General features: G+C 39.7%; 5 protein-coding genes across 5 annotated transcripts in view; 4 read left to right on the top strand and 1 right to left on the bottom strand.

Annotated features, from left to right (window-relative positions):
- The first annotated feature begins 354 nt into the window (after positions 1-354).
- adm2a (adrenomedullin 2a) lies at positions 355-22,152 on the top strand. Its single transcript, XM_061960714.1, has 3 exons — positions 355-422; positions 518-686; positions 18,257-22,152. Exons 2-3 carry the CDS (start codon positions 613-615, stop codon positions 18,660-18,662), a joined length of 480 nt encoding a protein of 159 aa, XP_061816698.1. The 5' UTR covers positions 355-422; positions 518-612; the 3' UTR covers positions 18,663-22,152.
- Positions 22,153-30,431: 8,279 nt separating this feature from the next.
- Positions 30,432-53,582, top strand: LOC133606605 (ATP-binding cassette sub-family G member 4-like). The gene is made up of 15 exons (XM_061960710.2): positions 30,432-30,758; positions 32,747-32,976; positions 35,096-35,213; positions 35,276-35,408; positions 35,476-35,526; positions 35,593-35,738; positions 40,001-40,124; positions 42,818-42,932; positions 43,009-43,136; positions 43,211-43,306; positions 43,397-43,565; positions 46,373-46,473; positions 48,780-48,938; positions 49,017-49,135; positions 52,805-53,582. Exons 2-15 carry the CDS (start codon positions 32,748-32,750, stop codon positions 53,034-53,036), a joined length of 1,920 nt encoding a protein of 639 aa, XP_061816694.1. The 5' UTR covers positions 30,432-30,758; position 32,747; the 3' UTR covers positions 53,037-53,582.
- Positions 53,583-64,684: 11,102 nt separating this feature from the next.
- On the bottom strand, positions 64,685-91,059 carry glt8d2 (glycosyltransferase 8 domain containing 2). The gene is made up of 10 exons (XM_061960712.1): positions 91,012-91,059; positions 75,159-75,202; positions 71,431-71,523; positions 71,178-71,361; positions 70,967-71,084; positions 70,814-70,898; positions 70,628-70,740; positions 70,387-70,553; positions 66,091-66,203; positions 64,685-65,725 (listed from the first exon to the last, which is right to left on the bottom strand). The coding sequence occupies exons 2-10, from the start codon at positions 75,175-75,177 to the stop codon at positions 65,547-65,549; spliced, it is 1,071 nt and encodes a 356-aa protein (XP_061816696.1). The 5' UTR covers positions 75,178-75,202; positions 91,012-91,059; the 3' UTR covers positions 64,685-65,546.
- Positions 91,060-105,564: 14,505 nt separating this feature from the next.
- LOC133605624 (carbohydrate sulfotransferase 12-like) lies at positions 105,565-127,310 on the top strand. Its single transcript, XM_061958853.2, has 5 exons — positions 105,565-105,856; positions 108,826-109,001; positions 114,506-114,649; positions 125,331-125,629; positions 125,712-127,310. Exons 1-5 carry the CDS (start codon positions 105,565-105,567, stop codon positions 125,956-125,958), a joined length of 1,158 nt encoding a protein of 385 aa, XP_061814837.1. The 3' UTR covers positions 125,959-127,310.
- A 16,578-nt stretch (positions 127,311-143,888) lies between these two features.
- The window catches only part of LOC140678805 (uncharacterized protein F54H12.2-like), a 1,272-nt gene continuing 981 nt past the window's right edge, over positions 143,889-144,179 (top strand). Inside the window, exon 1 of the mRNA XM_072913128.1 lies at positions 143,889-144,179. This exon is cut by the window's right edge and continues 981 nt beyond it. Within this exon, the coding sequence (XP_072769229.1) occupies positions 143,889-144,179 (291 nt within the window).

The following is a 144,179-nucleotide window of genomic DNA, read 5'->3' as shown; positions in this document are numbered from 1 at the left end:
TTTTCACACATTACATTTTCAGGTGTATGTACTAATAACAAAATAATTAGATATTGAGACAGACAAATAGATCCAAGGCGTTTTACAACATTCCTCAAATTCCCTGTTCCTGAACATGTACAAATTACACAAACATAAAAGATAACTTGTGGAAACTTGGTCCTATAGTTTCCTCTTGTATGTTTACACTGAGCATTCCCTCTCATATGCTGGATCGTCCCAAATACGGGAGCTCATATTTTGCTTTCACCTTTTGACTGCGATGTACCGGCGAAGTAGGAGGCATCCAGTGAGCTCCACCCCCTCCCTATTTAAACCCACAATGTCACCAAAAGGCGCTCAGTTTCACACCGTGGGGGCACATGGACACATTTTCATTCATGAGCAAACAACACAGCACTTGAAGGCAACTTACAGCAAAGGTAAGGTTGACTTGTGCGCTCATTTCATTGAGCTTTCATTCGGTGCCGTAATGGTTGACTCATCATCTTTTTTTGTTTGCACTTTGCTCTACCAGGCCCGGATATTTTTTTTGGTGCATTTTGTTTTTCTATTTTTGGGATTCAACACTTCACTGTAGCGGTGGGGCCAGGGGCCAACCTTGACCCAGAGATGCGGTCTCTTCTCCCGCTCACTGTCTATTGCATCAGCCTGGTCTGCTTCCAGCAGCTGCTGGCAGAGGACAGGTGAGAGTTACTTTATCATGCATGTGTCATTGGGATGGGAAGGCTATTAAATGTCCACCACAGTCCGTTTTTATCACAATTTGGCATCATTAAGCCTTGATTCCTGACAGGCCAGGATCAGCAAAGCTAAACTACTAATACTGTACTACAGTAAACCCAAAACTGTATTATCTTGTTCTTTTGTGTAGTCGTGTCACGCAAGATAACGCGGACAGTGCAAGGTCAAATGAAAGAGGTGCAAAGTGACACGATTTCATTTCAACGCAAACTAACAATGACTTGACTTATTTCAAAAAATGATTTTTTCTGTGTTTAAAGCAGACTAAGCGTGACATACTTGTGCAATTGTGTTGTCATGAAAAAAATTGTGTTTTAATGTGAGATGAAGTCAGCTGTTCTGTTGTTTGTAATTTCATGTTACTTTCAAAAAAACAAGGCTTGTCCTGTAATGGGAACATACCAGCGTGAACTATTGCAAAGGACACATGTACTTGTACTTTTCCATCCAATAAGACCGTACAAACACAAAAGAGACCTGCACCAGACATTAGGCAGCACACACACACACACACACACACACACACATACGCAGACAAATACCGTACACACATACACACTAATGAATGATGATGACTCAGTTTATTATTGCCCTCTACTGGTGCGTTTTGGATTTCCATCCATCCATCCATTTTCTACCGCTTATTCCCTTCGGGGTCGCGGGGGGCGCTGGAGCCTATCTCAGCTACAATCGGGCGGAAGGCGGGATGCACCCTGGACAAGTCGCCACCTCATCGCAGGGCCAACACAGATAGACAGACAACATTCAAACTCACATTCACACACTAGGAGCAATTTAGTGTTGCCAATCAACCTATGCCCAGGTGTATGTTTTTGGAGGTGGGAGGAAGCAGGAGGGAACCCACGCAGTCACGGGGAGAACATGCAAACTCCAGACAGAAGGATCCCGAGCGCAGGATCGAACCCAGGACCTTCGTATTGTGAAGCAGACGCACTAACCCCTCTTCCACCGTGCTGCCCGCGTTTTGGATTTAGTTTGAAAAATATGCAGTCAGCTGTAGTGTAAAAACACACATACATACATACAGCATATATTGTACATATATATGTGTATACTGTATACGATTACAGTATATACATGCATCCATACACACCGTCATCACCCCCACGTCTGGCCAGTCAACTTCAAGAATAGTCCTGGCAAGCTTTTAGCTCAGTAGTCAGCACACTTGCCTTTCACACGGTCAACCTGGGTTCGAGCCCATCGCGGAGCATTTGGAATAAACAACGCAGCCGACAGAGAGGGCACACAATCGCTACACGAAGCAGAGCTGTCTCTGACTGACAGCCATGAACAGCAATCATTGCATTCCGCCTTCAGAATCGGGGGCCCCTGAATGGGTGGGGGCTCCTGGGCTTCTACACTTTTGTGTAGATACATGGATATAGTATACACACATACATATACTACAGTATAAACATGCATACATACATATAATTAAAACCTACGCACATATCTGAGTGATATGCTTTGCTTAAAGTGGAACTGCACTTTTTGGGGAATTTTGTTTATAATTCACAATCTTTATGAAAGACAAGAACACATGTTTTCTTTAATGCATTCTAACTTGTAAATAAACGTATGGAGCCAATGGATCCATGACGTCATTGCGTCTATTGCGTTTATTACGCCCATAAAACCCAATAAATAACCATCCAAAAAGTGCCAAGAATTCTCCATTTACATTTTGTGACCTGAATATTAACCAAGTATTAGTGATATTGTTATTAAAAGCGCTAACGTTAAGGACCAACTTTTAGCGGCGATTTGATCAGAGAGAGGTAACTTCCTAATGTTGCTATATTGACATCGTCAGCTGGTGAGCGGTTTTCAGGCCTCTGAGCTTGTGAAAGTGAATTCTACATCATAAATAATGCCTCTCACCTTGCTAGTAAAATGATGTGGAAATAAACTGAGAAGTTGGTCAACTTTGACAGCCAATTTAGGTGGCTAAAAAGAAACGCGAAAAACGCTGGGTTGCACCAACCTTTTTTTTTAACCCTTTGTGAGGATTATGAGTCATTCTTCATCTAACAGGAATTTATCAACATCCTAACTAGTCGACATCCCAGTGAGAGCAGACATAGTACAGTAAGTAATGTTTTATTATGTTTGTTGGCTCTCATAAAGTCTGCAGTGAGTTGTAGTCAGTGTTGTAGATGAAGGGAAAAGTGAACCTTGTGATGCGTCTATGAAATTAACCTTATGCTTAAAATGAGCAAAATACGTAAATATTACATGTTCTTATAAATGTGCCTTTTACTACATTACATTTATACTTACATAATGTATATAAACCATTGATGGAAGTGTTTAGATGTTTTTAAGCGCTTCATAGCAGACTTTTGCTCGCATTTATTTACTAGTTAGAATGCAAAAAAAAAGAAAAACGTATGTGTGCTTGTCTCACATAAGGATTGTGAATATTAAGCAAAATTCCAAAAAGAGTGCAGTTCACCTTTAACACTGCATCACTGATGCTGATACATTATCACGCTCTGCATTGTGGATTTTTGGCCCCCAGTGAGTCTTCAAGCAGTCAGCAAACTAAGCCCTTTCACCCAAATCCTTACAAAGTGGGAGTCACTATTATGCACAATGTACTTTTCAATGACTTTAAAACAATAATATATGTCCCTCGAGCCTGTTTAAGAGTGATCAACATGAAAAAAAATTGACATGATTCCATGATGCTGACTCGCCCTTAGCTAGATGAGCCCGCCCTGTGAAAACCACCATATTTTCAGGGCCAGCCCTCAGGCACTGTCATTGGACCCCGAAATCTGTGAGGGTATGGAGAAAGTTTTGTAATTGAAAAAATAAACTTTAAAAGTGAAAATTAGGTTTTGATGTACAATTTAAAAAAATCAGTGTATTCAAAATAAAAACAAGGGCACACATTTTTTTCCGGGTTGGGTGAAAATATGATTAATTCCGTTTTTTTGTATTTTTTTTCTTATTTATTTTCTTTCTTTTTTTTTTCATTTTTCACTTTTATATATTTTATAAGCATTTGTTTTTCCAGATACCTTTTTTCAGGGTCAGATCTTTTATTTTAGATTATTACAGTATTTTTTAACCTGTAAATATAAACACAAAATTAATACGGAATAACTTATTTTTTGTTTGGTTTGTAAATCAGTGGCCTAGTGGTTAGAGTGTCTGCCCTGAGATCGGTAGGTTGTGAGTTCAAAGCCTGGCCGAGTCATACCAAAGACTAAAAATGGGACCCATTACCTCCCTGCTTGGCACTCAGCATCAACGGTTGGAATTGGGGGTTAAATCACCAAAAATGATTCCCGGGCGCGGCCACCGCTGCTGCCCACTGCTCCCATTACCTCCCAGGGGGTGATCAAGGGTGATGGGTCAAATGCAGAGAATAATTTCGCCACACCTAGCGTGTGTCTGACAATCTTTGGTACTTTAACTTTTAAATAGTAAATTTCTACAGTGAAGCAGAGTTCCCATATGACACAATGTGAAAATGAATAATGGGTTTCAGCCTCGACAAAAGTATTTCAGTGAATGTTTATACACTTTGAACACAAGTTAAAGTGTTATACAGTACTGTATATCAAACACACATAACAAGGGGTGATGGACCAACTTTCTATGTACTAAAAAAAGTTGAAACAACAACAACAAGGTGTAGTATGCTCTGCTCTGCCAAATGCGCACACACACAGAAGTCACTGTTGTGCCCTCTCACACAAAATCACAACTTCAACAACCATATTGCTACAATAATACACTTTCAAAAAAACAAAACGCACACACATTAACGACAGCAGTGAACTGACTCAAAAGGAGCAGACAGGGGGAGGGAAGCGTGTTTGTGCTTTGGAAGAGGGAGGGGCCTGTCTGGAAAGAGATAAGAGATCCTGTATTTTCCTCCGCTGTGATATAAATCTGTTCTGGCATCTTTTCACAGAAAAGACCAGCTTCATTGCAATTAAAACTTGATGTGGTTACTTATCACAGATGCACAATTATGTCCAAAATAATAATCACGATTATTTTCATCAATATTGAAATCACGATTATTATTCACAATTATTTACTGTTAATTAAAACATATTTTATTGCACTTTCTATTTTAAACAAACGGTATGTGAACTTGGCTTTCATTTTTAAAATTGAGGATGTCGTTGTGGCTTGTGCAGTCCTTTGAGACACTTGTGATTGAGGGCTATATAAATCAACTTTGATTGATTGCTTTGATTGAAAATTAAACTGTAAAAATGATTAATTAATAATGATATAAAATGTGCAAAAGACAAAGGGCTAACCAAAAATAAATGTCATTGCAGAGTGCGATCATAAAGTGCAAACAAGTGAAAATATAGGAGTATGCACAAAAGTCATATAGAAATGAACACATTCATTGTACTGCTCACAGTATATACAAGACATATGTCTTTGGCCAAATAAAATGTTTTTATGTCCGTTATTGTAGATGTCTTTAAGAGAGGGCTGGATACAGTGCACGGTTGATGTTACGGTTGTCTATATTTTGGGTACCTCTGCTTTTGTAGCTGTTCGACGGGACTTTGCGCTGGTGGCGGGAGGCCCGCTTTGTTAGCAACCAGCTTTACAGTGCGGGCAAGCGATGGCGGTTGAGAAAAGAAGGGAAGTGTTGTTAATGTGTCGCCGCAATTCAATAATTAGTTTGGATGTGCACACCAATGGAGCTTTACCGTGCAACTCGTTGTGGCATTTTTTTGTTGGTTCATCCGCGTGCACTTACGGGTTTCGGGAAACGAGCGAAAGTGCCAAGAGAACGGCTAGGTGTGAAGTCGTGTTCCGGGGTTAAAATACGTACCTGTTGGTACCCAGTGGGTAACTCTGTGGAAGGGGAAGGCACTGATGCAATAATGCATTTATTTTTCCAAATATTTTCGGGAGCTGCTGCCTGACCTGCTTAACCTCTGTAACTTGTCACTGTAACTTGTCATTGTAACTTGTCACTGTAACTTGTCACTGTAACTTGTCACTCTAACTTGTCACTCACTCTTACTCGCTCTCACATGAGTACACTGTTTATTCGTCGTCCTCTGGTGGTTGGCTGACTGTTGGTTGTGAACGTGCTTGGTTTGAAATGAGTCTGTTTTTTAAATGTTAATATCCCCGACGATCAACCTCATTTAATCGAAGCTACCCAAATCGCGATCACGATTAAAATTTGATTACTAGTGTAGCACTATTACTTACTGTGCTGTGGTCATGCTTGTGAATACTATGAATGTACTCTTCGCAAATATTCTTTTTTGAACTCCACAGTGGTTCCCTTCTTCTTTCCATGCTGGTCAGTTGAGATTTTGGGACTCTTATTGATTTATCAAAATCAACAAAACTTGTCAAAAGGCGGAAAAACTAAGAAAACACACACATACTGGAGTGTTGAGACGTGATTTATTTTGCGCAGCAAGTGAAGTGGAAGGCTCGGCCTCCCCAACAGTGTTTTGCCCTGTTCCTTGCCTGCAGGCGTATGAATGACGCGTTTGTCCACAGAGACATGGTTCGCACACAGAGGCATATTTGACTGCATGGAAAAGTTTGTAAATCGAAAAGTTTGTATATCGAGGGGTTTGTAATCGAGACTCCAATGTACTATTTGTATCTCATACATTTGCCTTGTCTCGTTGTCCCATGTTGTTAAGTCTCATTTTAAGTCCTAAATTGAAACTTTACAAAATAAGATTTGAATTTTAATAAAACAGAAGCTCACATATCAAAATATATGAAATTGAAAAAATGTAAATAAAGAATTTGTTGCAAATAATTACCAGAGTGAATCATAAAAAAATATCTGTGTGCACTAGTGTTGTACTGTATGCCGTTATTAATAAAGTGTCTCGGTACTAATAAAGTAAATCAGGTACTACTGTAGAGAGAGCACCGGTATTTAAGCCACACCCATCAAATTTTAGAATAAAAATTAATATTTGTACATATATTAGCCACAACGCAGATATATACCGGCACACATTATTTTGAAAATGTTTATTCATACACCCTAATTGTTTTCAAACGGGGCCTGTCACACGGCAGTAAAACAGCTGATTAAGCAAAACAGAATCATCGTCATGGACCCACTAGCTGCGGAAGCTAGCTCTCCAAACAGCTAAAGACACTCAATAACTTCACAATGACATTTTGGTGAATTTATGAAGCTGAAACACATTTTGGTGAAACAATACAAAATAATACCATTGTAAGTTAGTAATACTAAAACAGACACTTGTAAACGTGTAAGCATATTCTGTAATGCTAACAACGCTAGCTTGATTACATTACGATAGCACGTACAAATATGCATGAAAACATGACCCTGTAACTATTTGGTATTGGTATTCATACCCAAATTTGTAGTATCACCCAAAACTTATGTAAATTATTCAAACAACAAAAGAATAAGTGATTACTATATTTTAACAGAAGTGTAGATAGAACATGGTAAAACAGAAAGTAACCAGATATCCATCCATCCATTTTCTACCGCTTGTCCCTCTCGGGGTCGTGGGAAAGTAACCAGTAAATGAACAAGTACATTAATAATCCATCCATCCATTCATTTTCGGCCGCTTAACCCTCGTAATTTTGACAAAATAATAGAATGAGAAATGACACAATATGTTACTGCATATCAGCAGCCAAATTAGGAGCTTTTGTAACCCGTTTTCTTACTTAATACTACTACTAAGGTGTCTAGTATGTTATGTAATGCCAAAAGTGTTTTTTTATTGCAATAAGAAATGTATGTTTAATGTATAATAAAATTTTCTGTTAAATTTAAAGCCAATATTAAAATTTGTTGGGGTCTCCTTTATTTTGGAAAGTATAAAAAAGTATCTAAATACATTTTGTTACAGGCACCGGTACCAAAATATTGTTGACGTGACAACCCTAGTGTGCACTTGTTTTTATTTTTAATATACTGATGTATTTTTTCAAAATTCGACATTGAAACATATTTTTTCCAGTTTCAAAGGGTTTGTTTTCCTACAAAACTTTTGGTCCTAACTTTGGTCCATGTGGGGGGCCCATTTTGCGCGAAAAAGCGCATGTACAAAACCCAAAACCAGTGAAGTTGGCACGGTGTGTAAATCATAAATAAAAACGGAATACAATGATTTGCAAATCCTTTTCAACTTATATTCAATTAAATAGACTGCAAAGACAATATACTTGATGTTCAAACTGAGAAAGTAAATTTTTCTTTGCAAATAATCATTAACTTAGAATTTAATGGCAGCAACACGTTGCAACAAAGTTGGCACAGGGGCATTTTTACCACTGTGTTACATGGCCTTCCCTTTTAACAACACTCAGTAAACGTTTGGGAACTGAGGAGACCAATTTTTAAAGCTTTTCAGGTGGAATTCTTTCCCATTTTTGCTTGATGTACAGCTTAAGTTGATTTATTTTACGCTTCATAATGCGGCACACATATTCAATGGGAGACAGGTCTGGACTACAGGCAGGCCATTCTAGTACTTGCACTGTTGTAACACGTGCAGAATGTGGCTTGGCATTGTCTTTCTGAAATAAGCAGGGGCGTCCAAGATAACGTTGCTTGGATGGCAACATACGTTGCTCCAAAACCTGTATGTACCTTTCAGCATTAATGATGCCTTCACAGATGTGTAAGTTATCCATGCTTTGGGCACTAATACACCCCCATACCATCACAGATGCTGGCTTTTCAACTTTGCGCCTACAACAGTCCGGATGGTTCTTTTCCTCTTTGGTCCGGAGTACACAACGTCCACAGTTTCCAAAAACAATTTGAAATGTGGACTCGTCAGATTACAGAACAATTTTCCACTTTGCATCAGTCCATCTTAGATGAGCTCAGGCCCAGCGAAGCCGGCGGCGTTTCTGGGTGTTGTTGATAAATGGCTTTCGCTTTGCATAGTAGAGTTTTAACTTGCACTTACAGATGAAGCAACAAACTGTAGTTACTGACAGCGGTTTTCTGAAGTGTTCCTGAGTATTTAGTATTTAGCATTTCTACTCGAAAGGATTCTTCATTCATCACTCCAAGCAACATTTGTAAGTTTTACAATATAACTATACAACAATTCATACTTACTAAACCATCCCATGTGTGATGTCTGTATGAGTGTTTTCATGCATATTTGTACGTTCAAGGTTCAACTTTATTGTCTCCGTGGGGAAATTTGTCTTGGGCACAGTGAATCATTGCTTTCTTAACATACAAAAAACAACAGAACAAAAACACAAGCACAGACACAACCACAACCAGACAACTAACATTTAAACATCAGAATATGGAGCTTGATAGACATAGGTGGCACTTTGATGTAGGCATAAAATCTACAGTATGGAGATAAAGATAAAGTACCAGTGTGCATTGCACTAGAGCTCATGGATAAAGTGCTGTGTGCGAAAGTGCTATGTGCTAAAAAAGTGTTAACCTATGTATTAACATTCTATTGCACATTGTTGGTCAGCTTAATGGAGGCTGGGACAAATGATGATTTAAGGCGGTTAGATTTGCATAGTGGGACCCGGAGTCTTCTCCCTGATGGCAGGGTTCCATATTCAGGGAAGAGTGGATGTTGTGGGTTGGAAATAATTTTCTTAGCTTTTTTCCTAACTGCCTGCTCATAGATGCTCTGTATAGGCTCATATTCTTTCCTCCCTACGATTTTCACGTGCTATTGTAATGTAATTCAGCTAGCTTTGTTAGCATTAGTGAATATGCCAACACCATTGACTTATTGAGTCTGTTTAGCTGATCGGAGAGCTACTTTGCGCAGCTGGTGGGTCCATGATAATGACTTCTGTTTTGTTTGATCATCCGTTTAACTGTCGTGTTACATGCACCATTTGAAAACAATTAAGGTATAGAAATAAACATTTACAAAATGTTCATGTTGGTATATATCTGCAACGTTTATTCCGGTGCGGCTAATATACAATATTCCATAATGACATTGGGAAAATATTTTTTTTTTTTTTTTTTTTGCAAATATACAAAAAATGTAAAAAATGTAAAAACATGTACATAGTTTCGCCCATTCCTCTTTGCAGTACGTCTCAGGCTCCATTCGGTTGGAATATAAGAGTTGGTTTTCATCCAGGATGTTTCTGTACATTGCTGCATTCATGTTTCCCTCTATCCCGACTAGTCTTCTAGTTCCTGCCACTGAAAAACATCCCTACAGCATGATGCTGCGACCCCCATGCTTCACTGTAAGGATGGTATTGGCCTGGTGATGAGTGGTTCCTGGTTTCCTCCAAACATGACGCCTGGCATTCACGCCAAAGAGTTCAATGTTTATCTCATCAAACAAGATCATTTAATTTCTCATGGTCTGAGAGTCTTTCAGATGCATTTTGGTAAAATATTTTTATGAAGAAATGGCTTCTGTCTGGCCACTATACCATACAGGCCTGATTGGTGGATTGCTGCAGAGATGGTTGTCCTTCTGGAAGGTTCTCCTCTCTCCACAGAGGAATACTGTAGCTCTGACAGAGTGACCATCTCATCTAGTCATCTCCCTGCCTTGACTAAAATGCATGCAGCAAAGTACAGAAACATCCTGGATGAAAACCAACGCTTCCCATCTAATCTGATGGCGCTTGAGAGGTGCTGCAAAAAGGATTGGGCAAAGAGGAATGCATGACACTACCCAAAGATAGGTGTGCCAAGCTTTTGGCTCAGTATTCAAAAAGACTTGAGGCTGTAATTGCTTCCAAAGGCACATCAACAAAGTATTGAGCAAAGGCTGTGAATAGTTAGATACATGTGTTTTTTTCTTGTTTTTTTTACAATTCTACTAAGGGCCCCAATTTTGCAACAAAAAATTATGCTCATCGTAAACTAAAGCCAGGAGATGACTGTCCTTCAGTCAAACATGTTGTTTCTAATCAAGGAAGCGGCTAACCTCGCATGATGTTGCTGTGAAAATGTGATTGTAATGTTAGCACTGTAGTTCAAATAGCTATGCAAGAGTTGCTAACGATGTACCACTCTTGAATGTTACATTGTTGTTTGTGATATCTATTACATGGGGGACGGCGTGGCGAAGTTGGGAGAGTGGCCGTGCCAGCAATCTGAGGGTTCCTGGTTCAATTCCCACCTTCTACCATCCTAGTCACGTCCGTTGTGTCCTTGAGCAAGACACTTCACCCTTGCTCCTGATGGGCCTGGTTAGTGCCGTGCATGGCAGCTCCCGCCATCAGTGTGTGAATGTGTGAATGGGTGAATGTGGAAATAGTGTCAAAGCGCTTTGAGTTCCTTAAAAAAAAGCCCATTTACATTGGGCAGAGTTACAGTGTAAATGTAAAGTGTGGATAAAGTGCCAGTAGCGCGTTAGCATTCAATCAATCAATCAGTCAAAGTTTATTTATATAGCCCTTAATCACAAGTGTCTCAAAGGGCTGTACAAGCCACAACGACATCCTCGGCTCAGAAAGCTACAGACACTAAAACGGCACCTCTTACGGTATTTGAAATCATTGAAAAATGCTACATTTTGATACTTAGCAAAGGCATCGACCTCATTTTGTGTTGTTTCCCTGCAGCCTCATGAAAGCTGACCTATGATCCAGATCAGTATCATTACCTACAGGGGTGTTGTCGATAATAACAGCCTAGCAAACCTCTCATAAATGTCCTGTCTGGCTTTCATTAGAATAGCACATATTCTTCCTCTTGTAGATCCAAAGAGCACATTCTGTTCTCTCACCACACGCTGGCTGATTGCTTTTCAACCATTCTTTCGCTGTTCCTGTGTTAGCATTCATGTTATTTGTCCCGATAAAGACAATCCTGCAAAAAGCTTTGCAGAAATGCACATTTTACACTAACAAGGAAAAAAAGCAATGTTGCTTTACATAACCTTTTTTTTTGTTAAATCCTTCCTTTATGTGGAAAAATCCTGCTAAAGTACAAGTTAAATATGGCTTTAGCAAAGATCAGGCTCTACGGTTCAAATTCCACAAGACGGGAGCCGCTCAAGGATGCAAAACAGAAGACTGACTGGCTGACTCATGTCGACATAAGCAGTGGTTGACATAATCGAAACCAAAACTAGCCAACTTGCACATTGACTTTGGCCAGCTACGTCGCGGAAAACTGCACTTTTGGGGGGGATTTTGCCCATCAGCTACAAGCCCTATGTGAGACAAGAACTCACGTCTTTCCCATTTGTGTGTGTTCTAAATAGTAAATAACTGTTAGTACTAGGTGGCTAACAATGCAGGTAATGGGGATATGACCTAATCCGCTTATAAAGTGCTCTAAAAACAAATCCAAACATGCCGTTACCTGCATATTAACCAAATTATAGCGACATTATTATTATTATAAGCGCTAACACAGATTAACTACTTTTCTGGCCACTGGAGGGGGCTGTTTTCATACTAAATAAGCTGACTCTTTCCGTTTGATTTTCAGACCGCTTCTTGATGCTGATATTACTGCATTTGTAGGGACTGGTCTCCTAAAGCTTTAGTAAAACTTAGTAATATTGCTATTCTGTCTTGGTGGTCCTTCTTACTCAACATATATGTCAATTTCTCTGATGATGCAATTGTTGATGACTGAAGTGTTGATACCAACCAAACTTAACCCCCCACCCCTCCATATCCCACACCCCGGATTGTAAATAATGTAAATAATTCAATGTATATACTCTGATGATTATCTTGTGTGATGATTGTATTATGAAAATAGTATATATCTGTATCATGAATCAATTTAAGTGGACCCCGACTTAAACAAGTTGAAAAACGTATTCAGGTACGGAATATGTACTTCACTGTGCAATCTACTAATAAAAGTTTCATTCAATCAATCAATCAATCCGAAAGAACTTGGGATTGACCAGTGACTTTTATGCGCTAAGAGGAAGACTGATCCGACGCAACACAAGTAACTAGCTACTAGCTAGCTTGAGCTGCTAAAAACATTGGTTGTGACCCATAAAATAAAGAAGAAGCTTGAGCTGCTTGTGACGCTTCTGTATTGCCTTTGACTTAGAAAAAAAATAATGCTCGATTATCATGCATCCAACCTGTATAGTCGAATGCTGTGGCACCAAGCTGAGAAGTTTGTCAGCTTTGAAATTCCACACGCTACCATCTTGATACTATATGGCTCTCAACTTGGCTCTTAATAAATAAAACGCAGCCTAACACCATCGCAACATCGGAGGAAGCATTTTGTTATCTGAGGAGTGAGAGTTATTCTCAATTTACCAGCTCAAGGAGAGCACATGTGCTGAAAGATACAACCATCCCACCAGTCAACCTTCCAGTAAGAGTGGACATCATAAGTCATTGCCTTATGTTTTATGCTACATGGTAACAAAGTCTCTCACAAAGTCTGCCATTAGTGGTAGCAAGCACAGAAAGGGCTATCTTCGTTGTTGTTGGTGACGGAAGTAGTGTTCTATGCTATGCACTCTGTGAAATCAATGCGCTCAGGAAAGAAGCTGTAGTAATACTTGAAATGAGCAAAATACTGAAATTAATACATGGTATCATGAATATTTCCATTTTACTTTATTATAAATAAACGTACAGGATGTATATGAAACAGTGTTGGATGTTTTTGGATTTTGAACGCTTTGTAGGTGGAACATATCATATCTCTATTACCTGCATTGTTAGCCGCCTCTTACTAGCAGTGTGTCACTATTTAGAATGCACAGAAAAGGGAAATACATGTGTCTTTGGTCTCACATAAGGATTGGGGATTCTGGGAAAAATTCCAAAAAAGTGCAGTTTGTCTTTAAAGAGAATAGGCAGTACTAAAAATATTTTTGACTACACGGCAGTTAGTTGACGTTATTTTCTGTAATTGTGTCATTTTATGTCCTCATCACAATAACAAAAAAGTTTTTATATATGCATCCATACATCCATCCATCCATTTTCAACCGCTTGTCCCTTTTGGGGTCGCGGGGGGTGCTGGAGCCTATCTCAGCTGCATTCGGGCGGAAGACGGGGTACACCCTGGACAAGTCGCCAACTCATCACAGGTTTATGTATGCATAGATATTTATTTGGTGGCTAACAATCGAAATGAATAAAAAAGTAAATGGCTGCATTTTGCTAGTTGCTCTGGTAGACTCCAGGTTAAACCTTCCATGTGTTTACTTTTGAGCTTATTTTGCACTAAACAGGAAATTACTGTGTGCATGTTTTAATGCTGTGTAACTGGACAGTAGTTGCTGCTTAGAGATAATGATGTTGGGAACAATACTACAACACGCGTTGACAAAAAAAGGATGATTTTTCATAAAAATTCCCCTTTTTCCCCATATAGACAGACACAGTTGACCATGTATGCCGACACTTATTAGTGATATTAAGTACACACTGAACAAGGATTTGATGAATTGGTCAACACAAACGGGACGTACTTACACCAAATTTATTTAATCCTGTTTTCTTGAAAATTATCAATTTTGTATGCAATCATGTATCTAATGAGCTAATGAGTTTGTTTACCTTTGCCTTATTTGGTTCTTTAAGTATCTATAACTATAGGACATACAAGTACATCCAACGTATGTGTCCTGTCACATTAAGCCATGCTCCGACACAGAGAAGTATGAATGGCGCCGTAAGGGTCCTTCTGACCCCTTCCCGGGCTTAAGTCGAGGTGGGAAAAAACAGAACAGGCAAAAGAATTCCACTGTGGATTAATCGCTAAGACCCCCCCCCAAACATCCTAGATTTCCGCTCAACACAGGAAAACTACACTATTGTAAATGCATTTATTTTATGTTTTAGAATATGACCAGGCTCAACAGAAAACTCATAATAATAACCAACTACAAAAGTACTGCAGATGCAGATCTCCGCCTATCTCCCAATAGTAAATAATTACTTTTAAAAATCCTGAATCCAGACGGTTTATCCGGATCACCTATCAAATCGAATCACTTGTTCTGGAATTTCTGACTTTTTCGTGAAAAATCCGCTTTTTGAGTTATCTATAGCAGAATGAAATAAACGAAATGAAGCCTCTTGTCAGTAATCTAGTACCTTTGTCTCTGTGGGTGGAGGCGGTCCGCTAGCAACACACACAGAAGTTGAGGTTTGTAACCTTAACGCAAAGTAACGTCGTAGAAATTAACCAGATAACCCCCAAAATCTAATCACATGTTTCTTATCCCATTTCTGATATTTTCATCAAAATCTGCTACCGTAATAACTTTTTTATTTATTTTGCTAACTACACAGACAACAGTTCATGATGTTAATGTAATGTACATTAACAAAAGTGTCCATGACCTGTACATTTAGTGAACCAGACAGAAGGTAACTAACTGGCAGACAAGGGTCCATAATGTTAATGTAATGTACTGTAAATGCAGTGAATCAGAAATCAGGTAAAAACTAAGGAACGTATCCCATTTCTGACATTTCCCACAAGTTTCATCAAAATTATAACTAACTAGCTCACTCACTCACTCACCCACTCACTAACTAACTGACAAACAGACAAGGGTTCATGATGTTAATGTAATGTAATGTGCTATAAATGCAGTGAACCAGACAGCTGGTAAAAACTAGCTAACTAAATAAATAACTAACACCGACAATCACATAACTTCCTGGCGAGTGTAATAAAACATTTTAAAAACATTTTCTTTGGCATTTTTGTACATGCCTTTAGACGGGGTGTACAAAATGCACCCCAGGGGATAATTTCTGGCCCACAGCTCTTTTTTTTTTTAAAAATAAAAAATTGCATTCAGGTAAACCAGTAAAAAACAAGCCGCGGGTCAAAAATGTCGCCACAGGCCCGTTTGGGACTTTGTTGCCTTGATTATTCTTATAGAGAAATTGCTCTGTTGGCCTTTTAAAAAAATATATTGAGCGTTTTTTTATTGGCCTTCACCATATTGTAAAAAAAAAAGGATTTTATTCCTCCTGGGGCGGGCGTAACACAAAATAGTTGAGAAGCACTGGCATATATTGACATACCTTGGATTGGGTTCATCATCTTTGATGTACAAAATGTAATAAAGTGCCCCCTGCATATTTATGTTTTTAAACTTTGGACATCCCTGCTTTTAGCCTTATTATATGAATTGTATCGTTTAGTGCAGTGGTTCTCAACCTTTTTTCAGTGATGTACCCCTGTGAATTTTTTTTTTAATTCAAGTACCCCCTAATGAGAGCAAAGCATTTTTGGTTGAAAAAAAGAGATAAAGAAGTAAAATACAGCACTATGTCATCAGTTTCTGATTTATTAAATTGTATAACAGTGCAAAATATTGCTCATTTGTAGTGGTCTTTCTAGAACTATTTGGAAAAAAAAAAAGGTTTTTATTTATATTTATAAAGGATTTTTGAATTGTTGCTATTTTTAGAATATTTAAAAAAAATCTCACGTACCCCTTGGCATACCTTCAAGTACCCCCAGGGGTACGCGTACCCCCATTTGAGAACCACTGGTTTAGTGTATGTAATGTAAAAATAAAAATAGAACTATATTGAATTTGTCATGGTACCTCTTGTAGGAATTGCTTCTACTTTTTATTTGTCATTATTAACAATTAAACCTGTGACAAAACAATTACTTTTTTAACACTGTATTGAAGAATACATTTTCCATGTTGAAAGTGCAGCTTAGTGATGTGGCGCCATGTCTCTTTCTGGAAATGTCGCCCATTCTGTGGTTGTGGCATTTCACAATTATTTATTCAGCCTACTGTAGCAGTGGGCACGTTGCTAAAATGCCTTAAATAAACTCAAACCGTTTCACATTTCAGTGTGGAATCCCAAATCCACAGGCTGCAAGACGGCACTTTTGTGTCGCCTCACATTTGAACCTTTTCATAAGAGCGTTTACTGGAAACACTCACATCAGCATTTCACAGGTCACAGCATGATTCCCCCCCCCCTAGTTATATATATTTTTCTCTTCATCCATTGGCTGCTCGGCAACAGCACACTTGTGGATCTTCAGTCAAACAAAGACGGGAACAGTAAAGTGAAGAGCTCCCACTGTCTTTGACAAACAATGACAGATGGTGGCATAGTGTTTGCTGAACTCTGTGTCAGTTTGTACGTCGTGTAGAACATTTTAACAACTTAATTACAAAAACAGAAGAGCTCAGGCTTATTATATTACCTCGACCAGAATTTTGTTGATGCTGGTTCATAGGAAGAAAACTCTGGGAACTGTCTTTATTGGAAGAACTCATCATTTAAACCATTGGTGCATGTTGGGCAAATAAAAGAAAGGGGATTTTTTTTAAATAAAATGTTATAATAATAATAATAATAATAGTTATTATTGTTATCTTTATGCTAATTCTCTTATTATCTTATCTTTATTTAATGTTTATTTTGTATTATTTAAAAAAATAATTCCAATATTTTATGTAACTGCTAATATGTTAATAAAACTATACAAAATATGAACATATTAATAATAACTATTATTATTATTTGCACCTTTTGCCTAGTCTACAATCAATGCAATTAATGTATTCCATTTAATTTGTATTCAATTTAAAGTAAAAATAAAAAAATACAAATATAACCATAGTTAGGAAAGTCCATTATAATATAACATAAATAAATTATATTTAAAGACTATGTACAAAAAATTACATTCTCTGATCTACAATTAAAAAACAAATATATACACAATGTATGTATATACATAATCTAATACTATATTGTTGATTTGTGAATCTACACTAATGTATTATAGGAACGTTAAGTTAAAACATTTTGCAAAAAGGGTTCATGATGTTAATTTACATTAGAAAAAGTGTCCATGTACTGTATTGTAAATACAGTGAACCAGACAGCAGGTAAAAATGATTTCTATTATAAAAGCTGTTTTGGGTGCCTTAATCAGATTAAAAATGGAAATGCCAGCCGCCCTTTCAACATTATCTGGTATTCTGGCAATAGTTGCCAGCCCACATAAGAAAATACATTCTTAGTACTCAATTATACCATCTAAAATATTATGAACCATATATCACATTTTTTCTATCTAATCTATACAGTTTAAGATCCTAAAATGTGTAGCAAAGCCTGTTTGTGAAGGGGTGGCTGTTTTTATTTATGGCGTCATGAAAACGTCTGTATCACATACAACAATGTAACATTAATGAGTACAGGGAGAACTTAATTGTTAGCAACACTAGCGTATAATTACATTATTAGCCTATCTTGTGACAAAAAACAAAAAAGCAAATGTCTTGTTTGTCGCTGACTGATTCACAGTTGGCAGAGCTACAGGCTTTGTCTTAAGATCAGTGTTGGTCATCTTACCTTAAAAAAGTAGTCAGTTGCAGTTACAAATGACTTCTCCCAAAAAGTAATTGATTTGGTAACTCCGTTACCTCATTGTAAGAGTCTTTAGTTACTCAGCAATGCAACTGTGGTGTTGTTTTTCATTTCGTTATTTTATACATGCATCCCACCTGTCTACCTCCTACTCCAGATTTAATACCAATTGTTCTTTTTTTCTCAGCTGGGACCATCTCAACAAGCTGACTGACCTGAAAGAGAACCCCTCTTTGCCCTCCGAGGGCCAAACAAACACCCCCGCCCTATCTTCAGAGCCCACTCCAACCCCAAAGTGGAACCACCTTCCGGCATCTAGCCTTAAGAGAACCAACCCCAGCCTGGCGTGGGCGCGACCGGACGAGCGTTTGGAGGTTAGGTGGAGGAAGGGGTCCAGGGCTCGTCGCCACACCCACCTGGGTTTCCGGGCTGCCCACCACTACCCCCATCATGCCCAGCTGATGAGAGTCGGTTGTGTCCTTGGAACCTGCCAAGTACAGAACCTGAGCCACAGGCTTTATCAGCTTATCGGCCAAAGTGGCAGAGAAGACTCGTCCCCCATTAACCCAAGGAGTCCGCATAGTTACGGATGAGTGACCCTCACCGGGAAAAAACCTACATTTTCGGTTATTTATCTCTTAATGTATTAGTCTGGTGGATGTACAGTATCCCATAGTGACAATTACAGTATACTTCGCATGAATGACTGTTGTGCTTCTTTACTTTATGTGCAAACTATTTTAGGATCAATTCATTTATATTTCACCCCGCCGCCCCCCAATCTGAGAATGTTTGCCTTTTGGTGGACGGACAAAGTCAAGCACCTCAGTTGGACAGGAGGCTAACCGTGTTAATGTAAGAATGAAGACTTATCTACAACACTGACCTTGCCACTGGTTGTTATCCTGTGCCTTGCTGATCAGAAACTAGTTCCAGAGTCATGTCAGACAAAACTTTCCTCGTTTACTGTCCAGCACTACACTCGTCCTTTGCAGCAACTGGGTCACTTCATAGCATCTGTGGAGAAAATTTTTCAAATTCAAATGGGAACTTCTCATATTTTGCTGGAAAATGTTATTTTCCCCATTACATCAATGACACATTTTTTTTAAGTCAACTATCACCAATTATTTTTTTATTTTAAGATGTGTAGCAAAGCCTGCATTTTTTATTTTTTTATTTTTTACAAATATGTCATCCATGAAGTGGTGCGCACTTATTTACATATTGTTACAGTAACAGTCAATGACATCCCACTCCAATCCCCTAGATGGCGGTAATGTGCATTACAAAGCACATGAACGGAACAGAGCACACCAATTAAATATAGTGCTAAAACAAATAGTAAACGCTATAAATAAATTACAACAACATTTTTAAAAAGTTGAAATTAAATAACTACAGTCGTCCCTCGTTTATCGCCGTTAATTGGTTCCGGACACGATCACGCTAAATGAGTTTTCGCAAAGTAGTAATCATTAATTGTGCATTAATTATTTTCATTGGTAGAACATAAAAAATATGTTTATGACCTTCTAAATATACGTAAGAGCCGTCTAGACATGAAATAACACCCTTCAGTCACCCTTGTATGCTTTTAATCATATTTAGTGATACTTCCTGAGGCTGAGCCAATCAGTGGCCACAATACTGAACCACATGCTCTGATTGGTTTGGTCTCCTCTAGTAGCTAATACAGCTGTAGAATTTATATTTTAGTTCATTTGGACATAAAACCGCAAAATTTGAAAAGCAATGTGGAGAGAGGCAACTGTGTAAAAACAGTAATGTACTCATTGCAAACACTTCACCTCCTTGTGCACTTCAACTGCCATTATTTGTAGCTGTCAATGCGATTGCAGTCCAGTCCCTTTGATGGTGATAATGTGCATAGCGAAGTGGTTGACAACTGCTAAACAACAGAACAGAATTGGGTGCGCTGACATCAAACGTCTAAAATAGGTATAATATAAAAATATATATACAAATACAATTAAAATAATTAAAGCGTAGATCTGAAATTTAAGACTTTTTGTGTTGTAATCATCAAAATCATTTCAGAAAATATACGGCAAATCACATTGTTTCACCAATAATCAAAATACAATATAAAACAAATGTTTAGGTTATTGCTGATGATGTAAACGTTACAATAGAGCAATGGTTCAGCTTTCTGTGGCTCCACTGTTGACATTTCCACCCGTGCTGTTGGCACATATCAAATATTAGTCTTTTCACGTGATTCATAAGTTCTCCCTGCAAGTCAGGACTTTGGGCTTGACAGCAGTTTTATTAAAGCTGGCCTAATCTTTGCAGTCATATGCAGCACCACAGCAGGGATGTGGAGAGGCACTGAAACCTCCACAGTCATAGTCAAACCAAATCAAATAACAACAAAAAAAGGACTAGAAATTAGAGTAAGGCACGTACGTGGCTGCCACACACTTTCATAACAAATATTTATAAAAAATGATAAATTACAAAAAAAAAAAAATAACAATCACAAAATCACTACACTGGCAAAAGTAAGGGATTTTTTTAAAATATTTTTTGTCTCTAGATCTGAATAAAACACTAAAATGTATGATGGCTGATTAAATCAAAATCTCGGATTAAAAAAAAAACTCAAATATGTTCCTTTCATTAAAAAAAAATTGCAAGAAAAAATTAGTCATTTTTTAGTGTTATGAGAAGAAAATAAAAACACATTTTCCGAACAATAAAGCTGCATTGTTACAAGAATAAATCATAGTATTGAGAGAAAAATAATTGCAGAATAAATCGTAATGTGAAGTGGACAAAGTCAGGTTGTTATGACAATATTAACATTGGAAAGAAACTATGAAGTCGTAGCATTACGAGAACAAACTTAAAACATTTTTACAACAATAAAGCTGCATTGTTACAAGAATAAATTGTAGTATTAAGAAAAAATAAGTCATATTGTAAAAAGTGTAAAGTTGTCATGTTACAATAATAAAGTGCTAGTGCAAAAGAAGTCAACAACAAACTAAAAACATTAAATAGGGGAAAAAAGGCTAATTTACAATAATAAAGTTTTCATGTACGAGAATAAATTACTGTATTAGGAACAAAATGAATTCTGCAAAAGCGAGAAAACATATTTCCTGTAACCTTTCCACTATCTTCGTGTCATAATTATGAGCAAAACTCGCGTGCCATCAGTGGCCATCTAAGGTAAACTATTTTCAAATATTGTTTTCCTACATTATGACTTATTATCATAGTATTACTTTAACATTTTCTTGCAGACAAACACAATTCTCGTAACAGTTCACCTTTTACTCCACGTAAAAACAAGAGTATTTTTGTTTTTGGTAACGTCACCATCCATTTGTGCTGCTTCCCAGCATGGCCCTATCAGTCCTCTGTAACTGAGTAGCTATATGTCACAACTGCTTCATTAGTTTAATCTGTTCAAAGGCTTGCTGAGGTCAAACACGCCATTCTGTCTGCTGCTATCCAGCTAATCAATGTCTCGTGATAGATGCTTATTAAAAGGCTTTTTAAATGCCGACTGAATCTCTGCACTTCTTAAAAAATGTTTTACCTTCAGACACACAGTGTGTTTTTGTGTTATCACTTCTTATCTCCTTAATGTTTGATTTGTGCTCGAAATCTTCGACACTTTTTTGCGCAGCACGCTTTTTGTGACGTCAAAGCCCTCCCACATAGGAAAACACTGACTCGCTATTGAAAATAGCAAGACATGATGTGGAACATTTCTTGGCATTCCCTTACCTGTGTGTGTGTGTGTGTGTGTGTGTGTGTGTGTGTGTGTGTGTGAACACTTCATCATAAGATGTGTCCTTTTGAGAATGTTACATTTGAAGATTTTAATATAACAGATGCCAGTGCACTCCATACGGCATCAGCATGACTGTGAATGATGTGTGTAAATAGAGATATTCAGCCAAACTATTTAAATAAAATGTCTTTGTTTAAGTTATATTTATGTGTATGTCACCAAAGACTATTTATGTTACCTTTTTGCACTTGCAAAGTGACAGAAAAGCAAAATAAAAATCTCCAAATGTCTGTAAATGTTGTCCACCCTGTAAAATAAAGAGCTATACTCTAGTGTGATGTATAGAGCATTATTTCACAAAATTGTGTCAAATAATCTCCCTTAAAATTGCGATAATTTTAAAGTAAAGGAATATATTATTATTGTGAATTGGTTACATTTTTTAATGAGATTAATCACGCTTTTGAATTTGTATTAATTAGGATTAATGAAAGGTTATCACTCCCTTGAATTGAATTGCATAATTTAAATGAACCTTAAAAAGATGCAGATATTTGGAAACTAATCCAATTTTCTTGTTAGAATGTCACACAGGAACATTTTTAAAGGTTTTATTTACAGTGCATCTGGAAACTATTTACAGCGCTTCACTTTTTCCACATGTTCTTATGTTACAGCCTTATTCCAAAATAATTTCATCAATTAATTTTTGTACTCAAAATTCTACAGACAAAAAAACCCCATAATGTCTATGTGAAAAGTTGTTTTTGTTTTTTGTTTAAAGCAGCACTAAGTAACTTTTCAACCTTCATAAAATATTCCTAACTTTTGGGACGATACATGGACTTACAACTAGTTGCATGACACCTCTGTCATGGCCTGAGGGGGTTACTGCCACTAAGCAACGTTGCCACACAAAAAACTACAAATGTGCTGACTTGCTTTACAGCATACGTCACTCCCCTAACCCCGTTTGTTAAAAAGACGGAAGTTGATGCGAATGCCTACATGCCGACAAAAAACTAAAATACGTGCAATTACTGCTATCATGTCTGAGGAGACAACAAAAGAAAGACGGAGCCTACCCGGATAAAAGGACAGTCACTCAGAATCCACATTGACCCGGCTTTCACTCCCTGTTCCTGTTAAACCAGTGAGTGAATTTCGATGCTCAAATCAAAATGATAATGCTAATGTTAGGAAATGTGAATGGTAGCAACCACCAGCCTGATAGTTCCCAGTTTTGCACTACTTCCTTCGAAAAAACTGCATACGTCCTGATACATTCTTGGTTGTAGTATCATGTTTGTAGCAAAATTCAAGATCATTTCTTGTTAGTGTCTGCTATTTAACATCAGCCTTTGTTCAATACTTTATTAATGCACCTTTTGCAGCAATTGCAGCCTCAAGTCTGTTTGAATAAGATGCCAAAAGCTTGGCACACCTATCTTTGGGCAGTTTTGCCCATTCCTCTTTGCAGCACCTCTCAAGCTCCATCAGATTGGATTAGAAGAGTTGTTTTTTATCCAGGATGTCTCTGTATGTTGCTGCATTTATATTTCTCTCTATTCTGACTAGTCTCCCAATTCCTGCCGCTGAAAAACGTTCCCACAGCATGATGCTGCCACCACTATGCTTCACTGTAAGGGTGGTATTGGCCTGGTGATGAGTGGTGCCTGGTTTCCTCCAAACATGAAGCCTGGCATAAGCAAAGACTTCAAGCTTTGTCTCGTCGAACTGGAGAATTTTCTTTTTCATGGCCTGAGAGTCTTTCAGGTGCATTTTGGCAAACGTTTTACTAAGAAATGGCTTCTGTCTGGCCACTATACCATACAGGCCTGATTTGTGGATTCCTGCAGAGATGGTTGTCCTTCTGGAAGGTTCTCCTCTCTCCACAGAGATATGCTGTAGCTCTGACTGAGTGACCAGCAGGTTCTTGGTCACCTCCCTGACTAGACTAAGATGAATGCAGCAATGTACAGAACAATCCAGGATGAACGCTTCCCATTTAATCTGATGGAGTTTGAGAGGCGCTGTAAAGAGGAATTGGCAAAACTGCCCAAAGATAGGTGTGCCAAGCTAGTCACATCGTATTCAAAAAGACTTGAGGCTATAATTGCTGCAAAAGGTGCATCAACAAAGTATTGAGCAAATGTTGTGAGTAAATGTGATTTTTTTTTTTTTTAAACCATTTTTGACTTTGTCATTATGGGCTATTGTCTGCATAATTTTGAGGACAACATGTATTCTATTATTTATTCAATGTATTCTGTTGTGGAATAAGGTTGTGACATAACAACACGTGGAAAAACTGAAGCGCTGTGAATACTTTCCGGTTGCACTCTAAATGCATGTCATTTATTTGCTAAAAGCTTGCTAACAGTGTTATCTAAAATCCAGTGAAAGTGTTTTTTGACGTGAAATTTGCCAGCGACCACACCGGTCGGAGTCTCTTCACTCATCACGTATGCATTGACCTTATCACTGACCCCATCCGGGGTTAAGGTAAAAGAGCTTGTACGCTGAGAATAAATTGTGTGATTAATCTGTATATATACATATTTAATTACTTGTTGTTTTTAACAGCCCTGACATATATATATATATTGCTTGTTTCAGACCACTGATTCTTAAACTGTGGTCCAATACCAATGGCAATATGCAGGCTCCATCTAGTGGTACACAGCAACACCATCCAGTCTTTAAATAAAACAAAATGATATTAGAGACATATACACGAGGTGATTGTACAAATACATATTATGTATCTTTTAAAAGTCATTGTTTTAGACCAGCCATATTACCCGAGAGCGGCAAACGGTAGAAAATGGATGGATGGACGTTTTAATTTTGACCAAAATGCTAGGTTTTAATTTTCCCATACAAATCAGTCATTACAAGGCATTGAATGAAAAAGCTAACTGATTTTGTAATGGGGGGAAATGTCAATGAAAAATAAGGTCAGGAGACATCAGCTGACTGACAACAGCAGTAAAAGTGATAAGAGTACATTAATGAGTGACAGTGTCTGACGTCAACAACCGCCAAATAGCCACAATAATACACCTGCACCTTCAAATACACTCACACATTTTGACCCTCACGACCAAAAACATCAGCTGTCAAAAACATTTATTTTATTTTTTTTTATTGTGTTTGTAGCTATATGTAGAAATGGTGCTGCTGAAGTGACAGCTGGTTGCATGAGCTATGTGCTTGTTTAATGTGTTTTATCTCTTTTGTCTTCTTTGATGTTTTCATGTGTTTTTACCTTATTTCTTGTAAACATTTTGTATCTACACTGCAAACACACAATTTCCCTATTGTGGGATGTACAAAATCTACCCTATCCTAAATTGGAACTGGAAATCATTCTCCCACAATTCAGTCAGTATGACATCATCATTAGATGGCTCTAGTTTTTAGTTATCGCCAACTGTTGTAACTATGAGTCTGTGTCCTTTTTAAATTAAATATGACTGCAAGAAAAATAATCATGGGCCCACAAAAAATGCCAATGCCAGCACTTTGATAAGAATGTGAGAAACACTGTTGAATTCAAGAAATAACTTGTATTCATTTTAATTTGTCATTGATGTGAATTAGTACATTGTATAGTACTTTTTCTCGAGTGACTCATAGCGTTATGCATTGAGAAACCCATTATAGATGGTAGTGGTTAGGGGTGCGAATCTTTGGGTACCTAACGATTCGATCCAATTCCAATTCCTGGGGTAACAATGTGATTTAGAATCGATTCTCGATTCAAAACAATTCTCGCAATGTATTATTTGTTATATTATTTATAATGAAACGTTTTTAAAACAGATTAACAGGTTAGAAAAGTTCCTTATGGTTGCATAGAGCTGACCTAAAAATGTATTTTCAAAAATGTATTCTTATAATAAATAAAAAAAGATATGTAAATATCTATATATTTTTTACATCGATTTTTGAAAATTATGAAATCATTTATGATCGCGTTGAATAAGAATTGTGATTTGGATTTGAATCGATTTTATTTTTTTTACATTTACACCAGTGTGAATGACACCGGGAGCAAGGTGGGTAAAGTGTCTTGCCCAAGGACACAGCGGCATTGACTAAGATGGCGAAAGCTAGATTTGAACCAGGAACCCTCAAGTTTCTGGACGGCCGCTCTACCATCTGAGCCACGCCGCCCTATTTATGTGTATTTTGCATTGTTTTCTTCATGTAAAACTCTAAATCATCTATATAAAATGTGTTTTGTGGTCATATACAGAGCCAAAAGAGTAACACCACTATCTGGTAGCGGCCTCTGTATTTACAGTACAGTGTATCAACAAAGCATGGTGTAGAGTTTTTATGCTTATTCCGTATCTACCCAGGAAGCTAACAAGCATCATCATAGCAGCTGTGCACATCACACCCAGCGCTAATGCTAAGGAGGCCCTGAATGAGCTGCCTGATGCCATCAGTGACTAACTGACAGCACACCCAAACTCTTATTTCATCATCATAGTCTTGCCAAAGTTTTTCCAGCATACACACTAAGCTACGAGGGATATCAACACACTGGACAAAGCCACCACAAACATCAAGGAGGCTTACAGGGCTAACGTGACCCCCTCCTAAGACCACATCTCCATCACGCTAACACCAGCATACACACTTGTAAAAGTGGTCAAACCAATTCAAAAACAGATAAAACTGTGGCCTTAGCTAGGGGATGCAATGATTAACAGGTTTTCCTATTGACCGTGTTTAGCATTTTGGCCATGGCTATGTGTGCAGCTGCTGGCTCTCTGCCACACCAGAGTCTTCGTGGAGAGACCGGAGGAGAGAAGCACGGGGCTATGGAGCTAGCGTAGAGCGTCGGGATGGACGAGCTTCATGGAGCCCCTTCTGAACGATCTTGTATTGGACACTTCGGTCTCCCTGGGCAGATTCTCATCAGTCGATGACCGGACATTGGCCGAGAGCTAGTGGGCAGCCTAGAACGGAGTTGGCTCTATCAGAATCAGAATCAGAAATACTTTATTAATCCCCAAGGGGAAATTAAAAGCACAATCCCATTTAAGAGCAGACAAACATTACAGGGAGACAGAACAGGATCGCTGACGGGTCTGCCAACTTCCGGCGCCCCTTACAAAAAAGGTGAGATACAGGTAAACAAAGGGGGGGTGAGAAAAAAAAATCGTTCTAAGCCTGGGCCAAGGGAAAAAAACACCTCATAGCCATAGCACACATCCCTCTTACATGTGTGTAAGAGGGAAACATCAAAGAACACCATGGACATTCAGTGTCCAGTCTGCATGGGTGAGCGAGGATGCGAGCAGGTATCAAACACCGAGGTGATTGATACCTGCTCATTCAGCCAAGACACTGTGAAGCCTGTCCGTTCCGGCGCTCAGCGCTAGCTCCGCAGCCCTGTCTCGTCATCCGCATCTCCTCCAGTCTCTCCAAACGGACTTTGGTGTGGCAGAGACCCAGCAGCTAGTCTCCATGACCAAAAGACTCCCGGGAGGCAGATCCAGAAGTCCACAAAAAAAACACCGTAGAAGTCACGAAAGTGCCACCCCTTGTCACACAGTCCCAAAGGGTCTGGAACGAAAAGGCAAAATAAATAAATAAATAAATAAAAAAATAAAAAATAAAAATAAAAAAAATAAAATATATATATATATATATATATATATATATATATATATATATATATATATAAAATAACACATGAAAACAAGAGGGAAACACAAAAGAATGACAGAAGAGCACAGCTCCTGCCAACAGCAGCCACTACAGCGACGCCATCTTGGAAAAATCTCGGTTGCTTTGTTGGGTCTGTTCCTGGTTCTGGCTAGCCGCCACCCCCGCAGACGATTGCGTGGTTACCGTATTTTTCGGAGTATAAGTCGCTCCGGAGTATAAGTCGCTCCGGAGTATAAGTCGCACCGGCCGAAAATGCATAATAAAGAAGGAAAAAAACTATTATAAGTCGCACTGGAGTATAAGTCGCATTTTTTGGGGAAATGTATTTGATAAAAGCCAACACCAAGAATAGACATTTGAAAGGCAATTTAAAATAAATAAAGAATAGTGAACAACAGGCTGAATAAGTGTACGTTATATGACACATAAATAACCAACTGAGAACATGCCTGTTATGTTAACGTAACATATAATGGTAAGAGTCATTCAAATAACTATAACATATAGAACATGCTATACGTTTACCAAACAATCTGTCACTCCTAATCGCTAAATCCCATGAAATCTTATACGTCTATTCTCTTACGTGAATGAGCTAAATAATATTATTTGATATTTTACGGTAATGTGTTAATAATTTCACACATAAGTCGCTCCTGAGTATAAGTCAAACCCCCGGCAAAACTATGAAAAAAACTGCGACTTATAGTCCGAAAAATACGGTATATATTTTGTTGTTGTCTGTCTATGTATGGTGCCATCGCATGTTATTAATTTATTGCTCATTTTGGGGGTTTTCGTTGTGTTTTACTTCTTGAGCTGTATGTAGAAATGGTTCCACTGAAGTGGCAGCTAGTTACATCAGCTCTGTGCTCCTTTAATGTCTTTTATGTCCTATGTGTTCTTTGCAGTTTTCTTGTGTTTTTACCTTAACTGTTTTTGGACTTTTTGTTACTGCATGGCAACCAAATAATTTCCCCACTGTTGGATGAATAAAGTCTATCCTATCCTATTAAAAAAGTCACGGTTATGTAATCGCAAAGGCTCCACTACACTATGTATTTCAACCCTCATGACTAGCTATAAACGGACATAACGCTGGCACGTCATTTTCGGTTCAACTTGCATGGAATGAAAACAAACTTCATATGCACCTATTGAGAGTCACGCTAGTATGCTAAATTAGCTTAAACATGGCAGGAGGACAAAGCAGCGAACTGTTTCAAACGAGAAAAAAAAATGGTGAATTCGGCAGTGTGGGAACATTTCGGGTACCTCAAAAATTACAGAGGAGCCATTGAAGACGATGGCTCAGACATTTGCAAAACCTGCCAAAAGAAAGTTGCGGCTACACCAGTTTTTTTTATCAGAAAACATGTGACTCTTCAAGTACTATCATAATGACCAACAAAAAAATACAGCAGTGTAGTAGGCTTAAATATTCATTAAAAACAAGGCAGAGGTTTTATTTAACACGTATATTTAATATTTTTGGTCACTGTAGCACACTAATTATTACCAACAATAGTGTTGTAATATAATTATTAATGGAAGTTTTCATTTTAAACCTGCAAGGCATCCACTAATAGCTAATTGCTAATTGCTAACCATCTTGAATGCTAACACTAGTGTTGTAATATAATTATCAATGGAAGTTTTCATTTTCAACCTGCAAGGTTCCGCTAATAGCTAGCTGGGAACTACAACAATAATCGGTAACTAAAATTTAGCGGTGCTATTTGCTAGCTGGCAAATAGAGTGCTAATTACTAGCTATCTTAAATGCTTACATGATTGTTGTAATATAATTATTAATGGAAGTTTTCATTTTAAACCTGCTAGCTAGCTGGAAACTACAACACTAATCGCTAATACACTGTGTTGCACGTGTTAGCTCCTAAATGCTAACACAATTGTTATAATTTAATTATTGACTCAAGTTGTTATTATAAACCTGCAAGATTAAATCTGTATTTCAAAACATTTAAATTTGAAGAAAAAATGTGGGGGTATATGAATAGATTTTTAAAATGTACAATCCACCAAAACTGCACTGAAAAGTACAAGTGAAATTGATCATGTTCGTATCGCTCCAAACTACCAAACACTACACTGTAAAAAGTCAGTGTTCAAAAACAAGAAAAAAAATTACAAAAATTAGGGGTATTTTATTTGAACTAAGCAAAATTATCTGCCAATAGAACAAGAAAATTTGGCTTGTCAAGACTTTCCAAAACAAGTAAAATTAGCTAACCTCAATGAACCCAAAATACCTTAAAATAAGTATATTCTCACTAATAACAACTGTACTACTATATGAGTACGTATTTTCTATTGTTTCATTGAAAATAAAACAGCAAAGTCCATTTGGCTGTCATCTGTTTTTATATGAGACACAATTGTGTCAAAGTAATGATTTTTTTTTTTTTTTACATGCTTGAAATAAGAAATTATTACTTTAAAATAGTAGTTTTATACTTGCGAGTGTTGATGACACAGCTTTGCAACAGTTGATATTCTAGATTCAAGCATGTTTTACTCAGTATAGGTCATAAAATCTCAGCAACAAGCTGTAATATCTTACTGAGATCATTTAGGACCAAAACCCTTAAAACAAGTAAAACACTCTAACATAAAATCTGCTTAGTGAGAAGAATTATCTTATCAGACAGAAAATAAGCAAATATCACCCATATTTGAGATATTTAATCTTACTTAGATTTCAGTTTTTGCAGTGTAGTATTGCATAATATCCACAAGGTAACGATAGGACAACAAAAATAAAAATAAACATCAAAGAACAGAAAAATATTGACGTCATCATGCTAACCTGACTGTTAACACCACTACTGTACTGCTACTACTGGGCTCCATCACTAAAAAAGACAATTTGAAGGAGTTCAACCACCAAAGGAGCAACACATTGGTGTAAAGGACACCTCAAAGACTGACTTTCATCAACGCCACGTAATTACCGCCAATATTAAACGTCACCGCATTCGCCATAAAGAGGAAAGTCATTCGCCATCGAAGAGCATATTTACCCTGGAGCAAGAAACTCAATCAAGTGTTTCTTTTGAAGCTCTTCGAGTTCATCTTGGATTTCTCCTCGCCGGCTGGAGTGGTGCGTTCACGTTCCTCTGTTGATGGGAGTTTATTTATTGGTGCCTCGTTTGTAACTCAGAAGACTGCATCCTTCTCGGTATATCTGCTCTTTTCATCAATAACAGGTATGTCTTGGTCACGCTTTTCAGTGTTTTAAGAACATACATGTCTTTATGCATCATCACCTGGTGAGGTTATTTGTTATAGTGCTGCCACATAATGTACTGTGTAAAAGCAACATTGTGTTATGAAACAGTTGAGTTCATTTGAAAGAAATATTAATACAAGATAAAGACAAATGAGGAAACAAGTCAATGCACGACGTTGCATCATTCCCAATTACATGTAGAGGCAAGAAAGTAAATTCCAATCATTTGCAGTTTTCTCCCTTTCACTCTAATGTAGCGATTATTAATGATACATGCTTTTTAATGGTGGTCATTATGGTGGTATGGTAGTTTTCCACCAAGTATGGTACTTGGTGGAAAAACTTTGAGAACCACTACATTAGACATTTAAAAACATATATTTATATTCTCCTTTTTCCACAAATATAAATGTCTTGAAATACACATACTGTATAGCTAGCATCCATCCATCCATTTTTTTTTTACCGCTTGTCCCTTTTTGAGGTCGCGGGGGGTGCTGGAGCCTATCTCACCTGCATTCGGGCGGAAGGCGGGGTACACCCTGGACAAGTCGCAACCTCATCACAGGGCCAACACAGATAGACAGACAACATTCACACTCACATTCACACACTAGGGACCATTTAGTGTTGCCAATCAACCTATCCTCAGGTTGGCATGTTTTTGGCGGTGGGAGGAAGCCGGAGTACCCGGAGGGAACCCCACGCAGTCACGGGAAGAACATGCAAACTCCACACAGAAAGATCCCGGGATTGAACTCAGGACCTTCGTATTGTGAGGCGCATGCACTAGCCCCTGTACCACCGTGCTGCCCTATATATATAGCTATGTATAGCAAGCAATTAATTTAAAAATATATACTTGGGTTTTTTTATCTACCTGACCTTTTTATTTAAAATATTATAAAAAGTCATTCAAACTATTGTATTTTTTTTGTACTGTAACACATCAAAGGTAATTCATATTTAAGTAATATATATCAGCCCAAACTGACTTAATGCAGTTTCAAGTTTAGATAAAAAAAATAGATATTTTCATTCTTCCATTTATTTTAAAAGTTTTTTTTTAAGTTAATGTAATTTTTTGCCTTACTTAATTTCAAGATTTAATATTTAAAATTTATATTTAAAGTTGTTTTGCATAGGTAATGCTGATTATATAACGTGCCCCTCTACAGCCGTTATTTGTAAAGCAATTAGCGTGCTTGATGCTTTTAAATGTGTATATATATATATATATATATATATATATATATATATATATATATATATATATATATATATATATATATATATATATATATATACACACACATATATATACATACATGTATTTATATATATATACATATACATATTTTTACATATGTATATGTATGTATATATATATATATATGTATACATATATATATATATATATATATATGTATACATATACATATATATGTATATATAATGTATACATATATATATATATGTATACATATACATATGTATATGTAAAAATATGTATATGTATATATATATAAATACATGTATGTATATATATGTATATATACATATACATGTATATATGGATATATATAATGTATGTATATATATGTGTATATATGTATATTATTATGTATATATATATATATATATGTGTATAAATGTTAATGTATGTATATATATATATATATGTGTATATATGTATATAATATATATATATATATATATATATATATATATATATATATATATGTGTGTATGTATATGTATATATGTTTATATATATATAAAAAAAAAATTTCAATCTGACCTTTTATTTTTAAATTCATACAATGCCATTAAAATGTTTACATTCAGTATTTTTTTTAATTCGCCAATATCTACTGTAACACATGAAAAGTACTGCATGATTTAAGTAATAATGACCTGATGCAGTTCTAAGTTTAAATTATAAAATACACGTGTCTTTTCCAGCATGTCTTTGAAGATCCCGGCTAACAGTTCTTGCACCGTCACCATGGAGGAGACCAAAGTTGAAAGCAAAGCAAAGACGAAAGTACCCATGTTCCACCACTTGAGGAAAATCGATAAAGTCGGCGCTAAGGCTGAAGACATCACTAAGCTTCCGCACCACTATGCCGTCAACCTGGAGTTCAAGCAGCTGTCCTACATTGTCCGGGAGGGACCCTGGTATCGCAAGACAGGTACTGCAAGTTCTAATATTGGAACGAAATTGACCTAAAGGTATGACTGGTAAGGGGGCGATCTTGGTGTTGATAAGCTGGACAGCAATGACTAATAGTTAAAATGCGTCAGGAACCAGACAGCTAAAAAAGTTGACCTATTAAGTTAGCATGTGTTACATGTTATATTAATTTGAGGTTTTGTAATTCAAAATGAGCTACAAAAAGTTAACATGAAAGTTTAACAACCAGACAGTGTTAGACACAAAATTCACAATTGTCTCCACAGGCTTTGCATTGAGAAATCCATACATTGAAGCTTAGTGGTGATCAGTTAACTTGACCGAAGGGCACAAGACCGGAATGGATGGAAGGCTTTCGTCGGCGGCCTATGTTCCTCAGGGAATACTAAGGTCTAAAGAGTAAAGAGGTGGTCAGTTACATCTATCAGTACAGCCCCTCTACATGCTGAGCCACACCACCAGAAACAATTTGGATAATGCAGAGCTGTACTTACTATCCAGTCTGGTCAAGTGGAGTGGTTAGTGGGGATGTTGTATGGGGGGGCTTTTTGTAAAGTTTGAGGATTTTTTTCCCTGCCATTTAACAGTATGTGAGTTGTATAAAACAGCATCATAAATGTTAACGTACAATTAATATAGCCATGTAAGTTCAATAATAAGGTTGTTTGAATCAAACTAAGAATGTATAACTACGTACACTCCATTATTCAAAATTAAAAAAATGGTTCCTTCCATAGATCGCACAAACCTAGCTTTGGAACACTTCATGAACACAGATGTCATAATGTCATCAAAGCTCACCTTTATAAACATTCACAGTCAGCGCCAACATGTTATAACAAGGATGAGGTGATGTGGCAGCATGGGAAAAAGTTAGTTTAGTATGAATATTTAAATTCATATTCTGGCCACTGCATATTGAATTTGTTGGCACTTTCTTGCTAAAAAAAAAAAAGACCGTTGTAAAAACACAAACTAATTAAATGGGCCCTTGCACCCATGTGCAACGCGGGTCGGCAGGCACGCATGACGCATATGGTCACGTCTTCCTCAATTTCTCAATTGGTGTCGATATCAAGGTCTAGCCATTATCAGTTCCGGAACTGAAAGCCTCATCAGTTTGGATGGAGAGCTGATCATTTAAAGACAGTTTGATTGGTGATGGCAAGGAGCAGGTTTTGTTGCCAGCTAGGCGCCGCCCAACCATGAGTGAATGAATGAATGAATAGGTACTGACCCATCCAGCACTTCAAGGTGTTATCTTCATCATTTGAACTAAATCTTACCAAGATCTGAATTTGAGTAGCCGAGTTACAAATGTTGAAAGTTCTTTGGCAAACCATCAGATCAAAGTTTGGCGCCATGCCACGCCCACATTCAAATTCCTTCGCAATTTATCATTGCCTGCCTGTCTAGTAGGTATCATTTTAACCGTGGTTCAATTAATCAAAAATCCTAGGACAAGTTTTTTTAAAGTACGCTCCCTGTTTTTGGACGGAAACCAAGATGGCCGACTTCCAGTTTGTTTTTAAATATGAGTTCTTGAGACTTTTACGTGTCCTGTCATGATAGACGTCTCCAGAGATTTTCCTGACGATATATTAATCTGGTGGCAGGTGCCAATTTTTTCTTATTTTCAAAAAGGCACTCGAGATTCAATTTTGAAATTTCGTGTTCGGTGACGCCAAAAACATTTTTTGGCTGACCTGAGGCTCATGCAAAAAATTGTTGCGTTTTCGTGCTTGTTCAGGGCCTCAAAAATGGGATTGAAGTGGGAGAATAATAATAAACGCAGGCAAATTCAAAAGGGCCTCTGCTGCTTTTTTGTTGCTCGGGCCCAATATGTTAGGGGTGGTTATCTAGATGTTAGTCACATTTTTAAAAAGTCAAAAAACCTAATTAAGGTTTATGTGTTTTAAAATGCTGGTTTTAACCAAATACATGCAATATTTTATTTTTTAGCGCATGTAAGCATACCAAGTGTGTATGTATGAGGCAGCGATGTTGGATTCAGGGTGAGATAGGGGACCCCTTAGGAATCTTGTGTATGGGGGCCCAAAATTTGGTGCTACGCCCCTGTGTCTGGTTCTCAGTATGAAATATTGTCTCTTCTTCAGGTTATAAAACCCTCCTCAATCGTCTTGCTGGACAATTCAACAGCAGAGATCTTACCGGAATCATGGGGCCATCTGGAGCTGGCAAGTCCAGCCTGATGAACATCCTGGCGGGATACAAGTAAGTTGGCAGTCCACAACGGCACACAGGAAGTAGTTTTTCTGATTGTTGTCTGGATACAGAGAGTCGGGCAGGACGGGCCAAATCCTGGTGAATGGTCGTCCAAGGAACTTGAAGATCTTCCAGAAGATGTCCTGCTACATCATGCAGAGCGACATTTTGATGCCCCACCTAACCACCAAGGAGGCCATGATGGTCAGGCGGGGGATGGGTCTGGTTTTGTAAACATGATCTCAGTAATGATGTGTTCTTTGCATTTTAGGTGTCTGCCAATCTGAAACTCAATGAGAACATGGCAGTCAAAAAGAAACTTGTATGTCCGAGTAAACACATTTCCTGACTGCTTTATATTTATTTAGTAATTGATACTTTGTCACAGGTGGACGACATCATGACTGCTTTAGGGCTTCAGATCTGTGCTAAAACACGGACCAACCATCTCTCAGGGGGCCAATGTAAAAGACTGGCCATTGCTCTTGAGTTGGTCAACAATCCTCCTGTTATGTTCTTTGACGAGCCCATCAGGTACGATGTCACCACTTTCGGACTTTGTACCTCCATGTTTTACACCAAATACTGCATTGATTTGGCATCACAGTTTAGCGTAGAATATGATATGTGGCTTGTACTGAAATGATGAATTGGCTTGTGGCGTATGACGTTAGGTTCAACATGAGTGTTTCAGCTAAGGATCTCATTTATATTACATTTGAAATATTTGCTTCATAAATGTGTGCAAATGTACAGTATTTCCTCCTGAGAACCAGCAGTTGATATTTATTCTGTCACAGAGTCCGGGGGAAAATAGCCCTCTTATTCATTCCTAACACAAATGGAAAAAAAAATTCCCCGTCATGAAAAAACATAAATGTCCACTGCAGGGGATAATGAAAAAAACTGCGCTGTCATGAAAAACACATCTTTACTGTGGAGGACGCTTGAAACAAAGAAGGTCTATAATGCAAAACACAAATGTCCACTGCAGAAGCCCTTTTATTCAAAACCAAAATGTCAACTGTAGAGGATGTTAAAGAAAATAGCCCCTTTTTTATTTAAAAACACAAATGTCCACTGCAGAGGACGCTGAAGAAAATAATGTTGTCGTTCAAAACACAAATGTCCACTGCAGAGGACACTAGAGAAAATAGCCCCTTTTAATTAGAAACATAAATGTCCACTGCAGAGGACGCTGAAGAAAAAAAGTCGTTCAAAACACAAACGTCCACTGCAGAGGATGCTGAAGAAAACAACATTGTCTTTCCAAACACAAATGTCTAATGCTGAGGACACTAGAGAAAATAGCCCATTCCAGAGGGGCCTTTTATTGTGGGCAGCCTAAGGCCCACCTGTGCAATAATCATGCTGTTTAATCAGCATCTTCATATGCCACACCTGTTAGGTGGGATGATTATCTTGGCAAAGAAATACTCACTAACACAGAATTAGACAGATTTGTGAACAATAATTGAGAGGAATAGGTATTTTGTGTATGTAGTAAAAGTTTTAGATCTTTTGGTGCAACTCATGTAAAATGGGAGCAAATACGAAAGTGTTGTGTTTGTATTTTTACTCGGTGTATATATACACCGGTACACATATACACACACACACACACACACACACACACACACACACACACACACACACACACACACGTATATAATATATATATATATATATATATATAGAGAACAAAAATATAAATTATATACCGGTATGCGTGTATATATATATATATATATATATATATATATATATATATATATATATTCATGATATTGTTTTATCTCAAATGAAGCTTTGATGCAAGATTTTATATATATTATATATATATATGTATATACACGTATACCGGTATATAATTTATATTTTTGTTCTCTATATATATATATATATTATATATATGTGTGTGTGTGTGTGTGTGTGTGTGTGTGTGTGTGTGTGTGTGTGTGTGTGTGTGTGTGTGTGTGTGTGTGTGTGTGTGTGTGTATATGTGTACCGGTGTATATATACACCGAGCAAAAATACAAACACAACACTTTCGTATTTGCTCCCATTTTACATGAGTTGCACCAAAAGATCTAAAATATATATATATATATATATATATATATATATATATATATATATATATATATATATATATATATATATATAATATATTCATGATATTGTTTTATCTCAAATGAAGCTTTGATGCAAGATTTTATATATTATATATATATATATATATAATATATATATATATATATATATATATATATATGTATATACACGCATACCGGTATATAATTTATATTTTTGTTCTCTCGCTCTCTCTCTCTCTATATATATATATATATATATATATATATATATATATACTTGCATCAAAGCTTCATATGTGATAAAGCAATATCAATATTTTGTCCCAAATGTAGTAGAAAAGTGTGAGTCGAGATTACTACTATTATAGTTCCTGTGGTATGTGCCCACGCAGCACTATAGCTTCACTTTCCGCAACAAATCAAGCAGTTTGACTTGTGGCTGTTACTAACTTGCATTGGTGCCAAGTGGGGATGATATTTTTCACTTTTCACAACATAGCTACGATAGGAAATAGGATCTCACCTCTATATTATAGGCGATAAATGATAAATGGGTTATACTTGTATAGCGCTTATCTACCTTCAAGGTACTCAAAGCGCTTTGACAGTATTACCACATTCACCCATTCACACACACATTTACACACTGATGGCGGGAGCTGCAATGCAAGGCGCTAACCAGCAGCCATCAGGAGCAAGGGACGGCGTGGCGCAGTGGGAGAGTAGCCGTGCGCAACCCGAGGGTCCCTGGTTCAATCCCCACCTAGTACCAACCTCGTCATGTCCGTTGTGTCCTGAGCAAGACACTTCACCCTTGCTCCTGATGGGTGCTGGTTAGCGCAATGCATGGCAGCTCCCTCCATCAGTGTGTGAATGTGTGTGTGAATGGGTAAATGTGGAAGTAGTGTCAAAGCGCTTTGAGTACCTTGAAGGTAGAAAAGCGCTATACAAGTACAACCCATTTATCATTATTTATCATTTAAGTGTCTTGCCCAAGGACACAATGGACATGACTAGGATGGTAGAAGGTGGGGATTTAACCCCAGTAACCAGCAACACTCCGATTGCTGGCACGGCCACTCTACCAACTTCGCCACGCCGTCCGACAAAGCGTGCTATTATCACTAAACATTTTTCTGCCCTTTTGCTTTATTCCATTTTTGCAGGGTTTTTTTTGGTTTAATTGTTATAAATGGATCCCCATTAGTTGCTACACAGTAGCCACTAGTCTTCCTGCAATCCATCACAGAAGACAATAACATCAAAATAAACATGCAACGATATGTAGAAAAGACAATGAAGAAGAAAGGATGGGCATATGAAATGCTATAAACAAACAATGCTACAATACAATAATTACAAACAGAATTAAGGTAAAATAGTGTTATCTCTTTAAGCTTTTTGAAAACCGTGTGTTTATAATAGTTGTACGGTATACCGGTACTAGTATAGTACCGCAATATTAGGGAATCATATTGGGCACTATACCGCCTCTAAAAAGTACCGGTTTTCCCCGCCCCCTCCCTTTTTTTATAACGGGCATGACGGTGCGTCGTCGTCACGTCGTTACGAGCAGAGGAGCATGTTCGGCAGCACACAATCACGGACAGAAAAGGGAGAACGGACGCATTTTGGCTTAAAAACTAATGATAAAGGTGAACTTATAACACTGAAACGCCCTCAGGAAGAGGTGCTTTAAGACATGGCTAGCTAGCTAGCGGCTAACGTTCAGCCGCAGTCTGCATTGTTTTATCTACTTCTAAATCACTAATCCTCGCCTCCATGGCGACAAATAGTGAGTTTCTTACATATATCATCCCTGCAGGACGAGGAATAGCTAAACATGATTCACTACACACATAATTCACCGGCGTCACAATGTAAACAAACGGCATTGGTGGATCTACACATGACATTCACTGTAATGATATCAAGTACTGGAGCGTAACTCGTCGATACTACTATGATTACATCAATATATTTTAGCATCACAAAATCTTTTTTCGTTTAAAAAAAATTTGGAAATGCGTCCCTGGACAAATGAGGACTTAAATTATGACCAATGTATGATCCTGAAACTACTTGGTATCGGATCGATACATAAATTTGTCGTATCATCCAAAACTAATGTAAAGCATCCAAACAACAGAACAATAAATTATTACATTTTAACAGAAGTGTAGATAGAACATGATAAAAGAGAAAGTAGGCAGATATTAGCAGTAAATGAACAAGTAAATTAATAATTCATTTTCTACCACTTGTCCTTAATAATTTTGACAAAATAATAGTGATAAATGACACAATATGTTACTGCATACGCCAGCAGCTAAATTAGGAGCCTTTGTTTGCTTACTTACTAATAAAAGAAAAGTTGTCTCGTATGTTTACTATTTTATTTAGGGACAAAATTGCAATATTAAACATATGTTTAATGTACTGTAAGATTTTTTGTTAAAATAAAGGCAATAATGCCATTTTTTGTGGTCCCCTTATTTATAAAAGTATCAAAGTATCAAAATACATTTTGGTACTGGTACCGGTACCAAAATATTGATAGCGGGACAACCCTAGTTTGTAATTGTATTTTAGCTGCAAACCGGTATAAGAAAACAAAGATGCAGGGTCACAATTTGGCCATGCCTGTTCTATATAATCCAAACTAATCTTTTCCTGGATCTTTCTGCTTTGACATCTCAGTGGCTTGGACAGCGCATCATCCGTCCAGGTCATCTCCCTCCTGAAGTCTCTGGCAAACGGTGGACGGACGATCATCTGCACCATTCATCAACCCAGTGGCAACCTCTTCCAGATGTTTGATAAGGTAAATTTGAGTACCACTGACCCTTCCGTCACTCATTGACATTTTACCAAAAAAAAACCGGGGCCGCATGCACAGAGCGTGTTCTGCATATAGGTAGGATTCACTTGCTCGTGGGATTCCAGATTGCCATAATATACCATATTTTTGGCACCATAAAGCGCACCGGATTATAAGACGATGGCGAAGGTTTATTTTTATACAAAATAAGGCGCATTAAAGGGGTCATATTATGATTTCTTTTTTCTACATTGAAGGCACCTCCTTGTGGTCTACATAACATGTAATGGTGGTTCTTTGGTCAAAATGTTGCATAGATTATGTTTTACAGACCTTTTTTTAAACCGCTTTCTGATAGTCTCTTCAGGATGGGTGGTCTTATTTACCTGCCTCAACTTCGACAGCGTCTTACCCCATCATATTTTGTTGAAGTTGTTAGCGCTTCCATAGCAGAGATAAGTTAGAACTGTACGCTGCTTTGTATTAGAAATGGCAACAGTGCAGGATGAATGCTCCTGAACAAAAGGATGGAGAAAAAGGATTTATTGACTACAATGTCGGACGCGTGCAATTTTTCGGGACTTATGCAAATCCCAAACTCACATCAGCAGGAACCAACAGCTAAGAAAAGTTGGTTTTGCATAATAGGATGAAACCAGACACCAGATAATGTCTCCTATGTGACTTTTTTTGGTCCTTATACACACACACCATATTAATACCCGTATGTTGAAGCACATTACGTCTTAACTACGGTAGCCGCAATGCTCCATCAAGCGGTACGGCTTCATAGCTTACCAAAGTCGTACTAAAACATTTTGACAGATGTTTGAGCGCAGTGTGTAATGTTCTATATTCTCTATGAAACATTAAAGTGTTGGTATTGCTTGCTTACCAGTACTTGCTAGCGTCATTTATTGAACAGGCGTGAACCTGCAGTCCACACGTATCTCTTATGTGTAACCGCCATCTACCGGTCACACTTAGCATTAGACCATGTACCACAACCACAACAAGCACAACCAGAATTAATACGTGCATTAGGCGCACTGTCGATATTTGAGAAAATGTCAGGATTTTAAGTGTGCCTCATAGCCCGAAAGATACAGTACAGTAATGAACTATTTACCGCCGAGTCTGCACGGGCTGCAATTACATTAAACTATGAAGTAAAGGGCCACAAAATATGGGCTTGGGGGATGCAACTGGCTTTTTGCAGCAAATTCTTAAAAATACTGAAGTGGTCCTGTGTAGAGGAATTTGGACTACTGTAAACACATTGGCAGATCCTTGCATTGACATTTTAACCCTGCTAGCAAAGAATAAACTTGTGATTTACATAACCAAGGTGCTCCTCAAGGCAATCCTTTGAGTCCTCTTCTTTCTGGCAGTTACAAAATGTTTTTTGTAATGTGATTTATCTAAGGTGTTGCTGTAGCTTGTAACTTCAGACGCAGCTCGTGGTCATTTGTTTTAGTGATGCCAGTTGTGTTCCTCAAGGCTCTATTTTATGTCCTCTACCATTATTTGGGCTATTCAATTGGTGGCCCGCAAGTTCAGGTAAAAAAAAATCTTGTGAGGCTCACATTTTTCCAGCAGATTCTAAAACTCAAAGAGTGTTTTCATAGAGATGATTATTTGACTATCTTTTTTGCATAAGGTCCTTAAAAGTAGCAGAGCGCTCCTGTAACTGACAAAATAGGCCAAAATCGAATGTCTACTGTAGAGCATGCTGGTTCTTAAGAATATACAAAAAAAGACTAATAGTGAAGAAAAAAAGTTTGCTTTCTAGAAATGTGGCCCTCAAAACAATTTAGTAGAATATCCTTGCCCTAGAGCAGGGGTCGGCAACCCAAAATGTTGAAAGAGCCATATTGGACCAAAAATACAAAAACAAATCTGTCTGGAGCCGCAAAAAATTAAAAGCCATATTACATACAGATACTGTGTCATGAGATATACATTGAATTAAGAGGACTTAAAGGAAACTAAGAGGACTTAAAGGAAACTAAATGACCTCAAATATAGCTACAAACGAGGCATAATGATGCAATATGTACATATAGCTAGCCTAAATAGCATGTTAGCATCGATTAGCTTGCAGTCATGCAGTGACCAAATATGTCTGATTAGCACTCCAACAAGTCAATAACATCAACAAAACTCACCTTTCATGCACAACCTTGAAAGTTTGGTGGACAAAATGAGACAGAAAAAGAAGTGGCATAAAACACGTCCTAGAAAGTCGGAGAAAGTTATACATGTAAACAAACTATGGTGAGTTCAAGGACCGCCAACATTAGTAGGACAAAACGGCGCTCGCCAAATACTCGAATCAATGAAGCATGTTTAATATAAACAGTGTGCTTTGTAACAATTAGGGAGGTTTGTGTCATGTTTGTCCTCCTACAGAAACCATATTAAAACAAAAAATAGATTTTTTTTCCCCTCATCTTTTTCCATTTTTCATACATTTTTGAAAAAGCTCCAGAGAGCCACTAGGGCGCCGCTAAAGAGCCGCATGCGGCTCTAGAGCCACGGGTTGCCGACCCCTGCCCTAGAGAGTTACACAAGTAATAATAAAGACTAAAGAGCAAAAGAGGGGCCACAATCAAAATCTTGTTCAGGGCGACATCCGGTAGATTAAGGTTCACGGTTCCAACATGTGATTTTTTTATCACTTCTTTGCCCCCCAGCTGTACATACTCAGTCATGGCCAATGTGTATACACTGGAACAGTCTCCCACCTCATCCCTCACCTTAACAGCCTGGGCCTCTATTGCCCCCCGTATCACAATCCGGCAGACTACAGTGAGTGAATTATCTCCCATTAAAACCGTATGTCAAGAACCGAGTAAGATGTTTGACAGGTTTCTCCCACCGCCAGTCATTGAGGTGGCGTCAGGGGAGCACGGGGACATGAACCCCATGCTGTATCAGGCTGCTTACGGGGGCCAGTGCTGTGAGGATAGCAAGAAAACGGAGGAAGTGAAGACATTCGTACACACTAAGGACGTGAGTGGAATGCTGTGCACTTCTTGAACACGGCACAAAGTATTACAAAACACCTTTTTTGTCTGTTTCTCCAGGCCTTAACCTTTGAGAAACAGAACTATGGCACGAGTACCATCAAACAGTTCTACATCCTCTTGAAAAGAAACATCAAGACGATATGCAGAGACACCGTAAAAAAGCCTTTCTGCTCCGGTATCAGGAAATTGCGGTGATGTTCGGACAGGATTTTTAGGATTAACTTGTGTTTGTTGTGTCAAAAGTTGCTGACCCACCTGCGAGTGATATCCCACATCCTGATTGGACTCCTCATTGGCCTGCTTTATCTCAATATTGGAAATGATGCAGACAAAGCGTTCAACAACACCAGTTTCCTCTTCTTCTCCATGCTGTTCCTCATGTTTGCCGCCCTGATGCCCACCATTCTAACCTGTAAGGAAACACGGTGCTATCTCGACTTAAGAGTACTCCCAATTACGAGTTTTTTGAGATAAGAGCTGTCTGTCAGCTAATTTATTCGTAAGTTGCGAGCAAAAATGTGTGTAACAAACATTCCAACCACTTATTGTAGTGTTTGTCAGAAGTAACCCCGTAAGATACGCCCCAAAACATCCGGTCTTACTCGCTAGCAATAGTTTTGTAGCTAGGGATTGACATAACTTTGTTTTCCAACCATTGAAACTAAGAAAGTGAGTGTGACAGAGAAATATATTATTTGAATTCAAGAAAGAAATCATCAAAAACAGGCAGGCAGTTTGAGCGTAGCGCTGCTAGTCTGCAGTTGCCAATTTTTTTTTGTCTTCGTTACTGTCAACGACCTATTTTCCTTAAGTATGTTGACTTAAACAATGACACAATTGACAATTTAGTTAACGAATAAAAACGAGACGACGAGATTGACAAAGACGAAATCCAACCATATTTAATTCAGTCTGTCGGTGGGTGGGAGAAAATAGCCAATCACAGTTGCATGATGGCAAAAGGTATCCACTGAACTAGAATCTTTAAAATGGACTGTTTTGATTTTTCGCCCGGAAAACAAGACGCAATACAAGACAATACAAGAGAAGACATGTGGACTCACTTCACCTTTGCAGCCGTAGTCAACAAAAGAACTTGTCAACCCTGTGGCTCCATTTTCTCCGGTAAAATACAACCAACTTGAAGCACCATCTGCAGACTAGCCATCGGGACATCTATGCAACAGTAAGTGGGCCGAAGTTAATATTTCCAAATGACTCGTACTGTACTGAATTACTGTTACTATTAAAGACGGTAGAGCAGGAGCAAGGTTGCATGTCCACATGTCCAAAAAATACTTACTTTAAAACAAACTACTACACCTCATGTGACTGCCAGACTCTGTTTGATTAGTGAAATTGTCATGTGACAATGACCTCTGGAAGAAGTCTCTCTTAATGAGCCAAATGAACATGTCTTTGCAAGAAGGTTTCAAATAAATAATGATACAAATAAGGTGATCGGAATGACACTAAAAGCAAAAGTAAAAAAGTTTGTAGCATTAAAATTATTCTCCAGTACAATTTAACCAAAAGGTTACTTGAGTAAATGTGACATGTTATGACCCCCCTCTGAGTGTTTTTTCATTACATTTCTTGTCTTTTGTTTTTCTTTTTCAAAGGGTTGTTGCACGTTAAAATTGAGCTGTTTTGGGTGGATCCAAGCACCAATTAAATAAAATTGATTTCAATGGGCAAAGATGCTGTTTTGCAATGCTCGTTTTAGAATTACAAGCTCTGTCATGGAACCGATTTAAAGGGGAACATTATCATGATTTCAGAAGGGTTAAAACTATTAAAAATCAGTTTCCAGTGGCTTATTTTATTTTTCGAAGTTTTTTTCAAAATTTTATCCATCACGCAATATCCCTAAAAAAAGCTTCAAAGTGCCTGATTTTAACCATCGTTATATACACCCGTCCATTTTCCTGTGACGTCACATAGTGATGCCAACACAAACAAACATTGCGCATAGAACAGCAAGCTATAGCGACATTAGCTCGGATTCAGAACAGCAAGCTATAGCGACATTAGCTCGGATTCAGACTCGGATTTCAGCGGCTTAAGCGATTCAACAGATTACGCATGTATTGAAACGGATGGTTGTAGTGTGGAGGCAGGTAGCGAAAACGAAATTGAAGAAGAAACTGAAGCTATTGAGCCATATCTGTTTGAACCGTATGCAAGCGAAACCGACGAAAACGACACGACAGCCAGCGACACGGGAGAAAGCGAGGACGAATTCGGCGATCGCCTTCTAACCAACGATTGGTATGTGTTTGTTTGGCATTAAAGGAAACTAACAACTATGAACTAGGTTTACAGCATATGAAATACATTTGGCAACAACATGCACTTTGAGAGTGCAGACAGCCCAATTTTCATCAATTAATATATTCTGTAGACATACCCTCATCCGCTCTCTTTTCCTGAAAGCTGATCTGTCCAGTTTTGGAGTTGATGTCAGCAGGCCAGGGAAGCTAGGGTCGATATTCTTCTCTTGATCATCTTCGGTGGCATAAGCCAAGACATCCAGGGAGTTTAGCTCGCTCGTCTGCGGGAACAAACTGCCGCCATTGCTTGCCGTGCTACCAAGGTCCTTTGTCCCTGAATTGCTCACACACTCCGGCAGAGTCAATGGGGGTCTGGCGGCAGATTTCTTTGACTTTATCGTTGGAAATGCATCTGCTTTGAGTGTCGTAGGATATCCACACATTCTTGCCATCTCTGTCGTAGCATAGCTTTCGTCGATAAAGTGTGCGGAACAAACGTCCAATTTCTTGCCACTTTTGCATCTTTGGGCCACTGGTGCAACTTGAATCCGTCCCTGTTCGTGTTGTTACACCCTCCGACAACACACCGACGAGGCATGATGTCTCCAAGGTACGGAAAACAGTCGAAAAAACGGAAAATAACAGCTGATTTGACTTGGTGTTTGTAATGTGTTTGAGAAAATGGCGGATTGCTTTCCGATGTGACGCCACGTTGTGTTACGTCATCGCTCCGAGAACGAATAATAGAAAGGCGTTTAATTCGCCAAAATTCACCCATTTAGAGTTCGGAAATCGGTTAAAAAAATATATGGTCTTTTTTCTGCAACATCAAGGTATATATTGACGCTTACATAGGTCTGGTGATAATGTTCCCCTTTAAGCTCGTGAGGTGAAGTGCCAATGTATATGAATTTGCTGCTTACTGCGTTTCTGCTTTTCTATCTAGTTCCTCTGGAAATGTCCGTGTTTGTAAGGGAACACCTGAATTCCTGGTACAGTCTACGTGCCTACTACTTTGCCAAAACAATTGCGGATATTCCATTCCAGGTAATGTTTTGACATACAACACACGTCACATTACAGCATCCTGTTTGTCCGTCCATCCATCCTCTTCCGCTTAGCCAGGTGTGGGTGGGTCCTGATGGCAGCAGTTTAGTAGGGAAGCCCATATACTTTCCGGTTTCCTTCAATTCCACCTGGAGAACACCACAGCTATTCCAAGACAGCTGGTAGATGTCATTTTTTCAGCGTGTCCTCGGTCTACCCTGGGGGCCTCCTCATGGTTGCCCGTAACACTTCACCAGGGAGGCTTTCGAAACTAGATGCTCTGGCTCAGTGGTGTAGCATCAGATTGTGGGATCCCTAAGACTCCTAAAGAGGCCCCCATCCAACCCAAAACTCAACGTCGCAGCCTCATACACACACACTTGGTATGTTTACATGCACTAAGCAACTAACTATTGCATGGATTTGGTTAAAAACAGCTTTTTAAATCATGATAGAACTGTAATTAGGTTTTTGACTTGTGTATTATGATATTAAATGTATCTAGAAAAACTCTTTAATATTTAGATTTTGTTTTGAAAAAATATATTACCTTTTGAATAAGAATGGATTAGATTTCTATAGATAGGTTGATTGACAACACTAAATGGTCCCTAGTGTGTGAATGTGAGTGTGAATGTTGTCTGTCTATCTGTGTTGGCTCTGTGATGAGGTGGCGACTTGTCCAGGGTGTACCCCGCCTTCTGCCCGAATGCAGCTGAGATAGGCTCCAGCACCCCCCGCGACCCCAAAAGGGACAAGCGGTAGAAAATGGATGGATGGATAGATTTCTATAGCACTTTTCAAAGCACTTCAAAGAGAACTGAAAACCCATTCATTCACTGCATATTCAAACATTGATGGTGAGCAACAATTGTAGCCACAGCTGCCCGGGGGGTGACTGACGGAAGCGTGGCTGCCAATTTGTGCCTGCAGCCCCTCCAATCACGACTAATCATTCATACACCAGTGTATGAATAAGGAATGAGGACAAAATAACAAAGGAGGCACACTTAAAGCGTGAGGAACAGAAATGGGACACTTTACGTGTGAAGAAGTAACAATTTAACACAACACAGCAACGCCGGGACAAAGTCTAAAGGAATGAGAAGCGTCTGTGGAGAGGAGATGTACACGACTGGAAGGGTAAACCGTCAGGAGGAAATGAGTATCATGCACGCAGATGGCCACGCCCCGTGACCCAGAAACCAGGCACTGCAACACTCTGCTGTCAGATCATTACAAATACATTATGATTTTATTATTAATGCATTTCCCAGGAGGGAAGTCTTCCCCTGGTCTTTAAAAACTATTGATGCCTCTAACTTTAATCAAGGGTCCTTGAACACACCACAGTTATGGGCAATGAGATGCAAAAGTGAAACTTAACATAACTTCCTACTATGCTGCCACAAATAGATGTATTACATTTTTACCTTTGTTTTATCACCTCCTTGTTCCTGTCAAGAGTGTGTAGGTGACGAACCCCAAGATGCAGAGATGGCGGCAGGCATTGAGCAGGAAAACATGATTTAATTAAACACTATAACCAAAAACAAACAAAAGGGTACAAACAAAAGGCGCGCACAAGGCGGAGAACAAACTTGGCTATGAACAAAAACTAGCACAAAGGCTAACTGTGGACAAGAAACAAAAACACTTACCGTGACACGAAGACACTATGACATGAGCAGAGTGAACAGAAGTAGACACAGCTACAACGACAAGTATTAATGACAGGTAGTAGCGACAATCAACAGGTAGAAGCTACAATAATCCAGCCCTGACAGGAGGACAAAGCAGATCTACCGATAAATAGCAGCTGGCTGATTGACACCAGGTGTAGCTCAGTGCCAATCAGCCACAGCTGAGGGGGAAAAACACTCAGGGATGCAAGCAGGAAATAAAGACAAAATAAGAACGCTAACAGGAAATGAAGACAGACAGAGGAAAAACTAAAACATGACCAAATTGTCAGGGACAAGCCTGACAGTTCCAAAACGCTGGTGCTGTGTGCGAATGCTTTAAAGGTGAGCTTTGGTGACGTTATGGCGTCTGTTGAGTGAGGTGTCCAAGCTGAACCATCTCATATTTGTGATATGGGGTGTAATTAGTCTTACATTATTAATTTGATTTAAGCAACGTATTATTGCAGATATTTTATATTAACATTTTTTTGTACAATATTTTTAAATGGCAGAATCTGACAAGGCCACCATCCGCAAAATAGAGATCCCTTTTGCCCTCAACCCTCAATACCCTCGTATGAAATACATGAGTCACTCCCAAGTCTTGTTTTTCTTTTTCAGCTGATCTGCCCAATCCTATACTGCAGTATTGTGTACTGGATGACTCGGCAGCCATCTGATGCATCACGTTTTCTGCTGTTTATCACCTTGTCCACATGTATCTCCATGGTAGCGCAGACGCTGGGGATGCTCATAGGGGCGGCATCCCCTTCGCCACAGGTAAGGCATACCTGTGGCATACACCATTGAAGTATCTTACTGCACCTTACAGCTCATTCATTATTTGTCTGTTTGTAGGTTGCAACCTTTGTGGGTCCGATCACAGCCATACCTGTCATCCTCTTCTCTGGCTACTTTGTGAATTTCAAAACCATTCCTCATTATCTACAGTGGACTTCTTATGGATCCTACCTCAGGTATCGTCACCTACACTACTGTGGGTCAATTTGGACTTATACGACCACGCACAATTTTAGGATCACCTGCAGATACATTTTGTTTTCTAAAGAAAAACACATTTTTTATGCCATTAACAAACCATTGTAACTAGTCATTTAAAGAATCAGATGGCCGGGCTGCTATGGTGATTGCCTTATGTCAATGAAGACAATTCCACAAAATTAGAAATGTCAGCCAAAGCGTAAGAAAACAACACATTTGATACCAGTATATGTCCTAAATAATTTCAGTAAACACTGTGCTTGCAAACTTAGCCATTTACGCTTACCAAGTACTTAGCCATTTACGCTTACCAAGTAGCAGAGAATTTCAAGTAACCATTGGCGTAGCCCTTTTGTATCAGGATAATCCATGTAGACCAGGACCATTTAACTGGTGGCCCGGCGGCCAAATTCGGCCCGGGAACTTGTGGGACAAACATTTTTGCAGAAATTTCTACAGTACTCCTGTTGTATAGATAACTTAATAACTTTGCTAGCAAACAACACTGGGGTCCAAACCTACGCTTTACATAACTGAAGTCGTTTCTCAGGGCACCCCTTTAAGTCCGTTTTGCTTATTTTTTTTCGTAATGTAATTTATGTAACTAAGGTGTTAACGTCAGATTGTCAGTGGTCATTTGTTAACTTCTTTAGGAATACAGGTAGTGTTCTTCAATGTTCCATTTGAGGTCCTCTCTTTTTCATCATTTGGGTTATTCCACTGGCAGCCCGCGAGTTAAGTTAAAAAAACATGTACCGTATTTTCCAGACTATAACACTTAAAATCCTTCCCCCCCCCCCTCAAAACTAACAGTGCGCTTTATAACCCGGTGTACCTAATGTACGGTATATTCTGGTTTTGCTTACCAACCTCGAAACTATTTTATTTGGTACATGGTGAAATGACAAGTGTGATCAGTAGATCGCAGTCAAACATAAAAGATACGTGTAGACTGCAAGATGATGGCAATATGACTCAAGTAAACAACACCAACATTTTATATGTTCTATTGAAAATATAGAACATTATACACGGCGCTCAAAAATCTATCAAAATGTTTTAGTACGAATTTGGTAAGCTATGAAGCCGGATTGTACTGTGCTTCAACATAAGAGTAGTATTACGGTTTGTGTATAAGGCAAGACATAGCTGGTGTTTTGTTTCGCAATATTATGCAAAAGCAACTTTTCTTATCTTCTGTTACCTGCTGATCTGTATTTGGGATCTGCATAAATCATGAAAAATTGCGTGCGTCCACCTTTGTAGTCCGTGCCGACACCGTAATCGATAAGCTTCTTTTTCTCTATCATCTTGTTATGGGACATTCATCCTCCACTGTTGCAGTTCTTACTTATATCTGTCACTAAACTCGCCATGAAAGTGCTAAAACATACCGGTATAGTGAGTTTACATTATTCACCCAAGGAACTTTAGTTATCAGAGAGTTCCGGTCGGACGTTTTTTCACGGGACACATTTCCGCATGATATGCTGCTCCGTTATTGATTTAAATAAAGTCTAATGTTATTAAAGCGCTAAAACATACCGGTATAGTGAGTTTACATTATTCACCCGAGGAACTTTAGTTATCAGAGAGTTCCGGTCGGACGTTTTTTCACAGGACACATTTCCTCATGATATGCTGCTCCGTTATTGATTTAAGTAAAGTCTAAATGTTATTAAAACAGTTGGCTCCATCTTTTGACACTTCTTCCATTCCCGTCCTTGCACGCTACACCGCTACAACAAAGATGACGGAGAGAAGACGCTGCCGAAGTTGAGCCACGTAAATAATACCGCCCACAAAACGCGCATCCGGAAGCGATTGTCAGAAAGCGGCTTGAATATGATCTGTAAAACATAATCTATGCAACATTTTGACCTAAGAACCACCATTACATGTTATGTAGACCACAAGGAAGTCTTTTTAATTTAGAAAAAAATAATATGACTCTTTTAATGCGCCCTATAATCTGGTGCGCCTTATTTATGAAATAGACCATTCATCGGCAATATGCCGCTGCCCCCTATGGTCCGGAAAGTACGGTATGCAGTCGATTCTTAAAAACACTAGAATGCCGTTATGGAGATGATCTTTGACTAGCTTTTTTGCAGAAGGTCCTTAAAAACAGCAAAGCGCTCCTGTAACTTTGACAAACGAAATAAACCAAAATCAAATGTCTTATACTCTTGCTGTATGTAGGTTTAAAAAAATATTTTGCCATTGTGTTTCACAGCTACAAACCCTTGTACTAATGAGGGAAATTGCCATTCTTTATATTAGTTTATCTTAATCATCAGCAGTTGTTTGTCGGAACAAAGTCAGTCGGTAGGGCGATGAAAATTCGAACAAAACCAGGCCGTGTGTCAACTAGTTGGGTTCCAAGAAAGGGACAGCTGCAGAAAAATTGATAGAGGGGTTGAGTTACAATAACAATAATATCATTTTAAGCAGATATGGTAGCGCGATAGACGATATAAATGATACAAATTTGACAATCGATAGAGCTTTTAATGTTTTTATATTGTGAACAGCAAAAAGGGAACGACAGCGTCCTCAAGACACTGTAGCACCCTCAATACTACAATGGTTGGATTGATATTTTTTATTATCACAAATTTTTTAATCGTTTTTATTGTTTACAAACCCAGAAAATAAGTCCGGGCACACAACAGTGCAAAAAACTAAATATTTAAATCAGAGCCAAAAGAAAATAATTTCAATATTTATTTGATATAGTTACACCGCTATCCTGTGTTTTTGTCTGATTATAACTTTGATCAAAATTTTAATCATTCAATGATCTTAAACATTTTAAGTATCAGCATTGGTATGACTAATATGTTAACTACTTGGTATTGGATGGATACCCAAATTTGTAGTATCACACAAAACTAACGTAAAGTATCCAAAAAACAGAAGTGCTTATTACATTTCAACAGACAGGTTTATAGAACAATGTTACAACAGAAAGTAGCAGCTATTAACAGTAAATTAGCAAGTAGATTAATAATAGCTTTGAGAAAGCGGATTAATTAGGAGCTTTGTAACATGTTTTGAAACGGTTCTACTATCATTTATATAAATCATTTTCTACCGCTTGTCCCTTTCGGGGTCACGGGGGGTGCTGGAGCCTGTCTATGCCAAATATGTTGTGACATAAATAGCTATCGCAGGAAGCTGCAATATATACTGCATTATGGATTTTACCCTATAAGCAGATTGAGATGTCCCACTGGGGTGAGTTTTTCCTTGCCATTATGTGGGCTTTGTACCGAGGATGTCGTTGTGGCTTGTGCAGCCCTTTGAGACACTTGTGATTTAGGGCTATATAAATAAACATTGATTGATTGAGATGTAAAGGTAGGAAAGGGAAGGAGAAAAGGAGAAATATAGGATATGAATTGGAACTTGAAAAAATTACTTTAAAAAAGTGTTTTATGGCCATTTTGAGCCTGTAAACAGCTGAAGCAAGGTTAGAAATAGATTCAACCTAAAAATGGCGTGCTCTCCTAAGAATGTAGATCTGATTGGTTTTTTTTTTAATGTATAATGCTAAGTGGCATAAATGTGTTTTTCTTAGATATTTGCAAGTAATCCAAACACTTTTAAGCGGTAGCATATGTTGAAATGTGTGGTTTCAGGTACGGCTTCGAGGGAGTGATTCTCTCCATCTACGGGATGAACCGCACAGAGCTGGAGTGCTTCGACGTGAACCTGGGGTGTGCTTTCAAAAATCCAGAGTCTGTCCTGGTCATGCTGAACGTGGAGGAGGCCAAGCTGTACGTGGATTTCATTGTGCTGGGGGTTTTCTTTGTGATCCTCAGAATGGCCACTTTCCTGGTCCTTCAGTACAAAGTCAATGCAGATCGTTAAGTTGATGTAAATGTAGTGTTCATTTGTTATGTATTCACTTTTCACCATTAAGATTGTTGCTGCTGTGTTGTTACTAACGGAGCTGACTGAACAGGCTGTGATGTTAAATGTTAAATTATTAAGACACTTCAAAATCTATTCTATAAATAATGTTTTTAGAAGCTCATCCATCCATCCATCTTCTACGTCTTGTCCCTCAGTGATTCTCAAAACTTCTTACAGACAATACAGACAAACATAGTAAATGTTTGCCATTTTCTGGTGACTGTTTCAGACATGTTTTGTTAGTCATGTCCAGTGCTCTTAATTTGTAGTTCACTTCCCCTGTCTGCTACTGAGTGCTGGCTCCCGCACCTGTCCAGGAACAGGTCTGTCCCAATCGGGCTCCTTTATATGCCTGTACACAGTTGCCTTTGCGAGTCTACTGAGAATATGTTGTTTCTAGAAGTTTTGTGTCTTGCGCACTTTCTGGCTGTATTCACCTTTTGTTAATTAAATATTTTACTTATGTTGTCTTCCGGCTGTCGTCTCTGCATCTTTGGGGTCACGCTGCAAATGCCGCTTGCTGCATCGTTATATTAAAGATATATATTTTATGCAGAAGTTGCTACAAAATTCCATTCTGCTTAGTATCAAAGTAGCTGTGCCGATGCTTTTTTCTTGTATTGCCATAATGTTAATAAATGTGTATTTGTACAATTAGGCTTAGCTCACATTGCAGGTCAAATCCAGTTTTGCTGCCCATATTGACCTGTATTGGATTTTTTCATGTCAATGTCCATCCAACCATCTTCCGCTTATCCGAGGTTGGGTCGCGGGGGCAGCAGCCTAAGCAGAGAAGCCCAGACTTCCCTCTCCCCAGCCACTTCGTTCAGCTCCTCCAGGGGGATCCCTAGGCGTTCCCAGGCCAGCCGGGAGACAGTCTTCCCAACGTGTCCTGGTTCTTGCCCATAGCCGCCTCCCGGTAGGACGGGCCCAACACCTCCCCAGGGAGGCATTCGGGTGGCATCCTGATCCTAACCACCTCATCTGGCTCCTCTCGATGTGGAAGAGCAGCAGCTATAGTTTGAGCTCCTCCCGGATGACACAGCTAAGGGAGAGCCCCACCACCTGGCGGAGGAAACTCAATTCGGCCGCTTGTACTTGCGATCTTGTCCTTTCGGTCATAACCCAAAGCTCATGACCATAGGTGAGGCTGGGAACGTAGATCGACTGGTAAATTGAGAGCTTTGCCTTCCTGCTCAGCTCCTTCACAACAGATCGATACAGAATCCGCATTACTGAAGACGTCGCACCGATCTGCCTGTCGATCTCACGATCCGCTGTTCCCCACTCGTGAACAAGATTCCGAGATACTTGAACTCCTCCACTTGGTGCAAGATCTCCCCAACCTGGAGATGGCACTCCACCCTTTTCCGGGCGAGAACCACGGACTCGGACTTGGAGGTGCTGATTCTCATACCATTCGCTTCACACTCAGCTGTGAACTGATCCAGTGAGAGCTGAAGATCCTGGCCAGATGAAGCCATCAGGACCACATCTTCAAGAAGCAGAGACCTAATCCTGCAGCCACCAAACCGGATCCCTTCAACGCCTTGACTGCGCCTGTCAATGTAAACTCTGCAATTCCAAATTTTAAAAATCTGGCCCAGGCCTCTTCCGTATGTGGATATAAATCCCACATGTATCGAATGTAACCAGTCTGAACCCTCTGGTCGTGTGCATCCCACCTAGCAATTAACATTTTTCTTTTAAAATAGACCAATGCAAAATAAATAGTTGACAAAATAAGCAGAAAACAGGCAAAATAATGTTTTAAGAGCTCACTCTTAGGCGCAGACATCAAAGCAAATGTCCCAGATAAGAGTAGTAATTAGTTTTAGCTAAGGTAAGCATGTGTGTATAGTTGCACGCCATTTGCCTTCCAGCTCTCTACATGATTGTTTTGGTTTCTTATGGAAACGGGGGGTATGTCTCTCAGTTGCCTTCTTAGTTTCAACGGTGCTATACCATCAATGATGTTGCGCAAGGCAACATTAAAGTTGCTAGTGAGGCTGTCGATGGAGCCTACATGGCCGTCATGACCGAGGGCAGTAGGCCGGAGAGACGTAATTGTAGCAACATTAATGTTGCGGCTGAAACAGCATTGGTTATTAACAATTTGCAACAATGAGTCAGAAGTTTGAATTTTATAAGGTACTGATTGGACTTTACTTTGGTGTACGGAGTACCATAACTTTACCAAACAAGGACTAAATATTAACCTTTACGAGTTGATTTTTGTTACGTGTGAAAATAGTCTTGTCTCGTTGGGAGGATGACTTGGCATGGATTTGGACCCTGGGCTTTTCGTTAGGTACACTTTTCTTTGTCCATTTCTGCTCACTAGTTTCCCCCGCTTGTGGCTCACCATGGACTGAACTCAGCTACATTTACCCACGCTATGGAATGGACCGAGAGTCAAACAGGATGCATGCGCGTTAACTTTGACAGCCCTAGTAAATGTACATCCTAAGAACTAGCGTCCTCTTTGTTGTGTTTTTGTTTTTTTTGTGTCAAAGTACAATTTCAACAGAAGAAAAACACAATAGCAATGTGATGCAAAACTCAAATTAGGAGCTGGTTCTACGTAAGATATATACAGCCGTGCCCAAAATTATTTATACCCTTGAATTGGATAAGCGCTAGAAAATTAATGACATGCCGATGAACATGTTTGAAATTCTTGTTGCGTATGTCAGCATTTATCTGCAGGTGCAGCGGTCTGCGTTGTGTGCCACACCGTCACACTCACCCCCTTAAACCTCTCTTATTCGGATCATGGCACCACAGTAGCGGTTGTGCATTGTGTTTGTTTCCTACCACCACTAAGAGAAGGAAGCCAACCCTAGTTTCCCCCATGATAGGCGAGCATGCTTACCACCAAGCTAAAAGCCCGGGTTACCCACTCTGATAGTCAGCACACTCTTGAAGCTGTCAGGGAGGGAGGTCAACCAACGTACAAACCTCCGTTACACAGGCATGTTATCAAAAGGGAGAAAAATTGCATTTGTTCAAGAAAATGGACCAAACTGTGCAATGATTTCAAAAGAGCAGCATGGTGTAACTTCTCACATTCTTTGGGTCAAAGAGTTTGCAGTTCATTAAGACCACTCCTTACCCTACACATATTGGAAAATCCCCCTGAGAATGTACTGTGCAAAGTATACTAGAGCAGTGGTCCCCAACCACCGTGGACCGATTGGTAGCGGGCCGCACAAGAAATGTAAAAAAAATTAAAATAAAATAAAATACTTTTTTTTTTTTTTTTTTTTTTTTAAATTAAATCAACAAAAAACACATTATATACATTATTTATCAATATAGATCAATACAGTCTGCAGGGATACAGTCCATAAGCACACATGATTGTATTTCTTTATGACAAAAAAATAAAATAAAATACCATTTTTTGTATAGTATCGGCTAGAAACTGAGAAGATCTGAGTGTGTTTTATTGGAGAGCTGTGGTGTCGTCCTTCTGAATCTTCCTGTGTCACAAGAGGCGCGCTGTGTGTGTGTGTGTGTGTGTAAGTTGTGACTTGGCTCATGGATCCCATCTACTGCCCAAAACAGCAATTCAAATCTGCTGAAACACCTACAAAAGCAACATGCTTCGACAAAGCTAGTAAAGAGAGACACACTTCACCTCCACCTCCACCTAAGCAACAGTAGCTGGATTTTAACGGAGGGACTGCTAGCCAGGACAACATTGATAGAGCCATTGCAGCGTATGTGCTAGAAGACATGCAGGCTATTTCTACAGTGGAGTCACCCGCTTTCAGGCAGCTAATTAGCATGATATCGAGCATCAAACAGCAAATGGCACGGAGAACATGTTCCAAGTACCTGGACACAGTGGACAGTGAGCACATAAACATGGAAAGCAAGCTAAAGAAAACACTCCAAATTCTGCCTCTGCTTATCATCTGCTCATCATTCAGCACTGAAGGTACACACTCTGTGAATTCTCTTATATACTCTTTCATTCTAGACTTCTAGAGTGTTTGATTATCACATCACTCTAAATGTATAGACCAGCGATCCTCAACAGGCGGACCGCGGTCCATGTCCGGACCCAGCGACGTGTCCGTCCGGACCCAGCACGAATTATAGTTAAAAAAAAATTAAAAAAAATAAAAAATGTTTTTTTAATTATTATAATTATAATTATTATAAAAAAATATAATAATTGTATTTATCTTTGAGTTATCGCTAGCGCAAGTCAACGTTCTTTGTTGTTTTTAGTCAAATATCTCCACGTTTCGTTTACACTTCTCCGTGTTTCACTCACTCCGTCTCTCTCTCTCTCTCTCTCAGAGAGAGAAAGAGAGAGAGACGGAGTGAGAGCGAGAGAACGCCACTCTGATTGGCTGATTCCGGGGGTTGTCCTCTCTATCACAACGACGCGCTGATAGGCTGTTACCACCTGGGTCATACACATGTGCACAGTGCATGGAAGTTGGAAGCTTTCGCTACTTTGCTAACTGTTCACTCGTCAGTCACTGAATGTGAATTTAATCACAATGGCATGCTCCAAGTTGGCTCAGGCTGGTAAAAGAAAGGTGGACAGGGAAAACCGACGTTTCAAGGAAGAATGGACAGAGCAATATGTTTTCATCCTACCTACTGCAAGTACCAGACCAATGTGTCTAATATGCAACAGTACTGTTGCTCTGGTGAAAAGTGAAAATCTGAAACGTCACTATCTGAAAGAGCACTGCGAATTTGAAGAGACATTTCCTCATGATTCAGAGCTAAGAAAAAAAGAAATAATGAGGCTGAAAAAGTCATATGAAACATCAAGCAAGATTTTTGTTAAATCTATGACACAGCAACAAATAGCAACAGAGTGCTCACTCAGAGTGGCATGGGTTTTGGGTAAACACAAGAAGCCATTCTCTGATGCAGAAATAATTAAAGAATGCTTGACTGAAGTGATGGGTGCCATGTTTGAAGGCAAAGAAAAGGAGGAAATGACAGCTAAAATAAATCAAATCCCACTCTCTGATGCCACAGCTACCAGACGTACTGAAATACTGGCTGGTGATTTGTCCAAGCAGCTTTGTGATGGAATAAAAAACGCAGAGTGCATATCCCTAGCAGTGGATTAGTCCACTGACACCACTGACAATGCTCAGTTGTTGGTGTTTGTGAGGTATTATGATGAGGAAAAGGGGGAGTTTATTGAAGATGTTTTGGGCCTGGCAAACCTCAGTGGACAAACAAGGGGAGAATACATCTATAAAGCAATATCAGAAATGCTGCATGAAAAAGGGATAGATCTGAAGAAAGTTGTGTCCATTGCTACTGATGGAGCTCCAGCCATGTTGGGGAGAGAGAAGGGACTTGTTCCACGTCTGACAGAACACCACCCTGGCCTGATATCTTATCACTGCATAATCCATCAGTCTGTCCTTTGTGCAAGTCTTGGAGAAGTGTACTCTGAAATCATGACAACAATGATGAAACTCATAAACTTCTTGAGAGCATCATCTGCACTGCAGCACCGCTTGCTGCGCACATTCCTAACAGAGGTAGATGCTGCTTTTGATGATTTGCTCGTGCACAACAACGTCAGATGGCTGAGCAAAGGCAGGGTCCTGGAGCGTTTTTGGGCCATTAGAGAAGAGCTGCAAGTGTTTCTGTCCCAGCAAAATAGCGCAAAAGCAAAACAGTTCCTGGAATTTCTGCAAAATGCTGGGAAAATGGAAGCTGTGGCATTTTTGGCTGATATAACCTCCCATCTCAATGACCTAAGTCTCAAGCTACATGGGAAGAAGAACACAGTGTGTGAGCTGATGTCAGAAGTCCGTTCCTTCCAGAGGAAGCTGGAGGTTTTCAAAAGTGACATACAGGTAACTAATTTGTTATTATTATTTTCTACTGCACACTATTTTCTTCCACTTGATAATTCATACCTATTTTTAATCATTGTTCCCAATATATATTTAAACTGTGTATCTACAGGAGGAACTGCTCCACTTCCCCAAACTTCTGGAACTGACCAAAGGAGAGGGAGATCATCAGTGCCATTTGGAATTCTTGGAAAAACTCATTGCAAATTTCAAGACTCGCTTTGATGGCTTCATTTTGGGAAAACAAGTCCTGCTGTTCATTGAAAACCCATTCCTGATCAGAAATGTGAGTGTGTTCTCTGCAGAAGCAAAACAAGTCTTCCCATGGGCCAGAGCTGCTTCAGTGCAGACTGAGCTCATTGACCTCCAAGAAAGTGTCGCACTGAAAGAGGCTCAGTGGACGCCATCACCTTCTGGTCAAAGCTGGTCATTCCTTCCAAGTTCCCTCTGCTGCATAAGATGGCCTGTCACATCCTCACAATGTTTGGCTCAACATACAGCTGTGAGTCTGCCTTCTCTACAATGGACATTGTGAAGAACAAGTACCGCAGCAGACTGACCAATGAACACCTGGATCAGTGTCTCCGCCTGGCCATCACACCTTTTGTGCCAAAGTTCAAAGTCTTGGCTTCAACCCCAAGAGCCCAATTCTCCCATTGAGCAGCTGTGTTTTACACAATGGGGATGTACTGTACCATAGTTATATTTGCACATGAATGAGATCTGTTGAGGTCATTTGTTTACCAGGGATAGGAGGGTTGTGTTTAAAAGTATTTATTTTTTGTTAAAACTGAAAGTTTTATTTAAGTTCTTATTTATTTTTGTTTCAAAGAAAATCTTTCATGTATTTTATTGGATATTTATTTTATTTTTGTTAATTTTAAGAAGATGTTAAACTACTACCTACCTCCTGCTACTATATAAGCTTGACCGATAATAAACGGACCCAGCCTGTTTCAAAAAAACATTTGTGGACCTTCAAGATTTGTACTTGAGGACCCCTGGTGTAGAGTGTTCTTGGCTTCACTGAAGACATGATTTTATTTCACAATTCCTTGAGAGAGAAAAACGCCTGGTTAGGCTTTGTGTATAGCAGTATGTGTGCTGTATATAGTGACATGACATATAATCATGTCATGTGTGCCTTCCTTGGGTGAAGCCAGGTTTACAGCTATGTTGTGACATGTTGTTATTATGCGGTTTGTTACTTATGTATGTTATGTTGCAGCTATTTAAAATAGTTTTGTCAATTTGTTCTGGCCCGAAATAAATTGGTCCTTTGAAACATATCTTTGTGTGTTGTATGTAGACCACATTGCTTAGCAGAGTTCAGTGATGCAAATGCATTTAATTGATCAACAGATTGTATTATTCTCCAGTGCAATAACAGTACTGAAATGAAGGCTAAAAGGGCATTAATGGGAGCCTTAAAAAACTAAATAGTTACTTTTCACAGTAACACATTACTTTTTGGTGTAAGTAACTTTTGAAATAAAGTAACTAGTAACTGTAACTAGTTACTGGTTTTCAGTAATTAACCCAATACTGGTTGAAACTACACTGGACTGGTTTACTTCTTTATATATTGGTCGATTTTCAAGCCAATTATAAAAAACTTGGAAAGGATTTGTCTAAACTAGTGCTGTCAAATAATACATTTTTAAAATCAGATGAACCTTGATTTTTTACTTGTATTTATTCACGATTAATCACAGTAAATTACTTGATCCACTTTAAATACCGTAATATTTTCACACAATAATCTTGACCGCGTACCAAACCACACCATTCAGGTGACCATCCACGCACACGCACAAGGTTCTGTCAAGTTGCATACGTGCAGACTCTCACTGCCACTTTCAAGCCACAACCCATTTCTTACACTTCATAGTAGATTTAGCCTCTCCTGTAATACAACACCCTTCGGGGCAGGGAAATTCCTTTCATAGTGACACACACGTTCAAAGTACACACACTTTTTATCAGGGCACTGACGTTCCATTTATTTACGCGTATGGTGCATGAGTGCACAGACATGACCTTATTGATCTGAACGAACACTGTCATGTGACTGCTGCGCCATTGGAGTTTTCTATAAGGTAAAATGCATCTTATAGAAAACTACAAAATGCCATTGACATGATTAATAATGCAAAATTACATAACTAGTGCAAGATCAAAAGACCTTGGTGTAGTTTTTTGTAAACTCAACTGTACTTTTGCTGCCATTCTTGCACTCCATCCATCCATATTGTACATTTTTCTATTGTACTACTACCATTTATATAAGGTACAGACTGTACATTTCCAATGTTACATTTTTCCTATTGTCTACGTTTTGATGTTATTACTATGTTTATTTCATTGTTCTATTTTTTTTAATTAATGGTAGCCTACAGCAGTGATCACCAGAGGTGGGACCAAGTCATTGTTTTGCAAGTCACAAGTAAGTCTCAAGTCTTTGCCCTCAAGTCTCGAGTCAAGTCCCGGGTCAAGACAGGCAAGTCCTGAGTCAAGTCCAAAGTCAAGACTGGAAAGTCCCAAGTCAAGTCCCAAGTCCTGCATTTTGAGTTTCGAGTCCTTTAAAGTCCTTTTAACCACAGACTAATATATTTACACAGATTATGTATGCTTTTAAAACGCTGTATTTATTTATTAAAACAAGTGCATTTGAAATTGCAGGAAAAAAAATAGTGCTGACATTGCCCTTCATAATAGCACTATTAACCAGTCATTTTAAACATTTAACTTATTCCTTTACATAATAAACACATTTGAAAAAATAAGTGCAACTGTACTTATTGGCACAAAAGTGTTAACATTGTATTTCCATGGCATATTGCATTGTAACTAGTTCCAGAGCAGTTTCTATCCTGTTCTTACCTTATCTCATTGATCTCATCTCATACTGTATGTGTGTTGATGTGTGCATACACATGAAAAACATAACAAATACATGAACATAACAATGAACAGAGTTGTACTTTTTAGATGTCAGGGTCCTATGCAATATGTACACATATTCTTAATATAGTGTACATTTTAACTGACCTTTATTTGACTGTGTTTGTCTTTTTGTAGGTGGCTAAAATACGCAGTGTTGCTGACCGCCGTCTAACGTTACGTTACTGTGTGTGATACATTGACCAACGTAACGTTTTGTGTAGGTACCTCATGCAACCCTGCTTAAAAAAAATCACTTGACAAAAAGTTTGAATAAGGTAGCGAACTGCAGTGGACGCAACAGATTGCCGTGTTTGCAATGACATTATAACCATAGACATCTTATAAGTAGACGCAGCATTGGCTGCTGTGACGCGAGCAATTTGGCCGCCATCTTGAAGTGGTGATGAAGCCGGCGAGCAACCTAAGCTGACAGTTGACAGGTAGAAAACAAAGATGCCGGGCTGGTGTTCAGCGTTTTCCTGCTCAAATGTGCGAACTGTTGAAAATAGGAATCGGGGGATTACTTTTCACAAGTAAGATTTAACATTAACATACTATTGGTTGTATTTTGTGAAAAGAAAATTAGCACAGAGTTGAGAAAGAGCAAAGATCTTCAATATTTGTATGTGAAAATCACAAAGAAATCTTCTGGGGGGTATGACACCCCTACAGGGGTTTGGTTTACAAACTTTCAGCCCCTCCTAAAATAAAATTCACCAGCCGCCACTGATTATGATGCATTTAGGGCTGCAACAACTTATCGATTAAATCGATTATAAAAATAGTTGGCGATTAATTTAGTCATCGATTCGTTGGATCTATGCTACGCGCATGCGCAGAGGCTACTTTTTTTTCTTTCTTTTTTTAAATAAACCTTTATTTATAAACTGCAACATTTACAAACAGCTGAGAAACAATAATCAAAATTAATTAATTAATAATGCTGACTGGGCATGATTACAACATTGGTTTTGTTTTGCTGCTGTGTTATCCAAGATACTTGTAAATAAATGACCGTGTGTGGATATGGTTTTCCTTTCTGCTTTCAACCATATAGGTTGGCTACATATCAGAAAAACTTGAGACTTCCTATCTTGACACATCTTGTTGCTAGGCAGAAATGATGTAACAAATATTGCTGTTTATGAATCGATTAGTCCCAGCAACACGAACCACAGAAATGTGCACGTGCGTCAAACAACAACCTTAACTTGAGCTCTGACATCATGACGTCAAACAACCGATGTCACCGCCTCCAGGGTATTCAAGGGCAGCTTGGAGAGAAACATTGGACTCTAAAAGTGGTGGAGCTTATGGATAATGTCTCTCTCTTTTGTCTCACACACTCTCAGACCTACTGCTGAGCTCTGCACTTGAATGACATCATTTCTGAGATGATCAACAGTACTAAAATTAAGGACATTTTCTGGTGCAACAATTACGTCATTATGATGAAACAGATATGGGCAATGTTTGCTTGAATGTCAGAAGGTATTTCCCTTGAAGTAAAATCTTAACCAAACAATTTGTGTGTGTGTGTGTGTGTGTGTGTGTGTGTGTGTGTGTGTGTGTGTGTGTGTGTGTGTGTATCTATATCTATCTCTGCCCACATATACACACGCGCGCCACACAAATAAAAGATGTTTAAGTAAACAATTATTTTCAACCTCTAAATGTTGGTTTTGTTTACAAATGTACAAAACACAAACATCTCATGCTCTTGCCAGGAGCTATGAGATCAGGGACTCTCACTCTCTCGTGCAGTTTGCCAACAACTACAGTATTTTTATTATTTTTTTGGTGTTGGAACCCATTCATAATTAACATATTTTATTTTGTTCAATAAATAATTTGAACAAAAACTTCATTTCAGCCAAAATCGAATAACATTGCATCTAAAATGAACAATGGGATTGCAAAAAATCTGACAGTTAAAAAACAAAAAAATTAACATAAATGCAAATATTATTTTAAAAAGTGAAGTGTATGTACTGTCACATTTTCTGATCTTTTTTCCTATTACAATTTGTTTTATTTATTATATCTTTAGACAATTATTTTAAGCAGATCTCACAGAAATAATGAGCATGTTACTACATGTGGTTATGGTAAATATGTGGTACAACTATGAACAATGACTAGCGTAAAAAAACCTTTACTATGCATTCCGTCCTCACATGACATAAAGTCACTTTTAAGTAATATCACACAACAATTCTCAAACTATGGTACGAGTACCAATGGCGGTACGTGGGCTTGATGTTGTAGTACACAGGAGCACCACCGAGATTACACAAATAACATCCATCCATCCATTTTCTACCGCTTGTCCCGTTCGGGGTCGCGGGGGTGCTGGAGCCTATTACATTGGAAATATATACTTGAAATATGTATGTAAAAATTGTACAATACACATTCATAAGCAAATGTTTGCCTTTTTTTGGAATAACACTACTCATAAATAATAAAAACATTTTAAAATCCATCCACCCATTTTCTACCGTCTGTCCCTTTTGGGGTCGCGGGGGGTGCTGGAGCCTATCTCAGCTGCATTCGGGCAGAAGGCGGGGTACACCCTGTACAAGTTGCCACCTCATCACAGGGCCAACAAAGATAGACAGACAACATTTTAAAATAATACATAATAATAATAATAATATAAATAAAACGTGTCTGTAAAGGTTTTCTATTCTGCTAACGTTGGTATTTGCTAGAGTAGGTCAGCAGCAGACATACAGCAGGCTCTCAAAGACTCAAGTTGAGTTCTGTATCACAGCTTTTAATTTGAAACACTGTAAAACTGAACGTAAAGAACTAAAGCAAGACAATTATAACTTACATTAGATACAAAATCATTTATCTGTGAGATGCAACACAAATTAAATGTAATACAACACAAATTAAATGTATGTAAACAGATACACTAGCTCAATTTTTTTTGTTAGAATAAAAATAAATTAAATATCTGCTTGACTTAGAATTTGAAAGCAAGTTATCCATCAAATTGTATGTAAACATTTTTTTTTTTTAAATACAATAATCAAATACATAGGCAGTTGTGTAATAATATTATGAGGAGGGATTAGTACAGAGTTCTGTATTTTTATAGGTACCAACCAAATTCCATTAGTAGCACCGGGTACCGATTTACTTAGAATGTAACAGTGCCTTAGTTCCATACTTTTGTTGCCTGACAAAAAAGCCCTCAGAGGTCAGGCCCTTAATTAATTCATTAGATATGCCATATACAGTACATGCTACTGATTAGCATTAGCAATTTTACATTGGACATTTGGTCATCAAAACTACAACTAAGATGCACATGTGTAACAAATACAATACTCACAGTACAAGCACTTTGTAGGGCTCAACAAAAGACAACTCTGGCAAATTCAACTTATTGGCTAAGACTACTTCCTGGATAGAAAAACCTGAAATGAATGCATACTTGCATTGCCTAAATTAAAATGCATTATACATTTATCATTGTCAGTTAAATAAAGATTTTGTTATTAAACAAATCACATTTATTAACACCTTGGTACCATTGAGTACTGGTATCGATTCCCAGGTATGTGGAATTGGTACCGAATTGGTTCCAATGTGATTATACATTTATGTTCATAAAGTCACTGTAACAAGCGGCCCGCTAGTTCCACAAGTTTTATCATTCATCGCTCTCTGGTCTTATCAAAGAAAACTCCCCACAAGGATCGGGGATGAACCATTTCTCCCAATGAGCCATGTGAACAGCAGGGTACCTCCATGGTTTGAATGGGCCATTCCAGTGCAGCAGGTGTGCCTCCTGCAGGAAGCTCTCTGAATAGCGAGCATCTGGACTCCAACCTAAAATGATTGACTTATGTGACTTTGGTCCATTTCTATCATTCTCAAACAGTGATTTTCAAACTGTCTGGGTACCACGAGTGATACGCAGGCGCCGAATATTTGATTTATTATATAAGTACAGTGTTTTGTTTTCCTTTTATTTAAACATAGTGTTACTGTTCAAACTGTGTCTAATGTTACAGTGGCTAAAATATTAAATATACTTCTTAAATGAAACCTCTGACTTGTTTTTAATGAGTAATTAGGCCTACTACTCTACTGGTACTTTAATGTTGGTCATTATGTGTCAAGTGTTTTCTGAGGTGGTAATTGGCGAAAAAAGTTTGAGAACCACTGTTCTAGAAGTAGTCAAATGTTATTACCAAGATGTCTGACGTTCCACAGTGGGTCCAGCTTTGTGTACTTGTCATGAAATACTATCAACATGGGCGGAGTGGCCACACCTCCGGCCATGGCGCTGCTGTAGATGTTTAGCCTGGTAGAAAGGGTCACATCAATTTAAAATACTTTATTACTCATTAAGTACAATCATGTCATTTTCTTTCCCTTGAAAGGCAATGAATTAATTGTATCTTGTATTGGAAGTATCCAGCTGTGGAGGGCTAAAAGGGACACCATTTAAGTGAATAAATACATCTTATTACTTGAATGTGACATTAATTAATCATAATTGGAATTAAATACATAAATGTGTTAATTAATTTATTGTACAATTAAATGTAATCATGTATTTCATGATTTACATAATTATTTCAGGACTTAATTATATATTAAATTATTGTAGTATTTAATTAATCATTTCACAATTTAATTATTACATAATTTAATGACTTATCTAATTATTTAATGAACCTGTGTCAGCAATGTATGAATTAATTATATCCGTCAAACTCAGCTGTCAAAGTCAGAGGGCGGGTGCTAACACCTGATTGGATACCTGGCAAATTAATGAATCATCAATATTAATATTATTCAAAGATTAGTTCAATCATAAAATAAGTAATTATTTAAATGAAGTAAAGAAATAAATCGTGAGAGTAAATGACATTGTGGGATGATTAATTTAATCATGAATTAATTAAATAATGAAATCATTACTTAAATAATTAGACATTTAAACAAATCAAACAATTAAATCATGAAATAATAAACAAATGATTAAATTAAAAAATGATTCAATCATGAAATATTTAGACAAATAATTGAATCATTAAACACAATTAACTTGTGAAATAATTAAACAATTAATTAAATCATAAAATAATTAAATGAATAATGAATTAAAGATTAACAAATTTTATGCAATTTTACAATAAATTAACATGACATATTTAGGTAATTATTTAACGCCTAATTGGTTATACGTCAAATCATTAAAGAATTAAATAAATAACTGAATCGTGAAATAATTAAATGAATCATTAAATCATAAAATTATGATATTAGATAAATAATTAAATGATACAATTTTACAGAAGGAATTATTTAAAGATAGATTTATTTATTTAATTTTTATTTGAGCCTTCATATCCAGCAGCGTTATCTACTGTAACTTTGCATGTGCATTAAAATGTTGCCGCTGAGCTATTGGGGCTGAAACTTGTGCGTGTCACACTTGTCGTACTGTTGTTTGTAACAAACTCACAGCCGTATTCAGTCCCCTGATGATACAGCATTTTTTTTTTGTTATTGTTGCGGCATAAAATGCAGAAAATCTCCAAAATTAGATAAAGTACTCCAAATCAGGTCTCAGTTTGAGTCAGCTAACACCTTTTCCAGACTCGTACCTCTCCAGAAATTAACCTTGTTTAAATATATATCTACTTTTTTCCATACACGGTCGTAAATAAATTTCATAAACATTACATAGATTCACCCGGTCACAACATTGATTCAGACCTGCATTCAAAAAAATATGCAATTATTAGCATATATGTCACTGTCTCGCACGTCATTGTTATGATGCAAGATTAGGTGAAAATAATACTTTATCCTACCTTTTTGCTGTTTCCTTTTAGCCTGGAACAGAGAGGGAGGAGCGCCTCCCTTTACGGTAGAAAGTTTGACTTAATGTCTAAATAAGTAGGTCCACCTCGCTGTGATGTCACAGCGTAGCCGCACTGCAAAACAGGGGCATCAAATACTGCGTGCAAGCTCACGCCATCACGCAAGAACCTTATTATTTGACGCTTTGGCCATTTTTAACACGAGTATCTAACATTGTAACAACAATTATAAGTCAGAAAATCATTATGAAGTAGGCCCCCTAAATGTTTGTATAGGTTGGTTGAATTTACGTGAATTGGCCTGATCACGAAATCCCGGAGGATCTGATTAATGCTGACTAAGCAGATTCTGGATGCTTGTTAATCAATGTGGTTAAAGAGAAATATGTTTTTTTCTTTTTACTTTCTCATGCACAACATAGCATTACTAAATTTATATATGTGCGTTTTTATACAAAACCCAAAACCAGTGAAGTTGGCACGTTGTGTAAATAGTAAATAAAAACAGAATACAATGATTTGCAAATCCTTTTCAACCTATATTCAATTGAATGGACTGCAAAGACAAGATACTTAACGTTTGAACTGGTAAACTTTATTTTTTGCAAACATTAGCTCATTTGGAATTTGATGCCTGCAATATGTTTCAAAAAAGCTGGCAAAAGTGGCAAAAAAGACTGAGAAAGTTAAGGAATGCTCGTCAAAGACTTATTTGGAACATCCCACAGGTGAACAGATTAATTGGGAACAGGTGGGTGCCATGATTGGGTATAAAAGCAGCTTCCATGAAATGCTCAGTCATTCACAAACAAGGATGGGGCGAGGGTCAAATGTGTGAGCAAATTGTCCAACAGTTTAGGAACAACATTTCTCAACAAACTATTGCAAGAAATGGAGTGATTTCACCATCTACGGTCTGTAATATCATTAAAAGGTTCAGAGAATCTGGAGAAATCGCTGCACGTAAGCGATGATATTGCGGACCTTCGATCCCCCAAACGGTACTGCATCAAAAAGCGACATCCGTGTGTAAAGGATATCACCACATGGGCTCAGGAACACTTTGAAAAATCACTGTCAGCAATTACAGTTTGTCGCTACATCTAAGTGCAAGTTAAAACTCTACTATGCAAAGCAAAAGCCATTTATCAACAACACCCAGAAACGCAGCTGGCTTAGCTGGGCCCGAGCTCATCTAAGATGGACTGATACAAAGTGGAAAAGTGTTCTGTGGTCTGACGAGTCCACATTTCAAATTGTTTTTGGAAACTGTGGACGTCCTGTCCTCCGGACCAAAGAGGAAAAGAACCATCCGGATTGTTATAGGTGCAAAGTTGAAAAGCCAGCATCTGTGATGGTATGGGGGTGTATTAGTGCCCAAGGCATGGGTAACTTACACATCTGTGAAGGCGCCATTAATGCTGAAAGGTACATACAGGTTTTGGAGCAACATATGTTGCCACCCAAGCAACGTTATCATGGACGCCCCTGCTTATTTCAGCAAGACAATGCCAAGCCACTTGTTACAACAGCGTGACTTCATAGTAAAAGAGTGCGGGTACTAGACTGGCCTGCCTGTAGTCCAGACCTGTCTCCCATTGAAAATGTGTGGTGCAATATGAAGCCTAAAATACCTCAACGGAGACCCCGGACTGTTGAACAACTTAAGCTGTACATCAAGCAAGAATGGGAAAGAATTCCACCTGAGAAGCTTACAAAATGTGTCTCCTCAATTCCCAAACATTTACTGAGTGTTGTTAAAAGGAAAGGCCTTGTAGCACAGTGGTAAAAATAGTCCTGTGCCAACTTTTTTGCAATGTGTTGCTGCCATTAAATTCTAAGTTAATGATTATTTACCTGCTCAGTGACCTTGTGGTTAGAGTGTCCGCCCTGAGATCGGTAGGTCGTGAGTTCAAACCCCGGCCGAGTCATACCAAAGACTATAAAAATGGGACCCAGTGCCTCCCTGCTTGGCACTCAGTATCAAGGGTTGGACTTGGGGGCTAAAACACCAAATGATTCCCGGGCGCGGCCACCGCTGCTGCTCACTGCTCCCCTGTGGGGATGGGTCAAATGCAGAGGATAATTTCCCCGCATCTAGTGTGTGTGTGACAATCATTGGCACTTTAACTTATTTGCAAAAAATAATTACATTTATAAGTTCGAACATTAAATATCTTGTCTTTGCAGTCTATTCAATAGAATATAAGTTGAAAAGGATTTGCAAATCATTGTATTCTGTTTTTATTTACCATTTACACAACGTGCCAACCTCACTGGTTTTGGGTTTTGTATGTACCGTATTTTCCGCACTATAAGGCGCACCTAAAAACCTCAAATTTTCTCAAAAGCTGGCAGTGCGCCTTATATTCCGGTGCGCCTTATATATGGACCACAACAGGTCTCGCAACTACGGGATGCATTAACGTAACCCCAGCCTCTACAGTAGCGTCTATTATACGCGCCTTATAATGCGGTGCGCCTTATAATGCGGTGCGCCTTATATATGAACAAAGTTTTAAAATAGGTCATTCATTGAAGGTGCGCCTTATAATCCGGTGCGCCTTATAGTGCGGAAAATACGGTAATTTGGCTTCATATTTTCAGGTCAATAAGAGCTTTTATGTTATGTTGATAATAACACCACCCTACCTAAAATTGGCCTCCATCCATTTCTCGAGGTGCTTGGTGATCTTCTGTTTTTTCCACTCACTTAAATCGGCCACAAACACACCAGGGTTGAAAGAGCAGTCATTCGGGTTGATGCCGAGGTCTTTCACTTCCTCTTTTCTGTAGTCCAGGAAGCCCATATAGGTTGTCTATGGGGGATACAAAAAAAGCGGATTAGTTGAATTGTTGTGTGTGACTCCAAACCTGAATGACGTGCACCTGCCTGCATGCCGATACTGCGCACCATCTCATGAGTGGAGGGCAGGTCGCAGTCAGTGGCGAAAGCAGCGGCGTGTTCGGGCTTCATTTTGACCCTGAACAGATCCCTGATGTCACCTAAAGCAGGGAAGTACAAAAATGATCTGCAGACAACTCATCTTCAAGCCCTTAGTGTTGGTATGATACGTACCCTGCACGATGACATCATCATCTAAGTATATCACCCTCTTATGGTTAATTCCAAGCAGCGGTAGGTAAAAGCGCACAAAATTAAGCTGTAAAAAAAAAAAAAGATTTTTATATTAATACAAAAAAAGGAACCGCATTATACATACAGACATACGGGATGGAGCAGATCTGGTCTGGATGAGTCTGGTTTCACCTTCCCTCTTAGAACCATGGGATTAAATTCCAAAATCTTATATTTGGTGCCTTTCAGCTGCGTTTCCTCTATGTAACGCCTGAAAGGAGAGCGCTGGACGTCATGATGTAGCCATAGACAACCCCCACGTACACCCCCGGGCATCCTGCATATTGGTTCAGGTTCGGGCTACCTGGTCAATGTGACGGCATCCCGCAGGGTGACAATATAAAAGAACACAGGCTGGTCCGTGTTGCTGCGAACGCTGTTGATGGTCGCCATGGTCGCGCCCACGCGCTCCTCCGACGCGCAGACGACAACGGGGATGACGTCATCCACCTCTGGCTGTCTAGCTACACCAAGATTCCTCCAGTGACCTTCGGAAGACTTTTTTTTAGTAAACATTACTCAAAATATCCACACTAATAAAACGCATTTGCGTTTACCTGAAGGTGTGCGGCGGATGGAGGCTCTGAGTAGCGCGCTGTGCAGGAGGAGACACAGCATCAGCACCAGTAACACCAGGAGGAGCCCATTGACTGAAACGCACAGATTTAAGATTTAAAGGCGTAAACTGTACATTTCCTACATTAGCTGCAAATTAATGGTCTTATATTGTAAAAAATATTAGCTTTAGCATAACCATGGCCACCCTGGATCAGCTTTGCTATGATGATGATGGTGGACCAGCCAGGACACCTCCCATTTCATATTGCCACTCAGGCTACTGTGTTGTGTACACAATGCTAGATAAATTAAAATTAATGTAAAGAAAGGAATGGAAAAATTTATAAATGTCCCTGAAGTTTTAATGTCGTAATGAGGGACAATGTCCCTTCCTCAGAAACAAGATATTGACTCACTCCTACAAAGATGTATAGGCCCACAGATTTGTACAATTTAATTACCGTATTTTTCGGAGTATAAGTCGCACCGGAGTATAAGTCGCACCTGCCGAAAATGCATAATAAGAAATAAAAAAAACATATATAAGTCGCACTGGAGCCTGGCCAAACTATGAAAAAAACTGCAACTTATAGTCCGAAAAATACGGTAACTAAAAATGGGCTTCGCTACACATCTTGAAATAAAGCCTGGAGTTCTGCCAACTGCAATGTGTCTCGGTCAACACAGACTACGGACAAGACATCATTATGGTTTTCTTTCTAAACTAGCCCGTTAAAAATGTAAGGTTAATGTTAGCACTGTTAGCTCACATAGTGTTGCTAACGTTAATGTCATCTCCACCATTATTGTTGTATGCTGACTTAAGCACTTTTAAAACGGTCTAAACTCCGGCATCAAGGCCAGATTTTAGACGATACACAGTTTTTGGACGTCTGACACGTATTTAAAAGTGTTAAAAAGTAGCATAATATAGGACTTTAAGGCAACTATCACTGTTTCTTGTAATATTGTCTCGTTATAATGTTAGCATTGTCATGATAAGTCATGACTATTGTGGTTTTGTTGTCAACTTCCTGTGTTTAGAATCACTTCCTGTCTTGGTGGTCTTGTTTTGTCAGTTTTTCCTGTTTGATCTCTGTGTTTTGAAGAACCTTTACTTTCTGTTCTATACCCTACCGGTACACCTGATGCTCATTGTTAATTACAAACCCCGTTTCCATATGAGTTGGGAAATTGTGTTAAATGTAAATATAAACGGAATACAATGATTTGCAAATCATTTTCAACCCATATTCAGTTGAATATGCTACAAAGACAACATATTTGATGTTCAAACTGATAAACATTTTTTTTTTTGCAAATAATCATTAACTTTAGAATTTGATACCAGCAACTCGTGACAAAGAAGTTGTGAAAGGTGGCAATAAATACTGATAAAGTTGAGGAATGCTCATCAAACACTTATTTGGAACATCCCACAGGTGAACAGGCTAATTGGGAACAGGTGGGTGCCATGATTGGGTATAAAAACAGCTTCACAAAAAATGCTCAGTCTTTCACAAGAAAGGATGGGGCGAGGTACACCCCTTTGTCCACAACTGCGTGAGCAAATAGTCAAACAGTTTAAGAACAACGTTTCTCAAAGTGCAATTGCAAGAAATGTAGGGATTTCAACATCTACGGTCCATAATATCATCAAAAGGTGCAGAGAATCTGGAGAAATCACTCCACGTAAGCGGCATGGGCGGAAACCAACATTGAATGACCGTGACCTTCGATCCCTCAGACGGCACTGTATCAAAAACCGACATCAATCTCTGAAGGATATCACCACATGGGCTTAGGAACACTTCAGAAAACCACTGTCACTAAATACAGTTGGTCGCTACATCTGTAAGTGCAAGTTAAAACTCTCCTATGCAAAGCAAAAGCCATTTATCAACAACATCCAGAAATGCCGCCGGCTTCTCTGGGCCGAGATCATCTAAGATGGACTGATGCAAAGTGGAAAAGTGTTCTGTGGTCTGACGAGTCCACATTTCAAATTGTTTTTGGAAATATTCGACATCGTGTCATCCGGACCAAAGAGGAAAAGAACCATCCAGACTGTTATCGACGCAAAGTTGAAAAGCCAGCATCTGTGATGGTATGGGGGTGCATTAGTGCCCAAGCCATGGGTAACTTACACATCTGTGAAGGTGCCATTAATGCTGAAAGGTACATACAGGTTTTGGAACAACATATGCTGCCATCTAAGCGCCGTCTTTTTCATGGACGCCCCTGCTTATTTCAGCAAGACAATGCCAAGCCCCATTCAGCACGTGTTACAACAGCGTGGCTTCGTAAAAAAAAAAGAGTGCGGGTACTTTCCTGGCTCGCCTGCAGTCCAGACCTGTCTCCCATCGAAAATGTGTGGCGCAGTATGAAGCGTAAAATACGACAGCGGAGACCCCGGACTGTTGAACGACTGAAGCTCTACATAAAACAAGAATGGGAAAGAATTCCACTTTCAAAGCTTCAACAATTAGTTTCCTCAGTTCCCAATCGTTTATTGAGTGTTGTTAAAAGAAAAGGTGATGTAACACAGTGGTGAACATGCCCTTTCCCAACTACTTTGGCACGTGTTGCAGCCATGAAATTCTAAGGTAATTATTATTTGCAAAAAAATAAATAAAGTTTATGAATTTGAACATCAAATATCTTGTCTTTGTAGTGCATTCAATTGTATATGGGTTGAAAAGGATTTGCAAATCATTGTATTCCGTTTATATTTACATCTAACACAATTTCCCAACTCATATGGAAACGGGGTTTGTAGTTTTATTTAGTTCTACTTGGTTCCCTCCTTCAGGGCTGGATCATTCTGTCACGGTTTGGTGAGCGTTGCTTTCGGCGTGACCCCAAGAATTCAGAGAACGGCCGGTGGAATGCAAGTAAAACTAGATTTAATAAAACTAATTAACAAAGAGGACCATTTGAACAAAGAGGTGTGCTGGTAGGGCATTGAACAGAAAGTAAAGGTGCTTCAAAACACAGAGACCAAACAGGAAATACTGACAAAATAAGAGCATCAGGACGAGAAGTGATTCTAAACACAGGAAGTTGACAACAAAACCACAATAGTCATGACTTATCATGACGAGTATGGAAGCATCACTTTAAATAACACAAATTAACATATGAAGTTGTATGCTATGTTTGCACAATTCATATTTTGTTTCATCCTTAAACTGTTGGAAATAGAAATGTACAGCACCTGTCAAACACTTATCATTCAATAGCACTGGGAATGCATGTCAAAACTTTTCATAAGCACTGTAGTTGTTTTACTACAAGGAGCAATACAATTTCCACAAAACAGACAATCATTCTATTATGATGAAAACATTAAAGGGGCCCTATCATGAAAAACCAACTTTTCCCACCTATTGGTACCTGCTTATGTGTATTTGGGATCTGCATAAGTCACAATAATTTAGAAATCAAACGTGAAAGCATGGCAGAGATATTTACAAAACAATCTTGCCTTCACTCAAACTTCCCCCAAATGGTCAGGTTTGGAATTTTGTTGAAGTGCGACGTTTTGTTTGAGTGACATTTTGTTCGCTTATAATCTCTTAATCATTTATCGTTAGTTAAGTAAAACATTTAATCACAATAACCGTACTCACATTTTGTGCACTCAACTCATAATTAATTGTGCTAAGTCACAAATAGAAGTGTATCTTATAATGATAATTCATGAAAAAAAAATATTTGTACTGACTTTTTCTCAGAAGAGCCATAGTTCATGCTTGTTTGCGGGAACATCTGCTGCAACAACAAATATCATCAAGTCACTTGAGAGCCACAAATTTCAAAGAATTGACTTGCAATAAAGGAAGAATTATGTCGGTATATCTTCTGAAGAGACACTGAAACTTTCCACTGAAAATGAGTCAACACACAGCCATTATTGTCGAAGCAGCTGGCAACACAAGTGAGTAGCAAGGTAAGTGTGTTTTGTGTCCAGTCAAGCATGGCGGTGGTAGCTTACTGCATGAGTGACTGGTATTCTCCACTCCTCCATGGTGACACCACATGTCTTTTTTTTTTAGGAATCTCAAGACAAAAAAATGCTTCCAAGATGCGGCTATTGGAAGTCAACGTTGTATCCTTCAAAGTCTTCTCGTCTAAAACAACTTCTAAACCCCCCATCAACGTTTTATATACACACTGCAAGTCTATATATAATGTAGTAACCGACACATTCATAACAATATGTTATATGTAGAGATGTCCGATAATGCCTTTTTTGCCGATATCAGATATTCCGATATTGTCCAACTCTTAATTACCGATTCCGATATCAACCGATACCGAAATATGCTGTTGTGTTTTTAGTGTTTTCCTGCCTTCTCCTCTTGTCTGCACCTGTGCTTTTAGTGATTTGTCCTCGGCGAGGGGCGGACCTTGATGCACACCTGCTCGCAATTAGCACTCCGGTATTTAGGCACGTCACGGTCAGCTTGGCCTCGCCGGTCATTGTCTCCTGCACCTCCCACGTGCATGTGCCTGCTTCACTTCATCAGTCCCGGTATGTTGCCTCTCCTTATTCCTGTAATCCCTCACCTCTTTGTGTTTGCTTCCTAGCCCCCCTGAGGTAAAAAGGATTTTGTGTTTGACTTTTTGTTGTGTTCAGTGCGCCCTGGCCTTTTTCCCTGCCGACCATTGTGGAACCTGTTTTTGTTTGTTTATTCATGGTGTGCACTTTTGCCCCATCGCCTTTTGTTACACTTGTTGGATGTATTAAATATTCTCCTTTTTATAATTCAACCTTGCCTCTCGTCTCTGCATCTGGGATCACCTTGATCAGGTCCTAACAATATGCAGTTTTATCTCTTTTAAAAGTTTAATAACACAATATGCAATCAATCCTAATAAATTTCTAGAATATATACAAATCAAATCTGTAATCAGCGCAAGATTCAACAAAACAACATAGGAAAGTAATCCTACGACCGTTAAATTCTTCAAAACATCTGCCCCCAAAGCTTTATCCAAATTATATGCTCTCTTATCAAAAATAGATAACACAATAAGTATTCCAACTTCTAAATGGCACTCAGACGTATCAACAAGCTGTGACCCAGAATTCTGGAAACAAATATGCCTCAATACTACTCGTTTGATTAAGAATCCAAATTTACGACTGATTCAGCTCAAAATACTTTACAGAATACATTACACCGGTCTAAGAATGTATAAAATGGGTTTAGCTGATTCTAACATCTGTGTACACTGCTCAGATAATAAGATAGATAATTACTTGCATTCAATGTGGTCCTGTGCTCCCGTGAGTAACTTTTGGCTTGGAGTGTGCGAGAACCTATCATTAGCGTTAGAGATTCCTATTCCCATCTCCCCCGCACTCTGCCTGTTGGGTGATCTCTCCGCAACTGATCTTGATATAAACAAAACATACCTCCTTATAAATGCGTTAGGCATCGCCAAGAAAACTATTTTCATAAATTGGAAATCAAAAAATAATTTATGTATAAACCTTTACAAAAACATTTTATTAGATTATGTAGTTATGGAAAGAATGTCTGCTGAATCAAACCAACAACTGACAGAATTCCGATCTCTTTGGGCACCGCTAATTAATTTTCTGACCTGACTCCCTTGGGGGCCGGGGCTGGGGCTCTGTCCCGGGGGTCTTGCTCCGTGGGTGGGGGGTCCTGGGTGCCGGGGGGGCCGTGTGCCGCGGGGTCGGGTGGGCCTGGGGTGTGTTTCCTGGTTCCGGCCTGGCGGGCCGATCCGTGGGTGGTCTGGTGGCTGGGGGTGGGTGGAGGTGCCTGGGCGGGTGTTGGGGTGCGGGTGGGGCTGTGGGCGGCCGCCTTGGGTTGGTTGGGGGGGCTGTCCCTCCCGTGGGTGGTTGGGCGGGGGGTTGCGCCCGTGGGGCTGGGGTCTTGCCGCTGTCGGGCGGGGGTCGGCTCGTGCCCCTCTGGCTCCGGGTGTCCGTGGGCTTCCTCCTTCCCCTGGGGCGCGGGGCGGGGTCTGCCCGGGGTCGCCCTGCGCTGCGGCTGTGCGGGCCTGCCTGGTGCCGGGTTGGGGGGACTGCTTGCCTCCCTTGTTGGGGCCCCGGCGGTGCTGCCCGACTGCCCTGCGGGAGTCCCCCTCCTGTGTTTTACTCTGCCCTTATTTTTTTATTAATTTTATTTATTTATTTTAATTTATTTTATGTGTATATATATATATATATGTGTATGTATGTGTATGTGTATATGTGTATATGTATGTATGTATATATGTATGTATGTATGTATGTATGTGTATGTATGTGTATATATATATATATATATATGTATGTGTGTATGTATATATATATATATATATTATTATTATTATTATTATTATTATTTTATTTTTTTAATATATTTAATATATTTAACTTATTCTGTTAAATTATATATGGGTACGCGTGTATGTGGGTGTGTGTACGTTTGTATATATGTATGGTGTAATCTGTGTGTATGTATGTAGGTACATATGTATGTGTCGCTGCCCCGGTGTGCATTGCTGATCGCGGCGCCGGGTCTGCTGAGGTGCTGTGGCATGCCGGCTGTGGGCGCAGGGCTGGGCCCTTATGGCTTTTTGCCGGATGGGATGCCTGGTGGGTGGTGGGCGGGGGGGGCCTGGACGTGCGGGAGGGGCTGCGGGGTTTGGTGGCGTTGGGCACTGTTGGCGACCAGGCCTCTTGTTTATTTTTATTTATTTTTATTTTATTTAAAGGGTTTATTTTTATTTTATTTTTATTTATTTTTATTTTCTTTCTATTTTTTTTTTTTTTTTAATTTTTTTTTTTTTTTTTTTTGTGTGTGTGTTGTGTATGTATGTGTTTGTGTATATGTGGGCTTATGTATATGTGTGTGGGTGTATTAATGTGTATATATGTGTGGATGTGTATGTTTATATGTATATGCATGCGTGTGTATATGTGTGTATGTGTATGTATATGTATATGCATATATGTATGTGTGTATGTATGTGTATATGAATGTGTAGGTGTGTGCATGGGTGTGGATGTCCGGTGGCTCAATTGGCCTGGCTGTGGATGAGTTGGGGTAGGTGGGTTGGTGGCCTCGGTGGTAGCCGGGGGTGTGCGTTGTTGTGGTTTACGGGGTCGGTCGCTTTTTTGTTTTGGTTTCGGCGGCCGCGGGTGTTTACGCTGCGGACGGGCGGTGGTGGTGATGGTTGCTGCGGTGATACCAGCGGTTGGCATCGCTGTGTTGGGTTGGAGTGGTTGGGGGCCTGTGGCTGGTGTCTGTGCGCTTGTGGGGTTGTGGGGCTGGCTGGCGTTGGCTTGCCGGCTGGTTTGGGGGCTGGCGGGCGGACGGGATGCATTGGCTTCTTCCCCCGTTGGGGGGCTCCTTCCCCTGGCCGGGACTCGTATGGGCACGTTGCTGTGTGGATGGCCGGGATGCGGTGTTTGCATTGGGCGTGGGGGATGTGCGGTTTTTCTGCGTTTGGTTGCCGGTATGGGCTCTGCAGGGTTGGGTTGGGGCGGGCGGGGGCTAGCTTTGTTTGGCGGAGGGAGGGCTCGCGTGGCGTCACGTTAAAGTGGTCTGGTGTGGGTCACGGGCTGTGGCGGGGGGTGGCGGCCTCCTGGCCGTAGTTCCTGGTTGTCGGCCGCGTGGACTGGGGGGATGTCCGGGCCCTCTACTCCTCCTACTTATAGCGCACACAGTCACACATATATAGGACTTTGGGGATTGTCCTGCGGGGAGGCATGGCGGGGGGTTGAGGATGCCTCCAATGGGGCTCCAGTCCTCCTGTCTTGTCCCCTGCTCCTCCATCCCTCAATCTTAGCTGCATATTAGACACTTAGGATTTGGGGGGCTTGGTTTGGTTGGGACCCACCATGACCTTGATGTCCCCCAATTTTAATCGCATTATTAGTTCCCACAAGCATACATATCTCACTCACGCTACAGTACACACATCAATAGGGACTGGAGGTCGGCTGTAACGGCTGACCTCCTAATTTTAACTACACAGTAGACACTCTGGGGGCCTTGTACACATGCATGGGGGGTTTGGGGTTCGGTGCACCCCTCATTGCCTCGTCGGCCGGCGGGGACTGCGGTCTGGTGGCCTGCCAGGCTTTTATTCATTTATTATTGTTATATATTTTTTTTTATTTTTAATATATTTATTATTTTTATTTTTATTATTTACTTATTTTTATTTTATTTTATTTTTTAAATTTTATTTTTTATTTTATTTTATTTTATTTATTTATTTATTTTTTTAATCTTATTATTTATTTGTGTGTGGCGTCGCGCGGGTCTCACTTCCTGTTGGGTGGGGTCCGTGCCCGTGTGGCCCGACCTTGCGCTGTGGGGTCTCTGTTGGTGACTTGGTGTGGTGGCGGCGCAGCCCCCGTGTCTGGTCTGGATGCTGTGTCTCGGTTGTTTGGGCGGTGGTGTGTTTGTGCGGGTTTGGGTTGGGGTGGGGGGCCTTTTGGTTGGGGGGGTTGTTGGTGTCACTTGTTTGCGTGTTGGCGTTCGGGCTGACTGGCGGGCTGGCGCCGGCTGGTCTCCGTGGTCCTGGTGGCGTGTGGTTGCTGGTCGCAGTTTTTTTTTTATCGCTTTGATTTGATTGGCTGGTGCTGGCTGTCTGGGGTTATTGCGGCTGCTGTTTCTGCTGCCGTTTGTTTGTGGTGTGGGCGCCCGTGGCTGCTGGGTCTGGTGCAGGAGTGTGGCTGATGTTGTGACTGGTGGCAGCGCGCGCGCGTGATGGCTGTCGGGGCTGACGAACTGTGTATATGTATGTATATGTGTGTGTATGTATGTATGTTTATATATGTGTATGTGTACATATGTGTATGTATATGTATATATGTGTATGTGTGGGTATGTATACATGTATGTGTGTATGTGTATGTATATATGTATGTATGTATGTATATTTCTGGGGGTACGCTCTGGGCCTGCCTGTCAGACGGGGGTCGACGCCTCAGGCTACTGCATCCGAACTGCGTGTCTGGAGCTCCTGGGTCCCGCTGTCCATCCCTTCCGGGTGCCCGTCTTGGTTGGGGCCTGTTGGGCCTAGTCCCTGCGTCTATTGTGGTAGCTTGGTGCTGCAAGGTATTCCGAGGTGCTGCGAGTCGGCCAGTTGCTGGGGTAGTGACCTTGTTTGTCAGCATGTCTGTGATCTTCTTTTAATTCTTTTTTTTTCTTCTTTTTTTTAAATTAATTAATTAATTAATTTATTTATTTATTTATTTTTTAATATATTTTATTAATATTATTTTTTAATTTTTCCCCTCCCTCAGGGGGGGGGGCTCGGCGGGGCAGTTGCTGGTTGTTCCATCTCCATCGTTGGGGTCCCTGCGGGTGGGGTGGGTGGTTCCCGTGGCCCTGTGCCTGGGTGGTCCTGCGGCGGCCGGTTTGGGTGGGGTGGCCGGGGGCTGGCCTCGCCGCACTCTCCGGGGGTGGGGGGTGGGCTCGTGGGGGCCCGGTTGCCGGTGGGGCGGGGGCGGTCTTCCCGTCCGGTTGCGGGGAGTCTCTGGGTCCCTCGGGCGGGGCGTCTCGCCTTTCTGCCCGTGTGGGGTGTGGTCTCCCGCTGGCTTGGGGTCTGGCTGTCCCCTGCTTTTCTCGTGCCCTGTCCTCTGCCGGGTGCGTCTGTCTGCGGCCTGCTGCTGGCCCTTGTGGGCGGTACGGTGGGTCGGGCTCTGGGGTTCCTGTCGCTGGCCGGCTTGGCTGCGTGGGGGAGGTGGTCCCTGGTTCCCTGGGCACCACGCCTCCTGTTTGTGGGTTGGGCTCTCGGGGGTGATGGGGCTGTGCTCTGGCTCCCACGCACTCTGGGAGTCGAATGTATTGTACATGCAAATTCACATATGCTCACATATGTACATAGGTACCTACGCTCCCACATACATACACAAACACAGTACATATTTACCTACCTAATGTTCGTACATCCACACGCACATTCAATATACAAACATACACATACACATTCTGTACATATACAAGTACATATGCATACTTACACTCATGCACATAATCACGTTTCATCAAACATATATTAACGTTGTTGCCCTAGGGTAAACTGGGTGTAACACATGGCACACTGACAAAGCTTAACCTATTGTGACTATAACAATCTACAAGGTTAATGTAGGTTGCTTCTCTTTCTCCCCCTCCATTTTTCTGCATTCTTTCGTATCTCAAGTTATCATTACGTATATGTATTGTTGCATTTAAACAACTGTATTGTTGATAATAAAGGTAAATTATTGGTATTGTTCATTATCAATAGCGCTATTTCTATTGGTATTTGTATTGATCCATTTGTAGTGTAATAATGCTCATTGTCATTTCTGTATTATTTTTTATTTTTCGCTAACTGCTTATTTGCTATTACTTTTACCATCATATTTGTACATGTCATATTTGCTGATGTTGCTCTATTGTTGTTGTTGTTGTTGTTTGCTGTTGTTGTTTTTGTCTCTCTGTCTAATCCCCCTCTTGTCCCCACAATTTCCCCCTCTGTCTTCTTTTTTTTTCTCTTTCTATCCCCTCCTGCTCCGGCCCGGCTGCACTAAATGATAATATAAATACATTTAATAAAGTCAAATACAAATAAGGCAACAAGAGAAGTATCCTACACTTCTCTTTTGTAAAGTAAATCTGAACAGCCGACATGGGCATCTACATCAACTATATGATTTGCCTGAGAAGCTGGACAGGACACACAAAAAAAAACAAAAAAAAACAATATGCAGTTGTGGATTTAACATATTATTATGCCTAATTTTGTTGTGATGCCCCGCTGGATGCATTAAACAATGTAACAAGGTTTTCCAAAATAAATTAACTCAAGTTATGGGAAAAAAATGCCAACATAGCACTGCCATATTTATTACTGAAGTCACAAAGTGCATTATTTTTTTTAAACATGCCTCAAAACAGCAGCTTGGAATTTGGGACATGCTCTCCCTGAGAGAGCATGAGGAGGTTGAGGTAAACGGGTTGAGGGGGGCAGGGTTGAGGTGGGGGGGGGGGGGGGGAGACCGGGGGGGGTGTATTGTAGCGTCCCGGAAGAGTTAGTGCTGCAAGGCGCTCTGGGTAGTTGTTCTGTTGTGTTTATGTTGTGTTACGGTACGGATGTTCTCCCGAAATGTGTTTGTCATTCTTGTTTGGTGTGGGTTCACAGTGTGGCGCATATTTGTAACAGTGTTAAAGTTGTTTATACGGCCACCCTCAGTGTGACCTGTATGGCTGTTGAGCAAGTATGCTTTGCATTCACTTGTGTGTGTGAAAAGCCGTAGATATTATTTGACTTTGCAGTGCCTTTAAGGTTTATTGGCGCTCTGGACTTCTCCCTACTTCCGTGTACACAGCGGCGTTTTTAAAAGTCATAAATTTTACTTTTTGAAACCGATACCGATAATTTCCGATATTACATTTTAAAGCATTTATCGGCCGATAATATCGGCAGTCCGATATTATCGGACATCTCTAGTTATATGTACAATATTTACCTTATTATGGTCATTTTATGCATTATCGGAACTTCTCTCCTCAGCACATTTATTTAAGTTCCCATAGCAGTGCACTTCCGACTTCCGTCAACAAATGTGTGTTCCTACTTCCTGAAACAAACATGTGTGTGTGTGTGTTCTAATCATGGCAGACTTGGTAACTGACAACGAAGAAGGCTGTTTTTTTATGTTGATTTAATAAAAAATAAAAAATAAAAATAACATTTTATTTTTTTATTTTTTTATTTCTTGTGCGGCCCGGTACCAATCGGTCCGTGCACCGGTACCGGGCCGTGGCCCGGTTGTTGGGGACCACTGCCCTAAACAATAGTTTAGCAGTTCAGGATTGGACTTCAGTTTACAGAGAACCAAATGTGGACAGTGCTTATTGTAATTTCTTAGACATCTTTACTTCCCTGCACAATAAACATTGCCCTGTGAAAGAATATTTTAGAAAAGGAAAAAATAAAAATAGCCCTTGGATCACAAAAGGGATAATTAATGCCTGTAAAAAGAAAAACAATCTCTACAAACTTTTCATCAAAATAAAAACAAAAGAAGTCGAACAACGATACAAGAAGTACAAAAATTAATTGACTGATATTATAAGAACAAGCAAACGGTTAATTATCAAAAAAAACAACTATATGAAAACAAAAACAATATAAAAGGAACTTGGGATGTTTTGAATAGTCTAATCAAACAAGGATATTCAAAGTTGACATATCCTGCTTACTTTATTGATGAAAACGATGAAGATTATAATATGAGTAATGTAGTGAATAAGTTATTTTCTTTCTTTCTTTAGTTTATTTCGAACATGAACACACTTACATCATAATACATCACACAATTTCATATCATTTCATTTTACATCATGCCCGAAAAGGAGTAGGAAGAAGCAAAGCTTATTTTATCCTACCCCTTTCCCACTTCAAAGCGTTTACAAATATATAGAATCATTTACTGACCTTTTTATATAATAAAATAACATCTATGAATTAGTATACAACAGTTTTGTAATATGTAATTAAGTAATTAATTCAGTCATTATTAACATACTGAGATGAAGAATATCTTATTTTCAATAAGGTTGAAAGTATTTCTCGTAATTCTTCTTTTTTGTACTCTGTATTATTATTTTGAACAACCTCTTAAACTGGATCATATCAGTACAATTTTTTACTTCTTTACTTAATCCATTCCATAATTTAATTCCACATACTGATATGCTAAAAGTTCTAAGTGTTGTACGTGCATATAAATGTTTTAAATTATTTTTTCCTCTAAGGTCATATTTCTCCTCTTTAGTTGAGAAGAATTGTTGTACATTCTTTGGTAGCAGGTTATAGTTTGCTTTGTACATCATTTTAGCTGTTTGCAATTTTACCAAATCACCGAACTTTAATATTTCTGACTTAATAAATAAAGGGTTTGTGTGTTCTCTATATCCAACATTATGTATTATTCTAACTGATCTTTTTTGTAACACGGTTAGCGAATGTAGCGCACATTTGTAGTTATTTCCCCATATTTCTGCACAATAGCTCAGATATGGTAACACTAGCGAGCAGTAGAGAATATGTAGTGATTTTTGGCCCAGGACATATTTTGCTTTATTCATTATTGAAATGTTTTTTGCCACCTTATGTTGTATGTTTTGTATATGAGATTTCCAGTTCATTTGATCATCTATTAATAGCTTTTTTGTAAATGTTGGTCCTAAGTTGGCTGTTGATATCCCAGACAAAGGAGTTACAAAATCAACTATTGAACAGAATTCTTCGTCATTTTTCCTCTCAGCTACAAATGAGCAGGAAGTGACAAACATTGTGCGGAAGTGTAAAAGTAAATGCTCCACTGACTGCCATGATATCAACATGATATTGGTTCAAAAAGTTATCCTGAATATTGTAAAACCCTTAACTTATATATGTAACCAATCATTCCAGACTGGCTGCTTTCCAAGTCAAATGAAAATCGCTAATCTAACTCCGCTCTTCAAAAGTGACAGCAAACACGCTTTCACCAATTACAGACCAATCTCTCTTTTGCCTCAGTTCTCAAAAATCTTAGAGAAACTATTTAACTCTCAACTTGAATCTTTTCTTGAGAAGCATCATATACAAACGTAATATAAAACAGGAATCAAAAAAACTATACAGCCTAGCGTGGAAGCTAGCATATACTGAGGAACCAAAAACTAGTTGTCGTTACCTGTTGCGTGAAGCAAACTAGGAAGCCGGACTGACTGACGGGAAAAGGCAGAACTAAATAGCACTCTGATTAGTGCCTGGCAGCAGGTGAGCATCCCAGACACTAATCAGAGGCAGCTGCAACCAATCGGCACCCATGGTAACAGAAAACAAACTCAGGGGTGCACAAATCAGGAACTGAGGGAGTCCAAAACCAAACAAAACATGATCCGGGCAACGGATCATAACATAACAATCAAACTGAGCACTTTTTTCTCTGCCTATTTGTTTGGTGGTAAGTTGTACATTAAATCGAGATATACAGTACAGGCCAAAAGTTTGGACACACCTTCTCAGTCAATATGTTTTCTTTATTTTCATGACTATTTACATTGTAGATTGTCACTGAAGGCATCAAAACTATGAATGAACACATGTGGAGTTATGTACTTAACAAAAAAGGTGAAATAACTGAAAACATGAATTTTATTCTAGTTTCTTCAAAATAGCCACCCTTTGCTCTGATTACTGCTTTGCAAACTCTTGGCATTCTCTCGATGAGCTTCAAGGGGTGGTCACCTGAATAGTTTTCACTTCACAGGTGTGCTTGAAGCTCATCGAGAGAATGCCAAGAGTGTGCAAAGCAGTAACCAGAGCAAAGGTTGGCTATTTTGAAGAAACTAGAATAAAAAACATGTTTTCAGTTATTTCACATTTTTTTGTTAAGTACATAACTCCACATGTGTTCATTCATAGTTTTGATGCCTTCAATGACAATCTACAATGTAAATAGTCATGAAAATAAAGAAAACGCATTGAATGAGGGGAAGGTGTGTCCAAACTTTTGGCCTGTACTGTATATTTATAAATAGGTAGTGCAGGGCCGCATTAATGCACAGGATTACCTGGGCTGAAGACCACAGGCCCCCACCCAATCAGGGGCTCCCGGTTTTGATAGTGGAAAGCAATGACTGGTGTTCATGGCTGTCAATCACAGACAGCTCTGCTTTGTGCAGCGATCGTGTACCATCTCTCTTTTTCCTACAGCTCCAAGCGGGGCACTAGCGCATGTCGCTGGTGTGAGAGGCGAGTGTGCTGACTACTGAGCTAAAAGCGGAGGCAATCTTCTGGATCGCCAGCATTATATTCTCAAGGTCGACTGGCCTCTGGTACAACCTGTGGCAAAGGAGCTGTATTCATGAACAGAATTATTATTGAAATGGATTATATTTTTGCATTGTTGCTGTTCTGTTGAGTAAAATCATGATTTTTTATTTATTTTTTTCAAACTGTGTTTTTGGGGCGGGATGGGGTGTTGAGGTTTGAGGGCCGGGGAGGTTGGTGAGGGGAGGCCCCAAGTCCCCCACCCCCTTAAGTTATGGCAGCCCTGATGTAGTGTTGATGTAGCAAGCTACTTTTGCCGTGTAGCTTGCTACAGTTTTCCGGGGATAGCTTCACCTGTGGCTAGGCTACATTTAATCGAGAGTAACTTGTAGCTTAGCTTACTACAAACCCCGTTTCCATATGAGTTGGGAAATTGTGTTGGATGTAAATATAAATGGAATACAATGATTTGCAAATCCTTTTCAACCCATATTCAATTGAATGCACTACAAAGACAAGATATTTGATGTTCAAACTCATAAACTTTTTTTTTTTTTGCAAATAATAATTAACTTAGAATTTCATGGCTGCAACACGTGCCAAAGTAGTTGGAAAAGGGCATGTTCACCACTGTGTTACATGGCCTTTCCTTTTAACAACACTCAGTAAACGTTTGGGAACTGAGGAGACACATTTTGTAAGCTTCTCAGGTGGAATTATTTCCCATTCTTGCTTGATGTACAGCTTAAGTTGTTCAACAGTCCGGGGGTCTCCGTTGTGGTATTATAGGCTTCATAATGCGCCACACATTTTCAACGGGAAACAAGTCTAGACTACAGGCAGGCCAGTCTAGTGCCCGCACTCTTTTACTATGAAACCACGTTGATGTAACAAGTGGCTTGGCATTGTCTTGCTGAAATAAGCAGGGGCGTCCATGGTAACGTTGCTTGGATGGCAACATATGTTGCTCCAAAGCCTGTATGTAACTTTCAGCATTAATGGCGCCTTCACAGATGTGTAAGTTACCCATGTCTTGGGCACTAATACACCCCCAAACCATCACACATGCTGGCTTTTCAACTTTGCGCCTATAACAATCCGGATGGTTCTTTTCCTCTTTGGTCCGGAGGACACGACGTCCACAGTTTCCAAAAAGAATTTGAAATGTGGACTCGTCAGACCACAGAACACTTTTCCACTTTGTATCAGTCCATCTTAGATGAGCTCTAGTGATGGGATCGGCAGTTCTTTTGACTGTACTGAATCACTAGAATCAGTTCCTTAAATTTATTCTTTCAAAAAATTCGTTCACCGAATCACCCCCCCCCCCCCCCCCCCCAAAAAAAAGGAGGGGGGGGCGTGCGTAGTACAGTACAGTGCAGACATTCGCGGGAGAAGCAGCAAATAGGGTGAACGCGAGTCCCTACACAGCTCTGTGCATGCAGTACACCAGGCAGTGAGTGACACAAAGTTCAGTACGTGAACGTGAATCACTTGTGCAGCAGCAGTTCTGTGTGCAGGTCGGCGAATCACCGAATCACTTCTGCAGCAGCAGTTCTGTGTGCAGGTCGGCGAATCACCGAATCACTTATGCAGCAGCAGTTTTGTGTTCAGGTTGGCGAATCACCGAATCACTTGTGCAGTACCAGTTCTGTGCGCAGGTCGGCGAATCACCGAATCACTTGTGCAGTAGCAGCTACAGTTCTGTGGGCCAGAGGGCGACAGACGTGAATCGCTCTCTGCCCTGACAGACTCCCCTTGACGTTCGCAAATTAACAGACATTGCAGCTGTAGAGATTCCGTTACTTTTAAAAACACTGTGTGCGTTTCCGGCCTGTCCAATAAACAAAATGTGACTAAATGTCTTAGTTGTTAAATATGTTTTATTGCACTGAAATGAAAATAAGAAATAAATAAAAGTGGGAAATAAAAAAAATAGTAATAGCCTACTAAAATGCTTGCAATCAACAGTTAAATAAATAGGCCTCGTTTGTTTAGTGCAAAAACAAATATTAAATTAAGAAACGCTTAACAAATGCCAACATAAAAACTAAATGTTCTGTAGCAAAGAAAATGTAAACTTAAATATGCAAACAAAAAGAAAATAAATACCTTCAAAATAAAACAAATAAATTAAGAGCCAGAAATGCCAACATAAAAACTAAATGTTCTGTAGCCTACGTTTAAAAATATAACAAAGAAAATATTAACTTAAATGTGCAAACAAAAAGAAAATAAATAGGCTACCTTAAATAAAACAAAACAAATATTAAACCAAGTGCCAGAAAAGCCAACATTAAAACTAAAATCTCTGTAGCTTACATTTAAAAATATAAAAATGGAAATATCAACTTAAATATGCAATAAAAAAGAAAATAAATAGCTTAAATAACATAAAAATCAAGATAAATAATAGCCCATGTATATGTACATACATTAGTTATTATTTTTATTTTAAATCTTCTCAAACAGCCTGCCCTACACTTTACCCCCCGCCCCTCCCCCTCGCGTCGCTGCTGCTCAGCCTTGCCTTGCACTGACTTTCTTTCTGTCTCCTCTACTCTCATAACTTTATGTGTTGAGATAATGTGTGTGTTTGTTTTCATGTGGCTTGAGTCAACATTAGCCGTTAGCTTGGAGAATGAATGGAGAGCGGATGCCAATGGCATGAAACATATCCCCGCGACGGGAGGAGAATCACTCGCGGCATTGGGGCAAGCAGAGCAGAGAGCGAGAGTGTTGTCGTTCACTGAGTGATTCATGTCGTTAATCCGCGGTGAAAGAATCGTTCGCTCAGTCCCTCCCCCCGCCCCCATGATGAGTAGCTGGCTGCGTCGTTCGCCGACGTCACAGAATGCGCCAGTTCCACTCATACCGGCATGGTCGCGGCAGAGATCAACTGAACTGAGAAAGGAACGAATCAGTTCATGAAGTGATTCAGTTCAGTACGTTCACTCAAAAGATTCGTTCGTTCGAACGAATCGTTCGCGAACGACACAACATTAATGAGCTCAGGCCCAGCGAAGCCGACGGCGTTTCTGGGTGTTGTTGATAAACGGTTTTCGCCTTGCATAGGAGAGTTTTAACTTGCACTTACAGATGTAGCGACCAACTGTAGTTACTGACAGTGGGTTTCTGAAGTGTTTCTGAGCCCATGTGGTGATATCCTTTACACACTGATGTCGCTTTTTGATGCAGTACAGCCTGAGGGATCGAAGGTCACGGGCTTAGCTGCTTACGTGCAGTGATTTCTCCAGATTCTCTGAACCCTTTGATGATATTACGGACCGTTAATGGTGAAATCCCTAAATTCCTTGCAATAGCTGGTTGAGAAAGGTTTTTCTGAAACTGTTCAACAATTTGCTCACGCATTTGTTGACAAAGTGGTGACCCTCGCCCCATCCTTGTTTGTGAATGACTGAGCATTTCATGGAATCTACTTTTATACCCAATCATGGCACCCACCTGTTCCCAATTTGCCTGTTCACCTGTGGGATGTTCCAAATAAGTGTTTGATGAGCATTCCTCAACTTGATCAGTATTCATTTCCACCTTTACCAACTTCTTTGTCACGTGTTGCTGGCATCAAATTCTAAAGTTAATGATTATTTGCAAAAAAAAAATGTTTATCAGTTTGAACATCAAATATGTTGTCTTTGTAGCATATTCAATTGAATATGGGTTGAAAAAGATTTGCAAATCATTGTATTCCCTTTATATTTACATCTAACCCAATTTCCCAACTCATATGGAAACAGGGTTTGTACATTTTCCACGTATCTTGCCCATCACTGACAGTATCCATTTAATTGTTTTTAGGAACTTTAATGCAAGTGAGTTGCCAGGGGTAGAAAGTCCTTTTTAAATTGCATTCTCGCGCAGGTATTGATGTGGCTGTATTTTTTTTTTTTTTGAGCGCTTCCTTCCTGGTGCTTGTGATTCAAAAAGGAAATTATTTGCCTTCTAGCTCTCGACAGGAAATCCACCAAATAAAACATGTAACAATGTCTACCTTATCCTCTCATTTTCATTTCAGTCACAATGAAAAGGCAACACTTTCTTATTAACTTTTAAGGCCCAGGAGGTGTGATAAGAATTTGCAAACGCATCTGAAGCACTCAGCAGGACGCATCGTCTGTTCCATGCATGCGTATCTGGTTTGTTTGTCATTGTTTAAAGCTGCCAAAAAACATCTGGAACTGATTAAGTTCGGAAACACTCCCTTCCAAAAGGCTCCAAAACGGGCCAGCCATTGAACAACTACTCTTTATAACACATCTAAACAATCTTATAGCAAGATCATATTCTCATATCACCAATTAGATCACTAAATTGTGTATATTGGCAACATATTTAACAATAAAAGTGTATGACAACACACACCTAAAGCATTACACAACACAGGTTTCTACACAAAACACATCTTTATATAAAACACACATTGAAAAGTGCATTGCTACTATGATCTAAACATACAGTATATTTACAATGCGTGGATTATTGGAATCATACAATCCAACTATAAAAACAAATTTAATACAAGTAAAACTATACAATTCAACACATGTAATTATTCTAAAAGCAAACACAATCCACCACCACCATCTTGAAGACATTTTTTAATGTAAACATAGGCTTTAAGTATACATTAATTAACTTTTTCCTATCAAAAACAAAAGTAGCACATTGTGTGTTCTCATGCTGGCAATGAAAGGCATGAGAAAACAACACATAGTCAATACTTTATGATAAAATATGATTTGTATGAAGAATGCATGGCTACTTGCCTGAAAGAAGGGAGGACGGCGACTGCCAGTCCTGGTGTTCATGGTCCATGTTGGAGAATGAAACTCGTCCCCCACCCCCAATCCCCTCTCCTGATGGGAGGCATGTCTTTTGCCAAGACTGGAATCACTCGCTCCCATTTAACTTTCCTTATTAAATAAAACAAAAATGTTTATTTCTATTTTGTTAAAACTTTGTCAATAGGTGCACAATTTGGAGCAAACAAAAACCATAATTCAATATATTTAGCCATGCGCATTATGTTCCACATAGTTTAAAGCGCCCACAAATCAACCCAAGCAGTGAGTGAAATTAGAAAATGATGCATTTGTTGTGCTTTTTCATTCAAAACTACTAACCCCGTTTCCATATGAGTTGGGAAATTGTGTTAGATGTAACTATAAACGGAATACAATGATTTGCAAATCATTTTCAACCCATATTCAGTTGAATATGCTACAAAGACAACATATTTGATGTTCAAACTGACATTTTTTTTTTTGCAAATAATCATTAACTTTAGAATTTGATGCCAGCAACACGTGACAAAGAAGTTGGGAAAGGTGGCAATAAATACTGATAAAGTTGAGGAATGCTCATCAAACACTTATTTGGAACATCCCACAGGTGAACAGGCAAATTGGGAACAGGTGGGTGCCATGATTGGGTATAAAAGTAGATTCCATGAAATGCTCTGTCATTCACAAACAAGGATGGGGCGAGGGTCACCATTTTGTCAACAAATGCGTGAGCAAATTGTTGAACAGTTTAAGAAAAACCTTTCTCAACCAGCTATTGCAAGGAATTTAGGGATTTCACCATCAACGGTCTGTAATATCATTAAAGGGTTCAGAGAATCTGGAGAAATCACTGCACGTAAGCAGCTCTAAGCCCGTGACCTTCGATCCCTCAGGTTGTACTGCATCAACAAGCGACATCAGTGAGTAAAGGATATCACTACATGGGTTCAGGAACACTTCAGAAACCCACTGTCAGTAACTTCAGTTGGTCGCTACATCTGTAAGTGCAAGTTAAAACTCTCCTATGCAAGGCGAAAACCGTTTATCAACAACACCCAGAAACGCCGTCGGCTTCGCTGAGCCTGAGCTCATCTAAGATGGACTGATACAAAGTGGAAAAGTGTTCTGTGGTCTGACGAGTCCACATTTCAAATTGTTTTTGGAAACTGTGGACGTCGTGTCCTCCGGACCAAAGAGGAAAAGAACCATCCGGATTGTTATAGGCGCAAAGTTGAAAAGCCAGCATCTGTGATGGTATGGGGGTGTATTAGTGCCCAAGACATGGGTAACTTACACAAGTCAGCATCGAAGTGGGAGTTTATTACAAGTGACTGCTGCATGAAGCCAGCAGTGTCTGTATGGGCCACCTAGCACGTGTTAACTATCAGCTGCAAAGGAGAGCTAAAGTGGACAGCTTCAAGAGGGCTGATTGGTGAGAAATAATACATACAATTCAATATCAAATAAATTGACTGTATATAAATATGTTTACTGATAAGTTACGGCTTGACGCCAAAATTGGCCGCGAGCCAAGGACCGCCCCGGGGGAACCTAAAACAGGCAAAAATGTGAAAAAAGCCGAATAAGGTGAGGTGTTATGGTCGATCGGGAAAAAAGTCAAAAATGGTAGTAGATAAGACATAATTGCCTTCGTGTCATTGACAATCTTGCGACCAATCAGTGCGTCGGCTCTTCAACATTTGACCAATCACAGATGAGAAAGAAGTCTGCAGCTAGTTAACTCCCCAAATTGCTTCAATTCTGTCGTGGGACTTCTTCCCGAAGTGAAAAGCAGTGGTGGTCAACCAAGTCAAGCTGGCGCCCAAACTCTTGAATACGCAAGGGGTCTACATCTTCCTGCAAAAAGTAGATACGAGCAAAAAAAACTAAACTATGCAATGGAATAGATCCCTATAATTGACCAAAAAAAGGTTTGTCGAGTATTTCATAGGATTATCCGTCAGTGGAGTGCAAAATTAGGACCTAATATAAATGTGAATACAAAGTTGTACTCCCCTACCCGGTGTGCATATGACTGAACAACTTTACATGTCCACTTCAGAACAATGAACCAGAAAAGTACATCTAAATGCTGCTACGTGTGATGGTCCGTTGCCCGGATCATGTTTTGTTTTAGTTTAAGACTCCCTTAGTTCTGTTCCAGCACCCTTGGGTTTGTGTTTCTTGGTTGTCATGGGTGCTGATTATTTTCACCTGCCTCTGATTAGTGTTCTGGACGCTCATCTGCTCCCGGGCACTAATCAGAGAGCTATTTATTCCTGCCTTTCGCCACACTCGGTCTGGCTGTCTTGTTTGCTTCGTGCAACATTTCGTTTGTCACCCGTGCTTTTGATTCCTGTGCTAAGTTTCGCCTGAGCTCCCCACGCTAATGGCACGCTTGTTTTGTTTGTTTGTACGTTGACTGGTTTACGTACAATAAAGTTTAAGTGCCAATGATTGTCACACACACACTAGGTGTGGTGAGATTATCCTCTGCATTTGACCCATCCCCCTCAACCCTTGGGAGGTGAGGGTGAAAGCAGCGGTGGCCGCGCCCGGGAATAATTTTTTTGGTGATTTAACCCCCAATTCCAACCCTTGATGCTGAGTTCCAAGCAGGGAGGGAGGCTCCCATTTTTATAGTTTTTGGTAGGACTCGGCTGGGGTTTGAACTCACGACCTACCGATCTCAGGGCGGACATTCTATCCACTAGGCCATGGGTGTCAAACTCTGGCCCGCGGGCCAAATTTGGCCCGCCGTGTAATTTCACTTGGCCCTTGAGGCGATATCACATTAACACTGAAGCTGGCCCGCCGATTATATACAGCGGCAGTGCCGCGGTAACACCTCATTCACCGCTAATTCTCATATTTGCCAATTCTCATACTTGCCAACCCTCCCAGGAGACTCAGTCACATAATATGTGCGACTTATGCTCACATACACAAGTGAATACAATGCATACTTAATCAACAGCGATACAGGTTACAATGAGGGTGCCGGTATAAACAACTTTTACACTGTTAGAATAAGTATGCCTTGCATTCACATGTTTGTGCATACTGATGCCACACATATTTTATAATCGGGCCGGCACGTTATTAGAATTGATGAAAAGCGGACGTGACGACAGCTCGTAGTCAACGTTAAAGGCAGTGCCTTTAAGGCGCGACCCCAAGACTGTGGTCCGGGTGGACTAGGAGATAAATGACTGATGAACACCTTCGTTCAATAATGAAGGTTGCCTCAGCTAAAAGCCTGAGCCCCAACATTAATGAAGTAGTATCCAAGAAAAGATGCCAGGTATCTCGCTTGGGCACATCAGATTAGATCAGTGTGTTGCAAACTGAGCAGTTTAAAGTCCTGAATGATTGGTTTATTCATTGTTATTTTATTTTCCAAATTTATTAGCCTGTGGAAAAAGTTAATGTTGATATTTACCTCAGAAGGCTGCAAATAGAAAAGAGGCATTCAATTTTTATTTAAATTGTATTTGATATGCCACTGATATTTTTTAATTATTATTATTATTATTTGAAACTCGATTTTGCATGTCACTATAAAGTTATATAAGCCTTGCTTGTTCAATATTCAATGTAAAACTTGTTTGGGTCCCTATTAAAAGGTTAATGTGTTCAAACTTGGCCCGCGGCTTTGTTCAGTTTTAAATTTTGGCCCACTCTGTATTTGAGTTTGACACCCCTGCACTAGGCCACTGAGCAGTAAATCACTGTCTTACCTGCACCTTGCCTCTGGAGTTCTTGCTGCACGACCCAGACGTAACACTACGTTTTCTTTGAGTCATTGTCTAGTCCAGTCTCAAGTCTTGGAACTTGGGCAAGCGTCTCCCAAAGGAATGGCTCGCAACTGCGGATTGGTTCTTGTCGTTCACTTTAAAAGAGCCATTCAAAAGACTATTTGTTTGCGAACATCACATCTGCAATTTTATAATTGAGTCCAAATAAGTTAATTCTAGAACAGGACTATAGATATGTAAGTTTGTTGCAATACATGTTGCACCTCAATTTGGTGAAAAGTATAGGAGAAACCCTGCTGTATTTAACAAATGGTTCCTTCAAAGGACACCATCGACGATGGCCTGCACCTGGAGGAACTTTGACTTGACCCAGGAGCTGATCAACCACTCTGCCGACACTCTACTGAAGAGCAAAGATGACTGGAATGCCTTCCACATTGTCTGCAGGGAGGGTGATGCCTTAGCGGTGCGGTATTTTCTTACCATTGCCCCAGATGTGTGGAGAACTGAGATTAAGACGTGAAAGGCCCCACTGCACATGGCATCTTTTTTATGTGGTTTTTTTTAATCTTTTTTTCTTTTGCTTAACAATTAACTCCACATGACTGTGAAGAAGTTCTTCAAATCTTACTTAAAAGGTAAGTCGAGCACTCGGATCCTGTCACTGTATTTTACTACCACTTGAGCAAGCCAATAAAGTTAATTACGTCAGCTGTGCTTGTCTTCCACAATCATTCCAACATGATGTGCTTACTGTGTCCAGATGTGGCTACACTCCTGACGCCAAAGACAGCTGTGGAGTCAATCTTTTCACGGACACTGAGTGGAATGGATACGTTTCAGTGGCAAGGGCCAAACACCACGTGAATGGACAGTAGTTGGACATTTGCTTCTGCCATATTTACCCTGCTTGTATGTCCTGTGCTATAGGTGTCTCCAACTGCAGCTAACCAAGGCCCCGTTTACCAGTGACGTGCAGTGAGGTTGATGGCTGGTGAGGCACTGACTTCATCACAGTCAGATTTACAAACATATGAACCCTAAAGAGTATCTTATTCACCATTTGATTGGCAGCAGTTAACGGGTTATGTTTAAAAGCTCATACCAGCATTCTTCCCTGCTTGGCACTCAGCATCAAGGGTTGGAATTGGGGGTTAAATCATCAAAAATGATTCCCGGGCGCGGCGCCGCTGCTGCCCACTCCTCCCCTCAGCTCCCAAGGGGTGATCAAGGGATGGGTCAAATGCAGAGGACAAATTTCACCACACCTAGTGTGTGTGTGACAGTCATCGGTACTTTAACTTAACTTTAACTTTACACATACAAACTGTAGCACACAAAAAAGCACATTTAATAAAAAAAAAAAGAAGTTATTATGGTCTTACCTTTACTTATAAATGAAGTCCATGCGCCGCTGTTGAGCTGGATTAATGCACCCCCGCCGTAGAATGCACCCCCTGACGGGCGTGTTGTATCAACTAAAGCCCGCACTTAAACTTTCCACGTGCAGGATTGAATCTATTTAAAAAAGTTATTTAATAAGAAGCCAAAAAGTGCAAAAACAATAATGTTCGTGTTGGAGGAGTTGTGAATGAATGAAATATGAAATCCGTGCTGCAGTCTGCAGGTGTACCTAATGTTGTGGCCCTGCAGACATTCACAACTCCTCCAACACAAACATTATTTTTTCTGTACTTTTTGGCTTCTTATTAAATAACTTTTTTAAATAGTGTAACCGAGGGTTTATAAATGTCGTCTATACTGTATGAAGCTACAAAATAACAAACACGGAGGCTCCAGTTTACACGAGGACCACTTTATTTACCTTCTTTCAAAAACCTCCGCTCCACTCCAACGTGTCATCACTGCCGCTCTTAGCGCCTTCAAAATAAGAGCGCAAGGCATATACTGTATAACAGCGTATAACAGGAATTTAACATCACAAAGGGGAAAGCCCATAAAAATAGGTTACAATAGATTCAATCTTGCACGTGGAAAGTTTAAGTGTGGGCTTTAGTTGATATAACACTCCCGTCAGAGGGTGCATTCTACGGCGGGGGTGCATTAACCGGCACAAGGAGGCGGGATTACTGCGAGCCTCAGCCAGTGGGTCTTTGCAGCAGTTTTATGATCGCTCAGCACAAGAAATATGTTACACACATACAGTTGTTGACAAATTACACTGTACATTATATACCTCAGCTAACTAAACTATGGAAATGTATAATATAATTCATATAGCAATACGGTCTCACTGCACAGCAGGCCAGCAGTTAGCCGAGTCCGCAATCCATGGTGAGGCCCAACTGAGTGACGTGCCTCAACTGGCTGCTGTTCACCGCACCGTCTCTTCTCAGTATTTGAACGGAAAATGTGAAAATTCAGCGATTTTGAATAAAAATAATCTAAAACTGGTGAAGTTAAATGGAAAATAACTTTATAGTATAATCACTGGATACATATAACAATTTAAATATTTTTTTTTCTTTTTACATTTTTTTTCTTTCCATGATGGCAGGTGAGGCCCCGCCTCACCCGCCTCCAGTGACTGCACGTCACTGCCGTTTACACTGCACACCAAAGTGACACAGATCAGATTTGTTTGCCAGTCTTAATGCTCCAAAGTGCTTCAAATCAAATTTTTCACATCAGATTCAGGCCACATCAGGAAGTGGTCCAAATCCAATTTGAAACTTATTTCTTCAAATGTGACTTCAGTCTAAACACAATGCGACTTGAACGCGACCCGTATGTGACTTTTTCGCCAGCTTTGGGTGAGCTACGTCATTCGTGTGCGCCGGGAAAGACGCAGTCGCCAGCGGAAGTGGATATTTCATCACCAAAGTCTGTTTTCGAAGGCCGAATTTTCGGTGCATCATTTGTCAATAGTGTGCAAATAGAGATGTCCGATAATGGCTTTTTTGCCGATATCTGATATTCCGATATTGTCCAACTCTTATTTACCAATTCCGATATCAACCGCTACCGATACATACAGTCGTGGAATTAACACATTATTATGCCTAATTTTGTTGTGATGCCCCGTTGGATGCATTAAACAATGTAACAAGGTTTTCCAAAATAAATCAACTTAAGTTATGGAAAAAAATGCCAACATGGCACTGCCATATTTATTATTGAAGTCACAAAGTGCATTATTTTTTTTAACATGCCTCAAAACAGCAGCTTGGAATTTGGGACATGCTCTCCCTGAGAGAGCATGACGAGGTTGAGGTAAACGGGTTGAGGGGAGCGGGGTTGAGGTGGGGTGGGAGGGGGGGGGGGGGTGTATATTGTAGCATCCTGGAAGAGTTAGTGCTGCAAGGGGTTCTGGGTAGTTGTTCAGTTGTGTTTATGTTGTGTTACGGTGCGGATGTTCTCCCGAAATGTGTTTTGTCATTCATGTTTAGTGTGGGTTCACAGTGTGGCGCATATTTGTAACAGTGTTAAAGTTGTTTATACGGCCACCCTCAGTGTGACCTGTATGGTTGTTGATCACTTGTGTGTGTGAAAAGCCGTAGATATTATGTGACTGACTGGGCCGGCACGCAAAGGCAGTGCCTTTAAGGTTTATTGGCGCTCTGTACTTCTCCCTACGTCCGTGTACACAGCGGCGTTTTAAAAAGTCATACATTTTACTTTTTGAAACCGATACCGATCATTTTGAAACCAATACCGATAATTTCCGATATTACATTTTAAAGCTTTTATCGGCCGATAATATTGGCAGTCCGACTTTATCAGACATCTCTATGTGCAAATAATAGGCTATATGTAATATCGTATTTTTTGCACCATAGGGTGCACTGGATTATACGGCGCACTGCCGATGAGCGGGTCTATTCAGGTCTATTTTCATACAAAAGGCACACCGGATTATAATGCGCATTTAAGGGGTCATATTACGATTTTTTTCTAAATTTAAAACACTTCCTTGTGGCCTACCTAACATGTAATGGTGGATCTTTGGTCAAAATTGGTCAAAATGTTGCATAGATTATGTTTTACAGACCATCTTCAGGGCGCACCGTTTTGTGGGCGGTTTTGTTTACATGGTTCCACACAAGTACGGGAGTGGAAGAAGTGTCAAAAGATGTAGCTAACTGTTATAATGACATTCATACTTTACTTAAATCAATAGCGGAGCAGCATCTCCTCATCCGTGGCTCACTAGTGCAACGACAACGTCAATGTGTCCCGTAAAAAAACGTTCGACCGAAACGCTCTAATAACTAAAGTTCCGTGGGTGAATTATGTAAACCAACTACACCAGGAGTTTTTAGCGCTTTTATAGCGAGTCTACTGAAAGATATACCGTATTTTTGGACTATAAGTCGCTCCGGAGTATAAGTCGCACCGGCCGAAAATGCATAATAAAGAAGGAAAAAAACATATATAAGTCGCACTGGAGTATAAGTCGCATTTTTTGGGGAAATTTATTTGATAAAAGCCAACACCAAGAATAGACATTTGAAAGGCAATTTAAAATAAATAAAGAATAGTGAACAACAGACTGAATAAGTGTACGTTATATGAGGCATAAATAACCAACTGAGAACGTGCCTGGTAGGTTAACGTAACATATTATGGTAAGAGTCATTCAAATAACTATAACATATAGAACATGCTATACGTTTACCAAACAATCTGTCACTCCTAATCGCTAAATCCCATGAAATCTAGTCTCTTACGTGAATGAGCTAAATAATATTATTTGATATTTTACGGTAATGTGTTAATAATTTCACACATAAGTCGCTCCTGAGTATAAGTCGCACCCCCGGCCAAACTATGAAAAAAACTGCGACTTATAGTCCGAAAAATACGGTAAGTTAGAATTTTACGCTACATTATATTAGAAATGGTAACAGCAGAAGATGAATGTCCCATGACAAGAAGACAGAGGGAAAAAAAAGAAGTTTATCGACTACGGTGTCGGCATGGACTACAGTGGCGGACGCGCACACATCAGGACTTGCGCAGATCCCATATACACATCGGCAGGTACCATAAGGTGAGAAAATTATCAAATAATTTTTCAGCAGCTGTTTGATGAAAGTATTCCTACTTGGAAATATGTGTTTAGGAATGTTGTGTTTCACGATAAAGACACTGCTTGATTTGGGCACAAATTTTCAGTTCAGGACAAAAAGAGAAAAACTGATAAGCATGTAATCACACGCACAACAAAAAAGCCTAAAATGATTCTATTTTATTATAAAATATTTTCTTCTTATTACCGAAGTGGGAACAACATTATATAACATGTTTTTTTGACTTGAGTAATGATTTGAAGTGCATGGGAAAGTGGAAAGGAAAACGTTCTTTGCCCACACGGTGATCTATTAAAGGGCATATTTTACAAGAAGCAGAACCGATGTTGTTAAAGCTCAAAACGGCAAACAGCTTAGTCAGCAATAATAACAGTTGACAAGTAACATTGTAAACAACCATGAATGTCAATTTGTGTCTTTATTATGACAGATTTTTTTTTTACCCTGAATTTATGTAACTTAATTTTTTGCTTTTGCGTTTTGTGAACTGAACTTTTGTACATCAAATTATGCTGACAATTTCATTGAAAAAAAAATTGTTAGCAAAATGCGTGTGTAGAAAAATTTGCTGCTTTGAAAATCAAGACTAACTTCCGGTAAATTAAGACTGAAGCAATCGATCCTGTCTCAGAACCAGCCAAGTTTGAAGTCACATGACCTGGTCTTGCAAAACAGTATAAAAATGGCAGTTATCTGCTACCTGGACATAATACAACATAAACATCTCAATGCGGCCCGCTGGATATTTTCATACTATAGAAATTATTTCAATGGTTAAAATATGCACTTTTGAATGCATATTGAAAGCTTTTCGTAAGAAAGACACAAACCTCCATAAACACGCATCAATTCCACTTCAAAATATGAGTCGTGCTGACATGTTACATTGCACTCATAGGTGAAATACCATTTTAAAAAGGTGTCAACTAAAGGTAATGTGAAAGAGGGATGAAATGTTATCCTTAAATATGAAACTTAAGTGTGATGACCGGTTGGCTGCAGAGCTTGATGGCAGGTTGAGCTTTTTGGCAGAAACTTAATAATAAAGGGGAAAATAAAAGCAAATGTGATGACACTTATACATGTGTATGCACTTCCACACACTGACAAACGTTTTTTAAATCACCGTTTGATATAATTGCGTTGGAGACAGAGGGTGTTTGCGTATGTGGTGGAGATTTACATTTTATACTTAATCAGGATATGGACAAAAACCTTATAAAAAATAGACTTACTAAATTAATCAATACGGCTTGGAAAGATATGGGCTTTATTAAATTAAATATTACCAAGCCACAATTAACATTTAATGATGATCCCTCAGAAGATATCAAAGATTTGATTTGAGATGGGACATGACATCAGTAAGGTATTTGGTCAAGAACCTAAGTGATTGTTGTATGCTATTTATAGACCTGTAATACAAAACGTTAAAGACAATATTTAATGATGGTTTACTTATTTATTAGATTTGGCAATAGGATTAATGTAATAAAAATGTATATTGCCTGGATATAAATTTATCACAAGCTGTAAACTGTAAACTGAGTCTGTGGGACCTCTACTGGTAGGACTTGGAATAAGTTAAACAACTTATTCCAAGTCCTACCAGTAGAGGTCCCACAGACTCAGTTTACAGCTTGGGATAAATTTATATCCAGGTTTGTCTGGGGTTGCAAGAGACTGAGGGTGAGATTATCAACCCTTAAATTATCCAAACACAAAGGAGGAATGGCTCTCTCAAGTGCGAATAAGTATTTTTATGCAGCTCAGTTCTGGTACCTGTGTTGTTGGAAGAATGATAACTATAACAAGATGATGTAAGAGGAAATGGAAACAGATTCTCAATATTTTTTGGTTCAATCGCTCTTAGGCAAAAAGGAAAATCCCTTGGATGTCATAGCGAAAATAAGCACAATAACTTCTGGCACATTAGAACTTTGATTTGGATTTATTAAACAATTTAAATTAAGAAAAGATCAATACGTGCTCTTTGACACTTAATTGAAGCCAGGAGAAGATGTCACATTTGAACAGTGGACAATGAAAGGTACTGTCATTGAAAATAAGCAATTGCAGAGTTTTCAAACACTGAAAGACACATTTGTACACAACTGACAAATTCAGTGATTGTGCATATAAACCAAACTGTAGGTGTACTAAAGTTATCTCCAGGTTTTATAAATAAATAAATGATAAATGGGTTGTACTTGTATAGCGCTTTTCTACCTTCAAGGTACTCAAAGCGCTTTGACACTACTTCCACATTTACCCATTCACACACACATTCACACACTGATGGAGGGAGCTGCCATGCAAGGCGCTAACCAGCACCCATCAGGAGCAAGGGTGAAGTGTCTTGCTCAGGACACAACGGACATGACGAGGTTGGTACTAGGTGGGGATTGAATCAGGGACCCTCGGGTCGCGCACGGCCATTCTCCCACTGCGCCACGCGAGAGTTTTATAAAACAAAAATTGAGAAGCTGAATTAGAAGTAAGAAATTACATCTGGGGAATGGTAAATATGTGTAACCCAGTTTACTTCCACATGCTCACAACAATGGAGGGTGTTTAATTTGGTTTTTGGTTTTTGATTTCACCTAAGATTTAATTAATACCTCAGCCACGTTGGAGACAATGTGACTCGTTAAATTCACATCCTACGCATATTTTGGAGCTGTACAGCTAAAATCACTTTGGGAAGAAGTACATTCAGTCATGTTACGTACGGCAAAGGAAGGAGACGACACCACGGCAGGAATCAATTCAATAGCTTTATTGAAGCTGATGATGAATGTGTGGGATGTGTATGCTACTCCAAGTGTTTGGTGCAAAACAATGTGTAGAATTAACAATGTAAATGTTACCAGAGTTTGTTGTATGTGCGTGTTGGATGAATCTTTCGTCAGACCATAGGGGCAAGGCGAGAAGGCAGTCCATGGGAAAGCAAGCGGTCGGGGGCTGGAGAGAAGCAACGAGGTCCGTGTCCAAGCAGGGGTCAAGGATCGAGGGAGGCAGTCCAGAATCCAGAGGAAAGTCAAGGCACACAGCTCAATCACGGAAACAAAGAAGGCACAGAGAGAGAGCAAGTACGTGGAAGGGAAGCCAGAGACGGGACACTTACTACGAGACGTGAACTACGTTCCGGCACTGATTACAGATTGCCTATAGCTTTATGCTATAGGCAATATGCTCAGCTGAGCGGAGGTGCTCAGCTGGCACCTCCGCTGGAAGCGTGCCAGCTGAGCATGCAGCAGAAGGCACGAGAGATTGCACGTGCGCCGTGACAAGTCATGTCTAAAGTGTTGGAATATAACATTCCAATGAAGTGTATGACCTCATTGTGGACATAGGGCCTGATTTACTGAAGGTTTGTGTATACTAAAACACTAAACTGATCTACTAATCGTGTGCAAAGTGGATTGTGTCTGTTAAGTGAGCAGAATTATAATAAGGCTTAATCCCATCCATCCATTTGTCTACCCCTTGTCCCTCTCTGGGTCGCGGGGGTGCTGGAACCTAACCCATCTGCATTCGGCCGGAAGGCGGGGGACACCCCGGACAAGTCGCCAGCTCATCACAGGGCCAACACAAACCGACAGACAACATTCACACTCACATTCACACACTAGGGCCAATTTAGTGTTGCCAATCAACCTATCCCCAGGTGCATGTCTTTGGAGGTGGGAGGAAGCCGGAGTACCCGGAGGGAACCCATGCAGTCACGGGAAGAAAATGCAAACTGCACACCGAAAGACCCCGAGCCTGGGGAGCGAACCTTCGGACCTATCGTATTGTGAGGCACACCTACTAACCCCTGTAGCACCGTGCTGCCCTAAGGCTTAATTAATATGCAAAATATATGCTGATCATCAAAACGCTTACAATTCTGTGAGGAGAAGATGCACATATAACTTTTAGCACGTGTCAGAAAGACGTGCAAACTGACGGTTCTACACACGACTGCAGGATCAGTGCTCGTGCTGCAGACACACAATGTACAAACGAGAATTCTCTGTCCTACGTGTGTGTGTCAATATTTTGGACGGTCTGAAATAAAAAATATTACACATTCTATTCAGCAATTTCTTTTATAATTTTATAGCCGCTGGATGACTTAAGGGGCTGATTAAAATTAATTAAATTGATGCGTTTTGGTCTGTTGGCGTTTTTTAAATGTTTGTTTTTTTAATTAGAAAATATATTACTATATCTCTTTCATGAAGACATATTTAATTATTTCATTTTTTTGCATATAAGTCATTCCAGATCCACAAATGCACTTGTGATTTGATCCACAGCCTCGCGTACAGAATTGTCAGTGTGCATATGTGTCTGTTGTCTAGACTGTGATTCAGGAAAGGTGTCACAGATAATAGAAGTGTGCTGCTGGTTCAACACATTGCACACAGGTAGGAGCATGATAACATAAATGTGCAGAAAATGATCAAGTGTCTTTGTTGTAATACTGGTTTTCAGTAACTAACCCAACACTGCTGGCTAGTGCTATTTGGATTTTCGTAAATCAGGCTCATAGGGTCAGTTTTACGGACAGAAGGTCGTCATTTGGTTAAGGTACTTTTACAGCCTCTAGGAAAGCTATCTCAAGATGCTGGTACAAACTTGTACCTCCTACTTAGAATCTGTGGCTGGAAATGATCAAGGAAACATGGACAATGGAGAAAATGACTCATATAGAGTAATAATATCTTAGGGAAGACCTGTTTAAGAGAATGTGGTTGAAGTGGGTAATTTATTCATAATAGTTATCTTTGGTAAAGAACCACATTTCAGATGATAAGTAGCCTACTGGAAAGCTAAAAGGAGGTGTGCCCCCAAAAGCCTGTTTTGTTATGTCTATTTAATATTATGTTTTATTTATTTTTTATTTTAAAAAATGCAATTATATTACTCTCTTTCTCTCAAGCTTTGATACTTATATTTTGTTCTATCAAGTCTATGTATATATGTTAGTTCTGAAATCTCCAATGAAACTTAATCCCTTGACTCATTGGATGTGTGGAACAGCTTCCCGTCCCAGAGGCTAATGCCCTTGTTACCATTGTCAGAGCTCAAAGGGGGAGGTGTCATCAACTTTTGATGAACAAGTCTCACCTGGGAACTTGCTCCGTTGGAACTCCCCTGGGGACTGGGTTCTGAGAAAACAACACACCGGGAACTGGACTGAACCATGTTGGTTGGGGCCGTTCCAAGTAGCACAGTGTCATGATCTGTGGTCTGGATCATGTTTTTTGTTATTTTCTGTTCAAGACTCCATAGTTCCTGTTTGCGCTTCCTTGTTTGTTTTAGATTCCATGACGACTGATTAGTTTTACCTGTCTCATGTGTTCGGATCACGCACCTGCTCTAATCAGAGACTATTATTTAAGCCTGTTTTGACAGTTAGTCGTCCTGGCGACATTGCTCTGCGATTGCTCTTTTCCTGCTTCCTGCCATGCCACGTAAGTTTTGTTTATTCAAGCCACCGTTTAGTGAGTTTTTTTTCATGTTTTTATAGTTTCATGTTTCATGTCCTAAATTTTTTGCCTTAGCTTTCGCGTGCGTTAGGCACGTTCGCCTTCAGGTTGTTTTCTGTTTTTGTAGTACTTTGAGTCCAAGATTAAATCATGTTTTTACCTGCACGTCATGTCCGAAGTAGTCCGTTTGCTCCCTGGGAAAACAATCCTCGCAGTAAGCTCCGAAAACCTCGTCATGACAGAATGTCGCCAGCAATTGGTTTTCCCGCAACGGACATGGACGATATGGAGGAAGGAACGTGGGAGGTATTAAAGGCTATGGAAGCCGAGATGCTCCGCCATTCCCCCATGGAGCGCCGGGACTTGCGGTGGGGTCCAAACGGCAAGCTGGTTCCGATCAGCTCTGTGTGGCCCGGGAACGTTGACGCGTCGCTGCTGTGCCGGAAGCGCCGGCAGAGACAGAAGCAGTCCAGAAAGGCTTCTACTAGTCGGCAGGAGGCGTCGCTCCCGCCAGCTCCTCCTCCTCCGGACCGATGTAATATTTCTTCATCTCCTCTGTCAGATACATCCTGTTTGGACCTTTATTACGTCTAAGCTAAGATGTGTTTACCTTTCCTTCATTCCTTGCTCTGATGAAGATTGTGTATTTATTTTCTCTGGGGCACTCTTATTTTCAAGCAGCTCATCTGCCCGCATGACTTGTGTCTATATTGGAACTCCAAATATTTGCTAAAAACACCTTTTAGATTTTCTCTGGTCATTCATTTAAGTAGATAATTATAATACAACAACCACTCTAACTGCCACAGTCCGACAAAGTTAAAGATTCATACTCATGATTACTTTGTAATTACATTAATTTGTGCTGCCTTCAATGATCCAAACCTGCTCTCCCACTGTGCATTAATTGCAGGGTAAAAGCCAACCTACCAGTGACGTGCGGTGAGGTTCATGACTGGTGAGGCACTGACTTCATCACAGTCAGATTTACAAACATATGAACCCTAAAGAGTATCTTATTCACCATTTGATTGGCAGCAGTTAATGGGTTATGTTTAAAAGCTCATACCAGCATTCTTCCCTGCTTGGCACTCAGCATCAAGGGTTGGAATTGGGGGTTAAATCACCAACAATTATTCCCGGGCGCGCCGCTGCTGCTGCCCACTGCTCCCCTCACATCCTAGGGGGTGAGCAAGGGGATGGGTCAAATGCAGAGGACAAATTTCACCACACCTAGTGTGTGTGTGTGACAATCATTGGTACTTTAACTTAACTTTAACTTTACACATACAAACTGTAGCACACAAAAAAGCACATTTAATTAAAAAAACGTTATTATGGTCTTACCTTTACTTATAAGTGCGGGAACAGTGGTGGTCGTGTTGGAGGAGTTGTGAATGAATGAAATATGAAATCCGTGCTGCAGTCTGCAGGTGTACCTAATGTTGTGTCCCTGCAGTCGTTCACGGCTCCTCCGGCGTGAGCAATGTTGTTTTTGCACTTTTTGGCTTCTTGTTAAGTGACTTTTTTTGGGTGGATTCGGTCTTGCACGTGGAGGGTTTGGGTGTGGGCTTTGGTTGGTGTGGCGCTCCCGTCAGGGGGTGCAGTCTGCGGCGGAGGTGCAATAACCGGCACCAGGAGGCGGGATTACGCGAGCCTCACACAGTGCGTCTTCGCAGCTGTTTTATGATTGCTCAGCACAAGAAATACTTTACACACATACAGTTGTTGACAAAATACACTGTACATTATATACCTCAGCTAACTAAACTATGGAAATGTATAATATAATTCATATAGCAATACGGTCTCACTGCACAGCAGGCCAGCAGTTAGCCGAGTCCGCAATCCATTGTGAGGCACTGAGTGACGTGCCTCAACTGGCTGCTGATCACCGCACCGTCTCTTCTCAATATTTGAACAGCAAATGTGAAAATTCAGCGATTTTGAATAAAAATAATCTAAAACTGGTGAAGTTAAATGGAAAATAACTTTATAGTATAATCACTAGATACATATAACAATTAAAAAAATTTTTTTTCTTTTTACATTTTTTTTCTTTCCATGATGGCAGGTGAGGCCCCGCCTCACCTGCCTCCAGTGACCGCACGTCACTACAACCTACACACAAGACAAGTTCTCTCTGATGTCATGACAAATGTCTATCACATACTTGACCATCTTACACAAAGGCAGACAAAAAGGTGCTGACTGAGTGAATATTGACCACCAAGACCACCTCCACCTAGTGCGAGGCTCCAAGGCTAAGAGGTCACTAGTTTATTCTTCTCAGAAGAGATTAGTGACAAATCTCGCAACTTTTGGAGACATAAAAGCACGTATGACTTTGCTGTTAATGTCAGTCAGAGCACAGAGGAGACCTACACCCTTCCGCGTACAGACCACAAATGAAATGTGTGTGTATGAATAAAGCCTTCTTTATTGTTATTCCGAAAAAAATATATATAGATACAGAATTAAAAAAGTGATATTTGTTTAATAAAATATGAACTCCATGTGTTCTATGCTGCGCCCCTCTCTTTGTTCCTGTTCTCTGTCTCACTCAGTGGAGTAACAAAGAAGGTGCTTGGATTTGCACTTGTGTGAAACACAGTGATAAATAAAAGAAAAAACTTCTCACAACTGTGACTTGGTCCCAATCCCATCGTTCATGTTAATGAGCCAATCGATAGTTTCGGTTTGTTTGTGGATGTCACAACCCTCAAGTCTTCTGATCAAATTTCATACTCTAACATTTAACAATGCAGAACAAAACTGATTTAAAGAAAACAAAATAAGAATCAACAAAAGAAAGTTAATTTGCAGTTCTACTCAGTTTTTAAACAGGCTTTTTTATTTCTCCCCACGTTATTCCTCTCTTTTACAGCGCCCATTGCAATTAAAGTGATGACATCATGTAATGACTTCTAGTCACTTGTAGGACAGCCAATAGCTACTTTCCTTACTGAGGTGTTGCGAACATTCGCGGTCACTGGGCGTCAGCTCAGGAAAGCTGTCAGTTTGACTTTTGATTGTTTCTGCCATACTTCTTTTTGTGAGACATTGGCTGGTAATGAGATCACAAAGTTAGCGACGTGCTGGCAGGTGACAACGCTGTAAGGTGAGTTCTGCAACTATGTTATAATAAAAGTACTGGACTAAAAACAGTGTGCTATGTAGATTTATCTCATTTTTCTTCCAAGGCAGGATGACATGTAAAAAGCTGTCAACAAGGATATCTAATAGATATGTCCTGCTGCTATTTACTTTAGTGACATACCTATGTGTGATGGTATTCTATTACCATGGGGACATGTCAACAGGTATGAATGTTGGACTTTTCATTTTTACATACATAATTGAATGTGACGAACAAGGTCCACCTGACTTTTTATTTGTGTTGTCTATTGCCGACGACATCTGTATTGACATAGCAGTACTTGCTTTGGCATGATCCCTAAATACAGCAATCTTTGCTCTCATGCGTGTGTACATGGTTCCCAGTAGGGAGGGTGGTCCGCGAGCAGGAGCTGAGGAAGACGGTGCTGAGAGACGCCTGCAGAGAAAACATGGAGGCCTTTCCCCAAGATAAGCAAAGCTCGGACAAACATATCAAAACAGTGCTACATCAACTCCTTGTCGATGATGAACATGGCTTCATTTACTGCTTCATACCAAAGGTGGGGGGCACACAACACACCAACATGATCAACTATTCTATCGAGGAGGTGGTGCTAATATAACAGGCTGAATGCATGTTTAGTAGTAAGAAGGGTGTGCCCAGCTGTGATTCCGCTGTTAGCTTATTACCGTGTTGGCCATGTTGCCCCCTCGAGTCACTGGGTTGTTACGCCTAAATCCTGGTCACCTCATGTCGCCCTTGCCGTTACTTGTGCATTTTTCCTTAATGTCATTCGGTGCCATTACAGAGATGTCCTTGGGCAGCTTGGCTTTGTTCAACTCACCCATTAAGGCATGGAAATGTGCCTGTGTAATAATAATAATAATAATAATAACATTCACTGATTTTATATAGCGCTTTTTATCAAAATTCATATTTTAACTATTTTTTTTAGCAACTTTGACTGACCCACTTACACATCTGATGTCAGCTCTAACGTCTGATGCAACTTGCCATCAAACTGACAGGAGAGAACATGATTAGTTGTATTTGGTGGCCATTTTGGCAGGAGAATCAAGTGACTATTTGTGTTTGGTGGCCATGTTGGCAAGAGAAGCGGCAGATAAAATGAATGTACCATGTTAGCTTCCAACGTTCAGAGTTTACTCCACATTTGACTCACCAATATTGAAAGGTACAACACAAAACGTATGTGTTAAACATGACCAACTTGTATAATGCATCTGCCATGGTTTTTACATCTATAGTAAGCCATAACAATGTAAAAAAAGATCCAGATTTTACAGTATTTGGAATTAACTCATGAGCTTTCTGTTGTCCTACAGTCTTTAGTGGATCAGATATTTGCCCTTCCTGGGTGGTGAGACTGCTGGCATCAGATGTGTAAGTAGGACAGTATTGACAGTTAAAGTTGCATCAGATGTGAGAGATGCCATCAGAAGTGTAAGGGGGACAGTCATTGTTCCTAAGAATTAAAGGTTCATAGAAGTTCGATAGGAACTTACTTGGGGTCCCAGAGTGGGTAGTGATACAAAAACTGCAATTCGTTAATACCATCCATCCATCCATCTTCTTCCGCTTATCTGAGGTCGGGTCGCGGGGGCAGCAGCCTAAGCAGGGAAGCCCAGACTTCCCTCTCCCCAGCCACTTCGTTCAGCTCTTCCTGTGGGACCCCGAGGCGTTCCCAGGCCAGCCAGGAGACATAGTCTTCCCAACGTGTCCTGGGTCTTCCCCGCGGCCTCCTACCGGTCGGACGTACCCTAAACACCTCCCTAGGGAGGCGTTCGGGTGGCATCCTAACCAGATGCCCGAACCACCTCATCTGGCTCCTCTCGATGTGGAGGAGCAGCGGCTTTACTTTGAGCTCCCCCCGGATGGCAGAGCTTCTCACCCTATCTCTAAGGGAGAGCCCCGCCACCCGGCGGAGGAAACTCATTTCGGCCGCTTGTACCCGTGATCTTGTCCTTTCGGTCATAACCCAAAGCTCATGACCATAGGTGAGGATGGGAACGTAGATCGACCGGTAAATTGAGAGCTTTGCCTTCCGGCTCAGCTCCTTCTTCACCACAACGGATCGATACAGCGTCCGCATTACTGAAGACGCCGCACCGATCCACCTGTCGATCTCACGATCCACTCTTCCCTCACTCGTGAACAAGACTCCGAGGTACTTGAACTCCTCTACTTGGGGCAAGATCTCCTCCCCAACCCGGAGATGGCACTCCACCCTTTTCCAGGCGAGAACCATGGACTCGGACTTGGAGGTGCTGATTCTCATCCAAGTCGCTTCCTTAATATTAATGAAAAAAAAAATGCAAATGGCCTCATGTCACAAACATGTTTTTGAGGAATACCTGGAATATGAAAATATTACAACTCTTCGTTTTAAAGATTTTGAAGAATAACAACCCAGTTATTGCAAAAAGCATTGATTTCAATTGGGGTCATTTTTGACCTTACTCATGGAGTGTAGTTTGTGCATCTAAGGGTTAATGTGTTTTGCAATGTTTTTAAACTGTTTCGCAATATGTAATGTTTTGCGTGCACCCCAGTAAGACTAGCTAACTGCCATGACATCAGCTAATGAGGATCCTTTCCAAATAAACAGGAAGGGTGGTAGTGCTTTAGAAGGTCAGTGAGGTATGGGGGGCCAGGTTATTTAGTGATTTGAAGGTGATCAGCGGGATCTTTAAGTGGACATGCTGTTGTATGGGGAGCTAGTGGAGTTGTTTGAGGACAGGGGTGATGTGGTCTCTGCAACGGGTGTGGGTAAGCAACCCCGCAGACAAGTTTTGTACATGTTGGAGTTTTTGTGGGTGAGTGGGGGGAAGACCCTATTGAAGGCTAATACAATAATCCAGTCTGGAGGAGATGAAGGCATGGATCTGAATTTCAGCATCAGATTGAGAGAGGATGGGGCAAAGGCAGACAATGATACACGGTTGGAAGAAGGCTGTTTTAGTGATTTGACGGATGTGAAGTTGGAAGGAGACAGTAGGATTAAAAGGTTTCTGATCTGTGGAGGGTAGTGAGTGACCACCAGTGGTAGTAGTGAAGTCCTGCTGCGTGGAGGGAAGGAGAGCTTTGCGACCAATATGATAATTTCAGATTTATTGCAGCTGTTTTTGAGAAAGTTGGTCGTTATCCATTATTTTTTTGCAGAAAAGCAGTTTGTGAGGGTGTAGACTGTGGCAGGGCTTAATATTTTGGTGGGTAGATGGCGTATGTGTGTCATTGGCAAAGCAATGGAAATAAAGTTCATGGTAGCGAATGATAAGTCCAAGGTTTAGCATGTAGTTAATGAAAATGAGTTGACCAAGCCCTGATCCTTGAGAGACACCAAGTGTTACTGGGATGGTGCGGGATGTACAGTTGTTTCTGGATATGTATTGAAGTCTGTTGCTGAGGTAGGATGTGAACCAGCAGAACAGAACCCGCTATGTCGATGTTATACTGTAAAAGCCCTAAAGGCGCATTGCCGGTTCAGATGGCGGTTCATGGCAGCTCTACATGCTCCGCCAAAGGCTGTGATAACATCAAACACAAAACCTGGTCATCCCTCACTCGTCCACCAGGACCTGAAAAAAATGTGTTACATTTTTCATGGCGGTCTTAGCGGTCTCAAATGGGCCGTGTACAAAATGCTTTTTGTCGTGAAAAGAATTATATCCTCCGTACTAGCTACTAGCTACGTATAATACCGTGTTAATGTCACCATAATCTGCCAGTCACATTTTCCTCCTGGACTGGAGGTGGCGGAGTTAAACACAGAAGCATCACAGGCTCATCAATGAGCTATTTGGGAGGCACTGTGGTTGATGCGGAGTAGAAGGGTGAAGGACTCTGCTGTCTTTCAGGGAGATCAGTGTTACGACCGAAGTGAGGAGAACTCTTTCTCCTCCGCGCAGGGTATTGATTTAATCTCTAGTATAGCTCACAAGTCGCTGTCAATTTTCAGATTCACCGTCTTAAATTTATTTTGCATTGTGATTTACTGTGGTAAAAAGATAGAGACCATCTCAGCCACCAAACCAAATATTTGGTTTATTCCAGAGGGCAAGAGGGTCTCTCCCAGAGCAGCTCCTTCAGAACGTCCTCCTAAGAGAGTCTCTCCAAGAGTGGCTCCCTCGTAGCGTCTCCCCAAGAATGGCTAACTAACAATCTCTCTTGCTCCTTCTCTGCCATTATAGGGGTGCTCTGTAATCTCCCTACCTCCGCTTGCTTGGGTGATGTATCTGGCGTGTGGGACCTCTTTACACTATTGTGTCAATTACAGCATCACTTGATCTTCTGATCCACTGATATTGATTGATTGATTGATTGATTGAGAAGTGTATTGACATCTTAAAGAATTAAATCCATGTAATGCTTTAAAAAGGCAAATGGATGGCACAAAAAGCCAAAAGGCTTGTTTCCATTGTGGTCCTTTAAATAGCTTTGGCTCAAACTTCCTGAGAGCCATTCTACATGTGTTTTAGGCTAAGATTGTGACCAAAAAGTTACCATTAGGCTAATTAAATTTCAAAGGATTGAATCTAACACAAACAGATGTCCCTTGAACGGGAACTACTGAGGGCTCTAAGGAGAATACTTAGAAATTGATATGATTCCTATCATTTATGATACCTCAATATCTAGTAATACTATACATCAGGGATGTCAAACATGCGGCTTGCAAACTGGATCAGGTTCAATCCGGCTTGTGAGATGAGTTTGCTAAGTGTAAAATTGAGCTGCATTTTTAAAAGAAAGAAACTGCTGTTCTAAATGTGTTCACAGGATGCCGCAATAGAAATTATGTTAGGCAAGCACATAGTTTATACCGGGCAAGAAAGTATACCAAGCAAGAGGTACACTGTAAAGCGGGGCTGGGACTCCTCCCCCTCGACCTAACATAAAACAAACAGGAGTAAAATAATCAATTAGTAACCCTACTTAAAATGCTGCATGAGACACTGCACATTGATAAAGTTCTGTAAAAACTATTGTCTTCTGTTCAAATGTGAAAAAAAAGTGAACAGTGTGTGATTTACTACAACTGTCAGTCTTTTAAGTTTTTATTTTTGGTTTGTTAAATTTGTACACACATTGCACAGCTTTTGTTTTTCTGTCAATACTCAGTGATGCCTAGAAGGCAGGAAGTAACTCAACCCTCTTGAATAGTTTCTACCTCAATTTGTATGGTTTGTTGAGTTAGCACAGGATTTATATGTGGAAATGACACATGATGTAGTTGATACATAGAATAGTTTTTATTCATGCTTTATTTTGTTTTTGTTCAAGCCTAGTTGGGCTGTGATTTAAAGTTTAACGGCTTTGTAGATACACTGAGATTAAGAATGTTTAACTAACAAAGTGTTTTGGCAAGATTATTATTTGTGGTATGTACATTTTTCAAATTTGCTTGTTCTATTATGGCCAAAGTAAAACAAAGAAAACAATAGGAAGTTGTCATAGTTGTATTTTTAAGTTATTATGCCATGATGTTACCCGTCCGGCCCACGTGAATAGATTTTCCTCCATGCGGCCTCTGAGCTAAAATATGTTTTGACACCCCTGCTTATACATACATGCACAATACAAATACACCCATCATCATATTACATACAGTATGTATATATCCACATGCACTCACTATATAAGGCATACTGTAACTGTATTCTGCCATTCAATTTTGACATTAGCATGCTAATATAACAAAAAAAAAAATGTCACTACCGTGTCAATTTGCGTCGGAACCGTGTTTAAAACTTGTTGGGAAAGGCTTTCCACCATCATTTAAAAACAGTTCACGGCGATTTGAGAAACGCAATGAACCACCATCCAAACTGGCAATGTGTGAATGCCCCATTAGGAGACATCTGAAGTCAGGTATTTGACCACACATGTTTGTTTGTTACCGCCAATAGAATTCCATTTTACATACCTTCACCTTCTGTTGCCACACTAAGATTTGACATGGAAAAGCCTGATCGGCCAAACAAGATGATTATCATGTTGGTGCTAAAAATATGCTGTAGTTAATCGTCTTCCTTTCTCCAGGTGGCATGCACTAATTGGAAGAGGTTCATGCATGCACTAAAAGAAGGCGAGCCCTACCCTGATCTCATGAGCATACCTTGCTCCAAGGCCAACAATCCAAAGGGTCTGCCTAGCCTTGCCAGCTTCTCGAAAGTCGAGATGGAGGTGAGCATTCAGTTCTCCTGTCATGGGAATGGTAAGGAAGGGTTCATATCATTCCATCACTGAAGCTTTTCAACTGCAATCAAATTAAAATGGAGTGCACAACTGAAACTCAACCAGCAGGAGCACCGTTGAATTTATTGTTACGGCTGACTCAGGGCCGCAAAGACAAAGGGGGAGACATGACTGAAGTAAAAGGTGCTGAAAGGATTATTTAATATAACAAAAGTGAGAATAAAATATAACCCAGCGAACAGCCAAAGCAAAACCGAGCAGAGCAGTGCGTGAGGTCCTGGGGAGCCCCAGCTGATATTTTGTCACTGATTAGCCCCAATTAGGTGCAGCGGCAGGACCTGCGAACAGAGTGAGAGGAAAAGGCAGAGAAGGTGGCCAAGCAGGCCTCCACTCTGAACCCATTACCACAAGGCTTCAACAAGGCCTGGGCCGTGACTAATTTTAACCCCAATTTGTAGTCTATGAAGAACATCATGACAGCTGATGTGGCATAACACTAATATTGAAACAGGAGCTCAGAACACTCAGAAAGAGATCCTCGATCCAACACAGGATTAAGTTCCAACAATAGTTGTTATACTAGTGGCCTCTTTGATCTACTCTTGTTGCAATCTTTCCTCATAACATGCATCGGTTGCATCATTGTCATCATATTACTTCAGTATCTGAGCATTTTAAGATGTCCAATACTAGAACCGCCATTGTTATCGAATATTTTTAAGTTTAGACGAGTATCAGTGCAGTCATGTGGTGTTTACATTTTAAAGGTGCCATATGTAGTAATGTGGTCAGAAATGGTACTGCAATCACAGTCAAAATTCTGTAGTCCCCTCCCACTCTCCATGACTAAGGTTGCCAGATACGCAGCCAACGCAGCCAAATCCGAATCCTACTCCAAGGAACTTAAAATGGCAATCGACGAGTCCTACACTGTAGGTTTTTTTTGTTTATGCTTCTTGCAAGATGGTTTACTAAGTAATGATGCCACATTTTTGTCGATTAGCCAAATGCATTTGTAAATGTACGCAGCAATATTTTAATCGGGAGTCGGTACAGATTGTTGACATCACCCTGCTAAAATGTCTAGTTTGACCGCACGGACCACCATCGAAATATTTATATATAATAATATATAATATATTATATATCGCATAGGCCTACTTTGATGGCAAGCCAATGTCAACAGTAAAGTTACCGCCATATTTCATTGAGCATAACTCCATGTTGCATCCAACCTGACGCACTGCATTCTCTTCCATGTACGCACATCACCATCTTTCGTGCAGAGTGCAATTCTGAGCCAACCCACGTTATGCAATAACCATGTTACGCATAAATAACCATGTTACGCATAAATCAATCTACTACCATGTCAGTACACAAAGTAGAACATCATTACATGTAATGCATTATATTGTGCCAAGCAATTACCACCCCATATGTGCCTGATGCAGAAACCGCAATTAGCCGTGCTAATGTTGGAACGCATTTCCTCAGCGTATCAGCAGATTGATAACAAATTAGGCACTGACACTACCCATAACCACATAGGTTTTATTTGTCGAAAATGTATTTTGCCCTGTCAGTTGGATGACACATCGACATACAGGCTAACGGGCATATATGTCCCCCGTTAGCCTATATGTCAATGTGTCATTGACCGGGCTAGCATGCTAAGCATTCGTTGCACGAAATACTAGCTTTGTTAGACAAGATCGGAGACTGTATTGGACAATTTAGTTTACTTACGAAATGTCCATTTCCATTTATTACAAGTAAAAAGAAAACGTAAATGTCTGACTTACCTATCAAGGAGGAAATTAGCAAGTTTGGCGTCAGATGAAAAAATCTTCTCCATCTTTAATCGTCTCCATCTTTCAAAGGCGTCCCCGATACAAATCCTCGCTTTGTTCCTGGCTTTGTCATGAATAAGTTGAGAATCGTAACGACGCCATTTAGATTTACTAAGGTCTGACATGTTTAGTAACTTTACCAGTGGCAGTAGCTCAACGAAGATGGCGGTGCATAACTGGCAATCTGGATGTGACACACTCACAGACGTTCTAATTGGTCAAACTGTAGAGGGCGGGGCATCGAAATGAAAACAACAAGATTTTCGGGGCTGGAAATCAAATTTCGAAATGAGCATATCCCGGCTGAACTACCGCTATCAGTTGTAGAGGTATTCGAAAAGAACATGATTTATTAATGCCTTTTGACATATCAGGGCCATTTAATGATGACTTGACATTAAATTATTACATATGACACCTTTAAATGAGCCAATTTTAAATGAACACACATAATAACAACATACAGTTGTTGATTCAGGAAATATACTCATATTAAAAAGTATAAACTTATCTTAAAAAGTAATTTATTATAGGTACTTAAATGGCTGTCATATCTTCTTGTTTTAAAGGAGAACTGCACTTTTTTTTTTTTTTAGAATTTTGCTTATTGTTCACAATCATCATTAAAGAAATGACGACGGATGTATTTTTTTGTAATCATTCTAACTCGTAAATAAAAGTTCGCTTACAGCGTAGCCAATGGGAAGTCCTCTATTCCGTCCATGAAACCCAATAAAAAAAAACATCCACAAACCCGCCAACAATACTCCATTGACATTTCATGAATTGAATATTAACCAAGTATTAGTGATATTGTTAGTATAAACGCTAACGCAGACAAACTATTTACAGCGGTGCCATGATCACTAGCTTGTGTGCCAATGTTGACATGATCGACTGATCAGCTGTTTCCTCACTTCCTTGCTCGTCAAACTTTATTCTAGATCATAAATCATGTCTCTCACCTGGATAGTAGAAGGATGAGGACATATTCCGACAAGTTGGTACACTTTGACAGCAATATAGACCTGGAAATGGCGAGAAAGACACGGAAAGATGCTTGGATCCACCCCCCTTTTTTTCGTTCTCAATTTAAATGGGAATATATGAACATCCTAGCAGTCGGCATACTAATGACAGCAGAACTTATACAGTAAGTGATATTTTATTATGTCTGTTGGCTCTTATAGAGTGAGTAGTAATCAGGGATGTTGTTAAAAAAAGCAAACGTTGTGATGCGTTTTTTTAATTAATGTGCCGCGTATGGTTAAAGTGATCAAAATACGTAAATATAAAATGTTATAATAAATGTGTCTGTTACTACATTACATAAATACTTACATCAAGTACAAACCCCGTTTCCATATGAGTTGGGAAATTGTGTTAGATGTAAATATAAACGGAATACAATGATTTGCAAATCATTTTCAACCCATATTCAGTTGAATATGCTACAAAGACAACATATTTGATGTTCAAACTGATAAACTTTTTTTTTTGCAAATAATCAATAACTTTGGAATTTGATGCCAGCAACACGTGACAAAGAAGTTGGGAAAGGTGGCAATAAATACTGATAAAGTTGAGGAATGCTCATCAAACACTTATTTGGAACATCACACAGGTGTGCAGGCTGATTGGGAACAGGTGGGTGCCATGATTGGGTATAAAAACAGCTTCCCAAAAAATGTTCAGTCTTTCACAAGAAAGGATGGGGCGAGGTAAACCCCTTTGTCCACAACTGCGTGAGCAAATAGTCAAACAGTTTAAAAACAACGTTTCTCAAAGTGCAATTGCAAGAAATGTAGGGATTTCACCATCTACGGTCCATAATATCATCAAAAGTTTCAGAGAATCTGGAGATATCACTCCACGTAAGCGGCATGGCCGGAAACCAACATTGAATGACCGTGACCTTCGATCCCTCAGACGGCACTGTATCAAAAACCGACATCAATCTCTAAAGGATATCACCACATGGGCTCAGGAACACTTCAGAAAACCACTGTCACTAAATACAGTTGGTCGCTACATCTGTAAGTGCAAGTTAAAGCTCTACTATGCAAAGCGAAAGCCATTTATCAACAACATCCAGAAACGCTTCTCTGGGCCCGATATCATCTAAGATGGACTGATGCAAAGTGGAAAAGTGGTCTGTGGTCTGACGAGTCCACATTTCAAATTCTTTTTGGAAATATTCGACATTGTGTCATTCGGACCAAAGGGGAAGCGAACCATCCAGACTGTTATCGACGCAAAGTTCAAAAGCCAGCATCTGTGGTGGTATGGGGGTGCATTAGGGCCCAAGGCGTGGGTAGCTTACACATCTGTGAAGGCACCATTAATGCTGAAAGGTACATACAGGTTTTGGAACAACATATGCTGCCATCTAAGCGCCGTCTTTTTCATGGACTCCCCTGCTTATTTCAGCAAGAAAATGCCAAGCCACATTCAGCATGTGTAACAGCGTGGCTTCGTAAAAAAAGAGTGCGGGTACTTTCCTGGCCCGCCTGCAGTCCAGACCTGTCTCCCATCAAAAATGTGTGGCGCATTATGAAGCGTAAAATACGACAGTGGAGACCCTGGACTGTTGAACGACTGAAACTCTACATGAAACAAGATTTGGAAAGAATTCCACTTTCAATGCTTCAACAATTAGTTTCCTCAGTTCCCAATCATTTATTGAGTGTTGTTAAAAGAAAATGTGATGTAACACAGTGGTGAACATGCCCTTTCCCAACTACTTTGGCACAGGTTGCAGCCATGAAATTCTAAGTTAATTATTATTTGCAAAAAAAAAAAAAAAGTTAATGAGTTTGAACATCAAATATCTTGTCTTTGTAGTGCATTCAATTGAATATGGGTTGAGAAGGATTTGCAAATCATTGTATTCCGTTTATATTTACCAGAGGTGTGGACTCGAGTCACATGACTTGGACTCGAGTCAGACTCGAGTCATGAATTTGATGACTTTAGACTCGACTTGACAAAATGTGAAGAGACTTGCAACTCGACTTAGACTTTAACATCAATGACTTGTGACTTCACTTGGACTTGAGCCTTTTGACTTGACATGACCTGACATGACTTGCTACTTTCCCCAAAATCCAACGCTTAAAAAGTTATTTGGGAGCGCTCTGTATTTTTCCATTTTCTTCGTCTGTGTCTCTCAGCGTGTTGTTCCTGTCAGCTGGTGTGCTGTCAGTACAACAGCCAATCAAATTAGATCTACGTTGTTTTCATCACGCAGCATTCATCCAATCAAATTGCAGTACAACCACCGAACAAGTTGTCAAACAACGCAACAATTATGCCAAAGTTGGTTTCGTTCGGGTATAAAAACTACGACTTGGTCAACAAAAAACGAATTGCCGTATGCAAATCACACAGTTCGAATATTACAGACGGAGACGCAACAACGTTCAACATTTGAAGTTGCACAAAGAAGGGTAAGTTTTGAATGTACGATAACGTTTATTGGCTAAGTTACGTGACTTTTATTTGCTGTGTAGTTAAATCAGTGAGGCTGCAAACTCACTGCTAACGTTATAACCATAGACATCTTATAAGTAGACGCAGCATGGAGCGCTACTGCCTACTGGCGCAGACGAGGCGCGGGGCCGCCATCTTGGAGTGGTGATCCGCTCCACTCAGTGCAATTCATTTGGCAGGAACAATGAACTGTCAGCGCATTTAATTCATTTTACCTCACTGAATACCACTGATTTTCACCCCCCTTTTTTGTCATACGTGTAGCTATGATAACAGACACATGTTTTGGCGTGTTTTAGTATTCATAGTTTGCTTAACAGTAATATAATATTCTTATATGCTATAAATGACCAGACGTCCGAGATCAAAACTGGGATTATAATCCTAGAGAAGGGGAAAAAACGGTAAACTATTTTTAAGTTGAAGAAACAATATGATTAGGTTATATATACATGCGTATATCCTACATAAACAATGTATGAATACATTAGATATCTATATATCTTAGGGACCTATAGACTGTATCTCTGTTGCTGCAGCAGCAGAGAGTTTATTCTGTCTTGACACTTTGTATTGATATTTTCTATTACATTCTTCCCTTAAATGATAATATTTGCAGTGATTGTTTTATATGTATTATTTTATGTAAGTCGCTTTGGATAAAAGCGTCTGCCAAATACTTAAACATAAACACATATAAACACCTGAAAGTCTTCATATCAGCTAAAACCACCAATCTGTTTCACTGGATTCAGAATAAAACCAAATTCTGTTTTACCCAACAATGTTAGTATTTGAATATTGTTACTTGAAGACTTATTCCTGGTTACAATTATACTGTTAAGAAAGTATTGTCTTATACTTTGCCTAAAATGAGAATGCATCATAATCAGTGGCGGCTGGTGAATTTTGTTTTAGGTGGGGCTGAAAGTTTGTAAACCAAACCCCTGTAGGGGCGTCATCCTCCACCAGAAGATTTATTTGTGATTTTCACATACAAATATTGAAGATCTTTGATCCTTCTCAACTCTGTGGTAATATTATTTTCATAAGATACAACCAATAGTACGTTAATGTTAAATCTTACTTGTGAAAAGTAATCCCCCGATTCCTATTTTCAACAGTCCGCTCATTTGAGCAGGAAAACGCTGAACACCAGCCCGGCATCTTTGTTTTCTACCTGTCAACTGTCAGTTTAGGCTGCTCGCCGGCTCCTCATCACCACTTCAAGATGGCGGCCAAATTGCTCACGTCACAGCAACCTGCGTCTACTTATAAGATGTCTATGGTTACAACGTCATTGCAAACACGGCAATCTGTTGCGTCCACTGCAGTTTGCTACCTTATTCATACTTTTTGTCAAGTGATTTTTTTTTAAGCAGGGTCTCATGAGGTACCTACACATAACGTTACGTTAGACAATGTATCACACACAGTAACGTAACGTTAGTCAATGTATCACACACAGTAACGTAACGTTAGTCAATGTATCACACACAGTAACATTACGTTAGTCAATGTATCACACACAGTAACGTAACGTTAGTCAATGTATCACACACAGTAACATTACGTTAGTCAATGTATCACACACAGTAACATTACGTTAGTCAATGTATCACACACAGTAACGTAAAGTTAGACGGTGGTCAGCAGCACCGCGTATTTTAGCCACCTACAAAAAGACAAACATAGTCAAATAAAGGTCAGTTAAAATGTATACTATATTAAGAATATGTGTACATATTGCATAGGGTCCTGACATCTAAAAAGTACAACTCTGTTCATTGTTATGTTCATATATTTGTTATGTTATTCATGTGTACGCACACATAAACACACATACAGTATGAGATGAGATCAATGAGATAAGGTAAGAACAGGATAGAAACTGCTGTGGAACTAGTTACAATGCAATATGCCATTGAAATACAATGTTAACACTTTTGTGCAAATAAGTACAGTTGCACTTGTTTTTTTCAAATGTGTTTATTCTGTAAAGGAATGAGTTACATGTTTAAAATGACTGGTTAATAGTGCTATTTTTGAAGTGCAATGTCAGCACTATCTTTTTCCCTGCAATTTCAAATGCACTTGTTTTAATAAATAAATACAGCATTTTAAAAGCATACACAATCTGTGTAAATATATTAGTCTGTGGTTAAACAACTTGAAAGGACTCGAAACTCAAAATGCAGGACTTGGGACTTGACTTGAGACTTTCCAGTCTTGACTTTGGACTTGACTCGGACTTGCTCTGTCTTGACTCGGGACTTGACTCGGACTTGAGGGCAAAGACTTGAGACTTACTTGTGACTTGCAAAGCAATGACTTGGTCCCACCTCTGATATTTACATCTAACACAATTTCCCAACTCATATGGAAACGGGGTTTGTATATAGATGTGTTTAGGAGTTTACAGGCCGAATAGAGCGGCTTCCATAGGCTCCATTGTAAGTGGACTTTTGATAGCATTTATTTACTATTTAGAATGCATTAAAAAAAAATGTCTTTCATAATGATTGTGAAGGATAGACAACATTTTTCTAAACGAGGAATTGTTTGGATTGCAAGCGTGTCACTCCAATCATGGATTTGTTGTCCAACATTCCCACGGCACGTAGTACTATTGTGTACGTGTGTGTTACATGGCTCGAAAGATGGGCCAACTCTTTCGTTGTGCGACACATTTATTTTTCAGGATCAAGCTGCAAAACAATTAACACAGCGTTACAACCGGAGCTTGATGCGTCTGCTTTTTTCATATCACGTACTGACAGACTTCTTCTACAAAATACAATGTCTGGAGTTGAACAATTTTACAAATATAACATAACATTCACTAGTGATGGGTCCGGCAACACCAATGCATCGGCGCATGCGTCGAGCTCATAGAGCAAAACCCTGTGTCGGTGCGCGTACGGCTTTTAGAAAGTCACGTGACCGATCATGAGCTGTTTCGATCACGTGACCGATACGCGAACTGTGTCGCACTGACGCCTCCTCTGTGCCCTGTGAGCGGGTCTTTTCTACAGCCGGAGAAATAATAACTAAGAAGAGAAATCGTCTAAAATTCAATACGTTGGAAAAACTGGGGTTTTTTAAATAAAAAAGTGTAAAAAAAAAATACAAATAAAAATTCCCAGTGCACAAGCATCCTCATTCACAACACGTTCTCCTAGATTTCCATGTTATGATACATGTTCACATTATTTCTTGACTGTATCTAAAAAAGATAAAAATATATTTTTATTTAAATGAAGATATTAAATAATCCTAAATGAAATACAATGACTTGGTTTATGTTATGTATATACTAGGTCATAAAATCAGTGTCAGTTGAGTCGGTCCATAGGTTGCCTGTAGGGATTTTTCATGTCCAGCAGATGTCAGTATTTAGTGACACAGTATCGACACAGTATCAATACAGTTTTGCAATGTGTCGAAACGCTTCGTGACGCCTCATCAACCCATCACTAACATTCACAAAACAGACCTTAGCTTAACATTGCTTACTCTAAAAGGTACAGAATAAATTATACTACTGCTTGTATGTGTTATATGCAAACCAGCTTACCTGCAAAACAATTAACACAGCTTTGCAACCGGAGCTTGATGCATTTGCTTCTTTTCATATCACATACTGACAGACTTCTTCTACGGCGCCAGCTACTGATACCAACGGCACCAAGCGCCCTCTGCTGGTGTAACTAAATATTGCATGCTGCATAGAAATACATAGAAAACGTTGACATCACAAAAAAATAGTCTATAAACTATTTAAATCGAGTTTTCTGACATTAAAGAGTTTTTAAAGGGGGGGCAACTATTTTAGTCAAAGTAAATCACTTAGTGCCACATGTGCATGTATACTTAGCCCACGTGTTGTTGTCTGCTGTGTCACAGTGTGATGTTGCCTCCTTCTATTTGATATCAAGTTCATTTTAGTGTAGTGCTGGCTGTTGCTTTCATTAGTAAAAAGATATTTCCTGCATTGAACTTGCTGTGCTCCTGACCCCCGTCATGTTGACATAACACCACATCAAAAGTATGTTACATCAAGCGTATCGCTAACAGCGTTGGAACGTACTTAAAAGTAATTAATAAAATTACTCGTTACTAGAAAAAGTAATAGTAATATTAAATATTAATACATTTTACTTATAAGGTGCCTTTCTAGACACTCAAGGACACAATTGGATAAAAACGACAACAACAAAGATAGATATAATTTACAGTGAATAAGCAGTCAGAAATAAGTGTGTTTTGAGTCTTGATTTAAAGAGGGAAATTGAGTCCATATTGCAAAGATCTAGTGCAGGGGTGTCAAAGTCAAGGCCCGCGGGCCAAATCTGGCCCGCAAATGAATTATCTATGGCCCCTGGAATGATATTTGATTAGTATTAGAACCGGCCCGCAGGCCACAGCCGCCTGATGCTGTTTTGCACACACAAATACTCAATCAGTGTTGGCGCCAGGAATTTTCTAAATTGATCAATTCATAAAAATGGGGTCCTACAGTAAATTTTTGGGGTCCCACTTTTTTGTAACCGTTTTGAAAACAAATGATAAATGTATGCATTATCCTGTTATATCTCACATTCTATATTGTGTTTTGGAAAAAGGTTGTCATAAACGTTACTTAATTCATAAAAAAGTAATAATACAAAAGAAAACAAATGTTTATGCTTATGTAAATGTATCCAGTTATAAACATTCATTCACTTTCTTCCTTCCTTCATGGATCTAACTTTACCGCTGCCAGTATTTTTTCTATATTTTTATTGTAAAATTTTCAGAATGTGTTTGTTCTATTTTTTGCCAAAGTAAGACAAAGAAAACCATCTGAAGTTGTCTTTATTTTTTAGTTTTAATGCCATGATTGTAGTAGTCCGGCCCACGTGTGCACAGATTTTCCTCCATGCGGCCTCTGAGCTAAAATGAGTTTGACACCCCTGGTCTAGTGGTAATGAGTTCCAAATATGAGTGGCTGAGCGGCTGAAGGCTTGGGCCCCCATGGTGGTCAGTTTAAATAAGGGGACAATGAGATGGACAAATGACGAGGATCTTAGGGAACGTGGCGACATGGAGGACAGAAAGATATGACAGTGCAAGGTTATGGATAGCTTTGAAAGCAAGGAGAATTATTTTAAATTAGATACGGTGTTTGATGGGTAGTGGAGTTGTTGCAGAACAGGGATGATCTGATAATTAGCAAAACAGTTGTTGATCTAGTAAATGTTGCCTGGTGCACGTAACAAGAACACAACACATGATTAATGATGATTAATGGAGATGATGCAAATAACTTACCTTGCTTGCAGGCCAAGTTGAAGCACTACACCAAGTTCATGTTTGTCCGTGAACCCCTTGTGCGCCTCATCTCAGCCTTCCGGAACAAACTCCTGTCGTTGAATCAATTTTATTACCAAGGTTTAGGCCGACTCCTTCTGCGTCGCTACGGCAACCTGTCTGACCCTCCGTTGACTGTGAAGGAGGCGGTTGCGTCAGGCATCCAGCCCACCTTCTACCATTTTGTCCAGCACCTGCTGAACTCAACTAGCCATATGTCTGACTATCACTGGAAGCAGTTCTACCGCCTGTGTCAACCCTGCTACATCGAGTAAGCTGCATATTCTTCATCTTCTCCATCATTACCAGTGCTGAGAAATAAACCCAGTTTAACGTTGACATGTTCTGCTCAGGTACGACTTTATCGGGCATCAGGAGACGCTTGATGAAGACGCCCTGGAAGTGCTAACGTCCTTGAACGTGGAGAAGCTCATCAAGTTTCCCCCGGCCTACCAAAATGCGACGTCCCCTGCAACATTGTCGAAGTGGCTTAAAGAAGTGCCCCTGGAGGACAGGAGGAAGCTTTACGAGCTCTACAAGAAAGACTATCAGCTGTTTGGCTACGAACCACCTTACACTTTACTCAACATCACACAATAGAGATGAGTTGAGGATGTTCAACATGGAGCACAGTCCTCCACCAATGTAGTAATCCTAATTTGATTCACACCTTCATAGATAACTTCCGATTACATTAAAACTAGTGCTGCCAAACAAATACACTATTTAATCAGATTAATTATACATTTTGACACAGATGCAATTTTATTGTCAGAATGTCATACAGGAACATATTTTAAATGTTTTACTCGAATGTGCATCATTTACTTGCACAAAATAGTTTTATCTAAAGTTCAGTCAGGATGTATTTTGAAGTGAAATTTGCCAGCAAGCACACCAGTCGTAATCTCCTCACTCATATTTTCCGTAGAGCTGACTGTAAAGCAGTTCTGCTCATTTCTTGATTCTTTGGTGCAATGCCAGGGGACGGGGGGCGTGTGACCCCGGGGAACATGCTTTATCAGAATCATGCAGTATCGTACTTCAAACCCCTCTTCGAAAAACTGCACTACAGAATGTGCTCATTGTATCCAATAATATTGACTCATAAATAGTTATATTCATTTGTTTTTGGAGTTTTTTATATATTGTGCTCAGGGTTAATTTTGCTGATCAATTTGAATATTATTATTATTTATTGAGTTTAGTTAATTTTTTCATATAATTTCTCTTTACATCATGTCCGAAAAATCCTACCCCGTTCCCACTTCAGAGCGTTTACAAATACATATGTTCATTTACTGTCTTCTCTTTGTAAGACAATTACATCAGTGAATGATTAATACAGCAGTTTTTGCAATATATAATTAGGTCAGTCATGATAAACATACTGAGATGAAGAAATATCCCGTTTTCAATAAGGTTGAAGGTATTTCTCATAATTCTTCTTCCTTGTACTTTGTAAGCACTGTTAATTTGAACAACCCCTTAAACTGGATCATATCAGTACATTGTTTAACTTATTTGCTTAATCCATTCCATAATTTAATTCCACATAGTGATATGCTAAAAGTCTTAAATGTTGTACGTGCATACAAATGTTTTAAATTAGATGTTCCTCTAAGGTTATAGTTCTCCTCTTCAGTTGAGAAGAATTGTTGTACACTCTTGGGTAGCGGTTATAGTTTGCTTTGTACATAATTTTAGCTGTTTGCAATTTTATCAAATCGTTGAATTTCAATATTTTTGATTCAATAAAGAAAATGTTTTTATGTCCTCTATATCTAACTTTATGTATCAGTCTAACTGATATTTTTTGTAACGGACGGCGTGGCGAAGTTGGTAGAGTGGCCGTGCCAGCAATCGGAGGGTTGCTGGTTACTGGGGTTCAATCCCCACCTTCTACCATCCTAGTCACATCCGTTGTGTCCTTGGGCAAGACACTTCACCCCTTGCTCCTGATGGCTGCTGGTTAGCGCCTTGCATGGCAGCTCCCGCCATCAGTGTGTGAATGTGTGTGTGAATGGGTGAATGTGGAAATAGTGTCAAAGCGCTTTGAGTACCTTGAAGGTAGAAAAGCCATTTATCATTTATTTATCATTTAACACGGTCAGTGAATGAAGCACACATTTGTAGTTATTTCCCCATATTTCTGCACAATATCTCAGATAAGGTAACACTAGCGAGCAGTAGAGAATATGGAGCGTTTTGGTCCAAAACATATTTAGCTTTGTTCATTATTTAAATATTTATTGCCACATTATGTTGCATATTTTTTATATGAGATTTCCAGTTCATTTGATCATCTATTATTACACCCCAAAATCTAGTTTATTTCACCCTTTCAATGTCTACTCTGTCTATTTGTATTTGTGTATGATGCTCTTTTGATGTGCGTACATGGAAGAGAATACAGTGTGTCAGGTTGGATGCAACATGGAGTTATGTTGAACAAAATGTGGCGGTAATTTTACTGTTGGCCCTGGCTTGCCATCAAAGTAGGCCTATGTGATATATAATATATTATATATTATTACGTATAATTATTTCGATGGTGGTCCGTGCGGTCAAACTAGACACTTTAACAGGGTAATGCCAACAATCTGTCCCGACTCCCGGCGAAAATATTGCTGCGTAACTTTAAAAATACATTTGGCTAATCGACATCAGTAAAATGTGGCATAATTACTTAGTAAACCGATTGGAGAGTGGGAGTGGACTACAGAAATTTGACCGTGATTGCAGTACCATCTCTGGCCACATTACTACAGATGGCACCTTTAATTTACACCATGAGTGAGGAAAGTCGTGTCATATACAGTATATTAATGCTGGCGGGAACTCTTGTTCAACCCTTTTTAGATTACGCATGCACCTCCTGGTACCCTAGCACCTCCAAAACCCTCAAATCTAGACTCCAAACATCCCAGAACAAGCTAGTCAGAATACTTCTAGACCTCCACCCCAGATCCCACCTCACTCCTACCCACTTCTCCAAAGTGGGCTGGCTCAGGGTGGAGGACAGAGTAAAACAACTTGCACTGAGCCTAGTCTATAAAATCCGCTCCACCTCCCTGATACTGAAGTACATGTCAAACTACTTCCTTAACGTAAATGACCGCCATAACCACAACACCAGGGGGAGCTCTCCTAACCACGTTAAACCCAGATTCCAATCTAACAAAGGTCTTAACTCATTCTCTTTCTATGCCACATCAATGTGGAATGCGCTCCCAACAGATATAAAAGAAAGGGCATCTCTATCCTCTTTCAAAACCGCAATAAAAGTACACCTGCAGGTAACTTCAACCCTAAACTAACACCCTCCCCGGATTGTTGTTAATAATAAAATGTAAACAATCAAATGCAGATATTTTTCTTATGCCTGCTGATCCCTCTCTCTCTCTCTATGTCCACTACTTGCTGTACATATCCTACCAAGTCAGACCTACACTGTTCCAATATCCATTTCTATGTTCTCAATTGTTGATGACTGATGATAACAACCCCCCCCCCACCCCCCGAATTGTAAATTATGTAAATAAGTCAATGTATACACTCTGATGATTATCTTGTGTGATGACTGTATTATGATGATAGTATATATCAGGGGTGCTCACACTTTTTCTGCAGGCGAGCTACTTTTCAATTGATCAAGTCGTGGGGATCTACCTCATTCATATATATAATTTATATTTACTTATTTATGAAACATGTTTTTGTTAACAAGTTAAAGGTGTTTAATGATAATACAAGCATGTTTAAAACATATAGTTAATATTGTTAATAAGTTAAAGGTGTTTAAAGATAATGCAAGCATGTTTAACACATATAGTTAATATTTGTGGCTCTGAAATGACAACACAGGCACGGCTTTTTAAAGACGGGCTCTTTACTTGGGTTTATGCCGTGAAAACTACAGGACAAGACATGAAATACAATGTTTTAGACATAAATCAGTCACAGGCAAATAAAGTGCTAAACAAAATAGCTACCTCGTGGCCGCCTGCCACTTCGGAGGTTCTTGGGCAGCAAATATTTCAGTCTTGTGCATACTAAATGAGCGTACAATAATTAAACCAATGTACTTTATAAATATACAGAACAATTCGACACAATATGACAAATACCTTGTTCAGCTCGCTAAATGTTCTTGCTGCTGCTGATGGCTCGCTCAAAGTCCTTTGCATGTCTGGGCGAATGCAGGTTTCGCAACTTCCAATAGTAAACCAAAACCTCGCGAGAATAGCGGTGTAACAAAGGAAATAAATTGCCCTTTTTATAGTAAACAAAATATGTCTTATTTACAAAAAATGTAACATGAATTCACAACCATAATCATTTTCAACAAAAAATATTAACCCTTAAAACAAAAATATTAAGTGTAAGTTTCAACGACACTTACACTGCCACCAAAATCACTCATTGTCTCTCAATGTGATTTTTTAAGAAGTATCCTGGTTAGTCTGTTTTACTGTGTAAGTCAGTCTCAAGTAGGGTCACGACTTTGTGAATAGGTCTTTCTAGGTATATCAGTCTCGTCAGTGCTTTCCTTTTGTCAAAAGTGGTTTCACTGGTCTTCAACTTCACCTTTCGAACTTTGCCGTCTGGGCTTTCCAAAGTTTCTATCACTCGAGCTAGTTTCCATTTACATCTTGGAGCGTTGTCATCCTGTATGATCACAATATCATTTACTTGCAGGTTTCTTGAAACTTTCTGCCATTTCTGTCGCTGTTGGACCTTTGCAGCTTTTCTGTATTTTCTACACTTAACACAGCGGTAGATGTGCGATGAAACAACATTTCCACATCCTAAGATCCATATTCCATTTGCACGCAATTCATTTGTAGTCATGCCTCTTCCTTGGTGATGTACACGTTCATGGTAATGTTTGACGAGTAGGGCTGACGTGAGATTCTTTGGGAAGAATTGCGGGATGTTTCACATCATGATGTAAGGCTGATTGGGATAATCTTCCTCCCACCCTGAGAACATCTGACTTGTCCAGGAAAGCATTCAACTGTATTAGTCTGTTGTGCTTGTGTAGAGAATTTTCTTTTTGAGATCGGATTTTCTTTATTTCCTCAGGGAAAGCTTCTCTTTGCACTAGCTTGATGATGAACACTTCTGCATCCTTTCTCTCTTCAAGATCTGTGACTTTGTTCGTTCTTTGTTGGATACCTTTATATTCTTTGATGAATCTCTTGAGTCTGGCAATGGCCTTTATTGCTCTTGACCAATCGGAAAATTTCTGTAAATGTTGTAGCACTGGGTTTGCTTCCTTTGACTGTGTTGTGTGCGTGTGACCTTTACGGAGTTCGGGATCCGTTTCTTCGATCTCTCCCACCATTTCCTCATTGACTGGAATGTCTTGTTTCCACAGGAAATCTGGGCCTTTTAACCAGTTTGATTATTTCAGCTGAGTTGCACTTAAACCTCTTGAGGCATGAGCAGCAGGGTTGTTTTCTGAGCTGACGTGCTGCCATTTTTCAGGACTTGTGCTTTGTCTTATTCGTTGGATTCGATTGGCGACGAATGTGTGAAATCTTTTTGCATCGTTGGATATGTATGCCAATACGACTTGTGAATCTGACCAATAATATTCCTTGAGATTTTCAATGTCCAGTTCTCGCTTGATTACATCTGCGTTGCGGACTGAAGTCACGGCTGATGATAGTTCGAGTCTTGGTATGGTGGTTTGTTTAGTCGGTGCAACTCTCGCTTTACCCATGACTAGTGAACAACTGATTTTTCCTTCTTTACTTATTGCTCTGACGTATGAACATGCGCCATAACCTTCTAGGCTTGCGTCTGAGAAGTTATGTAACTCGTACTGTACAACATTGCTGTCTTGTGAGTAACTTCGTGGGATTTTCAGAGCTGCCAGTTTGGGCAGGTCTCTCAACCATGCTTCCCACCGTGGTAGTATGTGGTCTGGGAGATCGTCGTCCCAATTTACTTTGTCTTTGCACAACGTTTGGAGTATTTGCTTTCCAATCAGTATGAATGGGGCGACAAACCCAAGGGGGTCATAGACTGATGCAACTGTCGAGAGCACCCCTCTCCTTGTCAACGGGTTGTCTTTGACTTGGACTCTGAATTGGAATTCATCTGCCTCGATACACCATTGTACTCCGAGTGCGCGTTCAACGTGGGGTTCTCCAAGAGCCAGGTCTTGGTCTTTGGCTTGAGCTTGTTCTTCTTGGGGAATTGCTTCGAGCACTTCTTTATTGTTTGACACAAACTTATGCAAATGGAGTTTGCCTGTCTTGCAAAGTGCTCTTGACTCTTCGACCAGCTTTATAGTAAAGGTAGAAAAGCGCTATACAAGTACGACCCATTTACCATTTACCATTACTTTATAGCTTCGGCTGTTGACGTTACACTAGCAAGTCCATCATCAACGTAAAAACCTCTTTGGATGAACTTGACAGTCTCTTTGCTGAACTTGTCTTTACCTTGAGATGCAAGATGTTTGAGTCCAAAGTTACAGCATCCGGGAGAGGAAGCTGCCCCGAAAAGGTGCACTTTCATCCTGTACACTGAAGGTTCAGAGTTCAAATCACCTTTGGAATCTCAGGTAGTCTTGATGTTCCTTGACAACATAGAATTGATGGAACATTCTCTCCTCGTCACACATGAAGGCGATGGGACCCTTTCTGAAGCGGCATAACACTCCGACCAGTGCGTTGGTAAGGTCTGGTCCAGTCAGAAGATGATCGTTGAGAGAGGTTTCCTGGAAACGGGCAGAACAATCAAAAACCACGCGGATCTTTGCAGGCTTATGGGGGTGGTAAACCCCGTGGTGAGGAGTGTACCAAGCTGTCGTGTTATCCAGCTCTTGTACTGGGACTCTTTCTGCGTCTCCGTGGGTTATGATGTCGTCCATAAACTTGACATAATCCTTGTAGTATTTCTCATCCCTTTTGAGTCTACGTTCCAATGAAGACAATCTGTGTTCAGCATATTGTTTGTTGTTTGGAAGATTTGGATTGTCTGTTTTGAATGGTAGTGGAAGTTCGTAGTGACCGTCTTCCTTTTGTCGTATGCCTTTTGTCACCTTTGTCATGAACAAAATGTCTTCTTGAGAAATTGGATTGTCGTCTGTTGCATGCTCAGAGAAGTCAGATTCCAAAGCCTTTATCACATCAATAGGACTGACTTCCTTTACTTTAGTTCTGCATACAAAACGCACTTCTTATTTGAGTTCAACTGCTGGTTGTGACACAGGAGTTACTTCACGCACAATGAGTCTGTGACTTGTGCCGATGGCATCATTGTGATTGTGGACTTGAGACGAGCAACCAACTATGCTCCAGCCGAGATCAGTTAGCTGTGCGTAGGGTTGGTTTTCTTTGCCTGCAAGAACTTCTCTTGGTAGAAGGGCTTGTTGACAGTTATAGCCGATAAGAAGGCCAACTTCACATTCGAGCATTAGTGGTAACTTATCTGCTAGCTTTTCCAGATGAGGCCACCTCAAAGCGGTTTCAGACGTCGGGATATGTGACCTGTTAACTGGGATAAACTCTCTAGTAAAGACTGGTGGTAATATGATTTTCTTTCCCCACTTATATCCTCTGACTTGAAGGTTTACTAGCTTCTCACATGGTATAACTGTTGACTTGTCAGACATAGTAGATAGCCGCAGACTGGCTTTGCTTTTATCTGTGTTGAGATCTTGAGCTACTTCATCCAAGATGAAAGATGTATCGCTCTGTGAGTCGAGAAGCGCATACACTAGAACTTCTTTCTCTGGGTGGTTTGTGGATGAGACCCAGACAGGTAGTATAGAGGATGTCAATGTGCTTGAGGTGTCTTGAGTTACCCTGTTAGAGATTGCGGTAGATTTGTCTTCATCCTTTGTGACTTTAGTGTCTACTTTGTCTTGAGAGTTATCTTCACTCTTTGCAGGTGTTGCCTTTTTACGTTCCATGAACTTGTCGTCATGCAGACATGTAGGATGTCTCCTTTGACATTTCTCACATGTGCTCCTTTTATCGCACTTCTTTGAATGATGTCCAGTCTTTAAACATCCGAAACACAGCTTTTCTGTCTGTGCAAACTTGATACGATCTTGAACCATTTTTTCCGTGAACTTGAAACATTTATCAAGCGTGTGGCCATTCCTTTTGCAGAAGAGACAGGTTACAGTATATGTGTGACCTGAGCTTTTTGAGTGACTTGAGTTTGTAGTAAACGCTTCTGCTTGAATGACTTGACTGCGTGAATGTTTGGGTTTACTTGTGTCCAAACCTTTGAGTGCTTGCATTGAGGCTATGGGATCGCACGCTAAGTCAGCTTCCATAGACACAAACTCCACAAACGTGCGGAAGGATGGATACTCTCCATTATTTGTTCGTCTTATTTTCATGGCTGTGCGGTTCCATCTTGTAGTCAACCAATCTGGAAGTTTCAACAAGAGTCTCTGAATTTCCATACAATCATTGAGAACTTCTAATACCTTTATGTGTGGTATCGCAGCTTCACAACTTCCAAGAAAGTCAGCAAATTCCCTTAACTCACTTCCATCTTTGTAGCTTATTTTCGGCCAACCATGAAGCTTGTCTCTGAAGCATTTTCCTATGGTGAACAGATCTCCAAAACGCTTTTCCAGCACTTTCCAAGCTGAGTCGTACGCTTCATCTGTGCCTAATAGGAAAAATCCTTCTACTGCTCTTTTTGCAGATCCACCGAGATACTTCCTGAGATAGTAAAGTTTCTCATTTTTGGGAATGTTCTTTCTTTCAATTAAGGATTCGAATGACAACTGCCAGTCTTTGAACTTTAGTGGGTCTCCAGTGAACAATGCAGGTTCTGGAGTTGGAAGTCGATTTACACTTATTGCTTCTGCTAGTATGCTAACTATATCCGAATTTGACTGTGATCGTTACAACCATTTGAACTTGTGTGTCTTGAGGGATGAATGGTGGACTTGATGCTTTGAGTGTTTGACTTGTGGCCTTTGCTTGTATGATAGGAGTTTGTTGAATGTGTGGAGCAAACGCATGGCTTGTAGCATGAAAGACTTGGGTTGTGTTTATAGCTTGAAAGGGAGTGCTTGGTGTGATAGGGATTGCTTGGGTTTCACTCGCTGCTTTAATACTGTGTAACAAACTTCGACTTTCAGCAGTACTTTCAACTTCATCGTAAACCTTTACGCGAGCTTTGGCAGCATTCATTTTCTTAACTTCTTCCAAGCGGTCGATCTTTCTACGCTGCTCTTCTATTGCTTGTTGCCTTGCAAAATTCTCAAGTTCCAATTTTTGTAGTTCAGCTGTTTCCTTTTCCTGCTCGTCCATTACTGCTAGTATTTCTTGAGATGCAGCTGCTTCAGCTTCAGCTTCCATTCTTTTTATTATTTGTGAGCAGGATTGTCCTGAACCACTTTTGGACCTTTGTGATATTGACCTTGATCTATAACTTTCAGATCCTAAGCATGATCTGACATCTGGCCACGATTCTTAGTCATCCTCAATGTCTCCTCCAAGCCATTTCTCAGCTCTGTTGACTATAAATCCGGAGAATGACGTGCATGCATCAACTTTACGTCTAATGTCTGCTTCAGGAGATTGTATTTGACGTATCTGGTCATAAACGACTTGCACATCTTTACAAGTGATGTTTATGTTATTGATTAACTCCTTTAATTCACTTTCTGAAGCTTCCTTTCTCAGCATTACTCTGCTCAATCTTGCTTCATATCTCCATTTTTCAAAAACAAGTGCATATTTGTGTTGGAGTCTCTTTAGTTTCTCCTCTTGAAGCTCTTTACCCTTTTCTTAGTCTTTCACTTTTACGAACAGTTTGTTGTTCTGTAGCTTGCACTTCATCATGTTCTGCAACTTCGTTAAGTGGTAACTCTTCTTTATCTTTGTCAGTCATCTTCAGCGTTTGGTTAACACACTGTTTAAATTCCAAAAATACTTCTTCAAATTTGCTTAGTTGAACTTTAACTTATAAATATCTTTTTAGAAACTTAAAATGCTGTTTTGACCTTAAGCAGAATGCACAAAACTCTTAATTCAACGACAATGCATCACTTTGAGATACAGTAAAAATCAAGTAACTTTTGACAAATATACTGTAGAAACGTATAGTGGACCTTTAAACTTGACTTAAACCACTCGTTTTTCCTTTAGCACTGTCCTTTCTTAATTACCACTGTACTCATTCTTATAACCTTATACATGCATTGCTTGGTTGCTTGTGTGTGATGAGCTTTGGTAATGGCGCCCTCTGGTGTCGTACCACGGTACCGTCACCCACTGCACCTGCTGTCGTCTTAACGTGCTTCTCACCGGCGCTGGGCTGGGCGAGTTTTCACTGTGGCTCCGAAATGACAACACAGGCACGGCTTTTTAAAGACGGGCTCTTTACTTGGGTTTATGCCGTGAAAACTACAGGACAAGACATGAAATACAATGTTTTAGACATAAATCAGTCACAGGCAAATAAAGTGCTAAACAAAATAGCTACCTCGTGGCCGCCTGCCACTTCGGAGGTTCTTGGGCAGCAAATATTTCAGTCTTGTGCATACTAAATGAGCGTACAATAATTAAACCAATGTACTTTATAAATATACAGAACAATTCGACACAATATGACAAATACCTTGTTCAGCTCGCTAAATGTTCTTGCTGCTGCTGATGGCTCGCTCAAAGTCCTTTGCATGTCTGGGCGAATGCAGGTCTCGCAACTTCCAATAGTAAACCAAAACCTCGCGAGAATAGCGGTGTAACAAAGGAAATAAATTGCCCTTTTTATAGTAAACAAAATATGTCTTATTTACAAAAAAATGTAACATGAATTCACAACCATAATCATTTTCAACAAAAAATATTAACCCTTAAAACAAAAATATTAAGTGTAAGTTTCAACGACACTTACGATTGTTAACAAGTTAAAGGTGTTTAATGATAATACAAGCATGTTTAACACATATAGTTGATATTGTTAAGAAGTTAAAGGTGTTTAAAGATAATACAAGCATGTTTAACACATATAGTTAATATTGTTAATAAGTTAAAGGTGTTTAATGATAATACAAGCATGTTTAACACATATAGTTAATGTTGTTAATACATTTAAAGTGTTTAATGATAATACAAGCATGTTTAACACATATAGTTAATATTGTTAACAAGTTAAAGATGTTTAATGATAATGCAAGCATGTTTAACACATATAGTTAATATTGTTAACAAGTTAAAGGTGTTAAAAGATAATACAAGCATGTTTAACACATATAGTTAATATTGTTAACAAGTTAAAGGTGTTTAAAGATAATACAAGCATGTTTAACACATATAGTTAATATTGTTAATAAGTTAAAGGTGTTTAATGATAATACAAGCATGTTTAACACATATAGTTGATATTTTTAAGAAGTTAAAGGTGTTTAATGATAATACAAGCATGTTTAACACATATAGTTAATATTGTTAATAAGTTAAAGGTGTTTAATGATAATACAAGCATGTTTAACACATATAGTTAATGTTGTTAATAAATTGTAGGTGTTTAATGATAATACAAGCATGTTTAACACATATAGTTAATATTGTTAACAAGTTAAAGATGTTTAATGATAATGCAAGCATGTTTAACACATATAGTTAATATTGTTAACAAGTTAAAGGTGTTAAAAGATAATACAAGCATGTTTAACACATATAGTTAATATTGTTAACAAGTTAAAGGTGTTTAAATATAATACAAGCATGTTTAACACATATAGTTAATATTGTTAATAAGTTAAAGGTGTTAAAAGATAATACAAGCATGTTTAACACATATAGTTAATATTGTTAACAAGTTAAAGGTGTTTAAATATAATACAAGCATGTTTAACACATATAGTTAATATTGTTAATAAGTTAAAGGTGTTTAATGATAATACAAGCATGTTTAACACATATAGATTCCTTTCTTTCATGAAGACAAGAATACAATATAAGTTGGTGTATTACCTGATTCTGATGACTTGCATTGATTGGAATCAGACAGTGGTGCTGATAAGGTCCGCATTTTCGAATGGAGGAGAAAAAAAGTCTTCCTTTCTGTCCAATACCACATGAAAGTGGTTGGTTTTTGACATCTTATTTATCCAGCTTCCGTACTCCTTTGTATACACTTTACAAGCAATACATTGGCGGCAAACTCCGTAGCTTGCTAGCTTGTGCACGCCAGCTTTCTGAGACTCTTATTTTGGTAGCGCAAGCAGGATGAAGCAGCGCTTTTATTGTGCAACTGTGCAGTCGGTCTTTGGAGTTTTGACGACAGGTACGGCGCCAGAGTCTGTTGAAATAAAGTGTTTCTCGCCTTCCTGTCGGTAATTTTAATGAGCTGGCAGCAGCCAGCGTCATCTCAGAAGACCCTCTGGTGCCGTGAATGTCAATCAAGTGACGAAAGTGACGTCATAGTGAAGATTTATGATCGCTCATTTTTAGGACTATTTTTTTAATGCCTGGCTGGTGATCGACTGACACACCCTCCACGATCGACCGGTAGCTCGCGATCGACGTAATGAGCACCCCTGGTATATATGATAGTATATATCTTTATCATGAATCAATTTAAGTGGACCCCAACTTAAACAAGTTGAAAAACTTATTCGGGTGTTACCATTTAGTGGTCAATTGTACGGAATATGTACTTCACTGTGCAGCCTACTAATAGAAGTCTCAATCAATCAATCAAAAGCCTCAGGGTGTACTAGTGAAATACATGGTCACTGACCACTCTGTGCGGGGGCCACAAACCCTCTCAAATTGACCCCTGGGGTTCTGTTAAGGGTGAAAAATCATCCTGTGGTACAATCCTCTTAGAGAAATCAAGTCCCTACCTTGTGTCAAAAAAGATTTACGACCTTATGTCAAAAATGATTTATGACCTAGCTGTCAAAAATGAGCTGTCAAAAATGATTTACGACCTTATGTCAAAAATGATTTACGACCTAGCTGTCAAAAATTAGCTGTCAAAAATGATTAATGACCTTGGGGTCAAAAGGTCAAAGATGGGTGGGGTTATGGAAAGGTCAGAGGGAGGGGGAGGAGGGGGGGGGGGATACACCTTGTGTCAGAAATGATTAATGACCGGGATACACCTTGTGTCAGAAATGATTGATGACCCTAGAAGAGGAGGTGGGGTTATGGAAAGGTCAGAGGGGGGGGGGGGTATGAGGAGTCCCACGAGTCCCGCAGCCTGCCTTGTGAACCCCGACAAAATCATGGGAGGAGTGGGGGAGAAAAGTTGTAAAAGTGGTCAAAAGTCCTCAAAATGTTCAAAAATCACACGCGTAATAAACACTAGATGCTCTCATTTTCACACACACACACACACACACACATATATATGTGAATGGGTTTGGTTATAACAAAGTATTTGTTAGTACGAGCGCCAAGAGGAAATGGAAAAGATGGAGAAGCCCTTTGTTTCAGCAGCCGTGATTAGTGAAACGCCAGTTTCCATTTATAAAAATAATAAAACTTACCAGGCCGCTCCTCGCAAAAGTAGAGTTTTTTTGAAACGCACTCAAATTCCTCCAACCGAGTCTTTGCGTGAGAAATGGTGCTTGGATGCTTACGGAATGGTTGGATCTTTTGGATATGTTTTCAAATATCAAACAGGAGATATTTGCTTGTTTCAGTTGAAAGAGAGAAGAGACGAAAGACCTTTTTCGATTGCTTCTTCGCTATCAACCGTGGATTGGGATGTGTTAAGTCTGACAATGCCCGATGTCCTTTGGCATGATCCTTCTCCGATGGAAAAACGGGTAAAAGGAAGCTTGTTTACTTACCCGACGATGGATGAGTTGAGTGAAAGAAGAATTCTGTTTAGCGCTACTTGGGAGACGAAATCTTCGGCCTCAGGTCGTTGGTTTTTCCGAGCCAGTCTCCGTGCTCCTAAAATCAGCGGTTCCTATACGCCCCAGTTGACCGAGCCAGACGTCTTTTCCCTGGAGTCTTTCAACTCCGAATGCGGGGTGTTTACACCGGTGGTGGTCGTGCCCATAGCGGCGTGGCGAGAGTGTATGGGGGAAATGAAGGAGAAGATAGACGTCTTGTTTCGAAGCAGTCGGAATTGGAAATGCATGGTGACAACGAGAAGAAGGTTGGGCTTTGAGACCACACCCCCGACGGAGTACGAAAAGACCTCCCCCGCTTCAGTTTCAACCAATAACCTTCAAGGGAATACTCCCGCCGAAACCTCAACCAATACCATATGAAAACAACCCTTCCGATAGTCTGATTGGTCGAAACTTTTTTTTTATCGGACTCCACCCCCTTTGAAAACAACCCACCCCAACAATTTTTTGACCAATCCACAACGGTTCCTTTTATTTGTACCCTTTAAAAACAAACCATTCCTGCAATTTTTGACTAAGCCACATTGGTTCCCTTTCTGAACGCAAGGACCTCTCAAACAAGAAAATGGCAAACAAGACAATTAGACACGTAAAGACCTGTTTTATACCACAGGACCAATTAAAACAGACTGATGAGGCAACCATGGATGCAGCCATGGCTGAGATTTTTAACCCTCCTGAGACGACGGAGGATGCGTACGACGAAGAGACGCCTTCAGTCCCGCCGTGTCGCTTCAGCAGATGCCTCGGCAGACGGGGGATGAAAACCAGCGACGCTACACAGTCTTTGCCAGACAATGATGCGGAGAAGGAGGAAAAGGAGAATTGTTTCGTAAACATAACTCCGCCAACATCCCAGCCACCATCCCCGTCACTCTTGGAGCCCACATTGCACATCGGTGATGAAACCGATGGGGGTCTGTTGTTGTTTTTCGCCAGCACGGTGAAAACGGCCGTGTTTCATCTCCTCAGCCAGGCCATTTGCAGGTTCAGGCAGAACGAGTGCTACGGCTGCTCGGCGAACCATCCGAGCCAGAGACAACATCTATGCCTGGAACCCTACGAACAGGACTTTCTGCTGTACAACTACTCCGAAATCGTCAAGAGTCTGCGTACGCCTAAATTCATTCAGGCCATTCAACGCTTGCTGATGCTTCGTCGTATTAAGGCCGAGGATTCAAGGGTTGAAGCCTACGCCGACTCTCTGCTGTCTCAACTGGAATCTGAGAAAGATATCTGGGGGTCCATAGATGACATGTACAACGAGATGGTGACGGATGATGAAACGATTTTGGTACATTTGGATATGGTGACAGAGTGTTGGAAGAATTTAAAAAAAAAAAAAAAAAAAAAAAAAAAAAAAGATGGGTAATTATTGGGCAAAACTTGTATACTTTGTCGAGAACCACACTGTTATTTACCCATTGACGGATGTGATAGAAGCATTTATTCTAAAACGAGACAGACCTCAAAAACTACAAATCATTCTTGACTATGCCCGCTCTCAGCCCGCATGGGAAACTATCAGGAAAGCCGTTGTCTCTCATGCTTTGGACTTTGACATTTTTGAAATCATTTTGGCTGAATGGTCTAAAGAAAAGTCTTTTCAACCATCACCTTGTCATGTGTTTGTTTTATATGCTCTGTTTGTTGATATGACAATGTATCGACTGCGACGTGACATCCGCGTCAATGTTTTGTTTGAACTACAAAAACTACACAACGCAATTATATTTACCTACGGTATACCTGTTTTACATCAAACCTTGATTATAGTTTATAGTTTATAGAAAAATGTTTTAGATACACTGTGTTGTTTTTCATGAATAAAAACAAAATGTTTTAGATACACTGTGTTGTTTTTATGTGTTGTTTTTCATGAATAAAAACAAATTGTTTTAGATACACAGTGTTGTTTTTATGTATTGTTTCTCATGAATAAAAACCAATTGTTTTAGATACACTGTATTGTTTCTCATGAATGAATAAAAGAAATGTGTACCAAGCAAACGGGGTCATTTCTCTGTGTCTTTTCACAATGAAGAAAGCTATGGAAAAAGCGTACTATACACCCGCACACCCGGGTAGTTTTGGAGGGGTAGATCGACTCCGTAGAGCTGTACAGGATGAAACGGGGCAATGTGTCAAAAGAGAAAAAGTTCAAGAATATTTAATGGGGCAGGATGCCTATACACTCCATCAACCGGCTCGCATCAAATTTCCAAGAAACAGAGTCTTTGTACCTCGACCTTTAGACCAATTTCAAGCCGACCTCTGCGACATGCAAGCCTTGGCTGAATATAACGACGGTTTTAATTATTTAATAACGGTCATCGATGTATTTTCCAAGAAGGCCTATGTGAGGGTTTTGAAGAGAAAGACCGCCGATGCCGTGGTTAAAGCGTTTCAATCAGTGTTGGAGGAAAGCCAGATCCCTCGTAAACTACAAACTGATGCGGGAAAAGAATTTTTCAACAAAAGTTTTCAAGCTCTGATAAAGAAACACAATATTGTACATTTTTCTACAGCCAGCGATCTCAAAGCCTCGGTGGTTGAATGATTTAATCGTACTTTGAAAGGACGAATGTGGAGATATTTTACAGCCAACAATACTAGGCGCTACCTAGACGTCTTACAAGACTTGTTAAAAAGCTACAACCAGGGATATCACAGCAGTATTAAAATGAAACCGGATGATGTGACTTTGGAAAATACCCCTCAAGTGTTTGAGAATCTCTACGGCTCAACCACAGTGTCCAAACACAAATACAAATTTGCCGCTGGAGATACGGTGAGAATATCCAAAGTGAGAGGTGTGTTTGATAAAAAATATGAACAGAGTTTTACAAACGAGGTGTTTACAATAACCCAACGTCTCCCTCGCTCTCCCCCCGCATACAAACTGAAAGATTTTGACGGAGAAATAATAGAAGGTTCTTTTTACGAAGCTGAGTTGCAAAAAGTAAAAGAGAGTGAGAACAAGCTCTATCACGTGGAGGAAATTTTAAAACGACGGACGGTTGGTGGAAAAAAACAAGTTCTAGTGCGCTGGAAAAACTGGCCCAAAAAATTCAACAGTTGGGTGGATGACGACCTCCTTACAAATGTATAAAACAATCTAATGCAGCGACGAGCCTCCCAGTCTCGAGGACAAAAGATCAACGAGCATTATGGATCATTCCTACGAGGGTTTTTACCTTACCCTACCCTCCAACGCCAGCCTCAACGTGTTTAAAAAAAACAAAAGTTCCCATTACCAGATAGATTTGACTCAACATATAGATTTAGCAGGCTCATGGGAGGTGGCCTTAACAGAGATTTCATACCCTCGCTCGTGGTATAATGTTTGTAACGGAGTATTTTATGAATGGAAAAAGAACCCCCAGCCTGCGGTGAACTCGCAAGTTTTTCATTCTTTTACCTTATACACGGAAACGGATAAGGATTCTAACAAGGGTCCTGTAAGCAATCCCCAAGAGGAGAAAGCTTATTCCCTTCGGGAACGCGGGAACGCTGGAACCTATCTCACCTTCAACCTACCGGAAGGAGGGGTACACCCTGGACAAGTTGATGCCTCATCACAGGACAACTCGCAAGTTTTTCATTCTTCTACCTTGAACACGGAAAGCGGATGAGGGTTCTAACAAGGGTCCTGTAAGCAACCCTCAAGAGGGGATAGTTTTCCGTCAAGAAATGAGAGGAGGATGTTACGAGAATGTTACACGATTCATAAATGAGCTGAATGATTCTTTACAAAAAATTGACCCTGGGGTGAGGATAGCCTTTGATGACGTTAAAAAGCGAATCTCCTATCTATCAGGGGGTCAAACTCATTTTCGTTTTCCTCCTCCCCTGGCTTACATCATGGGAGTGTGACCTGGAAAGTGGATCAAGTTTGACCATGGATGGGCCCCCTATCCATTGGATATAAATGCCGGTTTCTACCACCTTTACTGTTACAGTGACGTGGTGCGTCCTCAGATAGTAGGCGACGCTTATGCACCTCTCTTGAGAATCGTGAGTGTACAAGGAGCTTACGGAGACATTGTCACCAAGTATTTTAACCCTGCCTATCTCAGGGTGGAGATTAAATCCGATCAAAACAAATACGTCGACTTCACCTTTGGCAAGACTATCGTGAAGCTCCACTTTAGACCCATCAGAAAGTTAAAAAAACCACCAACATCGAGAATGAGTCAACCCCTGCACAACCCTCTACGTTTAGTGGGATATTATGAAAGCCAAGTGGGGGGTTCCCTCCCCGGTTTCGCAGGTTCACCTGTGATGTACGGGCGTGGTATAGGCTCCGTATTTTCGAGGCTGTTTCGTTTTGTATCCCCTCTTGTGAAAAGAGGTTTTGCCCTGGCCAAACCTCATCTTAAAACAGCGGCGAAAAATATCGCTTCCGACGTGTTCAGCCATACCGTTGGAAAAATGGGCCGAGGAGTACAAGACGGATCAGGAGGAATAACGGTCCTGGCTATACAACCTAGAAAGAGACCACCGGGGCGACGTGTCTCCAGGATTGATAAAAAACGCAGACGCCTAGGGGAAAAAAAATCAGTCGGCAAAAGGTTTACAAAGAGAAGGACCAACGACGTCTCGAGCGATATATTTAAAAAAAAAGATGGCTCTTTTACATCAAAATTCGTCCGAATGCACGATGGCCGAGCTGGATTTATTTTCAGCTCCTATGACTCAAATTTCCATCGACGATAAAACCTACACAGAAGTCCTGCCTCTGTCCGCCATCACCGACGGGGGCCCTATTGAATTTTTCATCCCGGGAGAAGGTGAAAAGTACTTGGATCTGAACGACACATTACTTCACCTACGGGTTAAAATCACCCACGCCGATGGAACAAATATCCCCCTCGATGCAAACGTGGGTCTCATCAATTATCCTCTAAACACCATCTTTAGCCAATGCGATATTATGCTAGGGGATAGACTG

Source organism: Nerophis lumbriciformis, linkage group LG05 (assembly GCF_033978685.3).
Source record: "Nerophis lumbriciformis linkage group LG05, RoL_Nlum_v2.1, whole genome shotgun sequence".
Lineage (NCBI taxonomy): Eukaryota > Metazoa > Chordata > Actinopteri > Syngnathiformes > Syngnathidae > Nerophis > Nerophis lumbriciformis.
The sequence above is the reverse complement of the archived record's forward strand: the minus strand, read 5'-3'. Positions and strand labels throughout refer to the sequence as shown.

Excerpts from the sequence above, each read along its gene's own strand:
- glt8d2 (XM_061960712.1), bottom strand. Across the intron at positions 70,899-70,966 it reads GACCAGATCTGCTCCATCCC|CTTAATTTTGTGCGCTTTTA; the intron begins GTATGTCTGTAT and ends TTTTTTTTACAG. Across the intron at positions 66,204-70,386 it reads TGGATGGAGGCCAATTTTAG|GCTAAACATCTACAGCAGCG; the intron begins GTAGGGTGGTGT and ends CCTTTCTACCAG.
- LOC133605624 (XM_061958853.2), top strand. The coding sequence starts at position 105,565 with ATGTCGCCAGCAATTGGTTTTCCCGCAACGGACATGGACGATATGGAG. Across the intron at positions 105,857-108,825 it reads TCCTCCTCCTCCGGACCGAT|TAGGGAGGGTGGTCCGCGAG; the intron begins GTAATATTTCTT and ends CATGGTTCCCAG. Across the intron at positions 125,630-125,711 it reads TGTCAACCCTGCTACATCGA|GTACGACTTTATCGGGCATC; the intron begins GTAAGCTGCATA and ends TGTTCTGCTCAG.
- LOC133606605 (XM_061960710.2), top strand. The coding sequence starts at position 32,748 with ATGTCTTTGAAGATCCCGGCTAACAGTTCTTGCACCGTCACCATGGAG. Across the intron at positions 35,214-35,275 it reads AACATCCTGGCGGGATACAA|AGAGTCGGGCAGGACGGGCC; the intron begins GTAAGTTGGCAG and ends GTCTGGATACAG. Across the intron at positions 49,136-52,804 it reads TCTTATGGATCCTACCTCAG|GTACGGCTTCGAGGGAGTGA; the intron begins GTATCGTCACCT and ends GTGTGGTTTCAG.
- adm2a (XM_061960714.1), top strand. The coding sequence starts at position 613 with ATGCGGTCTCTTCTCCCGCTCACTGTCTATTGCATCAGCCTGGTCTGC. Across the intron at positions 687-18,256 it reads CAGCTGCTGGCAGAGGACAG|CTGGGACCATCTCAACAAGC; the intron begins GTGAGAGTTACT and ends TTTTTTTCTCAG.